At 49.1% G+C, this 121,896-nt stretch overlaps 3 protein-coding genes across 11 annotated transcripts; all 3 read left to right on the top strand.

The window, feature by feature from the left end:
- The first annotated feature begins 468 nt into the window (after window positions 1–468).
- Window positions 469–20,371, top strand: PRRG3 (proline rich and Gla domain 3). 8 transcript variants are annotated; one of them, XR_014712930.1, is made up of 5 exons: window positions 484–591; window positions 5,072–5,239; window positions 6,187–6,228; window positions 7,162–7,365; window positions 9,390–9,997. XR_014712930.1 is itself a non-coding variant. In XM_084638619.1 (5 exons), exons 3-5 carry the CDS (start codon window positions 6,222–6,224, stop codon window positions 15,385–15,387), a joined length of 705 nt encoding a protein of 234 aa, XP_084494745.1. In that variant the 5' UTR covers window positions 484–591; window positions 5,072–5,239; window positions 6,187–6,221; the 3' UTR covers window positions 15,388–20,371. The 8 variants fall into 8 exon arrangements, 3 of the variants coding, with proteins under 3 accessions (XP_084494747.1, XP_084494745.1, XP_084494746.1); XM_084638619.1 differs by lacking the exons at window positions 7,162–7,365; window positions 9,390–9,997 and adding exons at window positions 14,112–14,272; window positions 14,851–20,371; XM_084638620.1 differs by lacking the exons at window positions 7,162–7,365; window positions 9,390–9,997 and adding exons at window positions 14,112–14,272; window positions 14,851–20,371 and having other exon boundaries at window positions 5,049–5,239.
- Window positions 20,372–23,082: 2,711 nt separating this feature from the next.
- LOC311525818 (mitochondrial fission factor-like) lies at window positions 23,083–52,016 on the top strand. Of its 2 annotated transcripts, XM_084638211.1 has the most exons (7): window positions 23,083–23,149; window positions 37,622–37,849; window positions 39,608–39,771; window positions 43,702–43,787; window positions 46,223–46,378; window positions 48,759–48,837; window positions 49,383–52,016. In XM_084638211.1, the coding sequence occupies exons 2-7, from the start codon at window positions 37,648–37,650 to the stop codon at window positions 49,512–49,514; spliced, it is 819 nt and encodes a 272-aa protein (XP_084494337.1). In that variant the 5' UTR covers window positions 23,083–23,149; window positions 37,622–37,647; the 3' UTR covers window positions 49,515–52,016. The 2 variants fall into 2 exon arrangements, with proteins under 2 accessions (XP_084494337.1, XP_084494338.1); XM_084638212.1 differs by lacking the exon at window positions 46,223–46,378.
- Window positions 52,017–54,090: 2,074 nt separating this feature from the next.
- On the top strand, window positions 54,091–79,778 carry CNGA2 (cyclic nucleotide gated channel subunit alpha 2). The gene is made up of 7 exons (XM_084639614.1): window positions 54,091–54,207; window positions 69,159–69,302; window positions 71,204–71,311; window positions 71,978–72,151; window positions 75,395–75,502; window positions 76,560–76,666; window positions 77,744–79,778. Exons 2-7 carry the CDS (start codon window positions 69,190–69,192, stop codon window positions 79,165–79,167), a joined length of 2,034 nt encoding a protein of 677 aa, XP_084495740.1. The 5' UTR covers window positions 54,091–54,207; window positions 69,159–69,189; the 3' UTR covers window positions 79,168–79,778.
- Window positions 79,779–121,896: the final 42,118 nt, after the last annotated feature.

Genomic DNA, 121,896 nt, shown 5'->3' with positions numbered 1-121,896 from the left:
AGAATTGTGGCTGAACATGCATGGTGGAGCCAGGTCCCGCTGCAGCCACACACAACGAAGCCCTGGCTTGGTGCGATGGGCCCAGACATTGCGGTGAGGGGCGCATCAGAGCCGCAGCGAGCGGAGACACCTCCCACAGCTTCGTGCCCACTCCCTGCAGCGGCCTGGCATGACCCAGCCATTAGGACTACAACTCCCAGAGCACCCTGCGGCGCAATGGCCTTCAAACCCAGAAATGGGACGGCCCTTCCTTCAAAGGCTGCCCTCTCAGTGGACACAGCAGGCGGCAAGGCCCGCCGTTATCACGCTGATTGGTCACAGCGGGAGAGGCGGTCCTCCCCTCCCTTTTTGTGATTGGGCAGATTAGATGGAATTCTCACGCCTTAGCGACTGAATGATTGGCCGTAAACGTCTGCCAGCTCCGCCCCCGCTCTGTGATTGGACAGAGAGGGCGGCTCAGCCCCGCCCCGCCCCGCCCCTTGTCCGCGGGTGGACACTGGTAGCTGCAGGCTTGGGCTGCGCCGGGCGGGCGGGGAGCCGTCGGCTCTGTGTGTGCGCGCGCGGGGAGCCTGGAGCTGCGGCGGGCATGAGGTACTGGGGGGAGGGGAGGTACAAGGAGGGGGTCGTGGTGAGGGGTATGGGGTGGGGAGTAGGGGCAGGGGTGAGGGGTATGGGGTGGATGGGGAGGGGAGAAGGGGCAGGGGTATGGGGTGGATGGGCGAAGGGGTGATGGGGAGGGGAGAAGGGGTGGGTGTTTAGGGTGCATAGGGTTGGGATAGAGGGGAGGGCCATGGAGTGGGGGAATAGGGCAAGGGGCAGGGGATGAGAGGAGAGGGAGTTGGGGAGGGTAGTGGATGGGGAAATAGGGGGAGATGGAGAAGAAGAGTCAGGAGGCTAGAGGAAAGGGAGAGGAGAGGGCAGTGGGAGGGGGCCCATAGGAATGGGGGGGTGGATAGAGGAGCAGGGACGGGGAGGGGGCCCATAGGAATGGGGGGGTGGATAGAGGAGCAGGGACGGGGAGGGGGCCCATAGGAATGGGGGGGTGGATAGAGGAGCAGGGACGGGGAGGGGGCCCATAGGAATGGGGGGGTGGATAGAGGAGCAGGGACGGGGAGGGGGCCCATAGGAATGGGGGGGTGGATAGAGGAGCAGGGACGGGGAGGGGGCCCATAGGAATGGGGGGGTGGATAGAGGAGCAGGGACGGAGAGGGGGCCCATAGGAATGGGGGGGTGGATAGAGGAGCAGGGACGGGGAGGGGGCCCATAGGAATGGGGGGGTGGATAGAGGAGCAGGGACGGGGAGGGGGCCCATAGGAATGGGGGGGTGGATAGAGGAGCAGGGATGGGGAGGGGGCCCATAGGGATGGGGGGTGGATAGAGGAGCAGCGATGGGGAGGGGGCCCATAGGGATGGGGGGCGTGGATAGAGGAGTGGGTATGTGGAAGGGGCTGGAGGAAGAATGAGATGGATGTCCGGTGGGGGCACTGTGGGGAGTGGAGGAGAAGGGGGGAAGAAATGGGGCAGGGTAGTGTGAAGTAGTATGACTTTTTAGGAGCTGGAGACAACCCAGGGCTGTGGGAATTGGGGGTGCAGTAGAGACTGGGTGGGAGGCTGAGGGGTGTGCTAGAAGAGGGACGGTACTGGGATTGAGGGGGAGGGCGGGCTTGGGGCACTGGAGTAGAGAGGAAGGGGGTTGAGTCCACCTTTGGGAATCAGGAGGGAGGCAGGAATGTCAGGGAAGTGATGGGGAAGGAAAGAGGGGTTGGGATGGGCGGGGGCGCGGGGAAGCACCGATGGCAATGGAGGGAAGAGTGAAACGAATCGGTACTTGAATGCTAAACTCCAAGGAGCTAGGAAAGTATCTGGTAGGGTGTGTGGGTGCTGTGGACTGTGGGGGAAGGTGTGTTCACTGGGGCTACTGTGGGATTTGGGGCAGGTCCAGGGGGCTGAAGCTGGAGCGTGCCTGGCTGGTACGTATCAGCTTACACAGTTGTTTGCGAGCATACCACTCCAAACCTGGTGAGTTTTAGGATTGGTTTGTGGGGACGAATTCTGGTCCCATTAAGGGTTTGTGGATTGGTTTGTGGGATGGCATCCTGGCAACCATGGGGCTTTGTGGTCTCTGGGAATTGGAGCCTGTGGAGCCTTCCCCGATGTGTTGATCTTGGCTTTGAAAACAAAAATAGTTCTTAGAACTTGCAAAGCAGCTGACATCCTTGGCGGTATGACGCCCAACAATCCGGCAGCCTCTCGACGTGCCACCACACGTCAGTGATGTTACGGAATCCCACAACCCGTTCCTGCGCTGGCAAGAAGATCGGGGGTTCTGGCTTATCTCTCTCTCTGCGTACATCCTTCCCTCAGACCACACACCCACGCAGAGTCTGCCTGTATTGCTAGAGGTGGAGGACACCATATTCTACCAGCACAGTTTCCTTCTTCAGCATCATCGTTGGGTGGGGGGAGCCCGGGGGTTGCCAGGTCTGGAAGACACGAATGTGTGACTGCATCAGCATCCCCATTGCTGTATCCCTCACGCCTCCTCACCATTGCCATGGCAACCTCCTATTGATGGTGTATTTATAGAGGAGGAAAACACTGTTCAGAGGGGAACTGATCGGGTGGGCGTTGAGGCTGGGTTCTGGGTTTGGATTCCTTAGCTTTTTGTCATCCTTAGGCAGAAAAAATTAACTCTTCAGTGTCCTTTGAGGTGGAGTATTTTGTGTTCCAGACCCTGTGTTTTGTATGGGTACCTATAATGCTGGTGTGTTCAGAAATGTGAAATACATGCCCAGAATATAAATGCATTTCTATATAATCTATGTCACTTGCTGCTATGATACGTGCACGTCAATCATGTGTATGGTATACGCATGAATATTGAAGTTCATATCTACCAGGTTGTTTTTCCACTGGATTAAATAGCCCTACTCCTTCGTGCTAGGAATATACTCATGTTCCTCACATGACCTGCGTCCCATCAGCTGGCCCTTTGCATGCTTAATTCAAGAATTACCAGCCCGGCCTCAAGCTTATAATTAAGTTTAAAATATCAACTTTCTTAAAATGATCCCCCATCCCCCGCCACACACACACATACCCCTACCCCCTGAAATGTGTCCCCTCGCAAGAGGGGCGTACATCACCGCTCATCAGAGACACCATGTGGCCTAATGAGCCAGGATTCCTGATTTCTAATCCCAGCTCTTGCCACTGACTTGTGTGAGGATAAATTAATGATTGTAGACCACCTTGTCCCTTTTAAGTATTGTTGATGAAGATGAGGGTTTGTGTGTAACCCTCTCCTGTTGACACGTAAATCTTTATTTCTTAATGAAACTGAACATAAGCAAAAATTAGCCAGAGCAAAGCAACCTCTGATTATAGCCGATGCAACTGACCACGTTATAGTTACAAGTTCTCAACCTGTGTCACACCAATGTTTTAGGGACTGAAGTTTCCTCTATTGGGCTAACCAGAGCTTACAAAAAATTTCCGGTGTTGAAAGCATCTATATTGGTCCAGTCTGTCTTCCTAGCCCCTGGTGGAATGTGAGATAGCAGACTGTAAAATCAGGTTATCTTGCTTTTTTCCTTCATCCCCACTTTAATTCCAGCATGTATTTTGCAGTCAATATTTCACAGACTGCTAGAGAATGCTTTAGGCCATTGAAATGTGCATTCCATGTGGTTACAGACTTATTTTCTGTGTCTAACCATTCTTGATACAACAGCTTCTAAAATCATGTAAGACACAGTTGTGGTGTTGGTGGATAGAAATGTTAGTAATAACCAAAAAGAGGTTGTGTGCAAGGTTCACTACTCTCTGCTCTGTTGGGGTAAGAAAAAACTGCTCTGTTACTGGAAGCCTTAGGTTTCTGGGTTTTGAAGAGATGTGACTTTTATTTATTTCGTGAGTAAAGTAACTGGGCTTAGAAACTGTTGCTGAGCTATGTAAGGACTGATCTAGATCTGAGTATTGTAAATCCTGGACCTCAGACTAGTGTAGCTTTTATTTCTTGTTGTTTCTCCCCCCAACCCCCAATAATAAAAGTAAAGTCCAGTGAGAATCTTTTTACCTCTCTGGTTTGCAGTGTCACTAGAGCCCCTGGATGGAATTGGGTTCTGCTGTGCAGATCTGAGATGGGGGGAGAAAAACTGGGGAATTCCTGTAACGATGCATCATGGGCTTGAGCTGGCTAGCAGAGCACAATGGGGAAGTGGTAGAATAGAGTCTGAAGGATCCTCTTGTCACTGGTGAATAGGAAATTGCTCCTGTGTGTGGAGGGACACCTGACACTTCTGCATAATGTGATTTCATTGTTTACAGCAAGTTAACCTTCCAAATGTAGTATTGCCTTCCTGAGTTTGCACACCGCTGTAGCCTCACTGCGGGGCTGTTAGTTTTGCTGTGCAGCATTAATGGAACTCTTCTCATTTGTGCTGCTGCTATTCAGAAGGTTGAGCAGCAGTGAAACAGTCAGCAGTTGTCATTCTGCAGCTACACGGGAAAGCTGTGAACAGCAGACGCATCCACTGGAACCATTAATGGTGGAGAAGGGCTCAAACATAAATACACTGGAGGCTGTTGAGGGGAATGGGTACAGTAGCAGTAGCCGGGTGGTGGGGGAAGGATAGAGTAGCAGGCTGCTCGATTCCCCTAAGCAGTGCATTCCAGCACACTCTCTTTCTAGCAGCTGGGGATACTATTACTATATTACTGTTACTCAACTTGTGTTGAAGTGGTGCCTTGGGCCCTGGTCCATTACTGGACCATTACTGTGTGCCAGGTGCTGTACAAATCCAAACAGCTTATGTTCTGTGGGTGTTTCTTCCTTCATGTGGCTGGTGTATTCACCCTAAAGTTAGCAGGTGCCAGGTGAAGTTTTCAAGCCTGTAGTACAGTATCTATGTGCTGTGGAGATTGGCTTTGATCTGGCACCTCTGGGTGAAGAAATCTTGTTTGTTTCTCACCCTCTGGCTTGGCTCTGGGCTCCTGGCCATCTAGCTCATCTTTCATTTTATGGACACTGTTCTTTATGCACCCAGATGTCCAAACTCTCTTCTTCAAGGGCCTGATCCTGTGAGGTGGTTGAGCATCCTCAATTCCTACTGCCTTAGGGAGCTGAGAACACCCCAAGCAGTCTACATGAGGGAGGCTATGCCAGTAGAGCCACCTAGAGGAGATGCAGCATAAAGAGATCTTTTGCCGGTGTGGTTGAACCTCCAGCCCAAACGAGGTAAGCTATACTGGTAAAAGGACTCATGCTGGCAGCATCTACATGGAGGTTTTTGGCAGCCTAGCTGTGTTTTCACACCCCTGCCCAACATAACTATTCCAGGAAAACTTTGTGGTGTAGACCTGGCCTCCACAGGTTGCAGGATCAGGCTATAAGTTCTCAGACCAGTAAGGCTCCTAAGTGCACACTGAGGGTTTAGACTGGCTGGCAGAGCCTTCCTGGCCACGTAAGAGGCTCTGGCCTTGGAACGAGGGGTAGTTAATGTTAGGGCAGCAGAAGTTGGACGTAGCCTGGCAGTGAAGTACAAAGTCTCCTGCTGTGGGGAGAGGTTGTAAAGCACTTTGCAAGCCTGCATGTTCTAGGCCTCTCGCCCGCCAGCCTGAGGCTAGATGATATAAAGCAGTCAGTTAATATGTGGGGATTGAGTGTGCTACATCTCTCCTGCATGATGTGATGGAGCAGAAGCCATGGGGGCGTTTTTACCCTCTCCTACTGAAGTGGGGCACATTGCTCACTGAGAGACAAAGATGCTCTGAGCTGACTGATGGGAATCCCTGTAGGCCTTGTGGCCTGCCTCTTGGGCACTCGGGAGTTATGCAGAGCCACTGATATGCTCTGTCTTGAAGCCAGGGGATTTGGGGGCAGCCAAATGGACATGTGGGGTGGGAGGTCTGAAAGTGGGTTGGATGAGCTGGCGACGGCCAGCTGCCATTCTGCGACATGTGGTGTGTACCAAAGGAGCCTGGGGGCAGTATTGGGTGGGTCATGGTTTCCTGTAGAGATGATGGGTATATAGAGCTCAGCTGGGTCCTGCAGCAGGCTGCCTAGGCTCCAGAAAAAGCCATCTTTCCCCATGGATCAGTCCCTGCTACTGGTGTGACCAAGGGCTTGGAACCACGGCCTGTGGCTTTGAGCCCTCCATGACTCTCCCATTTTCTTCCCAACAGGTAGGTGAAAGCCCTGAGTATCTGAGCAAGACAGCATGGCAAGTAAGTATTTCCCAATGAGGGCCTCAAGGGCAGGGAGGGGCAAGCGTGGTGTCTTCACCTCTTCTGGAGCAAGGGGTGTTGGGGGACGGGTCTCTTGCATGTGGTGGGGGAAAGGGCTGGTAGCCTCCTCTTTGAGAAGAGGGTAGGGAATAGTCTGTGTTGCCTTGGGTCTTAGAGTGGGGCAGTGTCATGGCCCCTTCTAGGATCAGAGGCTTGAGGCACGGCTCTGTCTCTTCCTGCACATCTCTTCGTTGTGTGTTCCTGGGCTGCAGAGTCAGAGCCTGGTGTACAGGAGAACAGCTGGGTGAATTGCTGGTCCCTCTCGCATGCCTGTAGCACACCAGGCACCCCCACTCAACTGCGTTTTCAGTTATGCCACCATTTGGCTCAGCCTTGCTCTCACCACCTTATCAAGCCAGAGTGGGCACAGATTGCTGACCTAATAGCCCCAGTCATGCAGAGTGCTGCTCTGCCCTTCCCACAGTGCACTGGTCACTGCTTAGGCAGCCTGCCTGGTCTGCTTTCCATGCTGGGGCCATTTGGCTGGGGGCCTGTTACCTGTGCTGCCCAGGTGGTGGCGCTCATTTGTGCACTGTGTTCACAACAACCCACTTCTTCAGCAGTAATTTGACTTTGTTCTGCTCCAGTCGCCAGTATGGCTCCTGGGAGTATGGTATGGGCAGATCTGAGAGTGCTGTGGGCATTGACTAGCTGGGAAGGGGAGGTTACCCAGGCCCTACAGTTGCTGTGTAAGCAAACAGCCAAGTAACCCACTGTAATGGCCGCTGCTTGGACTAGCGAGCTGTGCTGTGACAATATCAAGGGCCTGATTGCTCAGCACGATAAAGCTGGGACAGTAATAGCAGGGTGGAAAAAGCATGTTTGATCTTTAAAGAGCTACACTGAATCCTCCCTGCTCGCTCTTGTGTGCAGCCTGATGTGCTGCTGCGTGGCACAGAGGCTGCATTCAGTGCTCCGCTGGGAGCTGAGGATAGCCCTGGTTCTGAAGCCAGACTGGGAGAGGCCAGGGATCTTGGGATCTGCTTGGGGCATGCCAGGATCCAGACCTGACAGTGGAGACAGCGGTCGAGCTGAGCCAGCAGGAAGAGCTGGGGGACGAGGGCTACTCTGTGCCAGGTACGCAGCTCTTTGTTATATATATTGTGCCAGTGGCTGAGGGCAGGTGCAGGGGAAAGAGTGGCTTGTTATGGATGCTGCCATTAGTGCTTTTTAAAAGGCACTTGTCGCCTCAGACAAGGGTGGAAGGGCCCACCTCTCCCCCTACCCTGCCATCCCTGGCTCCACAGTTACCAAGCCCTTCCCCAATAATTCCCCAGTAACACTGCCCAATGCCTTTTTGGCCATATGAGCCACGTTCACTGTTAGGGTGGCTGTACCCAGCAGCCGCTGAGCAATGCCATCTGCTTGGACTCGAAGCTGGTGAAGTAAGGGGGGAAAACAAAATAACACAAACTGCAGCTTAAGCCTACAAATAAGAACTTGGTGGCAGGAAGCTACCTCTTGTCTGCTGTGGCCAAACGTTTGTGGCACTGCATCTGTTGGTCCCTGGGCTATGGCACCCAATTAGCATGCTGCTCTTATCTGGCCTCAGTCATGTGCCATTCTGTCTGATTAATGCATGAAAGACAGTCATTGGCATATTTTGTTATCAAAGTGATGTAGAGCTAACACAGGCCATGGGAGCTGCCAGGATAATTACTGTTTATCCTACCTGCTGTCAGGCACTGAATGCATTGAAAGAAATCTACCGTGGATACCAATTAACTGTAATCCTTATTCCTTTGTGTCTGTAAATCTTTCGTCACGCTTGTGCTCCAGCGTAGAGAGGGAGATCTTCAGGGGCACACCCTGCTGTTGACAGTCACTGGGGCTCACTGGTCTTAGTGCCTTTGAAAATCTCTACACCCCCCCCCCCCCACACACACACCTCCCATCCAGTTTGGAGGCAATGCTTATTCCCCTTTACCCTGTAGAATAGGGGAGGGCAAATTGCGGCCTGTGGGCTGGATCCGGTCCATCAGGGCTTTCAATCCTGCCCGCGGGATTGCCAGCCCTGTGGCGCAGCAGGGCTAAGGCAGGCTCCCTGCCTGCCCTGGCCCTGCGCCGCTCCCGGAAGCAGCTGGCATCACATCCCTATGGTCCCTGGGGAGGGGAGGGGAGAGGCAGAGGGCTCCGTGCAGTACCCTTGCCTGCAGGCACCACCCCCCTGCAGCTCCCGTGGCCAATGGGAGCTTTGGGCAGGGGGTGGTACCCGCAGGCGAGAGCAGCACATGGCGGAGCTGCCTGCCCCACCCCCAGGAGCCACTGCCAGACATACTGGCCACTTCCAGGAATGGTGCAGGGCCAGGGCTGGCAGGGAGCCTGCCTTAGCCGCACTGCTGCGACCCTAGAGCCACTTGAGGTAAGCAGCGCCGGGTCGGAGCCCACAACCCAAACTCCTCCTGCATCCCACACCCCAACCCTCTCTCAAACTCTGCACCCCCTCCTGCACTCCAAACCTCTGCTCTGAGCCCCCTTCTGCACCCCTCACCCCTCCTGCACCCCAACCCCTTGTCCTGAGCCCCTTCCTGCACACTGCATCCCATCCCACACCCTCTCCTGCACCCCAACCACCTGCCTCAGTCCTATATTCATGGCCCTGCATACAATTTCGCCACCCAGATGTGGCCCTTGGGCCAAAATGTTTGCCCACCCCTGCTGTAGAAGCTGACGCAACCCCTGCCTTCTCTGAGCCTGTCCCCCAGTGTCCACTTGAGTGACTCCAGGGCTAACCTACCAGCCTCCTGCCTCGCTCTGATATCCCTTGCTCACTCTTGCTGGGACCATCGGCACAGACATGTCTCTGAGGCTCCTGTTTGCCTGATAAGTAGTCTTTGATTGTGTGGTTATACTGACTGTCAGTAGCTCCCCATCCCTTCCTTGTCCTTCGTTCCAACGATTTAGCATCTCCACCCTTCTTGTAACAATTGTGAATTCTAAGGGGTCCTTGCGGGCTCCAGTCCAAGGAGAGCCTTTCTGGAGGCACTGGCATTCAAAATTGAGCTAGAACAATGACTTCCATTGTGTTCCTTAATGATCCAAGGAATGATCAAGCTTTTGATTTCCTTATTGAAGCTCTTATTTGTTTCTTTTCATTATAGAAGCCAGTATAGCACCGTGGATGTCCCAGAGCAGGGAATGGGCCAGGTGGCAAGGTTGCACAGTGTTGGAAAGGCTGGCAAACCTGAGGTCCAGGAAAAGCAGGAACAGGCTTGTCACTTCAGGAAACACAGAGGGAGACTCAAAGGAGATCGGAGTGAGTGTTCCAGTGTGAGGAGGAGGAAGTGAGGTGCACTTCTGAAAGACTGGATGGGTCAAGGCAGAAGGCCGAGGAGCTAGTGCCATGCTATTTCCAGAAAGATAGGAAATGACTTGAGGATAGACAGCTCCATTGTGAAATCTCCACCCAGTGCATGAAGGCTGAAGAGCAGATGACAGCCAAAGCTGACCCAGCAACCGATCCCTGCATCATCTGCTCAATACATCCCTGCTAAGCTGTTCAGTGCTCCTCTCAGGACAGCTCCCTCACAGCCATTCCCCATGAAACTCCTTCACAAAGACTGAAGAAATAGGAGAGCTGGGGCCCCAGCGAGATGCACTTGACTGTAAAATAGCCTCTCCATTCCCATTGTTTTTGTAAATATGTTGCTCTGGTCTGGTATTGCAGTTGGCCTGCATCTTTGTATAATAAAGTAGATTCTGGAGAAGTCATTGTAATTCACATCCTTCATATTGTTCTTTATTATCCATGTCGAGCTGTCTGCGGTGACTCAGGAGCGTGACTACCAACCTCAGGGCAGACTGCTAAGAACCAGGGCACAAACCCCAAATTGCCTGCTAGTTCTATACTTAGATTTCGCCAACCAATTATTAAGTGTAAACTCCGGCTCAGTAACAGCCTTCATATGGAGTCATATTATATACTGATATGCCATATATCAGTCGCACCTTAGATCTCACACTGAAGACAACACTTGTAACCAATCCTATAATAAACTATTTAAAGATTTAGTAAATAGAAAAGGAAATGAGTTATTTACAAGATTCAAGCAGGTAAACATAAATATACAAATGAGTTACAATCTTAAGTTTCAAGAGGTAGAAGCTTTTATAAAAAGCAAGCTCTATATGTCCTTTAGGGCTAACGTGGACTAAGCTCTGGGGATCTTTTGCTTATGCATAGAAAATCTTGCCCCCCAGAGTCCAAGCATCATAGAGATCCAGTTCTTTATTGTTAAGTGTTTTTATTTCTCTCTCTCCATGCAGGGGACTGGACTAGATGACCTCTCAAGGTCCCTTCCAGTCCTATGATTCTTTGTGCTCTGAGTTGTGAACTCAGCTGATGGGAGGAATCCACTTGCATGACTCATCTTCGTGGTGGGAGGAAGAGCAGAGCAACAAATGTCTTTTGTTCTCTTTAATGTTCTACAATAGTCCATCTGATGTTGATGGGCCTTCCTCTTGGCCAGGACGTAACACCTTCTGTTGGTGACTAGCACTTTACACTAGTTAATGTCTCTGTTGTCTGGTGATTTACAGCGTCACAGAAGCTTACAATACAAATGCTTAAATATTACTTGCAGCGTCTGTATCCCGTATTTTGAGGTGAGATTAATGCATGCAGCAATTCACAAGCAATCTGTAAAGGTTAAACATGTTATTAAATTCTCATACCTATTTTAATAACACTAACACACAGGTGAGCCAGACTGCTTCCAGCTGTATATTTTTCCGTGATCAGTTGAGACATGAGGACTTTGGCATGAGCTGCCACCTGATTTGCCAGTGTCACAGTCCATACAACAGCAGTTCTCTCTTTCATAAACTCCCTCACCAGAGCAAATATTAATAAACCCCAGGGAAAAAAAGTAAATGCAGTAACTCATCAAGTGTATCCCATCATGACCAAAAGATGGTGGCATGTCATAGCAGTAATTGCTAATAACACATCAATGCCTCTGGAGCAGTATACTCCATAAAACCACTCACCATACCAGTTGAGAGTAGGAAAAATGAAGGTCTCATGAAAACATAAGGAGAAACCTGCCACCAATATAGCAACAAATGACTCCTAGTTAAAGACAAGGTAACATTTTTAGTTAACTGCTCGCATGATCCTTCTTCCAAGTCCTGCCATTAGTTAGAAAGTGTGTGCACAGAGCACTTACTGTCTGGGCAAATTGCAGGCTGTGCTAATGAACAACTGCTTCATGTGTAACAGTTTGGCTGTGTGAAAGTTGTTTCAAATCCCGCTGCCCTCTCACTCCATTGTGCACAGGAGACCTTGCCTTTGCTTTCACATGGATTTTGCAAAATGCATGTGATTGCAGAGATAATTACTGCAGTAGTCAGTGAAGTGTCATGACTGGTAACCCACCTGGCCTTGTCTCCCAAATGTGCACTGTCCTGGATACAGGTCTCTGGGTTTGTGCCACCTGGGAATGGTTTCATGAACTGAGGCACTGGTTGGCCTGCTGGGTGACCCTGAATTGCTGTGGGGATAGAGACCCCATCACTGCCTGGGACGTTCCGTGAGAGTATGGGTCCCCTCTGTTCTCCTGGAAGAGTCCAGAGTGTTTGACCATTCTCCTGCGTGCTCTGAGCACCCTGGGTATGTTTGCATGATCTTTGTGTGATCCCTGATTATTTAAATCCATCAATTCTCTTTGCCACCTTGGCTGCTCTGAGCACATGCCACTGGATGGAATGCCATGCCATTGCGAGAATCTGAAACCAGCACCTGCTGGAGACTTCCTAGCCCCAAACTGGGACCCAAGGGAGAAATAACTGTCCTGGGTGGATAGCTTCCACAGGGCAATTGCCACTCTTCGGCAGGGTGATTGGCTGTCTCCTCCTTGTGGGCTGGTGCTTCTGCATTGGGGCTAGTCCACACCCACTGCACTGAAAAGTGTCCTTTCTTAGTATGAAGTTATGCAGCTGCTTGCTGCTCCTCACAGGTCCTGAACCACTTGGTGTCCCCAATTTGTGGCATGGTGTGGACCCAAAGTGGGATTTCATCTGTGGAGTGTCATCCTTGTGTACTGCACAGATCCAGCCATAGGTGGGGTAGGGGCATGAGCGTTGCAGCCGAAGCTGCGTGAACTGCTGGTATTGGTCTCTGGCTCTTCACAGATGCTGTCAGGGCTCTCTGTACTTCGTAGCAGCTGTCGGATGCACCTCAGGATGGCCTCTCCAAAGCTCCAGCTGGAACCATTCCTGAGCTGAGGGTTTGTCCTGGCCTGTTTGAGAAAGGGAGATGGAAATAATTCCAACTCCTGGGGAACTATGGGAGTTTGGCCTCATCTCCGACAATCCCTCGGGGATCACAGAAGGCCCTTTAGAATCTCTCACCCTGCAATGGTGTACTGGGAACGTGGGATTGGTAATGCAGCATAAGGGGCGGGGAGAGTGGGGGAGAGCACAGCTAGCATAGGTGCATTGGCCCATTGGTACTTAGATTGGCATGATCCCCTGCTGCAGCTATCGTGGTTCAGCGCTGGTGCAGATGCCGCCTAATCTGCTGACCTATAATGTAGCTGCAGCATAGGCTGTGAGGATGACGTAGAGAAGGGCTGCAAAAGCCCCAATCTCCTTCCCTCAGACGGTGGTGCCTCTTAACCGAGAGTCCCTGCTCATCATTGGTTCTGGCAGCAGATAGACGCATGGCACGTTGGTTCTCCTGAGCCATGGTGGTGCTGCCGGCCACGCAGCCTGCCAGGGGAGGGCTCAGACCCTCTGCCTCGGGAGCTCCTGTTCCTCCATCCATGCCTCTTCCCTGGGCCCTGGGGCTGCCGCCTCCTGTTGTGGCCATAAAGGGGGCAGTGCCATAGCGCTACCAGTTGTGCTCCGGTCCCCTATTGCAGTGGGCACTTTGCCTCTAATTCAGCCGGTGGTTCCCAGCCAATTGAACTGAGTGCACGTGGTGTTGTAAGGAACCAGGGCAGGTGTACAGGATGGCTGGACCAGCCCAGATTGGGTGTTGCATAGGCTTCCGATGCCGTTAGACAGGAGACTGCAGGTGGGTGATATTGCAACAGGAGACCCTCAGTCACATGCAGGGAGCAGCAAACCAAAGGGCAGACAGGGTTTTAACATGAACAATATACCCCAGGTGTGACTAAAATCCCTTTGGAGCTTGGCCAATGCTTTTAGTGGATGTGGCCCAGGGTCCCTCCGTGATCACCACTGCATTGTGTGGGTTGATTGCAGGCTGGGTTCTGATCTCCTCCCCCTGCATCCCAACAGCACTGGATTTCACTTGGGCAGAGGGGCGGGACGGACAATAGCACCGAGGGCCTGAAGTTACAACCAGCCCGGTATAGCACTCGCACGTTTTCCCCTCAGTCTAGTCCTGCCCGCACTTGGAAGCACTCAGGGCTGTTGAGAGAGAGGGATGGGCTGTGATGTGGCACTGCCGAGGTCATTGTGTTCTGCTGGTGTGGGGGTGGGGACTATTAAAACTCTACTTGTGACTCTCTCTTGCCATTGTCCTCCCTCAGCCCAGCGCAGGGTTCCCGTCTGGCTCCATCACGCTAGCACTGGCCAGCTTGGTCGTAGGCAGCGGGAGAGCCTGTAAGGGCTGCTCAACGCTGTTCTGCCCCCTCTCTGGTAGGATGTTGTGCCCTCTGAGCTCGCGGGACTGGGTGGGTGGACTCTAGCACTGGGCTGTGTAGCATAGCCAGTGGGCACCTGTGCTGCTGGGTACCCAAAGCTGCCACCTGTGTAGTAGCCTGGTCCCTGTGGCAGCGAGAGGCCGCTCGTTGGATCGTGCTGGGGCTGGGTGCGTGGGAGTCCTTAGCGCCTCTCTGCGTTGTGTGTTTCAGTGTTCCTGGGGGCCAAGAATGCCCACTCGGTTCTCAAACGCTTCCCCCGGGCCAACAGCTTCCTGGAGGAGTTCCGCCAGGGCACCATCGAGCGAGAGTGCATCGAGGAGATCTGCAGCTATGAGGAGGTCAAGGAGGTGTTTGAGAACAAGGAGAAAACGGTACATGGGGGGTGAGGCTGTGGGGAGCAGAGCCCGAGGAGATGGAATAACTCGAGCCCTGAGGGGGGCGTGAAGGAGATGGAGGGGAGAGAGAGCGGATTGCCCTGCCCGTGAGGTGGTTTGTTCCCTGGGTGTCAGCAGGAAACCTGAGCTCAGCTCACCTGTCCCACGCAGCGCCATCTCCCTGCCAGGTGTCCTTGCACTGCAAGCCAGGGTGTGGGCAAGGCATGGCTGGTACTGCTACCGTGCGCTTGTGGCCCGCTCCCTGCCCCCCAGTCTAACCAGGGCAGGAGGTGGTGCTAACACAGGGGCCCTCAGCCTCTCATGGGGCCGCTTGCTGCTGTCAGGGCGAGAGCCCAGAAACCTGTGCACTGGTTCCCATGATGTCTCCGGTACTGGCTCCCGGGTTTGTGTTCCGTTGGAGGGGAACCAGTAGGCGGTGGCGGAACAGTTCTACCTCAGCTACAGGGTAGAAGTTGGGCGTGTAAGCGAGCAGCCCCTTCCTTCGGCCACCAAGCTGAGGGGCACTGCTTTGACATGAACGCCTGTGACTGGTGCTGGTTTGTTCCCCTCTGCAGATGGAGTTCTGGAAAGGCTACACCAACTCTGTCTACTCCGTCAAGGACCCCGGGCAGGGCACAGAGCGCTCAGATGCCATGTATGTGGTGGTGCCTCTCCTGGGAGTGGCTCTGCTCATAGTCATTGCCCTGTTCATCATCTGGAGGTGTCAGCTGCAGAAGGCCACGCGCCACCGTCCCTCGTACGCCCAGAACCGCTACCTGGCCAGCCGAGCGGGCCGCAGCATTCCCAGGGTCATGGTGTACCGAGAGACATCTCACAGCCAGGGGGACGGCCAGTCCCAGCGCGAGCCAGGCAGCAGGGTGCCTGCTGATGGCAGAGCAGGAGGCAGCTCCCAGCTGGATGGCACTCTTTACCCGCCGGAGCATTCCGTCTCAGTCCTCTCCAGACTGTCTAGCGCCACCCCGCCCCCTTCCTACGAGGAGGTGACCGGGCACCCGGAGAGCAGCAGTGGCGAGGAAACCAGCGTCTCCTACAATGACCCACCACCCAAATACGAAGAGATAGTGGGAGTGGCCCCTGCCTTGGGCAAATAGTGGCGCTAGCTCCCTGCGCCTGGACCCTCCTCTTGGTGTAATTCTCTCTCTCACTTTTACTAGACGATGCCATCACGGAAAAGCCTTACCTTCTTCGCTCACCAAAAATAACCGTCCTTAACGGGGGGTGGGGGGTGGCACCAGAGTCCAGGCTGGGGTGCAGTGGAGAGCAGCCACCGATGCAAGAAGCCACAAGCCCTGGAGATCCCCCCTCTCCTGCAGCCACAATCCAGCTTGCACAGGCTCTGCATGGAGAGAGACCAGCCCCCTAGAGGCACCCTGGCAGGTTGTGTTAGGTTCCTTGGTGCCCATGATCACTGGGGTGAAAGGATCTCGCAGCAGTGGAGTTCCTCTCCCTGTATCCCAGCAAAGCCCCATTTCTTTTTGTAGTGGGAAGAGCAGAGCAGCATGAACAAAACCTTCCCGAGGGGCAAGAGGTGCTTCCTGCCCACCCCAAACAGGCGGCTCTGCCCATGCGACGTGGCACTCACAGAAGCGGGGAGGGGTGCTCCGTGGAGCGCCAGGCTGCGAGAACGGAGAATGGCCCCGCCAGCCCTTTCCCATAAGTGCCATAACAGCAGGAGATGAGTGGCAGATTGTCGCTGGCCCTGTGGGGGTTCTTGTCGGTGTGTTCAATCCAAAAAATAGGTGTAGTGTCGTCCTGTGTTTGAAACAGCCACACTGCTGCCTCGGTGCCCACCTCAGCCTCACTGCATATGCACACACTGTCCCTGGCATCCATGGCGCTGAGACGCCCGTAGTCATGGGACCAGCGAACAGAGAGACAGGATCTTTTCAATGTTTCTTGCAGCATCCATCAGTGGAGCCGATGATGGTTTGTGCCTCAGCAATCGTGTTGTTCCTACGTCTGGATGAGGTTCTGTTTTTCCCTGCATCTGGACTGTGGGATCTTTGTCTGGGAGAGGGTAGGGGATGGTCCTGGCTATTTCACTGCTCACTTGTTTAGCACTGATATTTTATTTTACCTTTGGAAGATTTATTTTTCCTTGGTTTCTTGCCAGGGGTGTGTGTGAATGTCAATCACTTGAGATCCCTGTACAGCTTTGCACAAGGGGTGAAACAAATCCACTCTCTAGCTCTGTTACCAGGATCAGTGAAACAGATGCAGTTTATATCGTCCTCCTCCCTCTTCTCTGCTCATTCTGCCCACCTGCATTGTTGTGATCTTCTGCGGGATGCAGCTGCAACCAGGGAGATGTTTTGTGATCCTGTATCTTATTTCCAAAGGGGAATATCCCAGGGGCTAGCGCCTGTGTAGAGAATGTCTCTAGAGGTGGGGACTGGGGTTTGTGTCTCAATGATCACTGCTTTTCGTAACATCTGTTCTAGCGAGCGGTGCTTCTGTAACAATTGGGGATGAGGGTGTTGAGCTGGGATTGTCCTCTTGTGCCTCCTGTCTTTGTGTGTGGCTGAGGCAGGTGGGCAGTGGTCTGTCCTTTTGCCCTGCATGACGCCAAATCAAAGATTGATTCTGGCAGATTTTTAAGGTTCTTCCCTTTCTTTAAGTGTGGGGATGCCTCTTCCTCCTTGACTCTTCCCCGTTCCCCTCCCAGACCTCTGCCAGGGCCTCTTCCACAAATTGGACACAGTTAAAGAGGATGTCTTTCCATCCCATTCCCCATCCCACCATGCTCCAGCTTCCTATACCAGTGCAGTCTGTGAACAATCTGCAGAAAGGAATGCTTTGAACTACATGCTCACCAGGCTGGAGGCAGATGCAGTGCAGCACCCCTGCCATCCTGCACCCCAGACGTGCTTCCCCATGTCCATTGCAGCTTTGCTTCTGCGGGACCATCAGCTCTGCAAGGTGAGGATGTGAGACTGGTCTCCAAGGCCCACAGTGTGATCTGTGCTGAGGCTACTGTACAGAATCTGCTAAGGCAGAGGGGAATCCCTGGGGCTTTGTGAGATCAGGGCGAATTGACTTGGGACCGTAGGGCCTGGTGCACCTGCCAGGGTAAGGCAAGCATGACTTGCTTCAGCGTCTTGTGTTGCCCCTTGCTGCCTTCTGGAGCTCACACAGTTGGCAGGGCAGGGCAGAGCTAGAGGAGGCAGGAGGCACAGACGAGGGAGAGCAGAGGAACAAGGGAAAGGGGAGGGGGAATTGTGGGTGAACATGGTCTTGTGAAGTAAAGTGGGGGAAAGAGGAACTCAGTGCTGTCCAGCCCATAACTCAGAGGAAGCCCCTAGACACTCAGGCGCTCTGAATAGCCAACTGAACCGTGCTGCCGTCAGCTCAGGTGCTTTGTGATGTTTCTGTTCAGCAGGAAGTGCTGTGCGGGGAGTTGCCGGGGCTGGTGGACTCTTTCCCCTCCCCAACCCCTGGCAATGTCTCCAGAGGCTGGGGCTGGCCATATGGGGAGGAGGCATTTTCTGCATGGTGCATGTTTGTTACAAGACACTACCAAGCATCACAAATGTGACTCTCTGTTGAAGATCCCATGTTCACAGCATTGTGCTTTATATGCAGCCAGGAGGTCAAATCTCCACTCTTTCCTATGACTTTTGGTCACTTGTAACCGTAAAGAGATCTATGAAACATCACAAACATACAGAGGCTGCATGTTGTGGGGCAGATTATGGTTAAGGCATAGGACTGGGAGCTAGAAGGTCTGGATTCTGGCCCTGTCCCTGAGGCAGTGTGTGACCTTGGGACAGTCACTTACCCTGTCTGTGATTCAGTTTCTTCCTCCGGACAGACAGTAGCTTGTGGGGGTGTTGTGAAGCTAAATTTACTGCATGTAAAGTGCTTTGAGATCCTTGGATCAAGGTACAAACAATCCAGTGCAAGATAAATGGACGGAGCTTAGGAAAGTTCCCTATAAGATTCTGCAGGTTCTTTTGAGCTTCCTCAGTCTGCAGAGGCCTCTTGGGTTTAAGAGTGCTTTGGTGCGTGGACATGGATTGGATTACCTGTGGGGTTTCCATAGGGGCTGTGTTGAACTTCAGGCTATAGGGCTACCAATTTAAAACCAGAACGTGCTGTCAGACTCTCTAGAGTTGCAATGCACACTCAGTGGCCCAGCTTCCATCAGCAATAGTGGACCTCATGCTCCCATGCTGCTCCCTTGTATCTGTTCTTGGGCCCATTTCAGAATGCATGGAATGTGCAGAAATTGAAGGCGTGGGCTGATCTGGCTAAGGCCTGGATTTCACAGAATATCGTCAGCTTTTTTTTTTTTTTTAAAGAAACAAGGCGTCAGACACACTGATCATGTTTGGTTTTCTAAATATCTTTTTTGAAAAATCTGTGTTTTAGTCCCTGACTTTTTATTGCGGTCAAAACATTGAGAACCAAACATCATGAGTAGTTACAGAGAGCAACTTAATTAAACAGTGGACCAAATTCCTTGCTCTTACGAGGGCACAACTCCATTGTCATACACCAGCTGTGAATTTGGCTCTCTGACTGACATCACCTTTGTTATTGTTTCCCAGTGGGCTTTTGCCTCACTCCAAATTCTTTCCTTCTCTTCCCCTCTCTTCAGAAAACAGAAGCACAATGAGCACAGTAAAATCAAAGAGAAACCCCAGCAAAAGGTTTAATGAAACCAACAAAAACCGTGTGCCTCAAACTTCCCTAAACTCTTTAAACCTCTTCTGCAGTCCTGTGAACCTAAAAGCTGCAACATTGTGCAAAGGCAGAGGAGCCTGACAGTGATCAGAAAAAGAAAAGGAGTACTTGTGGCACCTTAGAGACTAACCAATTTATTTGAGCATGAGCTTTCGTGAGCTACAGCTTACTTAATCGAATGCATCACGAAAGCTTGTGCTCAAATAAATTGGTTAGTCTCTAAGGTGCCACAAGTCCTCCTCTTCTTTTTGCGAATACAGACTAACACGGCTGCTACTCTGAAACCAGTGATCAGAAAGTGACCCATGGCAGCGTGGCCATGAAATGCATCCAGTACACAAATGGCATAAAGTGAACTCTGTTTTGCTTTTAGTGTTGCTAATAGCACTGGAAGGCTAATTCTGTCTTGCAGGGTCTGATATTTATCTTGGAGATGTCCCCTTTTCAAAGCTGCTTTGGAAAAGTAGCTGATTACTGCTTACTGGATCTGAACAATGGTTCAGCTCTGTTACTTTCTTGAGGAGAAATGGATTATTGGTGATGTTTATGTAGTGCCCATGAGTTGCACAGTGCACTTATGCCCTGACTGTTACAAGGACGACAGCTTACACTTAGGATAAGCACGAAAGGAATTACTGAGGGAATGAAACTGCCCGTACTCTTGTTGCATGCCATCTTGGAAAGCAATCCAGTTGCTTCTCTGAGCTGCACCTCCCACTGTCTCTTTTACAACCCTGCTGGTGAGTTCCTCATTGCAAGGCGCTTGGCTTAGCCAGGGGGGCTCCTGCTCTCTCCCTTGTGCCCCCCCTTCTTGTTGGCAGCCCCCTGATGTGGTGGTCTCACTGTGCTAGTATTGAAGCGTCCAGCACTGCCATCCCTGTAATGTTACCAAGCACAAACCTCCCCCCACAAGCACCTGAAAGGACATTTCAGCTGGATGGAAACTCCCGTCACTACATACACCTCTCAACTGTCCCAGGTTTGCCTCTGGCCCAAGCACCTCCTGTGTTCTCACTCCTTCATTCTGGAAAATGTCTGACAGTGGAATGGTGGACTCAGGAAACTGAAGGTTAGAGAAAATGTTATTTCTGTTCCAGGCGCCGCGCTTGCATTGTTTGCAGATGCCTGCACTACTGTTTGTTGTCTCTCTCTCTCCTTCTGGGGCTGTGGTCCACACGTGGGCCTTAGTGGGCTGAGAGGTATATATGGTCTGTAGCCGGATCAGGATCCACCAGAGCCTGAAAAGGAACAGAGGGAGATAGATGGGAATTTATTCCTCTCTCTCTCTCTCTCTCTCTGTAATATTCACAGTAATTAACCCTGCGGTTTGTATTCTGTAAAACTTGGTATATTTCTGTGCCAAAATGTTATTTATTAAAAAAAAAACCAAAACACTGTCAAAATTGTTTAGTGTGACTTTTCTTTTAAATGAACTAACTTGTTGGTTCCAAGTTACTCTGGGGGGGAGGTCAGCTCCTATTTAGGATGGAGGACTTTTCTGTGGGCCCAGTTCAGCCTTGCACCTTGTGTAGTCATTTACATCAGTGCAAAGTGAAGCACTATGAAATCACAAGGGTACCATTTTTCACACCTATTGTATGAGTGTAAATAGCTACACACGGTACAAGGTTTCTGGATGAACTGGGCCCTGTGTGCCTTTTATGGACTAGCTTTCTAACTTGGATGAAGGTGATCAGTAAACTCAGCTTGAAAGGAAGGACTAAAGAACGCTGCATGCAGGGCTAGAGCTGGCATTATGCTTATTGAGAGAGAAAGAATGGCATGAAATTCATCTTTGAAACTGTACTTGCAGCTCATAGAACGCTGTGCTGGAAACACAGGGCGTATTGTCTTCAGGTTACAGCCCAGCACTGGCTAGAGTCTGTTTTGGACTGTGACCTCTGTCACCCTGTAAAGTGGGAATAATGCTTACTTCACAGGCACATTGGGAAGATTAGCCCATGCTGTGATATTTATAGCGCAGCTCAAGAGCCTTGTCTGGAAGGCAATATGCACTGGTCTGGTTTCGGCCTACCAGTGTCCCTGCCAAGCAATCAGCTGTCTGGCTGACCATCCCCGACTGTCTCCCCAGTGCCAATGCACCAGGAATGAAAACCAGAGGGAAAGGTGGTGTTTGCTGATGGCGTATTCAGTGCAGGGAATGAAATGCAGTCCTCGCCCCACGGAGCTGACATTTATGGAGAGAATACTGCTAACAAGCAGGGCCCAGGGGGTTTCTTGGGTGATATTGATTGGCTGCAGTTATAGCCCTGACGTGAACTGCTGCCATGACCTTTCAAGCAGTGGCCCAGGCTAAGGTTGATTAAATGTCTGCAGTGGTGATGTGGGGTGAGATTTCCACAAGGACCTACAAAGCATTCAGGAGCATTAAGTCCCATTGACTTTTGGTGGGACTTATGCTCCCAAGTTGCTTAGGCATCTTTGAGAATCTCCCCCATAAACAGCAGGACGGAGGCAACTTGGGGTTTATCTTAAGCCCTTTTGTGACCGAACTCTATGGCCAGGAATTGAATCTCAAGCCCATGGCTCCAGGAAGGTGATTCAGAACTCCTTAAAACCGGCCATACTTTTGCATCATCTCATACCACTTAGCAGGCAGTAACCCTCGACAGGTTGATGTGGTGTTGATGGTGGCTCCTTCTTTTGCTAAGACTCTCTGAGGACACTTAGGCCTGGCACGTGGGTTTTTGTCTGGATTTAAACTTTTCCGTGCCATGCCTGCAGCCCACATAAGGACATGCCCCAGCTGGAGCGTCTCAAAGTAAAACTGACTAGAGATGCACCACTGAAACCGGGCAGTGTACATTGTCCAGAGTAAAAGATGCAAAAATAAACAACCGCAATAAATGGGGCAAAGGAAATTAGCGGGTAACGTTCTTCAGTTTCCACGCTGTAGCATGCCATTGAGCATAGGTGCTCAGAGAGCTCAATCACGTTTTCAAAAATACATATTTTAACCTGACCATGTCACGTTTTTAATAACAAAACCATAGTGTTACTGAGAAGGATTTCCATTGAATGGCAGATAGTTTGTGGAGTGGAGGATGGGGGGAGATTAACAGCCAGGCGCCCCGGTAATAGCGCAGTGATACAGTACAGAGCTGAGACACCAGCCCCATCAAAACCCCAGAAAGCATGTTTCTCTTACACCGCTGCCCCTCTACCAAGTGCATGGTCCCAATCTATCTGGGGACTGAGTTCTAGAGCAGAGAGCCCTCCACTGCCATTGTCCCACTTCCAGTCCCCCAGAGTGCAAATCTAGTGACTGTCAGCAGGAACACCCGGCTGTGAGGGTGGAGCAGCCTCATGGGCAGCCAGGGTGTTGTAGATGGAAAGCACCTTAAAATGTCACTCAGGGGATTGTAACTTCAGATGGGGAAAACACAGTTGGAGCAGAGGAATTTTTCACAATCCTGTGTTCACACTAATACGTAGATCGGAAGCTCTCTGTTCTGTTTGTACAGTATCCAGCACAATGGAGTCCTGATCCAGGACTAGAGCTTTTAAACACTATGGCAGTAAAACTAATAACTTCCTTACAAAGAATTGAAAGAAGTTTCCTGGGAATGGCAGAAGAGCATTGTCTTAGGGCCCTTATGGGAGGGAGAACAGTCTAGTGGTTAAAGCTTGAGGATTTTACTTCTATTCCTGGCTCTGCCTTGGTGAAATGATCTTAGACCAGTCATGTTACCAAGTCTGCCAGATGGTAGCTACTTACCTCTCCCTGACAGGTTGAAGTCATTAGTGTTTGTAAAATGCTTGGAGGTCCTCAGAAGCAAAGTCATGTAGAAAAGCAAAGCGTCACACAGCCACTAAGAGTTAGCTGTTTGCCATGTCAGGGATTAGTGCTGGATGAAACGCTCCAGCCAGGAGGCTTGAGGGAAAATGCCGAACATATTGTGTGCGTAACAAGGTAAGTGGATTTCTAACTCCCACAGACAAGAAGACAGGTGCTAATTAGCCACCTGCCATGTCTCATTAACCGGTCCTTCTGTCTCTTTAAAAGAGTGAAGGACAGCTGTATCATTCAGCCAATCCCACAGCTTTTCTGGAGCCTAAACTGCCAAAATGGGAGGGATCAGGACTTCTGGGGTTGACATCACCGTACAGCTGATTGCAAGGGACCGGAAGAAGAGTTGTTTACAGGTTAGTAAGTTTCATTAATAAACTGGAAATAACACAAGAATACCATGAAGCTAATCAGCTGAAAGGGGAACAAAGTTGGCTAGAGCAAAGGGGGATGGTGGGTTTGTGGCTTTAGAGAGGGTGCACAACATAGCAAAGTTTTAGTTTCCTTTCTGGAGCAATTCACTCTGGACTTGCCTGGGCTAACTACGTGAACGATTCCAGCTTCTCTCTCTTCCTAGCTGTGGCCTGACAAAGACATCAGGCTCCTGGCTTAGCTTTCTTGACTTTACTTTTATTTTTTTTTAGTTTGTTTGGTTTGTTTAATTAAAATTTAATTTGCAAAATGTCCATTTTTCACTCATGTTGACTTGGAAGTGAAAACGATATTTTCTTTTCCAAAATATTGTTTTTAAAGAGCTCTTGCTAAAATAAAAACAGATCACACTTTTTCCCTTTTAATCTGCATCACCCAAAGTTCTCCTTGAAAAAAGATTTTGGGAAGAACAAAAATAATTGCAGAATTTGTACAAAGGGGTTTACAGCTGTTGTCATGTACAAAGGGACAGTAAGAAATCGTAGAATGAGAAGTTTACATCTGCATGTACCATACCCTGCTGAAGCTTGACCTGATAGAAGGCTGTTCAGAGTTCCATAAAAATTATTGTTGTATTTTTAAAAAAAACTCAGAAAACCAAGGTTAAGAATATCAGGTATGTATGCCTGTGACTTGCAGGGAGAAGTGTGTTTACAGAGCTTCCCTATGTTCCAGGGACAGGATCAGGACTGGGGAGGAATGATTGTTTATCTTGGGGCAGGGGTGATTGGCTGCCTCGTAAGGCGAACTGGAAACAAATCTCTCTCCTGACGAGTTCTGCCTCTTGATTTCGGCATAAGCCTGGTGCAGTTTACCTTGGGCTGTTTCCCTCCCAGCTAGGGCTTCGTTGTTGTTTTCTGTAGGGAAAATTAAATGAGTTCTGTTTTTGGAAGTGGGGGTTTCCCCTCTGATTTGTATTAGGCTGGCATATGTAATCACACACACACTGAAGAGTATGTGATACATATACCAGCCTAACAGGGCAAAGCCAGCCCTCCTGTTCCTCATGGCTGGAGCTCAGCTCTTGCTGCTTGTGATATTACAAGGCCCCCTCTTGTGGATGTCAGTAGAGCTCATTCTCTACTCTGCCCCTGCTATCGCTGTATGTGTTGCTCGCCTCCTCGCACATGGAGCCCACCTGCTTTTCCTTCCTTGGCCCGATGCCATGCTGCAAGCCAGGCTGCTCCCAGAAGCCTTTGGCACTAAGGGCAGAGCTTGATTCATTAAGCAGGACAATGCACTTGTTTCCGATAACACCTCTGCTACTTGAGGTGTCCTGGAGTGCTTTCTGCAGGGACGGGTTACCTGTGGGAATGCAGTCACTGTGCAAGCAAACATAGCAGTCGCTGGATCAAATTCCAATCTGGTGTAGGCAGATGTCAGGAAAGTTACTTCTACCCCCGCTGGCTCAGAACGTGGCCTGTTAAGCAATCCATAATAGCTCCTACCCAACTGCCACAGCTCATGGAGGGTTTAATGAGACTGAGCACAAAACGCTGGTCATCCTTTACTCTCTGTGTGAAGCACATGACACCTTCCCAGTACAGGGAGCCCGAAGTGATCTCAATTTTTTTTAACATCTGATCCAAAGAATGGATCTGTTAGCAATGCACTGTCCCCTTGCCAGTGCCTAATAAGGTCAGTGTTTGGATCAAAGCTCTGTGTGTGTGTGTGGGATCTGAAATGCTCCTCAGCACTTCCTGTCCCCCAGCTCTGCCAATGCACCTCTAGCCTAAATCTGCAGTCAGTGCCTCCTGCCATCCCCCTACTAGGCACTCACAGCTCCATTCATGCATCTCAGCCCTCCCTGCCATTCCGGTCCCACCCACCCACTCGCTCTGCCTATCCATCTCAGTCCCAAACCTTCAGCACCTCTGGTTCATCCCTGGGCTCTCCATGCAGCTCTGCCAGTGCCCCTTCACCCTTGCTCTGCAGCACCCTACATTCCAGCAATGGGTGTTGCCTAGTGTTCCGGTCCTCTCTTTACAGTAAGATTGACAAAACTGAGGCCAACGAAGTCACTTCCATGTGTGACTTGAACAGGATTAGACCTTATGTCTTCAGAGGAGAAGGGCAGATATTCCACAGGGTCCTTAATGCACATTTAAACCCCCATCCAGCACTTGTGGGGTCACAGTACCTGGTGAAGCTTTTCATGGAATAAGGGCAGGTGGTTCCCTCCAGACAAGGGGCTCCTGAGTGCCCCCCTCAGGAAGGGTTGGCTGAGTCAGAAACTTTCTCTGACTTTTGATGCTTAAAATGCAGAGAATCAGCCCAAAAGCCACTCCTGTTCTGCTGATGTGATGGGCTCGTTCTGCGGCTGCAAATAAAGCCCTGAAGAAAGGTGATTGTGTGGTGTTTGGTTTTTTTGTTTGTTTTTTGTGTAGTTTTTATTTTATTTTTTTTTAAAGAAGGAAATCCATCTGCTTGAGCCCTTCATTCTCATGTATTTTGACAGCTGAATTTTTAGTCTTATTAGTCTGACTCTCCTTGGGGCCTACGTCCTCATTCCCCTCTGGTCCCTGAGCTCTTTAAAAGCTGTGATATTTCCATTGGTGATTAGAAAACGAATAGATCTTCCACTGTGCAGGAATTGAGCATGGCTTCTTTTAATGTCGAGTTTTCTAATGACCCACATTGCTTTATAACACAGCAAAAACCTGAAGGAAAAGACCATAGATTGCATACACTACAGTTGTGACCAGTGAGCTAGGGGTCTGGAGAAAGGGCCTCTCTGTGAGGGTTCATTGACTCTGGCATTTACTTTGTCTCTTGGTCTACCAGGGCCTAGATCAGGGGTGGGCAAACTTTTTGGCCTGAGGGCCACATTTGAGTGGGGAAATGGCATCCAGAGCCATGAATGTAGGACTGGGGCAGGGGGTTGGGGTGCGGGTGTGGTGTGCAGGAAGGGGCTCAGGGCAAGGATTTGGGGTACGGGGTGTACCAGGGACTCACGGCAGGGGGTTGGGGGGCAGGAGGGCTGTGGGGTGTGGCAGGGGGCTCAGGGCAGGGGGCTGGAGAGCGGAGGGGTTCACAGTTTGGGCTTCGGCATGGTGCTGCTTATCTTGAGCCACTCCAGGGTGGCAGTGGCATGCAGCGGGGCTAAGGCAGTCTCCCTGCCGGCTCTGGCTCACTCCTGGAAGTGGCTGGCACGATGTCCCTGCGGCCCCTAGGGGATGGAAGGGCAGAGGACTCCGTGTGCTGCCCTTGCCTGCGGGTACCTCCCCCGAAGCTCCCATTGGATGTGGTTTCCTGTTCCTGGCCAACAGGAGCTGCGGGGGACGGTGCCTGCAGGCAAGGGCAGCACGCTGAGCCTCTGTGCCCCCTCTCCCTCAGGGGCCACGGGGACGTGGTGCCAGCCGCTTCCGGGAGTGGTGCGGGGCCAGGGCAGGCAGGGAGCCTGCCTTGGCCCCGCAGCACCACGGGGTTGGTAATCCTGCGGGCCAGATCCAAAGCCCTGATGGACCAGATCCGGCCTGTGTGGGCTGTAGTTCGCCCACCCCTGGCCTAGATCTACTGATCTCCAAGGCTCGCTGCAAGATACTTCTATTTTTTCAGGATTTGGGGGGCTGGGATGGAAGAGAGGACAGAGCTAGTTTAAGGATGTGCTCTGCAGACCGTTCTGGGATAGCAGTGTGGGGTACATGCTGTTAAAGCTTGTAACAGGTTTTTTAGAAGTGCCTGTCACTGCTTTAGCATCTGCATTCAGGCCCTGATTCAATACCGCAGATAAAAAGCGGTTTAGTGGACTGGGACTCCTAAAATGTGGCTTCTATTCCTGTCTCTGCCACTAGTTTGCTGGATTATCCTGGGCATGTCACTTCCCCTCGCCATGCCTCAGTTCCCCCCTCCCCCATCTTGCGTAATATTGTAAGGTCTTTGATACAGTGACTCTCTCTTGGCCTTTGTTAGGCCAACAAGGATCGTTTATCTGTTCTGACCTCCGGCATAACAATCTGTGAATGGACTTAATCATATGCATAAAGTTCAGCAACTGCTTTTCTGGAGTGCCCTGATGCCACTATGTAAATCCATGGAATGCCCACACTATGTGCAGGTCTGGTCATCCCATATCAAAAAAGATATTAGAATTGGAAAAGGTACAGAGAAGGGCAACAAAAATGATTAGGCACATTAGGAACAGCTTCCACAGGGAGAGATTAAAAGGATTGGGTCTTCTCAGCTTGGAAAAGAGACGACTAAGGTGGGAGGGGGGAATATGACAGAGTCTATAAAATCATCAACGGGGTGAAGAAAATAAATAAGGAAGTGTTTACCCCGTAACACAAGAACCAGGGGTCACCCAATGACACTAATAGGCAGCAGGTTTAAAACAAACGTAAGGAAGTATTTCTTCACCCAACACACAGTCAACCTGTGGAACTTGTTGCCAGGGGTTGCTGTGAAGGCCAAAAGTATAACTGGGTTCAAAAAAGAATTGGCTCAGTTCATGGAGGATAGGGCCATCAATGACTGTTAGCCAAGATGGTCAGGGACATCATCCCAGGCTCTGGGTCTCCTTAGCCTCTGACTACCAGAAGCTGGGATTGGATGACTGGGGATGGATCACTCAATGGCCTGTTCTGTTCATTCCCTCTGGGACACCTGGCATTGGCCACTGTCGGAAGACAGGATACTGGGCTAGCTGGACCTTTGGTCTGACCCATATGGCCATTCTTATGTTCTCTTGTTCTTCTAATGGGGCTTCAAGGAACAACTCAGTTGAGGATGCCATTGAACTGACACTTGTCGGGAGAAGCCCCCACTTTGACACTGTGGAACAGACCTGGGGGAACGCAGCTCTCTTGAGCGTACACTTGAAAGCAGGATATTCTAGCAGTTGATGTCAGATAAGTTTCTATTTTTTTTATTTAAGTAAAGATTTGACTTGATTTAATGAAGAGAGAACTGACTGACTGAGGCAGGTGGCAAAGGGAGACTGCTGATCATGATGGAAATGGGTTGCTTCGCAGTCACCTGGTCCTTCCACCCCACCCTCTCCTTTCTTTCACCTGCTGTGCTTTCTCATAACCCTGGTTGTGAGCTCTGGGGCAGGGATTGCTTGTTATACTATTTGTACAGCACCTACTGCAAAGAAACCCTGATTCTTGATTTTTGGGGCGGGAGGGGGCCTCCAAGTGCAACTGTAGTGCAAATAATAAAAACTTGCCCTCTGATGGCTTTGAAAGTCTCCTGCGATAGATTCTTTGGGCCAGATCTCTGGGCCTGGTTGAGCTGTGCTCAGTGCAGAACCTTGAGTGACGGTCAGGGTGGGGAGTGGCTCTAAGGTCTCTGTTAGCTCTGTTGAGCCTCAGCCCTGGGGGCTGAATCAGCCACCAGTATGACTTAGAGCAGCATGAGGGCGGCTCTGCATGAAGCCATTTAGTCTCCTCTGCCAGCTGAGAATGGATGCAGCGCATTGTACTCTGGCTCCATGCTATCCCAGCCCACCCAGGGTGTCCCCTATGTTTGCAAAGGAATGGGGCACATAGACCTGGCTACGGGGTTTTACAGCACCCTGGGATTCCCCTGACATCAGGGCAATCCCCAATGACCCTGTGCTCTTTGGACCATCCAAGTGGCACAAAGGCCCTGGGCGTATGGGCCAGGATATGGCCCTTTTCCCCTATGCAGCAGGCTGTCGAGAGCAACTGCCTGGCTGATATATTTTTCCAGTTAGATTTAATGACCCTCTAGACACATTTTTAAAGTGATCAGCCCCTGAAGCCGGATGATAACTATTTGAAACTCCCATGCCTGGCTCAGCAGAGCCCCTTTACTCAGCCGTAGGGGACCATGCATCCCTCCTATCTGAGGCCAGCCTTGGGCCGAGCAAACTCTCAGGAACATCTTCAGAGCCAAGCCTCTGGACTCTCTGATTGTGCTACCTGCATGTTGGTTTTGGGGGCTGTCTGCCCAGCCTGTGAGGGCAAAGGGATCGGAGGGGACTGTCACAAGGAGAAGTTGGCATCTCTGCAGGGTGGTGCAGTGCCATCCATTGCCCGACACCTCTGTGGGTGTCAGGACAGGGTGGGGAGGAGCTTGTGTATCTCAGATCCCACACAGAGCCGAAGGCTTTGGTGCCGTGGTGGATTCAGAAGGCAAGCGAATGGGTGACTGGGCAGAAAATCAGGGCAATGCTACTAAAAATAGACTGGGGGCATACTGCCATCAACAAGGCTGGGCCCCAGTGTGTTCACTTGTGTTCCTGAAGCTTCCTCCTCTGACCTCATCTCCCTTTTGGTGCCTCCGCTCCCCTTGCCATCCTTCGGGTGGTTCTTTTCCTCTCTGAGGTTCTGAGCCCCTCGGCGCCCCTGCTGGGCTCCCTGGGGAACCGCAGCCATTGCTACGGAAATCCTGATCTAGCAGGGGACCGGCTAGTGGGGACAGGGTGTGTGGTGGGAGGTAGCCAGGATGACTGAGAAGAGGGATTGGTCTGAGATGTGGCTCTGATTGGATTCTGTCTCATCCCTCCCCCCACCACCCCGCGATGGAAATAGCCTAGCTGCTGGCCTGCTTCTCAGTCCTTCCCTCTCCCTGCTGCCGCCGAACCTATAAAGAGAACAAAAACTGGGGGAGGCTTTTGAGCCAAGCCGTGCTGCATGTTTTCTTCCCAGCTAAAATCCTCTTTGGCCATTAATGCCTTCTCTGACACCAGGCTCTGATGCAGTGCTTTACATCCAAAAAGCTTAACAAAGAGGGGGCAGTGTCATTATCCCCATATTACAGAGGGGAAACTGAGGCATAGAACGGGGAAGTGACTTGCTGAAGGCCACTCAGGCAGAGCTGGGAAATAGACCCCAGTTCTCCTGAGTCCCAACCCAGTGCTCTATCAGCTTAGCTATGCTGCCTCCCCTGTGGCTGTGTGAGCTGGGGAGCCCACATAATCTTTGTGCTTCCCCTCCACTCCCGCCCTGGAGAGAGCTGACTGCACCACAAACATGAATGAATTTGGTGTGATCTCCCTGGTGCAGATGGGGGAATGGAGGTGTGGGGAGACTGACATATCCAAGGTCGCTCAGCAAGTCAGCGGCAGAGCTGGGAGTGGAACTCGGGTGCTTTTCTCCCCAGCATTTATTCTCCCCCTCTTGCAGCCCCATGGAGAGCACCTCTCTCTGCTTGACTTCCTGCTGCACCCAGCCAGTGTGGCTTGTTCTGTGAGGTTTCTAGCTTCAAAAGAGCAGCTGCTGGGGGTGGGGTGGGGGGTGGGGGCCTGTGGCTAGAGCCCCAGTACCCATCTGATGATGATGATTTTCTCTAGGGAAAAAGAATTGAGCTGTTTAAAATAAATCCACAGCAAAACTCTCTTGGCTGGAGAAATATGTTTCTTGAATCCTTCCTGGGTTGGTCTTCATACACTCCTTTACCAGAACTGCTCCCCTCCTGCTTTTCATTCTTTTTTTTTTTTTTGTTACTTTTTGGGGCAGGGCCCATAGATTGATTGTTTTTTTTTTCCCTCTATTGTTTATTTAATAAGCATATTGGTCACAAAGTTCCTAGGGACAACCCACATTCATCACCCCATCGTGCAAGGCACTGTACAGACACGCTAGTAAAGCTCCCATGTACATTTACAATGTTCCAGCCACCCAAGCCAGACCCTGCATGCACCTCCTGGATCCCTGGGGTTTTCCCCACTTACCCCAGCACTTGCCCCTTCCCCATGTCTAGTCCAGATCCTCTTGTCACATTGGGCACTGCTCTTCAACCAGCGGCTGGCTGCAGAGTGGTGCAAAGTCCCTGTCACATTGTGCTCTGTGGCAGAGGCCTTTAGGCCAGCCTGCCATGGAGACTTTGTGAAAGGACAACTATCTTAACAGGATAACCATGTGGTGTAACAGCAGTTTGGACGTTGCTTGAGTTCTGTTGACTAGTAGCTTCTCCCCTGTGCTTTCTCGGCACACTGGGTGCCTACCGAGTGGGTGATTGACAGTGGTGGCCCTACTGCTTTTTAAAGCCCTGGTTGTATTCCCTGGCTACTTTTGGGATCATCTCCTTGACAGTGGTGGCCCTACTGCTTTTTAAAGCCCTGGTTGTATTCCCTGGCTACTTTTGGGATCATCTCCTTGACATTTGTCCTAACAAGCATCTCCACTGAGACTCAACCCACCTGTTAGGAAGTTCACCATTGCACACCTTCAATCTTCATAGAGGATTGTGCTTTTGTCTGGGTGCCTTGGAACACATGGAATTTACTCTCCTACCCACCAAAGCCTTCCCTCTAGCTCAGGCATTCTCAAATTTCATTGCACCACGACCCCCTTCTGACAACAAAAATTACTACACGGCCCCGGGAGCGGGGACCAAAGCCTAAGCCCTGCCGCCCTGGGCAGGGGGGCCAAAGCTGAAGCTTAAGGGCTTCAGCCCCAGGCAGGGGGCCTATAATCTGGGCTCAGGCTTTGGCCCTGGGCCCCAGGGAGTCTAACACCAGCCCTGGCAACACCATTAAAACAGAGTCATGATCCACTTTGGGGTCCTCACCCATAGTTTGAAAAATGCTGCCTAGCTCCTCTCGCTCGTAGCTTTTTAAACAGTAAAACTGCTACACCTATGGGGTATGTCTACACTACGAAATGAGGTCGAATTTATAGAAGTCGGTTTTGTAGAAAGCGTTTTTATACAGTCAATTGTGTGTGTCCCCACACAAACGCTCTAAGTGCATGTAATTGGCGGAGTGTGTCCACAGTACTGAGGCAACCATCAACTTCCGGAGCGTTGCACTGTGGTTAGCTATCCCACAGTTCCTACTGTCTCCGCTGCCCATTTGAATTCTGGGTAGAAATCCCAGTGCCTGATGGGGCTAAAACATTGTCACAGGTGGTTCTGGGTACATATCATCAGGCCCCCCCCCCTTCCCTCCCTCCCTCCGTGAAAGCAGGGGCAGACAATCGTTTTGCGCCTTTTTTCTTTAGTTACCTGTGCAGACGCCATACCACAGCAAACATGGAGCCCGCTCAGCTAACCGTCACTGTATGTCTCCTGGGTGCTGGCAGACACGGTACTGCATTTTGGCAGCAGACAGTGCAGTATGACTGGTAGCAGTCGTCAATGTAGTCCAAGGTGCTCTTTTAACCAACCTCGATGAGGTCAGGGGCGTATGGGCAAACATGGGAGTGATTCAGCCAGGTCATTTCCCTTTTAAGTTTCGTCTCATGGCGATTCAGTCCTACCGGCAGTGCACTGTCTTTTAATCTGCAGCCAGCAGAAGACGATGGCCAGCAGTCATACTGCACCGTCTTCTGCCAAGCACCCAGGAGATGACGATGGCTAGCAGTCGTACTGCACAGTCTGCTGCCAGCAAGATCTATAAAGATAGATGAAGTGGCTCAAAATAAGAAATAGACCAGGTTTGTTTTGTATTCTTTTTCTCCTCCCTCCCTCCATGAAATCAACGGCCTGCTAAACCCAGTTTTGAGTTCTATCCTTGAGGGGGCCATTCTGTTTCTCGCAAAGCCACCCCCTTTGTTGATTTTAATTTCCTGTAAGCCATGTTGTCAGTCGCCCCTCCCTCCATCAGGGCAACAGCAGACAATCGTTCCGCGCCTTTTTTCTGTGCAGACGCCATACCACGGCAAGCATGGAGCCCGCTCAGATCACTTTGGCAATTAGGAGCACATTAAACACCACCCGAATTATCCAGCAGTATATGCAGCACCAGAACCTGGAAAAGCGAAACCAGGCAAGTAGGCAACGTCAGCACTGTGATGAGAGTGATGAGGACATGGACACAGACTTCTCTCAAAGCAGGGGCCCTGGCAATGTGGGCATCATGGTGCTAATGGTTCATGTGGTGGATCGCCGATTCTGGGCTTGGGGAAACAAGCACAGACTGGTGGGACCGCATATTGTTGCAGGTCTGGGACAATTCCCAGTGGCTGCGAAACTTTCACATGTGTAAGGGCACTTTCATGGACCTTTGACTTGCTTTCCCCTGCCCTGAGGTGCAAGAATACCAAGATGAGAGCAGCCCTCACAGTTGAGAAGCGAGTGGCAATAGCCCTGTGGAAGCTTGCAACGCCAGACAGCTACCGGTCAGTCGGGAATCAATTTGGAGTAGGCAAATCTACTGTGGGGACTGCTGTAATGCAAGTAACCAATGCAATCAAAGATCTGCTGATATCAAGGGTAGTGACCCTGGGAAATGTGCAGGTCCTAGTGGATGGCTTTGTTGCAATGGGATTCCCTAACTGTGGTGGGGCCATAGACGGAACCCATATCCCTATCTTGGCACCGGAGCACCAAGCCGGTGAGTACACAAACCCTAAGGGGTACTTTTCAATAGTGCTGCAAGCACTGGTGGATCACAAGGGACGTTTCATTAACATCAACGTGGGATGGCCGGGAAAGGTACATGACGCTCACATCTTCAGGAACTCTGGTCTGCTTCAAAAGCTGCAGGAAGGGACTTTATTCCCAGACCAGAAAATAACCGTTGGGGATGTTGAAATGCCTATAGTTATCCTTGGGGACCCAGCCTACCCCTTAATGCCATGGCTCATGAAGCCATACACAGGCAGCCTGGACGGTAGTCAGGAGCTGCTCAACTACAGGCTGAGCAAGTGCAGAATGGTGGTAGAATGTGCATTTAAAAGCACGCTGGCGGAGTTTACTGATGCAGTTAGACCTCAGCGAAACCAATATTCCCACTGTTATTACTGCTTGCTGTGCGCTCCACAATATCTGTGAGAGTAAGGGGGAGACATTTATGGCGGGCTGGGAGGTTGAGGCAAATCGCCTGGCTGCTGGTTACGCGCAGGCAGACACCAGGGCGGTTAGAAGAGCACAGGAGGGCGCGGTGAGCATCAGAGAAGCTTTGAAAACCAGTTTCATGACCGGCCAGGCTACGGTGTGAAAGTTCTGTTTGTTTCTCCTTCATGGAAACCCCCCTCCCCTTGGTTCACTCTACTTCCCTGTAAGCTAACCACCCTCCCCTCCTCCCTTTGATCACCGCTTGCAGAGGCAATAAAGTCATTGTTGCTTCACATTCATCACACATATAGGGGGATAACTGCCAAGGTAGCCCAGGAGGGGTGGTGGAAGAGAGAAGCACCAGGAGGGGTGGTGGAGGTGGGAAGGACAAGGCCACACAGCACTTTAAAACTTATTGAATGCCAGCCTTCTGTTGCTTGGGCAATCCTCTGGGGCAGAGTGGCTGGGTGGCCAGGAGGCCCCCCCGCCCGTGTTCTTGGGCGTCTGGGTGAGGAGGCTATGGAACTTGGAGGAGGGCGGTTGGTTACACAGGTGCTGTAGCAGCAGTCTGTGCTCCTGCTGCCTTTCCTGCAGCTCAACCATATGCTGGAGCATATGAGTTTGATCCTCCAGCAGCCTCAGCATTGAATCCTGCCTCCTCTCATCACGCTGCCTTCAGCTTCAGCCCTCTCTTCAGCCTGCCACCACTCCTCCCGGTCGTTTTGTGTTTTCCTGCACTCTGACACTGTCTGCCTCCACACATTCGTCTGTGCTCTGTCAGTGTGGGACGACAGCATGAGCTCAGAACATTTCATTGCGAGTGCGTTTTTTTTCGCCTCCTAATCTTCGTTAGCCTCTGGGAAGGAGAAGATTCTGTGATCCTTGAAACACATGCAGCTGGTGGAAGGGGGGGAAAAAAGGGACAGTGGTATTTAAAAAGACACATTTTATAGAACAATGGGTACACTCTTTCACGGTAAACCTTGCTGTTAACATTACATACACAACACATGTGCTTTCGTTCCAAGGTCGCATTTTGCCTCCCTCCACCACGTGGCTAGCCCCTCACCCGTCCCCATGGCTAACAGCAGGGAACATTTCTGTTCAGCCACAGTCAAACAGCCCAGCAGGAATGGGCACCTCTGAGTGTCCCCTGAAGAAAAGCACCCTATTTCAACCAGGTGACCATGAATGATATCACTCTCCTGAGGATAACACAGCGAGATAAAGAACGGATGTTGTTTGAACGCCAGGAAACGTACACTGCAATGCTTTGTTCTACAATGATTCCCGAGTACGTGCTACTGGCTTGGAGTGGTAAAGTGTCCTACCATGGTGGATGGAATAAGGCTTCCCTCCCCAGAAACCTTTTGCAAAGTCTTTGGGAGTACATCCAGGAAAGCCGCGAATGCCAGGGCAAATTAATCCTTAAACATGCTTGCTTTTAAACCATGTATAGTATTTTAAAAGGTACATTCACCAGAGGTCCCTTCTCCACCTGGCGGGTCCGGGAGGCAGCCTTGGGTGGGTTTCGGGGGTACTGGCTCCAGGTCCAGGGTGAGAAACAGTTTCTGACTGTCAGGAAAACCGGTTTCTCTGCTTGCTTGCTGTGAGCTATCTACAACCTCCTCCTCCTCATCATCCTCTTCCTCGTCCCCAAAACCTGCTTCCGTGTTGCCTCCATCTCCATTGAAGGAGTCAAACAACACGGCTGGGGTAATGGTGGCTGAAGCCCCTAAAATGGCAAGCAGCTCATCATAGAAGCGGTATGTTTGGGGCTCTGACCCGGAGCGGCCGTTTGCCTCTCTGGTTTTTTGGTAGGCTTGCCTCAGCTCTTTAAGTTTCCCACGGCACTGCTTCCAGTCCCTGTTGTGGCCTCTGTCCTTCATCCCCTGGAGATTTTGACAAATGTTTTGGCATTTCAAAAATGAACGTAGTTCTGATAGCACGGATTCCTCTCCCCATACAGCGATCAGATCCCGTTCCTCCCGCTCAGTCCATGCTGGAGCTCTTTTGCGATTCTGGGACTCCATCATGGTCACTATTGCTGATGAGCTCTGCATGGTCACCTGCAGCTTGCCACGCTGGCCAAACAGGAAATTGAAATTCAAAAGTTCGCGGGCCTCTTCCTGTCTGCCTGGCCAGTGCATCTGAGTTGAGAGCGCTGTCCAGAGCGGTCACAATGGAGCACTCTGGGATAGCTCCCGGAGGCCAATACAGTCTAATTGTGTCCACAGTACCCCAAATTCAACCCCGGCAAGGCCGATTTCAGCGCTAATCCCCTTCGGGGGTGGAGTAAAGAAATTGATTTTTAAGAGCCCTTTAAGTCGGGGAAAAAAAGGGCTTCGTCATGTGGACGGGTGCAGGGTTAAATAGATTTTAACGCTGCTAAATTCAACCTCAACTCCTCGTGTAGACCAAGGCTATGTTTGCTGTGTACTGAAACATTAAGTTTTGAAAAGCCCCTCTTGATTTATGAGGAGAGGCTGAGGGAACTGGGGTTATTTAGTCTGCAGAGAAAAGTGAGGGGGGGATTTGATAGCAGCCTTCAACTACCTGAAGGGGGGTTCCAAAGAGGATGGCGCTCAGCTGTCCTCAGCAGTAGCAGATGACAGAACAAGGAGCAATGGTCTCAAGTTGCAGTGGGGGAGGTCAAGGTTGGATACTCAAGGGGAACTGCTTCACTAAGAGGGTGGTGAAGTACTGGGATGGATTACCTAGGGAGGTGGTATCTCCATCCTTGGAGGTTTTCAAGTCCTGGCTTGACAAAGCCCTGGCTGATATGATTCAGCTGGGGTTGGTGCTGCCTGGAGCAGGGGGTTGGACTAGATGACCTCCTGAGGTCCCTTCCAACCCTAATCTTCTATGATTCTCTGAGACTGTGACCATTTTCTTCTTAAAGGTACACTAGGGCTGCTCAGAAAACAAGCCTTTTTCTTGCAGAAAATTGCTCTGAAAATGGCAGCGGGGAATTAATTTTTGTTGAAATTTCCCAGAGGAAAATTTCAGCTTTTTCCCTGAAAGAAAATAAACGTTTCTCTGTTTTTTGACAAAGACTTGAAATTTTGTGTGGCCAGAACACTCTTTTCATATGAAAAAAATAAAATAAAATTCTGAGTTGAATTGAAAACCCAGTTTTCCCTCAAAAATACAAACAAAACCTTTTTGGTGGAAAAATTTTGCCTGGCTGTACCATGTATACTGTGCTCTTTCCTATGGACAATTTACTACTTTCTTGCTCATTGCCATCTACTTTCAGCAGTAAGGAATGCTCTTTGCATATGGAGAAATGTGAGTATGAACATGGTTTTCCCCTCCGACAGGAATTTTCCATTTTTAATCATTATCAGAATCTTTTTGTCTCCTCCCACCAGCTAATTCTTAGGGTGTGCCATTGTTTGGTTTTTAAAACAGTGTCTGGTTTTTTCTATTGATTACCTCTGCCATTGGCCTGCTGGGTGACCTTGGGCAACTCACTGCACTGCTCTGTGCCTCAGTTTCCCCAGTATCACCCCCCATTTCACAGATGGGCGCCCTTGTAAAATACTTTGAGGTCTGCCCATGAAAGGCCCTGTATGAGAGTTAGGGATTATTATTACGTTTGCATCTTAAATTGTGCCCACCATGGCAGGATGTGAGAGGGTTTGGTGTTGATAACTTTCTTTCAGTGCTGTGTTGGCTTTTTTTTTTATTGTGTGACCTCACAGGCTGCCAAAGTAAGGCTGGGAATAAAATGATGATGTGGCCGTTTCGGGGCCTGGAGGTGAACCGAGCCCCATGCGACGTGAGCTTCATGGAGGCCATCAATCAGCGCATGCAGGTGCCCAGCAGGCTGCAGGTGGTGCAAGAGTCCAACCCACTGGGAAAGGAGAGAGAAGCTGAGGAGCTTCGTCCTTCCTTCCGGATGCACATCCCTGATAGGCTGTCGCTGGCAGGTGATGGAATGGGCCGGCTCTGACTGGACATGGACTAGCACAGAGGATCAAATGCAATGGACTCTGTGTAGCATCCCCCATTGGCCGATCCCAACACACTTTGCACTGAGAGTGGGGACCGAGGGTTTGTTTGGGAGAATTGCATCGGCGGCTGCCGTGTGAGAGGCGAGAAGGGGGAAAAGCAGGGGCTGGAGTGGCGAAGAGGCAAAAGATCTCTGTCTTCCTGTAGCATGAGGGAGGTGTGGGGAGGAGTATTAGAATGATGTGGGAAGTGATGATCATCACACCCTAGTAAAGGTGCCAAAGCGCCCGATGGCAGGGAGGGAATGGGCTCCAGAGAGATGAGGGAGGAGAGGTTACACTTTCCAAGCGTGGAGAGAAGATGCAGAGTGAAGAGGCAGGAGAAGGTAGCTGTGCAGTATGGCGGTGTAGCTGGAGCAGCGTGAGTCTATGGAGAGCTTTGAAAGCCATGTGGGAAATTGTGGATTTAGGTCTGGAAGTGGGTATGAAGCCAGAGATGGTGATGGAGGCGGGAGTAATGCAGCTTTCTGGGGCAGCAGAGCAGTCCTGCTGCTGCATTCTGGGCCCTAGACAGCAAGGAGCCAAGAGAGACTAAATTAGCCAAGAGGAAGTGCCAGAGATATGAGTGAGGGTTAAAGCCAGGCCACGGTGAGGCTGGTTCTGGCAGTGCTTGTGGAGCTGGTGACAGGCAGGCTTCCAGATGTGGGAGCAACAGCGTTTAGGATCCAGAATTGCTCTGATTGTGCAGCCTCAGGGGCAGAGGGCTTGAGGTGGGTGTTGTTCAGCCAAGGTTAATGAGTGTGCGTGCGCTCATCAGAGAGGGATAGGGTGGAGGAGGGAAAGATCTAAGATCCTCTTGGTGCCACTCAAGCTGGCTAATATCTTGAAGTCCCTGCTTGGGGGAGGTGGAGCTACAATCTGCATTATCCAGATCTCCCCCCCCCCCCCCCTTGGTAGAGTCTCCTCCTTGGGATGCCAGGTAAACAAGGACTCAGGGCCCCTACTCTTTGAACACCAACGCCCAAACTGCAGTGTACTAGCCTCTTCTCTGTGCCTTGAGAGTAAGGCTGGCTTATCCTCAGCACAGCTGGTGGTGTGTGTCCAAGGAATGCTTTTTTTTTTTTTTTTTAGAGACTTGGAGGTAAAACTCTGATTACTTCTCTGGAGCCCGGCTTTTGGGGAGATTGAACATGCTGACTAGTAGCCAACTGCTGCCGTCAGTGCCAGATGGCTCTACTTGTTTTCATGGGCTTTGAGGCTAAATAGGGGCACGGTTAGACTCTGCCTGAAGCAGTGAATGTCTTAGAGGAGTTTTGTCATCATTCTCCATTCAGTTTCCGGTCCATGTGGGTGTAAGAATTCCGGCATGGGATTTCCATGTGCCTGTGGGTGAGTAGTTTGAAGCCTGCCCCACTTTCAGCTAAGGGCAAGAGTGCTCCAGTGATTGCTGGAGGGAGGGAGGTGGGGAGGAAATCCTGAAATGGATTTCTATGGGAAAACCTGGAACAGGCACCGGATAAAGACTGCAGACCATGACTGTCAAAGCTGCAGGGGTGTGGGTGGTTTTGGTTTTGGGTTTTTTTTGTGTGTTTTTCTGGAGGGGTATTGTATTGGTAGCCATAGAAACACAGGGATTTCGACATCACTTCCACCCCCAGCCCCCAGTCTGAACACGATGCTGTTATGTTCTGGGACATAGGCAAATGTTTCTAACTGCCCGCTCTTTCCTCTCTGTAGAGATGATGGATGATAGTCGAAGGCCTCTCCTGTTGGACCAGCTAAGGCAGCACCCCTCTATTGTGCATATGCCTCAGGACCCTTCCACCCAGCCTACAGGATTTGGGGAGCTCCTGTTTCTGGACACCACGACCCAGTCAGGCACCCAGAAACGCAAGCGATCGGTACTGTATCTGGAACAGACTTGGGCACGTGTAACAAGGCAGTCTCCCAGAGGAAAAATTCCTGGGATAGTGAAATTGTCCCCAGTGTCGTCTTCCTTCTGCATCCCATAGCCCACCTGATAGTGCCCCGTACCTGTGAGGAAGTCCTGATTTAAGTGACAAGACAGACAATGTGTAAAAGGAGAGCTCCCACCTCTGCAGAATAGCTCGATAGGATGACTCATGTCGCAGTCTACTCTTCTGAACTCTGGTTCTGTCCAGAACAAGAGATCTTTGGAGGGGTTCTCTCTGAATTAATTTTTGCCCCACCACTAATGTCCACTGCTGTTATCTCCTCTGGGCAGAATGTGTTCTGGTGCCACTTTGTTTCATGTGGTGTGTCCAGTGCTTAATTTGTAATGAAAGAGGTGCCAGGGCTCAAGCAATTTTTTTTTTTTTTTTTTTTTTACAGTCCTAATGGATGCAGCAAGCCCAGAGGTGCCAGAGCTACGAACTGCCAAATCTAGTGGTGCTGGGGCTCAGCCCTGGCACAAATGAAGCACTAGGTGTGTCCCAAATATAGGCCAGCTGGGTGGTGGGATCCCTTTTCAACCCTTCTACTGTGTCAAACAGGAAAAGAAGTTTAGTTTTATCAGTACTTGGGGTCAAAACAGTGTTCAATAATCCAGAGACAAATTTTTACTCTAACGCAAAACTAATCTAGAAGAAAGAATTCAGAGTAACAGCCGTGTTAGTCTGTATTCGCAAAAAGAAAAGGAGTACTTGTGGCACCTTAGAGACTAACCAATTTATTAGAGCATAAGCTTTCGTGAGCTACAGCTCACTTCCTCAGATGCATATCGTGGAAACTGCAGCAGGCTTTATATATACACAGAGAATATGAAACAATACCTATTCCCACCCCACTGTCCTGCTGGTAATAGCTTATCTAAAGTGATTTCCAGCACAAATCCAGGTTTTCTCACCCTCCACCCCCCCACACAAATTCACTCTCCTGCTGGTGATAGCCCATCCAAAGTGACAACTCTTTACACAATGTGCATGACAATCAAGCTGGGCTATTTCCTGCATAAATCCAGGTTCTCACATCCCCCCCACCCCCATACACACACAAACTCACTCTCCTGCTGGTAATAGCTCATCCAAACTGACCACTCTTCAAGTTAAAATCCAAGTTAAACCAGAACATCTGGGGGGGGGGGGTAGGAAAAAACAAGAGGAAACAGGCTACCTTGCATAATGACTTAGCCACTCCAAGTCTCTATTTAAGCCTAAATTAATAGTATCCAATTTGCAAATGAATTCCAATTCAGCAGTTTCTCGCTGGAGTCTGGATTTGAAGTTTTTTTGTTTTAAGATAGCGACCTTCATGTCTGTGATCGCGTGACCAGAGAGATTGAAGTGTTCTCCGACTGGTTTATGAATGTTATAATTCTTGACATCTGATTTGTGTCCATTTATTCTTTTACGTAGAGACTGTCCAGTTTGACCAATGTACATGGCAGAGGGGCATTGCTGGCACATGATGGCACCTTCAGCCCCCAACTAAAACCCCTCCAACGCATTATTAAGGATCTACAACCTATCCTAAAGGATGACCCAACACTCTCACAAATCTTGGGAGACAGGCCAGTCCTTGCCTACAGACAGCCCCGCAACCTGAAGCAAATACTCACCAACAACCACATACCACACAACAGAACCACTAACCCAGGAACTTATCCTTGCAACAAAGCCCGTTGCCAACTGTGCCCACATATCTATTCAGGGGACACCATCACAGGGCCTAATAACATCAGCCACACTATCAGAGGCTCGTTCACCTGCACATCCACCAATGTGATATATGCCATCATGTGCCAGCAATGCCGCTCTGCCATGTACATTGGTCAAACTGGACAGTCTCTACGTAAAAGAATAAATGGACACAAATCAGATGTCAAGAATTATAACATTCATAAACCAGTCGGAGAACACTTCAATCTCTCTGGTCACGCGATCACAGACATGAAGGTCGCTATCTTAAAACAAAAAAACTTCAAATCCAGACTCCAGCGAGAAACTGCTGAATTGGAATTCATTTGCAAATTGGATACTATTAATTTAGGCTTAAATAGAGACTTGGAGTGGCTAAGTCATTATGCAAGGTAGCCTGTTTCCTCTTGTTTTTTCCTACCCCCCCCCCCCCAGATGTTCTGGTTTAACTTGGATTTTAACTTGAAGAGTGGTCAGTTTGGATGAGCTATTACCAGCAGGAGAGTGAGTTTGTGTGTGTATGGGGGTGGGGGGGATGTGAGAACCTGGATTTATGCAGGAAATAGCCCAGCTTGATTGTCATGCACATTGTGTAAAGAGTTGTCACTTTGGATGGGCTATCACCAGCAGGAGAGTGAATTTGTGTGGGGGGGTGGAGGGTGAGAAAACCTGGATTTGTGCTGGAAATCACTTTAGATAAGCTATTACCAGCAGGACAGTGGGGTGGGAATAGGTATTGTTTCATATTCTCTGTGTATATATAAAGCCTGCTGCAGTTTCCACGATATGCATCTGAGGAAGTGAGCTGTAGCTCACGAAAGCTTATGCTCTAATAAATTGGTTAGTCTCTAAGGTGCCACAAGTACTCCTTTTCTTTTTTCTAGAAGAAAGAAGCTGTCTTTCGTTCTCCAACGATTACAGGTAGAAACTTGCATCTTTAGTCATCCAGACATTCCAACCAGGCCTTCTCTAAGGCACCTTCGCCCCCTGGAGCGTTACAGGAGTGCTAAGATATGTAGAGCTTAATTTCTTTCTCTTCAGAGCTCCCTCATTAATCTAAATGCCAGCTCCAACTTTTCTGGCTCCAGTCAGGTCCTGGCTGTGAACTGAAACCAAGGGAAATGCTTCCACAGCCAGCTGTGAAAGGAAGCTACCAAATTTCATGTAGCTCTACTGTGGGTGATAAGGGAATGCTGCTGCTGGGAAGGGATGACACTGCATGGGATGGTCACATATGCACTTCAGGCTCAAATTCAAGGTTGTTCCATAAAACCTGATGATAGTGGAAATATTTCCAAGAAAGGTTGGCTCACTGGGCCTTCTCCTGCTCCTATGGAATGGCAAAACTCATCTGTTTCCGCCCACCCCCCCTTGTATATTTTAAGTCTCCTCATATGCTATGGCAGGAGGCTAGCCTATGATCAAACCAAGGCATAAACAGGTCAGTCTAGCTTTGCTGTCTGAGCCAAATGAAATGCAAGAGAATAAACAAACTTCAAACAAGGTTGTATACAAATTCTTTCAGCTTCAATAAGGGGTTTCATTCGAATATGACGTTTGCATTTAGACACTGTCCTTTTTATGTATTCTCATGGAGCAAGGCTGATCATGGGCAAGGCTGGTGTGCAGATGCGTTCTGGCATATGCTGTTCCGGGATCTAAACACAATATGTCACATTAATGCCTTTATGGCCTGAATGCTTGTATAATTATGACATAATATATTATGTGTCGCACTGTATAAGAAGCGGGCTAAGATAACTACTGTGTAGGCCAGGAGGCTATTGCATAAATAGGTTATTGTGCTACCCCAGTGGCAGAGTATGAATTTGAAATTGTTGCCACGGTCCTTATTCAAGGCAAAACTCCCATTGATGCCAGTGGGTCTTTACTGGAGTGAAGACCATGGGATCAGGCCCACGTGGCTGTGAAAGCACATTCGTTTACTGTGCTAAAACCCACTTGGCACGGCAGTTTCACAGTAGATATGGTGGGGCTGCAATAGAGCTGTAGCAGTTCTAATGAATTACTGGGGTTGTTGCCCTCCGCTGCCTCCTACCCCTGGCTGACGATGGCAGAGCATAGGGGATGCTGTGGGATCATTGAAGGGTTGAATGAGGGGAATGACTCTCAGAGTCAGTACTAATACTCTGGTTTGTGTGTGCGTTCTAACAGACCCACCATGGCAGACTGCGGAAGGAGAGAACTCTAAGCGAGACCCCCCAGATTGCCTTGCGTTGCACGAACCAGAAGCCTGACCGGTGAGAACTGCCAGGGGTTAATTCCCAGGCTGAATGCTCAGCCTCTCTTATTGTGTTCAGAAGGCCCATTGGCCCAGCAGAACTCTCACGCTATGGAAGGCATGATCCCCCCCCCCCATCGATCTAAGGGTATTGACAGGCAGCGGCATGGAAAGAAGGGACCAAGCCCATATTGGCAAGTTCCAGTAAAATGCTCTTATTAAATGATGTCCCAGCATCAGATGATCCATCCTCTCGTGTGTGATCCTCCGTACGAGGAGCTCTCGGCTCACTGAGGGCTCAAGGCCTTGTCAGCCCTTGGCCTGACTATCCTGCTGAAAGGTGTGGCTGATGCCTGGTCAGCCTTGACCAGCTCAGGCTGGACAGGCCGTGTTTCTCAGAGCCATGTTGATCTCCCTCCTTGATCTTTAACAGCACGCTGGCCTTCTCTCGGACCGTCCATCTTTGAAGGCTGGAGCCCTTCACCAGCAATACGTTAAGATTCTGAACACCTTCCTGAGCTAGGCGTCATCTCTGTTTTACTGAGGCACAGAGAGGTTGCCCCAGTGTTACACTAGCACATCCGTAGCAGAGCCAAGGATAGAACTTGAGCCTGCTGACTCCTGGAAACACAATCCTCCTTTCCCTTTTACTAATGCTATGAAGACTGACTTTGCCAAGGGCTGGCAGGGCATGGTATGCAAGGATGGCTGTCCCTGATTACATCATTCACAGAAGCTAATAGTCAAATACCACAGTAGTGAGTGTAGTATAAGCAGATGGGTCATCTATTGACTCTGAGCTGGTGATCCTGGTTGAGCATAACTATCATAGAATGATAGAAGCAAAAATCTTAAAAGATAATCTAAGCCATAGCCTGCGCCAAGACTGGACCAAGTATACCTAGACCATCACCTGTTCTTACAAACCTCCAATGAGGAGGGGTTCCACAGCCTCCCTTGGTTACCTATTTCAGTACTCAACTATCCTTAGACTTAGAAAGTTTTTCCTAATATCTAATCTAAATCTCCTGTGCTGATTACTTCTTGTCCTATCTTCAGTGGACCAGGGAGAACAATTGATCACTGTCCTCTTTATAACAGCCCTTAACATATTTGAAGAGTGTTAGCAGGTTTCCCCTCAGCCTTCTAGTCTCAAAATTAAACATGCCCAGTTGGTCAGGTTTTCTAAACCTTTGATCATTTTTGTTGCTCTCCTCTGGACTCTCTCTCCAGTTTTCCCATATCTTTTTGAAAGCGTGATGCCTAAAACTGGACACAATACTCCAGCTGAGGCCTCAGGGCTGAGGAGCATGGGATAATGACTTTGCCGGTCTCATACGATACTTCTGCTAATACCCCCCCAGCCCTCCCCGAGCATGGTATTAAGCCTTTTTTGCAGCTTCGTCACGTTCTTGGCTCCTAGTCAGTCTGTGATTCACTATCCCCCCCTAGATCCTTTTCAGCAGTACTACTGCCTAGCAAGTTATAACCCATTTTGTAGTTGGGAAGGAAAAAATAAAATGCACAAGTGAAGCATTGCACTTGTCTCTATTGAATTTTATCTTGTCGAATTCAGACCAATTGTCCAATTTGTCCAGGGCATTTTGAATTCTAATCCTGTCCTCCAAAGAGCTTGCAATCCCTCACACATAGTGTTATAACATCTGCAGATAAGCACATTCTTCACTTCATTATCCAAGTAATTAATGAAATATTAAATCGTGCCAGACCCCCTGATGGACCCCACTCGATCCTCTCCCAGTTTGACAGCAAACCATTGATTACTACTCTGAGTATGATCTTTCAACCAGTTGAGCATCCTCTTTATAGTTGTTTCACCTAGACCCCATTTTGCTAGTTTACTTATGAGAATGTCATGTGGGACTGTCCCAAGCCTTTGTAAAATCCAGATCTATCACATCTACTGCTCTGCCACCTCCAGTTCACTAGGGCAGTAACCCCATCAAAGAAGGAAATTAGGTTGGTTTGGCATTTGTTCTTGACAGATCCATGTTGGTCATTGCTTATTACCCTATTGTGTTCTAGGTGCTTACAAACTGATTAATAATTTAGTTCAGTATCTTTCCAAGTATCGAAGTTAGGCTGATTGGTCTATAATTTCCTGGGTCCTCTTTGTTCCCCTCTTAAAACAAACAAACAAACCAGACAGGTACTATGTTTGCCCTTCTCCAGCCCTCTGGGACCTCACCTGTCTTCCATGAGTCCTTGATTGTTAGTTTTAGCTAATTTAAGTATCCATTCCATGATGCCTGGGTGTAAGTGAGATGGTACAATTGCTAACTACGTTCCACTGTAAGGCTTGGCGCAATCATAAGGATACTGAGAACAACCCAATCCTGGGTCCCCTGGTGCACCAGTGTAAATGGAGGGGGAGGGGAACTGCCGCCCAGCCCAGAAGGTAATAACCGGAGTGATTCTGTATATGCCCTGCAGGCCAGACACAAGCCCACTGCCCAGCCCCCCATTCCCTGCATTTCTTCAGAATGGCAGGATCTACTCCCTGCAGAACATCTTCCAGATGGTGTACTTCCTGGGTCACCTACTCTTCCACCGTGTTAAGAAGTCTGCCCGAGACCGAGCTCAGCCGAGGTGACTATCTGGCTTGCTTCAGGCCTGCATCTGCACAACTGTGTGTAGGTGCTGTCGCTTTTCACATTCCTCAAAGACACAACGTGGCATGAAGCAGAGATGCGCTTTTTAACCCTCGGGGGCAGCGCAGCAGGAGAGGAGCTGTTCAGAATATTCTCTTTGGGGGGACTTTCGTGCTCTTTGCTGCTTTATACCCCTAATTGCTAGCCTATGATGACTGGGTGAGGGGAAACTAGCTGTGCAGTCAGCCTGGACTATCTGAAACTCTTCTGGCCATCTGCCTCTGCTAACATCAATAATTCCCTTGACTGTCCCAAATTATCTGTCTCCTGTGACATTCTCGTGACTCAGGCTATTGCCTTAATGTTACACGAGTGCTCGGGTTCTGCATTAACACTACCTAGTTGGTTTTATTGAATGGGTTTGGAGCGGTAAACGGAGTCAAAATCCAGAGCTATTTGGCAACAGATTCCATGATCTTGAGCCTCTGACGTGAGTTTCTGATCCAGCAGCTCTCCTCTCTACAGAGTTTATAAGCTTTGTAGGCTCCCAACACCAGTGGCTATAACTCAGTCATCCTTCAATTACCTTTCAGGATCCTATTACGCTGAGCTATGCAGCCCCTGGAATTTACACATCTGTGTTCTCAGCACGCTAGGACCTCCGTAATCAAATGATTTTGAGGAAGGACAGGGGAAACGGAAGTTATATTGTGTAGACACAAAGTGACATTCACACATTTAAAGCTGCTTGACTAACGTTCTTCAAACCTGGCTTGTTTTTGGAGGTCTGTTTTCTCTACAAAACAAGCTTAGTTTGAAACTGAGTTTTGGCTATTTTTTTTTTTCTCCTAGCCAAATGTGCCATTTCTGATAGGTGAAAAGTTTATTTTCACACAGAGTAAAAAATGACGACTGATTGTGCTCCAACGTTCATAACCAGAAACAAGCCTTTGGTAAATCTACCACTAGATGACATTCTTGAAAGTTGCATCACTGGAAAAAGGGGGTTAGAATTAAAGATAATTTTCAGTCTAGACCATAATGGGCACTACCCAGGCCTGGCATGATTTTTTTTTTCAATTAAAAATTGTGGGTTGTTTCAGTTGTTAATATTTTATGTCTCTGGTGACAGAAACACTGCTGCATCACAATTATTTATTTTTACTTTTGTCATTGTATTAGAGTTATATGAAGATATAATATTGATCAGCATCCATTTCCTTAAACCTCATCTTACTGTCTTGGATTGTGGTGGTTTCCCCAGAGCAAACTTTGCAAAATAATTCAAATCCACAGAGATCTCCCATCTGTCTTATATGTACACATTTTGGGCCAGAGCCTCTCAGACAGTGTAAATTGGGAGCATTGAAGTCAGTGGAATGACATCTGAGGCTGGCCCGTATTTTACAATTACAACGAAATCTGTTTGGAGCACTGTGTTAGAAAAGTTGACTCTGAAAATGGCAGCTCCCTTTTACCCAGCCTGTCCTCTCGAGTCCTATCTGCTGACTTTCCTGAGACAAAGCTATTACTCCCAGCAGCCCTGCAGAATCAATGCGGCTATGGGAGAGCAAGGTGGAGCTTTTTCTGTCTCACACATGGGCAGGTCTGTCACTAGTGCTGATGGTGGGATCTTTGCTACTGGTGATGTAAGAAGCAGACAGACAAAAAAAACCCCACCATTCATGTTCTGTTCGGTGTTTTTTTTTTTTTTTTTTTTTAAGGCCTCATGTAGAATTTCTCCTAAGGTCCTTTGCCTAGTGAAGTGACCCTGCTGGAGATCATGCACAGTAACTAGACAACCCTTCTTTTAACAGATCCATGGCTCATGCACTGGGACAGACACTCACCACTCGATTTTTAATGGAAAAAAATAGCAGCTTTATACATTATGGGGCAGATCTTCTGCTGGTGTAAATCAGCATGGCTCCATAGATTTCAATGGAGCTATGCCAGCTGAGGCCTTGGCCCTAATTTGTGTTTTAATGACTCTGTGTGTGGCAAACTGCCAAATGGTAAATATCACGTTCTCTATGCTCCATATGTTGGGATTCTAACAATATAGACACAGCTGTATAACACTACCCATTGCAGCATGCGCTGTATATTTTGCAATGATGGTAACTGAGGGCTGCATGTTGTTAGGGTTTAAGTGGCTGTGGTGTGGTTAAAAAGACATGCTACATCTCCACAATAACATCTGGTGGGTTTTTTTTTTGTTCATCCCTCCCCCCCCAGATTTTCCCCATCCAACAGGTGTGCTTTTTGTGTGGGTAACCCTTCCCTCACCTCCTCCTGGCTGTATACATGAGCTGATGTGATTGCATCTCTTGATCTCTGTTTGCACATTTGCATCTCTTTGTTTTCCTTCTTCCTAGCTCCCAGGACGCAGGGCCAGCCTCAGAAAGCTCCCTGGAGGAGATTGGCGTGACTGACATCATAGCAATGAGGAAACAGGTGAGAAAGAGAGGAGATGTTTTGCAACTGGACTCTGTGAAAGCTGCTTAAGGGATAATCAGAGCAGGTACCGCCAGTACCAGTAGTGGGCTCCTCCACAGCTAGCATTCTTACATTGATCCAAGCCTCCCCTCTTATTGGGGTGCCCGCAAGGGCAGTGTATCTGTGGGCTCCTCTTGCAACCAGTGCTCCTATACTCAGAGCTGGCTGTAGGGATTTTACTGTCCTAAGGCAACTGGGAAAGTGCTTGACCCTGGCAGACTCCAGTCACTGACACTAAATGACGCTCTGCTGGACCCTAACATTTTGCTTCCTTAAGCAACTGCCTGCTGTGTCTGTGTGGTCCAGATGACGATCCTCTTCACACCAGGACAGTCTCTCCTGCTGGGAGAGGTAGATCTGGAGTAGCTGTGAGCTCCCACCCTCGCACTGGGTGCTGTTGTGCCAACCCTACAGAGACACCTGCTGGTAGAAGCTAGGGGCAGCGGCATATACACCCTCATTTGCTGCATAACTTGTAACTGACCTGGCTGCTTTTTCTGCAGTTGAACAAGATCTCTGGGAGGCTGTGGACTCTGGAGGAGCAATGTACTGGCTGGCGTCAGAAGGAGCTTCTGGTCTACTCTGTGCTAGTCTCTGCATGTCTCATCAACACCTGGCTTTGGCTAAGGAGATAAAGAGCCCTACCCATCCCAGGAGAGAGACAGCCTCTGTGTGTGTATGTGTGAATCCTTACTAGAGCACTTATGAACAGTAAACTCAGTGTGCTTCTTAAAGTGACTGGCCCACTTCTCCTAGTGTAGATTCCCTGTGGATTTGAGCCCTTTGGCCGCTGTTGGAGTGAAGATGAACAGACTGGGATGTACCTGCAATGCTGGAGGAAATGTGTGTGTGTGGGGGGGTGAAGGTGAGGAGTAAGAAATGCAGGGCTGGGTTCTCTTGCCCATGCAGCCAGGGAAGCATTTGGAAGGGTTGGAGAAGGCTTGCTTATAAACAATGAATTTTGGTCTGTGTCCTGCAGCTATGCTGCTTTGGGCTGTGGCTTTACCAGATTGCTACTGCTCTATAAATATAACTATGGTGTGGTAAGCTGGCTTCTGTTAGTACCTGGATGGGAAGCCTCCAGGGGTATCCCAGACACTCCGAGAAGTAGTGTTGGTCGTTCAGTAGGTGGTCCTCTATTTCCTCTGCATCTGCACTGAACCAGCACCCCAGCCCTCTATCAGGGGATGCTAGGCTGCTATTGATGCCATCTTTTGGAGGAGAGACAAAACTGACGTTCTGGGCACCTGTGGCCATCAGAAATTCCACTGCATTTTGGATATGGTCAGCCCTGGTCTCTTGACCAAATTCCAGCCGGATAACTAAACATTGACTCCTTAAGATTCCCCTGTAGTTTTATTTAGGCCCTTCTACATCTCCTGCCCTAAATTCGTGTTGAGTGGCTGTGCACTTTTAAATGGTTACTATATCTCATCACAGGGAAGGCTGCATTTTTTTTTTTTATGTGGCGGGTGAAGCAATCCATATTTATTTAGCTTGTAAGGCACATTGGTATCCTTGAGACTGCCAGGGGATCTGTAAGATCGCTATCAGTGTTCAGGTATTGTCTAGGAGCCTGGACGATGACTTTGGTATTTGGATGTAAAGGGGGGATAAATGGGATCTCCTGCTCAGAGCATATCCGCTGGATAATAGAATGGTTTATCAACTCTTGTAGCACTCCTGGAATGCACGGGGCTACAGGTTTGGGCTGGGGTAGAAAAGGATTGTTCTGTGCTACAGTAACTGGTGTGGAGCTGTTGTCAGTATGACCTACTGAGCAACTGAAGTGGCCCTAAGATGCTGACAAGGACCATTCTTGGCTCATTATTGGCTAAAAAACTGCCATGTGATGAATCTGGAAACTGTTGCCATCCACCTTCTTGGATCTCCACAATCTTCTGTTTTGGAAAGATGGTAACCATTCAGCTCACGTACACAAATCACTTGCTTAGCTCACTTGCAGCCCACTATGGTTTTTGCAGAGGCATCTAACTTCACCCCTCATTTTGAATGCTGATTGTGTGCAGTAATATTTATATAGCACCAACACACTAAGCACCTTACAGACCTGTCGGAAAGTGGGCCCAGAGGGCTTGCAATCTAAATACACAAGGTGCAAATCCAAGAAATGGGATGGATGGTACGTAGCAGGAAACAATGCAACTGAATGGTGCATTTTAGTGTGTGTGCTTGTATAGTATAATTTCACAGCCATTCATGGCTGTAATGGGGACACTTCCAGTTAGTTCTGATGTATGCATCATTACATACACCCAGAGTTTGGGCCAGATTTTTAGCCCTGTTGTAAGCAGGCTTCTCTTATTCCATCTATAAATAAACACAGATGCAATTTAGGTAATTTTAGATGTCATTTAAACTGCCACATAGACTTGCATTGTACCAACTAACCAGGCCTATAAATCAGATACTTGGGCACCTAAATAATCGACCCATAAATAATTGTGGGTGCAAACTGTGCTTCGGGACTGAGCTGAGGAGAACATCAAGATTTATTACAGCGGAAGCTGAAATCTGCTGATTGTTCAGCTGTCTCATCATGAAATGATGGGGAGTGCCTGGGGTGGGATGGCTAACTGCCTACAGGTGCTTCCTTCATCTCAAGGTTAAGGAACAGGCATGAGGGAGTATGGCAGGGATCTTGTAGTGCTTCTGCCTGGGTTATTCTGGGGTGATTGGATTTTAGTCTGCAGGGCTGTCACGCCAGCTTCTCTCATTCCTTTTTGGGAAGGGCCCTACCCATTCCAACGGGATCAGATGGGCCTGCTCTTCTCACTGTATCACTCCAGTCCCATGTAATGTCAAAAAAGAATCTGCTACGATTTTGCCAGCTCTTGTGGTGGCCTCTGCTCCTGAGAAGAGATGTTTGCGGTAGGAAGCTGTGCTTTCCAATCCAGGCTAGAGACTGATCCTGTGGGGCATCCAGTGCCCTCACCCTCCTTGAAATCATTTGGAGCAGGAGTCGCTCAGCAACTTGCAGGATCAGGCCTGTTGTGTCTGCTCAGAGGGCAATTGGTGAGTAGCCACCAGAGGTGAAATATGGGTTTATTTTGTATAAGGCAAATGTCCTGCTGATCATATGTGTGTGTGATATTTCCAGATTTATACAATCAATAAAATGCATTTTTAAACAAAAGCATTGGCATGTGCTAGCAGCCTCTTGGCTAATGGTGCTATAACCCCCCACAACTCCGAACCCTACGACTGCAAGATTCCCAGGTGACTAGTGCTTCCCTGCTCCCACCCAGTAGCTTGCTACTAAGTATTGGAGCAGAGAGGCCATGAAACCTGAAGCTACCTCAGGGACGCGCCAGGGCCCTGACTGGAGGAACACAGGGACCACTGATTGGCCAGGGCTTCCTATTTAAACCTGAAGAGAGGTACAGGGAAGTGTCCGCATAACTAGCGTGACCAGACATCCTGCTATTAGAGGCTTTGTCTTTTATATATGCAACTATTGCCCCCCCCCCCCCGGAAAAAAGTGTCCTGATTTTTCACACTTGCTATCTGGTCACTCTCTGCACAATTAGGCTCTCTCTGGCTGCTATGTTGGACCCTGCCTGTGTGACTCCCTGGGTCCTGCCCTGTTTCTGACCCTTGCCCCTGGTCTCTAGCTCTGACTCTTGGTTTGACTCCTGCTCTAGCCACTGGACCTGGCCACCTGCATCCTGACCCTGAGAGGTGGCCTCTGAACCCACTCACCCAGTGGTGCAAGGAGAAATCATTTCTTGCTGGTACTGCACTCATGGGAGGGACATAGGGGTGGGGGCATGTGACATCCCCACATGACCCTCCATGTGAATCCTCCCCACGCTGTCCCCTCTGACACTCCCCTTTGTATATACAAACATCAACATGCTTAATTACTCACTTCCCCCCAAATATGTAGTATTCAGTCTGTTTATTTGGGAGTTGGGTGAGGATGTGTATGACTTATTAAAAGACAAATTTTAAGTAGAACTGTATCCTAAACTGCTTTAGGGTATTGTACCCAAACATTGCATTTCAATGAGGGATTCAACTTCCTTTATAGGAACAGGCTCCTGAAACTCTTACCAGCCACAAAAGTGGTCCATAGTCATGCAAATAGTCCCATTCTCTTCAATGGGATTAATTAAGGGTTTACAGCAGAGGTGGGCAAACTATGGTCTGCGGGACCATTCTACCCGGCCCTTGAGCTTCCAGCCAGGGAGGCTAGCCCCTGGCCCCTCCCCTGCTGTCTTCCCTCCCCCACAGCCTCGGCTCGCCGTGCTGCCAGAGCTCTGGGAGGCAGGGCTACGAGCTCCTGCCGGGCAGCGTGGTGGCGTGGCTGGCTCTGGTTGGGAGGCATGGTGGCCAGTCCTGCTGCTCTGAGTGGCATGGTAAGGGAGTGGGGGGTGGGGGTGGGGAGAGGGGTTGGATAAGGGGCAGGGGGCAGAGGTTCTCGGGGTGGTGGTCGGGGATGGGGAACAAAGGGGTTTGGATAGGTGGGGGAGTCCCGAGGGGCCTGTCAAGAGGTGGGGGTGTGGATAGGGGTCGGGGCAATCAGGGAGCAGGGGGGTTTGGATACAGGGTGAGGTCCCAGGGGGGTGGTTAGGGGTGGGGGGAGTCATGGGAGGGGGTGCTCAGGGGACAAGGAGCAGGTGGGGGTTGGATGGGTAGGGAGTTATGAGCAGTCAGGGGGTGCGAAGTGGGAGGGGGCAGAGGCCAGGATTTTTGGGGAGGCACAGCCTTCCCTACCCAGCCCTCCATACAGTTTCGGAACCCCTATGTGGCCCTCAGGCTAAAAAGTTTTCCTACCCTGGTTTACAGGATTAGGTTCCAAATTTGTAAATGGTTCTGGATGAAACTGACAATGCCTGAGCCATCAGATCAGCCGGAGCTTCATTCGAATAAAGGTGGGCAGATGTGTGATAAGTCTTAGCTCCATTGCTAAGGTGAGGAACATATTTTTCAGCAAAGTTCTTGGCAGCTTCCTGAGGCAAATGGTTTAAGGCCATCCATGTCTGGCATTATAATCTTCACTTTTAGTTCTATCACCCACAAAGCTGGAAAATGAGGCATTTGTTTTCTTTGTTTTGCTGCTCCAGTTCAAGTTAACAAAATGCATGTTAGACTAGTTTGGCTCAAAGAAGAATTCTATGCACACTGGGGACAACACCTGATTCCTGTCAGGCTGCGGAACAGGGCTGACATCAGAATCCAAACATCCTCTGGTCAGTGCAAGCAGAGGCATTCCAGGTGAGGAGCAGCCCCCTTCTCCTTGGGGCATCCTTTCCATCAGAGACAGGAAACCAGACTGGATAAGCGACTGTTGGGTCTGTTAAGGTAAGTCCTGTTCTGCTGCTCTTGCTGACCTTTTTCTATAATGATTTGCCAGGGAACCATGGGCATCTGGTAAGCTTCCACTGGCCAGGATAAGCTCCTGAGTCCTTGAATGGAGGCAGCTTTTCTGAGGCAAAAAGAGACTGTCCCTGGTTTTTGGGAAGTTGGCAGCACAATTCCCACAGTGGCCTCAGGTGAGTCACTTAACCCCTGTGCCTCAGTTTCCCAGTCTGTAATGATGCTTCCCTGGGGAGGCTGGTAAGGGGAAATTTGAAGTGGGTTGTGTGACAGAGGTGCTCAGGGCAGTTGCTTGGCCACGACTCACAGGAATGGAAACAAACAGGCCCCTGGAGTTCCCATGGAGCTCTGCTAGGTGTCTGTGGGCTTGGTCTGGGGTCTGCATCTCCTTGTCTCTCTCCTTCACCGTGCTGGCATAAAGGGGAGGAGCATCAGATTTCTCCTTTGTGGTCCCAAGGGCATCTTCGCTGTTAATATGCGAGACTCCTGCGCCACAGGGTACTAAAAACCAGGCCAATCTAAGAGCAAGGGGTGGCAAAAATGGGGGCTTAACTGCTAGCATGTTTCTGTTGCAGCGCTGTGCTCCTTCACTCATGAAATGAGTTGGGTGGAGGGGCAGGTCTCAGCTGCTCAAGCTCTTCTCCGGTGCCAGGTAAAGAGCCTTTGGCATGAGACCAGAATTTAGATGTTAAGCATGGTTAGCTGGTGCTCGCCCCATTCAAACCCCTGAGCCCAGCTCTGCTTTGTGGGCTACTGGGATTGGTACTGAGGCAATTGTTGATGGAACTGCCAGCCGGGGCCAGCTTGAGGCAGGCGTGATGGTCAAAGGCATAAATTTAGCACTCTTGCCATCTAGCACTTGAGACATGCAGAAACCATTAATGAGGCCCCCAAAATCATAAGATTTGAGAATAATTATAGTACACTTTGGATTCTTTTCATTTGCCTTTTGGGTTTTCAGCCTTTAGGATTCACATTTTCAACGTTTGCTCTGCAACCATAAGGGCTAGAAACTTTTTTGTTTTCAGTGTAGGCTGAGACTTTTCATGTAATCACACAACACCAGAGCCTAGGACTTTTAGAGAAACACCAAATATTATGAGACTTCTGTAGGAGGTGGTAACCAACTGATCTAGCCAAGTAATTAGCCACTACACCTTACAGCTGTTTTAACATAGTTGGGGATCGGATACAATACCCCTTTTGTATAAACCTCAGGGCTGTAGATGCTCTGAGTTGCAAATGGAGTATTCCCTCCCGCCCCCACTGTCTCTCATTACAATGGCCTTTGAAAAGCTTGAATACCCCCTGAAAAGATGGCCTCATGAAAAATGTCTCCCACGTAATTCTGCCCTCCTGATGATCTCCACACCGACCCTGTTCGCTTCCCTGGTAATCTTGTGTTTCAGATTTTACGTCCTGCTCTCTGACTGCTGGGTAGGTGCTGGTCCAAAGTGGTGATGGAGGCATATGCTATTAAAATATTGGTCTTTTCCTGCTGTTTTCAGGCCGAGTGACAGCCGTGGCATGGCATGGACACAATGGAAATAAAAATATTAGTGTTATGGCTGATTGCGGTATCCCATGCCATATAGATTAAAGCCAGGAGGAGGCGCTGTGCGGACTTGGGTTCTAGTCCTGACTCTCCCAGTTTATTCTGTAGCCCTCATCATCCCAGCCTCTGAATGCCAGTGGCTCAGTGTGACAAGGTGAGGGAGGTCATATTTCATTGGACCAACTTCTGTTGGGGAGAGAGACAAGCTTTTGAGCTTACACAGAGCTCTTCTTCAGGTCTCGGAACTAGTGGGTGAGTCACTTAACATCCTTGTGAGGCACAGAGCAGCTGGGCGCGTTAATTCATGAAGGTTTGTGAAGTGCTTGGAGATCCTCAGACCAGAATTGCTAGGGAGGTGTGACGAATGGCTATTCTGTCCCACCACACTATTTCTTGAATGATTTGTGAAATGCCTGCCTCCCATAATGGGAGGGCAAGGGAAAGGAAGAAATGGATACCTCTGTATTCTTTCCAGGCAGGTGGAGACTCAGCCAGACCCAAATGGAGGGCGAGTGGGAATTTGTTGGGAAGCAGAGCAGTCCCAGCCCAGTGGTATCAGAAGGAGGGGGGGAAGAGCTTTTATCACTCCTCCCCTTTCATTCCCCAGACACAAAGCCATCTGTGATTAACGCCTGTGAAGTACACCTGGTGCTTTGGGGCCATGTAGGGGATGCGCACGCTATAGCAGTGGGGAGAGAGAGACCAGCTCGGAGACTCTTTCACTACTGTTGAGGGCACCGGCTGCCCCATCCCCTTTCATCTGAAAGTTTACTTCATTTCTTGGCTATAAGCTACAGCCTTGCCCCATGGTCTACTAGCCGAGCTCCTGAGCCCAGACGAAAGGCAGCACCTTGGAACAGGGACAGAGCTGTTTCTTTTCAAATCAGTATTGGAGTTAAAATCCTAAATTAGTTCAGTCCTAGAAGCTGCTTAAAATTATTGGGGTGATGAGTCCCCAGTCAACTCCTGGTTGCCCCTGGAGATAACAGAAGTTTGTGTGTGGTTTGCTGAATCCACCTTCTGCACTGAGACAGGAACTTGGAGGCGAGCAACTGGTTCAGATGGCACTGCACCGGAGAGGCTGAGCCAACTGGAGCAAATTGCTCGTGATAGCAAAAGCTGCTCTGAGGCTGAGTTTTGTCACTAGATGCTGCGCCGGACGTCTGATTAGTAAGTAAAAGGGCTTGTTCAGCTCTGGCCTGGGAGTGTCCCATATGTGATTGTTTCCCCATCTCACAGTGTGCATGTGTATATTTCATACAGACATGCATGTGTCTAGTGGCTACAGGACTGACCTGTGTGTGTTCCTGGGGTTGGGAAGGAATTTCCCCCCGGGTCAGATCAGCAGAGACCCTGGGGGGGGGGTTTAGTCTTCCTTTGCAGCATGAGACATGGGTCGTTTGCTGGTTTAAACTAGTGTAAATGGTGGATTCTCTGTAACTTGAATCCTGTAACCCAGCATGAATTCTCTGGAACTTGAATTCTCTCTAACCCAGCATGAATTCTTCTTTAAATCCCAGTTTGAGGACTTCAGTAACTCAGCCAGAGGTTAGGGGTCCATTACAGGAGTGGGTGAGGTTCTGTGGCCTGCAATGTGCAGGAGGTCAGACTAGATCATGATGATCCCTTCTGACCTTAAAGTCTATGAATCTACTCATCATGCATAGCTAGATGCGTACATATACCAGATGTATTGTACTCTGTATGACTATGATGGGGGTGTGTGGTGTGTGCGTATATCATTGCCCCTCTGTTGTATGTTGGTATATCTGTGTTCTTTGTAGACAAAGAACTTCAGTTTATAATACATTGCATGCATGCATTCATGCGCTCATCTCCTCTGCTTGCTGCATAAGTGTCATTATTTGTGTTTCCTGTATATAATCTATATGCGTATTATTTAGTGATCGTGCATATGCGAATGAGAAATTTGTGTGTATAATTGTGTCCATGCAGCCTGCCTTTAATGTAGGAACATGTGGTGTTAAGGGAATACATCCCTGTTAGTGCATGTGTACCTGGTGGCTCTTGTCTGTGGATCTTTGTGTATTTCAGTGTGCATGCCAGTGTCTCCACAGAGTGTCTTTTTAAGCTGCTGCATTGTTTGTGATGTATCCACTCTGTACTTGTCTGTTGTTAGCATCTCTGCCTGCTATATACATTACCTGCAATGGAGTGGGGTACCCAGGAGTTTGCCCACTGTGGGTACAGTTTAAAGCTAGGCTGAGCATCCCTGGGACCTGGGCAGGAAGAAACTACAGACTTCCTTTTAGGTGCCCTGAGTTTTTGGTTTCTGCCCTGTGACTGCATTAGGGATCTGTGGTCTGTTGAGCAGCTGTGAGAATTTCAGTTGCTCAGCCCCTCTGGTAAGAACAGCTTTGACATCCCCTCCCTAAGCAGGGTTTGATCTGCCATCCTGAGTTGAAGTGGTCTGGTCACCAGGGTAGTGACAGGTGACCCATCCAGCTGCCAAGAGCCCTGAAGATTCTGAGGGCTGGAACTGCCCGTTCCTCCTACCGATGCGGTCAAGGGCCCATCTCTGCTGAGACACGTTCTGGACTTAACCTCTGTCCCCTTCATGGATTCTGAGTTCAACCCCTCAGGTCTCAGGACTTTGGGCCTTCTTCTCCTGGCCTGGAATCCCATGAATCTCCCACACTCAGACCGGGCCCCGGGCTACAGCACTCTGCCTATTGACTCTGCTTATCCAGCAGGTCCGACTGGGCTCAGCCCCTGCATTTCTGCCCTGCAGGGGTCTCTGATCTCTGGTGACTTGACTAACCAGAGGGTCTGCAAACCAGACCAAAGTATTGTTTAATCTGAACAGTAGGAATAAAACATTTAGAGAAAAGGATTTTAAAACAATGTAGTCTACATACATGCATCTCTATCTTACCTAGAGCCCTACCATCCTGTGAGAGAGTCACTGCTATTCTGTGAGAGTTCCTTTGTCTTTTCAGTTCCCAGGCATTTAGGCCCTGCGGTCCAAAATCAGTTTGGTGGGCTCCTTGGCAGGTTGAGCCAGTCTCTTCATGGCCAACGACTCTGCCATTGTCCTGTAACAACCACAAGTGTGTGCTGAGAGGTGTTTTGTCTTGAGCCTTTGTTCTGTCGTCCTGCTTGTTTCCCAACAACACTGGTGTTTGAACCCGATATAGCCCTCCAGTAAACATCCCAATAACCAGGTTAACATATACTGTTCATTAATTATTACCGAGCCACCTCACTTCTGCCACAAAGGGTTTGACTGGGTTCTTTATAAAATATCTTGTCCTGTGGGAGTTTCACTCCCTGCAGCTATCCCCTACATAACTGGTCTGGGGGGAGCAGTGGCTGATGCAGCAATTCTCTCATCTCATCAGTGGGTGAGCTCCCTCCCTGCTCTGACTCGAACCCCCCATGACTAGGACTTCTACAGCCATATTCCTAAAGCTGGGGTGAGCCTCAGTGTCTGCAAATCTGGGACTGAGAGCACAAGCTTTGACGAGGCCCAGAACAGTAAGGCGCTGTACGTTCTGCCCTCAGATCTGATTCCTAATCTGCAGCACAGCCCCCCACACACACACACTCTGCTGAAGCAACAAGAGTGATGTAGTGGTGGGAGTCTGCTATAGACCACTGGACCAGGGGGATGAGGTGGATGAGGCTTTCTTCCGGCAACTCGCAGAAGCTACTAGATCACACGCCCTGGTTCTCATGGGTGACTTTAACCTTCCTGATATCTGCTGGGAGAGCACTACAGCGGTGCATAGACAATCCAGGAAGTTTTTGGAAAATGTAGGGGACAATTTCCTGGTGCAAGTGCTAGAGGAGCCAACTAGAGGGGGAGCTTTTCTTGACCTGCTGCTCACAAACCGGGAAGAATTAGTAGGGGAAGCAAAAGTGGATGGGAATCTGTGAGGCAGTGACCATGAGTTGGTTGAGTTCAGGATCCTGACACAGGGAAGAAAGGAGAGCAGCAGAATACGGACCCTGCTTCAGGAAAGCAGACTTCGACTCCCTCAGGGAACTGATGGGTAGGATCCCCTGGGGGACTAACATGAAGGGGAAAGGAGTCCAGGAGAGCTGGCTGTATTTCAAGGAATCCCTATTGAGGTTACAGGGACAAACCATCCCGATGTGTCGAAAGAATAGTAAATATGGCAGGCGACCAGCTTGGCTTAATGGTGAAATCCTTGCGGATCTTTAACATAAAAAAGAAGCTTACAAGATGTGGAAGATTGGACAAATGACCAGGGAAGAGTATAAAAATATTGCTCGGGCATGTAGGAGTGAAATCAGGAGCGCCAAATAGCACCTGGAGCTGCAGCTAGCAAGAGATGTTAAGAGTAACAAGAAGGGTTTCTTCAGGTATGTTGGCAACAAGAAGAAAGCCAAGGAAAGTGTGGGCCCCTTACTGAATGAGGGAGGCAACCTAGTGACAGAGGATGTGGAAAAAGCTAATGTACTCAATGCTTTTTTTGCCTCTGTCTTCACAAACAAGGTCAGCTCCCAGACTGCTGCGCTGGGCATCACAGCATGGGGAGTAGGTGGCCAGCCCTCTGTGGAGAAAGAGGTGGTTAGGGACTATTTAGTAAAGCTGGACGTGCACAAGTCCATGGGGCCGGACGCGTTGCACCCGAGAGTGCTAAAGGAATTGGCGGCTGTGATTGCAGAGCCATTGGCCATTATCTTTGAAAACTCGTGGCAAACGGGGGAAGTCCCAGATGACTGGAAAAAGGCTAATGTAGTGCCAATCTTTAAAAAAGGGAAGAAGGAGGATCCTGGGAACTACAGGCCAGTCAGCCTCACTTCAGTCCCCGGAAAAATCATGGAGCAGGTCCTCAAGGAATCAATCCTGAAGCACTTACATGAGAGAAAAGTGATCAGGAACAGTCAGCATGGATTCACCAAGGGAAGGTCATGCCTGACTAATCTAATCACCTTTTATGATGAGATTACTGGTTCTGTGGATGAAGGGAAAGCAGTGGATGTATTGTTTCTTGACTTTAGCAAAACTTTTGACATGGTCTCCCACAGTTTTCTTGTCAGCAAGTTAAAGAAGTATGGGCTGGATGAATGCACTATAAGGTGGGTAGAAAGTTGGCTAGATTGTCGGGCTCAACGGGTAGTGATCAGTGGCTCCATGTCTAGTTGGCAGCCGGTATCAAGTGGAGTGCCCCAAGGGTTGGTCCTGGGGCCGGTTTTGTTCAATATCTTCATAAATGATCTGGAGGATGGTGTGGATTGCACTCTCAGCAAATTTGCGGATGATACTAAACTAGGAGGAGTGGTAGATATGCTGGAGGGCAGGGATAGGATACAGAGGGACCTACACAAATTGGAGGATTGGGCCAAAAGAAATCTGATGAGGTTCAACAAGGATAAGTGCAGGGTCCTGCACTTAGGATGGAAGAACCCAATGCACCGCTACAGACAAGGGACCGAATGGCTCGGCAGCAGTTTGGCAGAAAAGGATCTAGGTTTATAGTGAACGAGAAGCTGGATATGAGTCAACAGTGTGCCCTTGTTGCTAAGAAAGCCAATGGCATTTTGGGATGTATATGTAGGGGCACTTCCAGCAGATCGAGGGACGTGATCGTTCCCCTCTATTCGACATTGGTGAGGCCTCATCTGGAGTACTGTGTCCAGTTTTGGGCCCTGCACTACAAGAAGGATGTGGATAAATTGGAGAGAGTCCGGCGAAGGGCAACAAAAATGATTAGGGGTCTGGAACACGACTTATGAGGAGAGGCTGAGGGAACTGGGATTGTTTAGTCTGCAGAAGAGAAGAATGAGGGGGGATTTGATAGCTGTTTTCAACTACCTGAGAGGTGGTTCCAAAGAGGATGGTTCTAGACTATTCTCAATGGTAGAAGAGGACAGAACAAGGAATAATGGTCTCAAGTTGCAGTGGGGGCGGTTTAGGTTGGATATTAGGAAACACTTTTTCACTAGGAGGGTGGTGAAACACTGGAATGCATTACCTAGGAAGGTGGTAGAATCTCCTTCCTTAGAAGTTTTTAAGGTCAGGCTTGACAAAGCCCCGGCTGGGATGATTTAATTGGGGATTGGTCCTGCTTTGAGCAGGGGGTTGGACTAGATGACCTCCTGAGGTCCCTTCCAACCCTGATATTCTATGATTCTAAGCCCCTCAGTCCTGATCTGCCACAGTCCCAGCCCTGCACCCCTTCACACCTCTTACTGCAGCTTGGTCCCCTGACCTGCACCATCCCCCATTACTCTGGTGACGGGAGACTTAGCAACTAACCTTATTCATATCAGACTCTGACAGTCCTGTGATGTCGGCTTCATAACATTGGTGCTCTTTGTGGCCAGCTGGGTGTAATTTACTTGGCTGGAGTGTAGGTGGCTTCAGAAGTAAGGAAGGCCAGGGAAACACTAGACCTGTTCCTCCCTCCTTTCTTCCCCAAACCTAATTGTTCAGGCAGCGTTATACACCCAGCATGAATTCTTCTTCCCTGAACTGTGCATGAGTCCTTCCTCATTGCTCCCATTCCTGCCTTTAGCAGACTGTCCTATATACCAGCTTTATTCTGTGCCAAGAAATTCCCATGAAATCCCTTTAAACTCCCACCTGCCTGGTCTGACTTAGCATTACAGCTCCTCTCTGCTCTGTCCCCTACGGACTGTGTGAAGTCTTACAAAGCCACCCACTCTCTCCCCCACTTCCCACCCTAATCTCCTTTGCTCCAGCTCTTGCAGGTGTGGTTTCACTAACCTCTCTGATCCGGTCAGACCTTGGGATCTCCGTGGGTCTCTGTTGTAGAAAGTCTCCGCTATGGTGCATGCAGTATTCCAGATATGCCCTCAATGAACGGTTGTTGGTCATCGAGGATGGTGAGCCCTGAGGGGAAATAATTGCCCTAGATGCTAGATAATACGTAGTCATGCCATGACTGCAGGGATCTGGCCTGGATGACTTTTTGAGGTCCCTTCCAGTCCTATGATTCTATGATTAATGACTTAATGTCATGACAGGCAATAGGTTGATCTTTCTGCTGGATGAGATGTTTGTTGCTCTCCAGTGTCTTCTGGAGGAGATGTGCCAGGCCTGTGTGTGTGTGTGTATATATGTGTGTGTGTATACACGTATATCTAGAGGCTCTCTGTGTTGCTGGAACGGCTCCTTTATCTCGCCCGGGGCCTGTGTTTGGAGATGAAGGTGGTGTGAGTTTCCAGTGATGTGTGTTTGCAGTTGCCTGAGGCCTCAGTGTTTGGCTGTTCACAGCTCTGGGGCGTTAGAGGTGCCACTGCTGCAACTAGGCGAGACAGCTGGGCAAGGAGAGGAATCCGCTGTGGCCAAATGTTGTTCTACCCATGCGCTCATGTACTGCTGGCTGGGTGCCCATGGATCTCTGCTGGTCTGCTTTGATTTTACTCTCCCCTTGCTATTTCCTCAACCCGTTCATCGTTGCTCCCTCTGCATCCTCCCATTCTTCTCTCCGGGGGACTTCCACTGTAGGCCCCGTGCCTGGCACCCTCTTCCTGAGTCAGTCGTCTGAGCCTCGGCCCTTGCTGAAATGCTGCTCTTGCCAAAGGCCTTTGTGATGCTAACAGGGGTGTCTTCACCCCACAGTATCTTCAGTCATGTCTGCTGTGGCTCCATTTAGGCACAAGTTGAAGCCTGCTGGGCAAGTGGCACAATTTGGGCAGTGGCAGCACTTGTCCCCGAGGAGCAAGGAGGCAGCCAAATGCAACTTGCCATCTCCCCTGTTCGACCAGCCCTAGTGACCCCTGTACTTCGTGCTGCGATGGCTCTGTACAGCAGCAATGAGTGCTGTCAAGTGATTAAAAAAATGAATTGCGCGATTAATCGTACTGTTAAACAATAGAATACCATTTATTTTAAATATTTTTGGATGTTTACTACATTTTCAAATATATTAATTTCAGTTACAACACAGAATACAAAGTGCACAGTGAGCACTTTATATTATTATTTTGATTAAAATATTTGCACTGTAAAAAACAAAAAAAAATCTATTTTTCAATTCACCTCATACAAGTACTGTTGTGCAATCTCTTTATCATGAAAGTTGAACTTACAGATGTAGAATTACATACAAAAAACCCTGTTTTATTTTTGAATGCAATGTAAAACTTTAGAGCCTACAAGTCCACTCAGTCCTACTTCTTGGTCAGCCAATCACTCAGACAAACAATGTTGGTTACAATTTGCAGGAGATAATGCTGCCTGCTTCTTGTTTACAATGTCACCTGAAAGTGATAACAGGTGTTCGCATGGCACTGTTGTAGCTGGCATCACAAGATATTTATGTGCCAGATGCGCTAAAGATTCCTGTGTACTTCATGCTTCAACCACCATTCCAGAGGACATGCTTCCATGCTGATGATGGTTTCTGCTTGATAATGATCCAAAGCAGTGTGGACTGATGCATGTTCATCTTCATCATCTGAGTCAGATGCCAACAGCTGAAGGCTGATTTTCTTTTTTGGTGGTTCGGGTTCTGTAGTTTCCGCATCAGAGTGTTGCTCTTTTAAAACTTCTAAAAGCTTGCTTCACACCCCGTTCCTCTTAGATTTTTGGGTGGCACTTCAGATTCTTAAACCTTGGGTTGAGTGCTGTAGCTATTTTTAGAAATCTCACATCGGTACCTTCTTTGCATTTTGTCAAAGCTATTGTGAAAGTGGTCTTAAAACGAACATGTGCTGGGTCATATTCTGAGACTGCTATAACATGAAATATATGGTAGAATGTGGATAAAACAGAACAGGTGACATACAGTACAGTCACAAATTTAATTGACACATTCTTTTTTTAATGAGCATCATCTGCATGGAAGCATGTCCTCTGGAATGGTAGCTGAAGCACGTAAGGGCATATGAATGTTTAGCATATCTGGCATGTAAATACTTTGCAACACCGGCTACAGAAGTGCCATGCAAACACCTGTTCTCACTTTTAGGTGACATTGTAAATAAGAAGCAGGCAGAAGTATCTCCCATCAATGTAAACAAACTTGTTTGTCTTAGTGATTGGCTGAACAAGAAGTAGTACTGAGTGGACTTGTAGGCTCTCAAGTTTTACACTGTTTTGTTTTTGAGTGCAGTTATGTAACCAAAAAAAAATCTGCATTTGTAAATTACACTTTCACGATAGAGATTGCACTTCAGTACTTGTATGAGATGAATTGAAAAATACTATTTCTTTTGTTTATCATTTTTATAATGCACATATTTGTAATCAAAATAATAATATAAAGTGAGCACTGTGCACTTTGTATTCTGTGCTGTAATTGAAATTAATATTGAAAATGTAGAAAAACATCCAAAATATTTAATAAATTTCAAGTGGTATTCTATTGTTATAAGTACGATTAATTGTGCTTAATTTTTTTAATCACAATTAATTTTTTTGAGTGAATCGTGTGAGTTAACTGAGATTAATGGACAGCCCTAATTGCAACAGATACCCGCGTGCCCAGTTGAGCTGCAGAATGGTCTGTGGATTCTGTAGCACATAGCAGGTGACTGAGTCCAGGACCCTGTTTTGAGAAGTACAGGGATGAATTCACAATCCTCCAGAAATAAACCCCTCCCCATTTTGTGCTCACAGGAGAGAGGAGCTCTCCATTATGACGAGATTCTTCTCCTTCTTTGAGGGCTGGGGGGACTCCCTGCTACGCCCTTGTGGGGAGGGGTCCTGACTCAGTCAGGATGCCTTTTGTGGAGTGGGGTGAGGAGTTTCCTCCTTCTCAGGACTGACTCACTCTGCTGACTTACTGCTCCAGGCCTGCTGCCTTGGAAGGGAAGAGCCTGAGCACCAAAGCTGGGTCTCTATTGGCAGAAGAGAGCATGGATCCTAGAGCTCCTGAGTCAGTGTGAAATGGGCACAGTAACATTGACTGGGAAATAATGCTGGGAGACACTGGCACTGGGAGCAGGAGGTTAGCACTTGCAAACCAGTTTGCACCCCACTCCCCCTCAACGTTACTTTCTCTGTTCCGTGGCCTCTGCAATGAGAGTTTTTTGTGTTCTCGGTTCCATTCCTAAGGGACAAGTGTTCACACCGAAGCAACCAGAATTGGCACTAGCTGGCCCCTTCAGAGGCAGTCTCAGCAGAGAGTGGGGCCTGGAAACCAACCTCCCTTCTTCTCCTCTGCTGAGGTGACTGCCCCAGTCAGGACTCAGGTGTGTTGGGGAGGGGCGTGATGCACGAAGACTTCAACCGTGTGCTGCAGGACCTGGAAAAGATGAAACGGCAGAGCCAGCTCAGACGCTACTTCTAGGCATCTGCTTAAATTGGAGCAGCTGCCCCATTCTGAGCTGGGCTAGTTCAACTGAGCTGTATCTCCCGAGTCTGGGGGACGATGTCATAACTTGCTGGGTACCGAAGGAGATCAAAGCTGCCTGGCATGGTCACAACCCTTAGCTCCTGCATCTCCTGCCTCCATGCTACCTGAGATAGGGCAGGGTCCACCTGGGGCTGTTCCTCAGTTCATTTGAGAACATGCAGAGTTTTTATTCTGGGGGATCTGAGATTCTGTGCCAGTCGGAGGTTTATTTAAGGACCGGTAAACAACACAGTGAGTTCTGTCCAGCTACACAATCCTTGAGCCATCATTGATTCAAAGGGTATTATAATGTAAGGGAGGGGGGGCTTGGACCCACTTGAATATGAGTTCTCTGGAATGGTTCATTCACCCTGTGCATCTTAAGACCCGTTTTTGCTTCTGTATCATGGGCAGATAGTTCCTCTCTGCACAGTTTGTCAGGTGTAAGGACAAACGTCCCCACCCCCTGAGTCTGCCTAGATATTTAAACAATTCAAAGGGGCTGAATTGACCATCTTTGAGATACTGCACTAGAGCTTTGAGTGAACAAGGGGACAACGCTTAGCCCTGGGTGCATTATAAAAGTGAATTGGAGATTATTCTGGGGGAGTATAAAATCTTCCCTCCTCCCCCTAGAAATAAAAGAAGCTGTTACTGTCTAATACAGAGCTGGTCTATGGGGTACTTGATTGGGAGAGCTGGGCTGAATCTCTTCCTGGTTTCCAGCTGCTAAATTGTATTAAAAGAATCCTGGTGGCCTGGTTGCCACAGGGAAGTTCTGGAGTCGTGATTGGTGGGGTGGGGGTGGGTGGGTGCGTGGGGGGGGGGAGAGGCAGTCTCTCTACTAAGATGTAGTGCACATCATGATAAACCTGGAGACCTCCTGCTCTAACAACTCCGCAGCATTGTTCATGTATCAATTATGGTTTCCCCACTGCTATCTGGAGCAGGGCAGTGACGGCTGCCCATCAGAGGCTCAGAAAGGCCCATTTTAATGACTAGCCTTAATTTCAAACGCAGCGGAGATGGGGCTCGTGGCTTGCTGGGCAAACTTCCGGGCTGTTGTGCTGCCCTGCGGGTCAGGTCTCTTTTTGTAAGCAAATAGGTACCAGGCGCTGCCAGCCCTGGCTGCACGACAGGCCTTCAGCAGCACCTCGGTGACAGAGTAGCTTTGACTTTCTTCACTGCCTGGAGTCTTCTGCTTCCATAACTATTGAGTATTCACAAGGGGGTGGGGGGTTGAAGGAGCTGCTCCTCCCTGCACGCTCCCTCTGGGGGGCCTCATTACCTTGCTGAGGTTGCAGCCCCTGGAGCAGCTGGCACCTGTTGTTAGAGCAGTGCTTGATGTTGATGCCGTCACCCTGGTAACGGTGCAAAGATTAGAGCTAGTGCGAGAGCATCTTTCCACTTGCACAGCACAATGGAGGGCCATGAGGGAGGGAGACTGGGGAAGGCAGGGAGGCATGGAAGAAGCAGAGTGGAGCAAGAGGGGATGAGGGAAGGGAGGAAGAGAGAGAGGCAGAGCTTAAGGAAGAGAAAAATAGGGAGAAATAGGGAAAGATCAGTACAGAGGAGAGAGAGAGGAGACAATTTTTCCTCTGCCTCTGTACGCATACACACTTACACCCTTGTCAGGAGAGGCATGTGCTTTTAAAAGATAGTCAGAAGACTGCTCCCAGCCATGTCCCATGAGACAGGCTAGTAAGTGTGGTTTTTGCTGGACTACGGATGAGAAGACTGTCAAGCACAAAGATTGAATAATTTGACAGCCCCTCGGGGAGTCTAGAACCCACGCTCCTGTTTCCAGCCCTGTGGATTAACCCTAAACCTGCATGTGGATAATACATGGCGAGATTTAGTCACAAAACTATGGTTTGTGATAGCCGCCTTTATGATGAAATTAGGGTTGCAAATGGCACAAAACTGAACACCCCTGCTCTGCGCCTTCTCTGAGGCCCTGCCCCTGCTCACTCCATCCCCGCTCCCTCCATGGCTCACTCTTCCCCCCCACCCTCACTCACTTTCACTGGGCTGGGGCAGGGAGTTGAGGGGGGAGGGCTCCAGCTGGGGGTGCGGGCTCTGGGGTTGGGCTGGGAATGAGTGGTTTGGGGTGCAGGAGAGGGCTCCAGGCTGGGGCAGGGGTTGGGATGCAGGGGGTATGCGCTCTGGGCTGGGGGTGTGGGCTCTGGGTGGGGCCAGAAATGAGGGATTCAGGTTGTGGGAGAGGGCTCCCGGCCAGGGGTTAGGGTGCAGGGAGTGGGTAAGGGCTCCGGCTGGGGATGCGGGCTATGAGGTGGGGCCAGGGATGAGGGGTTTGGGGTGCAGGAGGGGGCTCAGGGCTGGGGCAAGAGGTTGGAATGTTGAGGTGTGTGGGATGCAGGATGCATGTAGGGAGTTTGGATGCATGAGGGGACTCTGGGCTGGGGCAGAGGGTTTGGAGTTTGGGGGCACTTACCACGGCTCCCAGGAAGCGACTGACAGGTCCCTGCAGCCCCTAGGTGTGTGGGTGGTCAGGGAGGCTCCGCACGCAGCCCTTGTGCCTGCAGGTGCCACCCCTGCAGCTCCCACTGGTCATGGTTCCTGGCCAATGGGAGCTGCAGAGCTGGCAGTGGGGCGGGGGCAGCACACGGAGCCTCCCTGGCCGGCCATGCGCTTAGGGGCCACAAGGACCCAGCAGCTGCTTCCAGGAGCCGCGCGGAGCTAGGGCAGGCAGGGAACCTGTCTTAGCCCTGGGCCCCACTGCACCGCCAACCGGACTTCTAATGGCCTGCCAGTGTCCCTTTTTGACAGGGCATTCCAGTCGAAAACCGGACACCTGGCAACCCTAGATGAAATGCATGGTGGGTAATTTTCATCTTCCTCCAGTAGAGGCCACTGCTGGAGGCAGAATGGGGAACACCCTTTTAGTATGATCTGGGTCAGCAAATCCTTTGTTCTTGGATGCATCCTCTTCCAACAGCAGAAGCCTTCACAAGTGCTGTGTACAGGGGGTGGGGGACAGCCCTGCATGGGGTGTGACACCTGTGTGCCATACATTTTTCAGATCTTAGTTATTTTCTGCTCTTTCCTGCTTCCTGGGGCAGGGTTCATGCCGGCAGCTTTCTCACATGGAGGATGAAGGGACAGAGTAATGGTCTGAAGAATTCGCCTGCCAGCTGCCCCCCACAGTTGTCCATCACAACTAGTACTGAAGATGATCCGGAGCGGCCCGAGCTCACTCCCAGCAGGTCAGGCTGCTCTTCAGTTTGGAACAGGAACGGTTTGCTAGAGAAGGGAGCCTATTAGTAGGGGTGAAAGGACAGGTGGGCCTCAGAGTCCTTCAGGGGAGGGGGTACTTGGCCTCTCAGGCAAGGCATAATAGAGGGATCTAGACAGCACAACCCAGCTCCAGGGAACTTAAACTGAAAGCAACCAGAGTGGTATAGGAAACCTCTAGTCGATATGGGGAAAGTGTGTGTGTGAAGGCGTCTCCTGGACATCCAGTTTTGAAGGGGGAGCAGAGCTATTCTGCTGGCTCAGCCTGGCAGGCAGACCAGATGGTGTCTTCTTAATGCTGCTCCAGAAGATAAAGGCCGAGTTGCTTTCTCTCAGGCCAGAGAGAGGTGGGTCCTGCAGGAAGAATCCAGGTAGGAGCCTGAGGGATGCTTAGATTTGGAGTTGCAGCCCTGGCTGAGGCATTGGGCAGATTCCAGGAAGGCTGTGTGTGGGTCTGGCAATGCCCACAGAATGTGCCCTTTGTTAGAAAAGGGTGCAGACACCACCTACTTAAAATGTATTGGAGCTCTGGGGAATCTCAACCTCTCCTACTGTAGTCAATAACACTGAAGGTGCTATCTATCTTAGATGCTTATATGCCACCATTGAAATAGTAAAAAATTAGACAGTTTCAATACCTCTGCGCACTGATGCCCAAGGACAGTTAGGTGAGAGAAGAAAGTAAGGCCCAGTTACAGAGTGGGAATACCTGTTACTTTGCTCCACAGGGAATGTTCAGCTCCAAACTACTACTGAGAAAGCCCAAGCTTTAGATGCACAAGGCTGATAGTTTTATATGGACGTGAGCCCCAGGCACTGACTAAGAAGGAAGAAAGATGCTAACTACCTTTTGAAAATGAAGTGTTGAGATGAATTTTGGGGCTAGTAAGGGAGACTGATATATGCAGAAGATCTAATAGGGACCTGCGGGAGGTCTATGGACCAAGAATAGTAAATGTAGTGAAGAAGCCCCAATGACTTCAGTGGGCAGGGCACGTGGCTAGGATGCTGGAAGGCAGGCCGGCTGAGGGTGTCCTGGAAGGCTGTCTTTGAGGTGTGCAGCCTGGTGGCTGACCTAGTGGAAGATGGAGAGAGGTGGGGGCAAACTTGTGAGAGCAGCCAAGGACTTCTGTGCTCTGTAGAGCCAGGGAGGAAGAGTAACAATAATACGCTAGTATCTGAGCACTTCATAATCATTAATGTATTTACCCTCGCAGACGTCTGTGAGGCAGGGCAGTGCGGTTATCCCTATTGTACAGATGGGAACTGAGGCACAGAAGGCTAAGTGACTTACCCAAGATCACACATGCTGTCTCTGGAGGAGCAAGGACTTGAACTCCTGTCTCCTGAATCACACGCTAGCATGCTAATCATTGGACCATCTTCCCTCTCAGAATCAGGGCTTTAGCAGTGAACACATACCGCAGGGGATGGTGAAATCAGTGCATATCCAAAGGGAAATCCAGACCTCACTGTGCAAGTAGCCTGGTCACTTTACTCCAGCTCCTCCTGGACACGCACCCTATTCTCCACAGAAAGCCAAGTGGGCTCACACGCTTGGAGGGGTACACCAAGGAGATGATATTACCATGAACAACCTCTCCAGGCTGAGTGGAGGAAACCAAGGATTGAAATAAGGAGGATCCCTCCTTGCTTTGTTCTAGCACAGGTGGGTGAGGGGGAAGTCCAGGTCTGAATGAACATGGGGACCCTAGGCAGTCACACAGGTCAAGGAGAAGAGGACTGGGAAGCGGGAGGGCAAAATCTTGATGTCAGGTCTCTTCTCTTCTTCCCTCAGGGTCTAGTTCACCTAATGTAACTGGTGGTGGACACTGAGCAAGCAGTCACCCCGATCTCTTTTTCTCTTCTGCAGAGCCCTGTCTGCAGGTGATGACTCATCAGAGCTTCAGGGGGTGGCTGCCTTGGACAATGCGGATCAGCCAGACCACTCTACCATCCAAGGGAGAGGAGCTCTGTCGAGGTACTTGTGCTTGTAGGATGTAGCCAGGCGTGGGATGAAGGGATGAGCACTGAGTACTGTTCAACCATCACTGCCTTTGCTGGGGATGTGTGGGGCTCCAAATGACCAGCGTGTTCGGGCCCAGCTGCTCTGTGCTTACAAAGTGAAGTATTAACCTGTCACCTCTGGCAAATCCTTTTCCAGCCACACTGGGCAAAGTGGGCTCTTTTACAACTGTGGCCTTTTCATTCACCCCCTGAAGAGGTGACATTTTCCTGGCTTAGGGCCTACTCCTGTGCTGAGCTGAGCTCCCTCCTGTCTCGCTACATTCAGTGGGAGCCTGGGACATTCGGCACCACACCGGATCCCTTTTGTTTTACAGGGGCTGAAGATCTTGAGTTCAGACTCGCTGGTTTCTGCACAGGTTCACCTGGCATGCAATAAGCGTGTCCAGCTGTGTGGAGGGCTAGAATGCCGAGACAGTGAGCACAGGGGGCTGGAGGGTGCTCCTGCTGTATTCCAGGGTTTAGAATGGGCATTTGGCTTAGGTGTGCACAGTCTACCAGCACCCATGCAGCTGCATTTGGGACCACACAGCGGTGCCTCTGAACAATGTCCCAGCAGGGAATGTGTGATTTTCTGTCACTGCACAGACTCCTGACTCTGGCTTCTTCTCTCCCTGGCCAGGATAGTCCGGCTGGTCGTGGTGCTTAGAGACTGGGCTAACAAAAGCTTGCGGGAGGAGGAGCAAAGGCCAGACTCATTTCTCGAGCGGTTCCATGGGCCGGAGCTCCAGACAGTGACTGAAGGAGATGGCAACGTCCAAGGGGACCAGGAAAAGGATGGCAGTAAACGCAAAAAGTAGAGTTTCTTCTCTAAAACATCTTGGCAGAAAGGGAAATGTTTCTTGTCTGTAGTAGACCTCCTCCCCCCACCCTCTGGGCTCCTCTGTCCCACGGTGAAGGGGACTAAGTGATTTGATTGTGTGCCCTGATATAAGCAGGATGGTCACATGAACTAGAGGTGACTGGGGTCACCATGCTGTGCTATGTCAGAGGACCAGACCCAGCTCAGTTAACTCTGTTTCTGAACAGTTTGGTATCAGTGTGTTTACTGTCTGGAAGCTGGTGCTGGGTCCTGGCAGGGGCAGTGTACACAAATTGTCCCTGATCCATTGCCCAGACATGGGCACCTGCATCTGTAGTTGGTGCGTACCCTTTACTCGCTGTCTAGGCTCACATGCCATCCCTGATTCTGTTCTAGGCCCTTACACTAATCACTTATATCTGCCACGGTGCTCATAGCTGGCACATCCATAGTGCCTTTGATCACAGGGTCTCAAAACACTTTATAAAGGTCTGTATGTCGTAGGGTCCCCATTTTATAGAAGGGCGAAGCTAAGGCTTATAGCACTGGTTTGCTGTCTTTTCTATATGGTGGCCCCCTTTTCTATACCAGGATCCCCCTCCGATCTAGCCATGACCCCTCATCCATGTCGCAGTATGGAAAGGCAGTGTGGCTGTTTGTGATTCCTTGGTTGAGAGCCCCTGGTTTTGAGTGTTTAAGCTCAAATCGGAAGTCTGAAGCAGAGTTAGAAATGGACTCTAGTCTCCCAGCTCCCCAACCCATATTGCAGCTATTAGGCCAAGCTACCTCTCACCAGCAGTAGCTCCTTCCAGGAGGAAGTCCCGGGGGATTTTGACAAAGTGAGTGAGTCACCCGGCTGATGCTGTATTTGCAAGCCTCCTTTCATCATCTGCAGGAAAGGAAGGGGAGTGTGTTCCTTGCCCAAGCCTTCTGCCAAAACATACATTGTGAGGGTGCCACAGGTACTCCTGGTTTTTTTTGCAGATACAGACTAATGCTGCTGCTACTCTGAAAAAAGTTCTCTAAAAAGCTCTTTCAAATCCAGTCCTTTCATCTGCTCTACACACACTCACATAGTGAAAAACAGTAACCTGGCTTTCCTTCCTCTCTCTAATTAAAGGGCAAAGCTCATTGACTAGTCTGGACCCCTCCATTATAAATGGTAATTAGAACACTGAGAAATGATTGTTTTCTGCAGGAGAAAAATATCAGAGGCTTGTATCTGAGACTTTAATAGCCACAGAAGAAAATGTTCTGCCCCTGCGAGGTTAAGAGTATCTTGTTAATTATCAGAGGCAAATAGGCTCAGAACTCGAATACAGAGAGATGGAATTGGAGTATATTCTGAGGGGTACAATGAGGGTCTTTAGCAGGAATAAGCTCTGAACACAGGGCTGCAACCTTGCTGAGGTTTGGCTTGCAGGCAAAATCTGTCTGCATCTGCTCATTGTGGTGCAACGAAATGTCACCGTAATGTTATGCGACTGGATGGCAAAGATGGTGGTGGTTAAATGTTTGTCAGCTTGAGGTTATGTGGGGCCATTGCTCCATTTGAGGGTGTGTAAATTCGGGATGGTCTCACAAATTTCAGGATGGGTTCCCTGGCCCCCTGGTGCACACAGGTATGACTAAGGGTGGGGGGTTTCCACTGCCATCGTTCTCTAGGGAAAAATATCTCACTGAGCAGAGATGGAGGACGGAGACCAAGCCAATACCTGTCGTGACACGGTCATTAATGCGATGTTGGGACGCAGCATTTTGGCACCCTAATGCAATTCTTTCCCCTTGGGGCTGACTGATCCGTGATGACCATCAGGGGTTCCTAGAGCAAAATGGTGTCCTCCATACATCGTGACCCTGCAGGCGCCATATGCGATGTGCGGAGCAAAATTGTGTCCTCCACACTGAGGGGCGCTGGAACAATTTTGTATAATGGGGGTGCTGAGAGCCATTGAACCAACTGTAAATCCTGTGTATGATGGAAACCACTTGGCAGCAATCCTAGTTCCAGCACCTATATCCACACCAGGGATCAGCACAACCCCATCTGCTGATGGCACAGCCTCATTTGGGATCATGACCCAAGTTTGGGAGCTGGTGGCCTAGATGCTGCCTCTGAGATCAGCTATGTGATGTGCAGACACAGTAGAAGGCAGTCCGTTTCTCTGAAAACATGTGACCCATTTTTAGAGTCATGTTGAGCAATCACTGTTGTTGTGGCCCTACCAAAACCGTGTGAGAACCTGCTCTCCAGGCTTTGCCAAATGCGTCGTTCCCAAAGCCCGGTGCGTTCCTGCTGATGACGCCTGTGCTGTGCAAAACCAGGGGCATAAACGAAAGGCCAGAAGATGCTGGTTTTGAAGATGGCAGAAGCAGTACTGGAGGGTGAGGGAACTGGCAATTGCCAAATGGAAAAGGGTGAAATTTGTTGGCAAATGAGTCATTTTCTATCTCGGGGAGGGATTTTTGTAAACTCAAAGGCTGTGGGGAGTTTTGTCGTCTTGGCACAGAGTGAAAGAGAGACAAGCCTATCCGTTCAGAAGCAGAGTTTTTGTCCCCTCTCTCCTCCAGTGAAATCTAGCAATTGCAGCACACGCATCTGGTGCATCTGGTCAGTCCCTAGATAAGCAGGATCAGACGCTTGGGAACAGTTCAAAGGCTGGACCCAGTGACTCAGTGAGCAGACTGCAGGCAGCATAGAACAGAGCTGAAATGGCAATTCTATAGTACTAGCTGCCACAGCAATCCCTTTCCTTCCTTAGTTTGCGCCTTGTATGCCCCTAAACTGCATCGACATGCATTTCACTCTGCCCGAATCAATACTAGAGTTATAAACTATCTCTGAGCTGTATCTATTATACTGACACATACTGTCCCAGGATTCTATATGAGAGAGCATGTTGTCTAGTGATGGCAACAGCAGCTTGGAAATCCAAGACCTTGGGTCTATTCCTGATTCTGCCACTGATGAGCTGGGTGACCTTGGGCAAGTCACTTAGCTGCTCTGTGCCTCAGTTTCCCCATCTGTAAATTGAATGAGCTCATTTTTTACCTACTGCAAAGGGGAGTTGGGTGGGGGATGGTTAACTGATAAACCTTGGCAGGTGCTTAGTGCTCTTTAGATGGAAGGGGCTCAGTGCTCTATATGATAATTAAACCAAGCTGTAATTGATGCTGCTTGTACCGTTAACCACATGCAGTCTCTGATGCTCTAGTTGCCTTGGTTTCTATTTTCAGGAAGAAATGGGAGCTGTTTGTGGTGGATCCTGCTGGAGACTGGTATTACCGCTGGCTGCTTGTCATTGCAGTGCCCGTCCTTTATAACTGGTGCTTGCTTGTGGCAAGGTGAGTAGGGAGCATTCCAGGGTGACTCTGTTCTGTAACTCTTCCACCACCTTAGATGCCATCTCTAAGACCAGCATCGGCCAGCTGAAAACTGGTTTATGTCTTGCATTGTTTGTTTCTGAGGCTGCTTGTCACAGGGTAGCTGGCCCCTTCAAAGGGAGGGAGGGCTCGGCCCACCTGTGATATAGCTGATTTGCCTCCCTAGGCAGAGAGGATGAATTAGATCATGTGAGAGGTGGTTATGTGTCTAAATTGGAGGTGTGGGGGGTGGGAAGCAGTGGCCAGTAGACAGCTGGGGTGCGGTGACTGAAGAGTGAAGTTGAAGGAAGAGTGTCTCCTGCAGTGATCCCTCTGGGAGGGAGTTGCAGCTGGGTAGAAAGCCCTGGTTAGAAGTTTTGCTTTCCTTTTGGGGAGAGGGCAAAGAAAGAAAGAAGCCCAAGCCTTGCAACTTGTCCAGCGTCTCTGAGAGCAGTGAGAGACGGTACCTCAGAGAGGTGGGGCTGTCCCTGGCATAAGGCCAAGGTAATAAACTTTTGGGGTTTATTTTTGAACTTTATGCTAATAAGTCAGACCCCAAAAAGGCTGCTGTTGGACTTGTGAATATCTTGGGAATATCTGAGGAGTCCAAGGAGGGAAACTGAGGCAGACCCACCCTGGCCATGAGGGGGCACACGGGACGTGCCTGACCTTGTTGCATCAATGGCAAAAAATCCCCATTTTTCTGTTGTCATGGCTCTGGAAAGGCAGAGCCATTTCCATCTAGGTTAGCTGCATGTGCTGGGCTAGTCACAACCGAGCGTGGGGTGGCAGAGCGGCATTATGCTGTTGTGTGTGGGAGGCAGTTTCAGTAGCATCCCTGCTTAGCTTAGTGGAGGGCAGACGTGATGGACTTAATTTCCGAGGAGTGAGGGGATGGCTGGAACTTGTCAGCTATCAGCCCTGGTGCCCACTGGGACACCACAGCCTGTAGGAACCCAGTATCGACCTTTGTTCAGTATAGGTGATGGGGTTGAGTTGGTTTTGGTATCTTGATAACTACCATGTGCTTCTCCTGCAGGGCCTGTTTCAGTGACCTCCAGAGGGACTACTGGATCCATTGGCTGGTGCTAGACTATGTCTCGGACTGTATCTACATCGCCGATATTGTCATTCGACTGCGCACAGGTGAGCGAAGAGGCTGCCTAGCCTGGGAAGGGTTTGTTTTAATGTTATCACCTGAGATCTGATATAAGCTTTGAGGGGCTGGCCTGATCTGGGGCTGCTTTCAGAAGAGTGGCTTAATCCAGTGGTTCTCAACCAGGGATACATGTACCCTTGGGGGTACTCAGAGGTCTTCCAGGAGGTACATCAACTCATCTAGATATTTGCCTAGTTTTACAACAGGCTACCTACAAAGCACTAGTGAAGTCAGTGCAAACTAAAATTTCATATAGACAATTACTTGTTTATACTGCTCTATGCACTGAAATGTAAGTACAATATTTTATATTCCAATTGATGTATTTTATAATTCTATGGTAAAAATAAGACCGTAAGCAATTGTTCAGTACTAGTGTGCTGTGAGACTCTTGTATTTTGATGTCTGATTTTTGTAAGCAAGTAGTTTTTAAGTGAGATGAAGTTGGGGATACACAAGACAAATCAGACTCCTGAAAGGGGTACAGTAGTCTGGAAAGGTTGAGAGCCACTGGCTTAATCCATACCTTGGTGTTAGCAGGCAGGAAACGGCCTCTGGAGAAAGTCTGTTTTACAGAGCTTTTAATGAGATTCTAAGTTTCAAAATGAAAAATTTTATCATCCACAGCTTTTAACTTCACCTATGAATTACCCACATGACCATTAGTATTTGGGCACAGCTTTAGGTCTATGTCTCTGGTTTGGTATCTGTTAAGTTAAAGAGTAATCTAAATGGAAAAACAGTAGAATTTAATGTTCCCAGAACGTAGCTGGCTGCTTTACAATTTCTGTCTGTCACTGAAGAGCTCTGATCTAATTCACTACATGCAGTGAATGTGTGTCCTCCTATCTCTGTGTCATCAGAGTAAATCCCTAAGTAATACCTTTATGTGGCTTTTTCCAGATGAAGTGCTTGAGGGCTGGCAAAGGCTTGTAGACTGAGCAGATCAGGCGGAATTAGAAATATTTTAATTACTATATGTGTATGTTGGTTGAATGCAACCCCAAAGCCAGGAGAACGAACATATCTGAGCCAAGATAATTCTTCCCCTTGTTCTCTGGTAGGTTTTTTGGAACAGGGTCTGCTGGTCAGGGACCCGAAGAAGCTACGGGATAACTACATCACCACCTTACAATTCAAACTGGACGTCCTCTCCATCCTGCCAACAGACCTGGCCTACCTTGCAGTGGGATTACATCAGCCTGAACTACGCTTCAACCGGCTGCTGCACTTCTCCCGCATGTTTGAGTTCTTTGACCGGACTGAGACCAGAACCAGCTACCCAAATATCTTCAGGATCAGCAACCTGGTTCTCTACATCCTGATCATCATCCATTGGAACGCCTGTATTTACTATGCCATCTCCAAGGCCATTGGGTTTGGGACGGACACCTGGGTGTACCCCAATATCACCGACCCTGAGTATGGCTATCTTGCCAGAGAATATGTCTACTGCCTCTACTGGTCCACTCTGACCCTGACCACCATTGGGGAGACCCCGCCCCCTGAGCGCGATGAGGAGTACCTCTTCGTCATTGTCGACTTCCTCATCGGTGTCCTCATCTTTGCCACCATTGTGGGGAATGTGGGCTCCATGATCTCCAACATGAATGCTACCAGGGCAGAGTTCCAGGCCAAGATAGATGCCATCAAGCACTACATGCAGTTCCGCAAGGTCAGCAGGCACATGGAGACCAAAGTTATCAAGTGGTTCGACTACCTGTGGACCAACAAGAAGGCTGTGGATGAGTGTGAGGTCCTCAAGAACCTCCCTGACAAGCTGAGGGCGGAGATTGCCATCAATGTCCACCTGGAGACTTTGAAGAAGGTGAGGATCTTCCAGGACTGCGAGGCTGGTCTGCTGGTGGAGCTAGTGCTGAAACTTCGACCACAGGTTTTCAGTCCAGGAGATTACATTTGCCGAAAGGGGGACATCGGCAAGGAGATGTACATCATCAAGGAAGGAAAGCTGGCTGTGGTGGCAGACGATGGTGTGACCCAGTACGCTTTACTCACCGCGGGAAGCTGCTTTGGCGAGATCAGCATTCTCAACATCAAAGGGAGCAAAATGGGCAACCGGCGCACGGCCAACATCCGAAGCCTTGGCTACGCCGATCTCTTCTGCCTGTCGAAGGACGACTTGATGGAAGCAGTGACCGAGTACCCTGATGCCAAGCGGGTCCTGGAGGAGCGTGGCCGGGAGATCCTGATCAAGGAAGGACTTCTGGATGAGTCTGCGGCCGCAGAGAGCACGGAAGGGAAGAACACAGAGCAGAAGCTGGAGAGGCTGGAGTCCCACCTGGACACGCTGCACACCCGTTTTTCCCGGCTCTTGACTGAGTACAATGCTGCCCAGCTGAAGCTCAAACAGCGCATCACTGTCTTGGAGTCCAGGGTAAAGCAGTACAACCAGGACGAATTCTTCTCGGACAGTTCAGACAGCACCCTGGAGGAAGAAGAAGAAGCTAAATCCAAAGGGCAGGAGTGAGGGCCACAGATGTCAGCTCTGGCTGTGTCCTGCATGGTGCTGAGATGGTATTTCCAGGAACGCATTGCTCCCAACGCCTTGTACGAGACTTATCTCGAACCCCTAGATGTGCTGCTGCCGGCCTTGGATGGCTGGGAACTGAGTAGAGAGGAGACAGGTGACTCCAGTAGCTCTCACTCAGGTGTATCTCTCTCCTTGCTGCCTTTATCCAAGACCTCAGAGATCAGTAAAAGCATGAGACTGACCTCTGCTGCCGCTAACATTTCCTTCAAGCTCCTGCAGGGAGCCTGCTGTCCTCTTTCTGGCCTTAGAGATCAGGACTCCAGTAACTCAGCGCCTTGTATATGGGAGTCAGTGGGGACTCCTGGGCCCCGGCATGGCCTAGGTGGGGGTGCATAAGCATTGATGTAGTCAGAGATCTTCACTTCTTCTCCCTTTTTTAATGGGACTGGTGAGGAGGATGCCCTTTTGTTATCTGATGGGAATGCTGGTCCTTCTAAACCGCACGAGAGAAACTGAACCATAAACCAGATGCTCCATTAATGTAATTTTGGTATCTGCTTTTGTAACACACTCACTATGTTATGTAAATACTTCTTTTCCAGTGTCTGAGTCCATATGTTCAAGAGACTAAAACCTGATGGGAAGAAATCCAGCCCAAGCCCTATCTGTCTGCAAATGGAATGTCTTCTGGTTCCGCGTAGCCCTGTAGGTCAGACTCACTATAGCCCTGAACAGGAGCTGTTGGCAGAAGATGGTGGGGATAGGAAAAACCTATTCCCTACCTTACCAGGCTGTGTTTTCCTGTATGAACATCTTACTCAATAGGCAGAAACACTCTTGTTGTGTGTATTTAGTACTTGGTTCATGAGGTTGAAGAGCAATTTTCTTGGAGGCGTTTTCCTAGGTCATGCTGTCCTGGAGAATGGCGTTTTGCTAGGCATTCTGTTCCCAAACCACTGGGTACAGCGGCCGCTTTAATTTTACTTGAGCTACAGACGCCTAGGGTGACATTAGCAGTGTGCTTGGGGCTGACGGCACCTGTTCCTTTATGTGCAAAAATGTCTCTCTCTGCTCTCTAATCATGACTGGATGTGCCAGGGCCACTTGTTCTAAAGACACAAAGCTGTGGCAAGACTCAACTACCTGCCTTTTGTTTACAGTAGGTAACTCATAGGGTGTTAGCAGAGCCATGTATTTTTCTACATGATATTCCCCTTTGCCAAGCAGCAATAGGTGTCAGGGCTTTGCAGATCCATTTGGAGGAGGAATGGGTGACCCAGGGTCAGGGGATGAAATGTTGGCCCCCTTGAGGTCTACGGCAAAACACCTGTTGACTTCACTGGGGCTCAGATTTCACCCCTCGTGTATTCTTGGTGTAACTGTTTATTTACTAGCTGTTTCCTTGGTCACAACTGCAGCCAGGCAACTCCCTCTTGCAGCAACCTCACCTCTGCTCTGCCCACGAGAATCAGCTGTGTAGGGCCCCTGCTTCTCTTGGAATCTTGCTGCTGAAAACGCCATTCCCTGTTCTGCCTCAGCACCTGAGCTTCAGCTGGGAAATCCCCCAACCCAAGCTCCTCATCTGGGACCACACGGCCTTCAACGGTGAGCCTGGGCATCAACCCTGCTTAGCGCAAGCTGTTTTGTGATACAAAGGAACCTCTGCCCACCAGCGAGTGCTTTAGCCTACACCCTCCCTGTAATGACCTGTGGGTGGGATAAGTTTCATTCCGACTGCTTATATACCAATGGCTCTTACCGTGCAGGCTGGGCCATCTGCACCCTGCATGTTTACAAACTAAGCATTCCAGGAGTTGGAGCCCCCAAAGGATCCTATAATGTCACTGTACTTGCACAATCAAGGTACACAGGCTGTGTGGACTGCCATCCCACTGCTCTGAACTAGCTAATGCCTGAGTGCTGCAGTCACAGTAAGCCTATAATGTCCCTGCTTGTAGACGCTGGGCATCCTGGAAATTGTAGGCAGGTAGGATGGTTAGTGTGTGTGTCTCTGCAGCTTGACAGTTTTCCCAAGCCACAGCAAAGGATACTTACCTATCCCCCTGTGTTACCGGTCTCCGAGAAAACCCCCTAGGGAAACACAATCTGTTAACACTGCCCATTCGCTCTCTCTGCGGCACAGAAATGACATGCTTCTTTAACAGGACTTGCATGTTTTTGCTTCCTGTTGAATCTCAGTGGGCCAAATTCATCCCTCCATTGAAGTTACTGGAACTGTATGCCAGGGTTGGATGTGGCCTATAACACAATGAGGTTAATAGGATTTGAAAAATATACCAGGCCCCTGGAGGTGGCAGAGCCATCTGTCCAGCTGATGCAGCCCCGATGACCCCAACTTCAGCTCCTTAACATAAGAAGATGCAGTTCATCTCACTTGTTTGTTGTTTTTATCATTGCCATCCTAGTTAAAGTCACTCTCCCTTCCCATCGTGGACGTTTAGCATGGGGGGCTGCACAGACCCATTAGAGTAGAAGTGGTGAGCAGAGATGTTGTAGAGATGTGTATATGCCTCCTAGTGACCCCATTGCATGCTTGCAGATCAGAGACCTTCTTTTTCAGGGCAAATGGAGAGGTCTCTGACCCCAAATGTTTAATATCTTGTCAATTTCCATCAAATTAATATAAACTCAGGATTAGTCCGGCCCCTCCCTGGAGCTGAAATTCCCTATGAAAAGCTGTATTTGCTGGTAGGAAAGGTCACATTTCACCCTGGATCTACTCTGTGGACAATTTTCAAACACTTGTGACACGACCAGTTTTCACGTGGGAGGTGAAAATGGGTCACTTTTTACACCTCTGCACAGCCATGCGCACCACATCATTCCCTTGTGGTGGAGTGGGAACTATGTCTGTCTCCCTAGAAGCCAGGCCTAGACTGAGCCAAAAGGCCTTCCGAATCCTGTCCCAGTTAGCTTGGACAGGAGCTTTGTCTTCACCCTATTAAAATCAGACTCCCTTATTCCCAGTCCCTGCACCTTCACACCCTGGGAACTTAGTACGTCTATTACTCTAGCACCTACAGGCTCCTAATGAAACTGGGGCCCCATGGCGCTAGCTGCTCTACAAACACAGAGTGAGCGTCTCTGCGTGACATCTAACCTAACCAGACAAGACAGCCGGCGTGGGGAGGAGAAAGGAATCCTCATGCCTGTTTGCTGGATGGAGAAGTGAGGCTCTGAGAGAGAAAGTAGTTCACGCAGGGTGTCTGGGGCAGTCAGAAGCTGAATCCAAACCTTCGGCGCTCCAGCCCTGTGCCTTAACCCCTAGGCCTGCCTTCCTCTGTCTTGAAGCTAACTGCCTCAACTTCCTTTTGGTCCTTTGTTGTACAGCAGCTTTGCTAGGGTCCTCCTGATGTGCTCAGATGTTATGGTGATGGAGACACTGTAAGAGCCTACAAAGGGAGAATGCAGATTGGTCTCCTGTCATCCCTCTCAGGCTCACCCCAGCTGAGGTCTCACCCTGGGAAACTATTCTCGAGACAGCCTGGTATTTCCACTAACTCTGGTCCTGCCAGGCTGAAGGAAAGAACTGTGTAAATGAAGCCTTTGCTGTCTTTTATTGCTGCTGCAGTCGGGCAAGGAGATGGAACAGAACTAGGCGGGAGCACAGAATGGGTTGGACCTCTCCTTGTAACCCCCAATCTTTGCGCTCCTGTCTTAAGGGCAAACCACAATGAGCCCATAAGCCCCCAAAATAAAATTCCTTGTGGCCTTCCCAGCCGAGTGCACCTCTGTGTTGTGTCACTGCAAATGCAGGCAAATCTGTAAGTCCACACCCCTCCCCTAGAAACAGTGATTCCCTGGCCAGTTCGGATGCTGTCACCCTGTGGATGTATGGAAGGAGCCACAAGAGGGTGCTGTGAACCACAGAACTGCACATAGACCTGGCTCCGTGACAGAGCAATGCTGAAATGGGAACAGAATGGAATAACGAGAGAGAAGTATCAGAGTAGGCCGTGTTAGTCTGTATTCGCAAAAAGAAAAGGAGTACTTGTGGCACCTTAGAGACTAACCAATTTATTTGAGCATAAGCTTTCGTGAGCTACAGCTCACTTCATCGGATGCATTCAGTGGAAAATACAGTGGGGAGATTTATATACACAGAGAACATGAAACAATGGGTGTTACCATACACACTGTAACGAGAGTGATCGCTTAAGATAAGCTTTTACCAGCAGGAGAGCAGGGGAAGGAGGGTGGGGGGAAGAAAACCTTTTGTAGTGATAATCAAGGTGGGCCATTTCCAGCAGTTGCCAAGAATGTCTGAGGAACAGTGGGGTGTGTGTGGGGGGGGGTGGGAAATAAACATGGGGAAATAGTTTTACTTCGTGTAATGACCCATCCACTTCCAGTCTCTATTCAAGCCTAAGTTAATTGTATCCAGTTTGCCAATTAATTCCAATTCAGCAGTCTCTTGTTGGAGTCTGTTTTTGAAGTCTTTTTGCTGTAATATTGTGACTTTTAGGTCTGTAATCAAGTGACCATTTATTCTTTTATGTAGAGACTGTCCAGTTTGACCACAAATCAGACGTCAAGAATTATAACATTCATAAACCAGTCGGAGAACACTTCAATCTCTCTGGTCACTCGATTACAGACCTAAAAGTCGCAATATTACACAAAAAGACTTCAAAAACAGACTCCAACGAGAGACTGCTGAATTGGAATTAATTGGCAAACTGGATACAATTAACTTAGGCTTGAATAGAGACTGGGAGTGGATGGGTCATTACACGAAGTAAAACTATTTCCCCATGTTTATTCCCCCCCTCCCCACACACACACCCCACTGTTCCTCAGACGTTCTTGGCAACTGCTGGAAATGGCCCACCTTGATTATCACTACAAAAGGTTTTCTTCCCCCCACCCTCCTTCCCCTGCTCTCCTGCTGCTAAAAGCTTATCTTAAGCGATCACTCTCGTTATAGTGTGTATGGTAACACCCATTGTTTCATGTTCTCTGTGTATATAAATCTCCCCACTGTATTTTCCACTGAATGCATCCGATGAAGTGAGCTGTAGCTCACAAAAGCTTATGCTCAAATAAATTTGTTAGTCTCTAAGGTGCCATAAGTACTCCTCTTCTTTTTGAGAGAGAAGTAGAATGTGGGTCATCGGTTCACCTCTGAGCTCTGGATCCCTTCACCCCACCCAGATATCACCCTCAGAAAATTATCTGATGCCTTCTCCACGAGACAAGGAAACTGTTCCAGCTGAGGGGCTAGAGATATGCTGAGCCAGTCCCATGTTCTCACTGGAGATCTGAGTGTCCAAGCGGGTGCAGATGGCAGAAATGAAGGGATGCAGCTGCAAGGAGGATCTCAGGAGCATTTGCACAAAGACAGTTCAGTGCTAGGGCAGAGGTTTCCTGGAGACTGGGGCAGGGAAGAGAGAGATGGCAGAGATGCTGAGGGGCCAATGATGGGGAGCGGAGAGATTTGATTTCACGGGGACTAGCCCACAGCTAACTGACATTTCAGCACCGGGACAGTGGCTGCAGGAAGCTTAGAGAGGGCTGGATTCTGATGCCTTCGGTTATAGACATTTCAGCACCGGGACAGTGGCTGCAGGAAGCTTAGAGAGGGCTGGATTCTGATGCCTTCGGTTATAGACATTTCAGCACCGGGACAGTGGCTGCAGGAAGCTTAGAGAGGGCTGGATTCTGATGCCTTCGGTTATAGACATTTCAGCACTGGGACAGTGGCTGCAGGGAGCAGCTGCAGCTATAGTTACTCCAGGGAAGCTAGCCTGGCAGCCCTGACAGGCCAGTGCTGACAGCAGCTAACAGTGTATTTTGGCTTTTAGAAAAAAACATCTTTAATCCAACATATGAATCCACTTGGGAAGTTTGAAGCCTTTAGACAAATTACCCCAGAGGATGATGTTAAGAATCCGGAACGCATCCCTCCAGGAAATCACAGGGTGATGAACTGCTCGATGAGAATGTGAATGAAACGAACACCAGCTTTAGGATTCTCCAGGGAGCAGGATGGAGGTGGGTTTGCATGGAAAGGAACAATGGTGCCAATATACCGTCAGGCACCTCCTTTCCTTGCAAAACAGGCACATGGAATCCGGGGAAGGGGATTTAGCAGCTCGGTTTGAAACGTACCTTGTCCCCCATTCGGTTTGTTGGTGTTGCTAATAGGGACTAGGAATAGATGAGCTGTGAGCTTTCAGCAGTCGGGGTGCTCGACACTGCTCTCTACAGTGCCTCCTGCTGGGAGAGGCTGGGACTGGAATAGCTCAGAGCTCCCCACAGTGCCTCCTGCTGGGAGAGGCTGGGACTGGAATAGCTCAGAGCTCCCCACAGTGCCTCCTGCTGGGAGAGGCTGGGACTGGAATAGCTCAGAGCTCCCCACAGTGCCTCCTGCTGGGAGAGGCTGGGACTGGAATAGCTCAGAGCTCCCCACAGTGCCTCCTGCTGGGAGAGGCTGGGACTGGAATAGCTCAGAGCTCCCCACAGTGCCTCCTGCTGGGAGAGGCTGGGACTGGAATAGCTCAGAGCTCCCCACAGTGCCTCCTGCTGGGAGAGGCTGGGAATATTGCTGAGAGTTCTCCATAGCCAAGGCTCCTAAACCACCCCTTACAGTGGCTCCTGCTGGGGAAGACTAGAACTAGAGCAGCTGTGAACTACCCCTATCTACTCTATGGCATTCACCAAAGCACCTCCAGCCAGCAGTGATTAAGGTAATTGTTAAGGTTTCAGCACCCGCCTGTGCAAGATACAGCCCCTCTGTGCAAGATCACGCCTTAGTCTGTAATATCCGTGTGTTGTTTGCACTCTTCCTTCTGCACCTCTTCAGGGGGAGGTTATTTTTGATGAAATTCCTTTTCATTAGCACACGGAGCACAGCGTCATTTAACAAGCCCCATTTCAGCCCCTAAGGCACGAAGACATTACACAACTAATCCCTTAGTGCGGGCACGTACTAGAACAGGGTTATTCTTCCTGAGAGAGTTCAGAAGAGGATGACAGGAAATATTTTGTCAGTTTGCCTTCAAGAAAAGAGATGGGCAGGGAAGGTGGTTTTCCTTTGGGGGGGGTAGGGGGTTGGCAGGGTTACGTGTAAATGAACAGCTTCGTATTATCTAGGGATGGGTGAGGCAGTGCAGGTAGAATAACTCACTGCTAATGATACTTTGTGTAGCTCTGTTGCCTTCCCACAGACCGTCTCAACATTAGTTAATTTAGCCTCACAACCCCCCCACCAAGGAGTAGCCCCATCCTGCTCCTATGGAGAGCCATGGGAGTCTTGCTGTTGATGTCAGTGGAAGCTGGATCAGGGCCTGCATGACCATTATTACTATTGTACAGGTGGGGAATCTGAGCCACAGAGAGGTTAAGTGACTTGCCTAAAGTCATTCAGAGAGCCACTGTAATGGGGTGTCCACCCCACACAAGGCAAGCAGGTTAAATTAGGTTAATTACCCTGATAGGCTGCACCTGGGGGAGAGCCAGGGCTAGAAAGGCTGATTGAAGATAAAGCCCAGCTGAGAAGGAACAGGCAAGGCTGGTACAGAGCTAGGCAGTTGGGAGCAGAAAGGGGCTATAGGGGAAGTAGTCTGCAGTCACTCGATGGGAGGGGGAGTTTGAGCTGGTAAACACAGTGGGTGGGGAGCCAGAAGATGTAGGAAGGAGTCCAGGGAAAGAGGAACAGGGTCTGGGAGCAAGCAGACCACAGTTGCTAGACACAGAGTCCCTGGGCTGGAACCTGGAGTAGGGGGCAGGCCTGGGTTTCCCTGCCAGTCACTGAGGAAGTGGCACAGACAGGGCAACAGAGAAGACTACTGCCTGGGACAGTTGTCCGATAGGGCTTTGCTAATGTGGAAGGAAAGGACAACAGACTGAAGGGCAAGCCATGAAGAGAGAGCACCCTGAGTCATAAAGAAAGAGAGGAAGGTGGTGTGAGTGAGTGGCAGAAGAGGGCATTGGACCTGGAAGGAGCTAATCCCCACAGCAGCCAGGAGGAGGCGCCCTAGTAGTGAGAGGAGCCCAGTGACAGAGCTGGGAACGGAACCTGGTTCCTGTGCTTTAACTCCAAGACTGATGGGGTTGAGGAGGCTGTTTTGATTTTCTGACTCCCAAGCCAGGTGTGGCTTAGAACGGGTTTCCAGTTCACCTAGGTCTTTCCTAGGTTTGTGGACAGGAAAGTTGGGCTTCAGAGGTAGGGTGCAGATAAAAGATTCTGGGTTTGTCCCAGCTCCAGAATGGGCAAGGTGGAAGGTCTCAATTTAGCAAACCCAAGCTCCAAACTGAGCTGATTTGGATGTAGTTTCTCATTAATTTGAACCACTGGTGTATGGGACTGGGGGAGGTTCAGGTTTTGGTCCATCTCTAGCATGAAACCAGACCTTTCACTGGAGGTGGCTTGCGCCCCCCAGCCCTGTTATGTATCTCTCTGCACTGTCTTGGGTCAGCGGATGAAATCTGGCAAGGTTGTGGTGTTGCTGGCTTGCTGGGAAGTAGGGAATGCTGGCTATCTCTGCTCTGGCATGAGTGCCAGCCTGATCTTGCAGATGCAACAGATTCAGGCAGTTCAGAAGAGCTGCTGACCTCTGCAGTGTACATCCCCCACCTCATGTCATTGCTAACATCCTCGTCTCCTGCCCTACTCAGATAGGTTAGGAGGAGAGATGGACCTGAGTCAATGGGCAGGTTCTAGTCTCGATCTATCTTCCTGGCTGGCCCTTACTTGCACAATGTGACCAACTAAATTTGAATCCCTTGAGCTGTGGGAAAGTTCAGAGTGAGATCTGAACTTTGCAGCATGGGCCTATCTAAGCGCTGAAGGCTGCATCTGTAGCAGTATCTGTCCCCCTGCCCATCCCTTTCCCTTGCGGCTGGCTGCCACTTGCACTATGTCCTCTGGTAGTGAAGTTTCTGGTCCAATCAGTTACCTTGTGGCTTTGCAGGATCTCTCTCGGCTGCTTGCGAGGGCACCAGATTGCTAGGCAATTGCATCCAGGGGAGGCGTTGGAGGCTTGGCCAAAGAGGAGCTGGGCTTTATTAGCTGTAAACTTGAACTGTTGTTTTCTTTTCCTCCTAAGGGAGCAGAGTTGGGTTTTCTTTTAAAAAAAAAAAAAAAAAAAAAAAAGGCTCTGACTTTATGCTGCTGTCTCTGCTGGTGCTGGATGCGGCTGTGCTTCCGAAGAGGGGCCCCTGCACATGTGCTGAGGTACTGTGTGGGAGCCCTTCTCCACTCCCTCGTAGGTTATGAAGGAACCTAGATGGAGCCAGGAAAGGCCTAGTCCTGCTTCCATTGGAGGCAATGGCAAAATGCTTGTTGGTGTCAGTCTGAGCAGGCCTGGGCCCTAAGGAAGCCCTGGCAGCCCCCCCTTGAACTTGCAGTGTATATAAGAGCTCAACCCTGGCACAGCAAGCCCAACTCCCTGCCCCTTCCCTCCCAGCCATGAGCTTAAAGCTGAAGCCAAGTGCTGCTCTCTTAATTCCCGCCAGCAGCTCATTTCCTAGCCTCCCCCATGAAGCCCTGGAGAAGAGCATCTGCAGAGACGCCCCTGCCATTGCTGTGCGTGCCAGGTGCAGTCAGCTGGTCTGAGAACTGCTCGACGTGTGAAGCAACGGGCCACAGCCTCACTGGAGCGTGTACTGATTGGTGGGTGCGTGGCCAAGATCAGGGCTGAGCGCAGGGCAGCATTCGTGCGTGTGCGTGTCTATGCCTCTGTGTACGTCAGTGTGACCATGTGTATGGCACAGTGTCTTTGTGCCGGTGTTCCAGCATCAGAGTGCGTGCGTCATTATTGTAGCGTGCATACATTTAGTGTCAGCAGGTTTATGCAAATAGGCTTGTCTGTCAGGGAGTGTCACCCACACAGACGAGTAGGAATGTGCATGCAAGTCTGTGAGTGTGTTGCTATGCCTGTCTTCACGGGTGTCCTTTCCAGCATGCATATACAACATAAAGAGGACATATGTGCCAACTGTCCCACATTTGCTAATTCTGCATCTTGTGGCCCAAACCAGTGGCTGAGGGTCCTCATGACATGCTTGCAAGTGGGAATTTGAACTCTCTAGACTTTCTTTACATGAAGCTTGCGGGGCAGATGCTCTGCCATGGGAAATGCCATTCAGACCCACAGCCTCTAGCGGGTGAGATGAGATGTTATGTCGATGGGGTAAAATTCCCTGCAATATAAATCAGCAACTTACCAATGAGAAATTTCCTGCAAAGGGCTGACACATTACTGCAACGTTTCCAGGCGCATTGGTACGAGCCTGGATTTGCAAGCCCCCTCAAAGCTTTCCTGAAGCAAACGCTTGCTGTACAGGAATGGGCAGTTTCCTACAGTGCCGGTGGTCACCCTTCTTCTGTGAGGTTCCTCTTTGCCCAGGGGAAGTTGGCATCCTGTTGATTGACTCTCAGATTTGGGCAGGAGGAGGGGCACAGAAGAATAGATTCTGGGCTGTGCAGGCAGAGACACAGCCTGGGGAAGGGGTGGCAAAGATTGAGATCTAAACACTGTTTAAAGCTGAGTGCTGTACAGTGGAGGGCAGTATCATTATCTCCACTTCATATGTGGGGAAACTGAGCCACAGGGAGGGGCAGTTACTTGCTCAAGGCCACCCAGCAGGCAGCCAGGAACTGAAGCCGGGTATCTGGAATCCCAGTCCAGTGCCCTACCCACTGGGCAACACTGCCTCTCTTACTGCTGGCATGCTGGGGCAGAATCCCTCCCAGAATGTTGCAGCTCTAGGCCTGACCCTCAGAGGTGCTGAGAACCTGTGACTTCAGAGAGCTGCAAGCACTCTTTGTCCCATCATGATGTCTTGCTCTTGGGTCCGGCCATGGCACTGTGATGGGATGGTGCAGCCTCACCTGGTCCCATGGTGACCTGCTCTCAGGGCACTACTCAATCTTTACTCCCAGGGTGTGGGAGACTCCACCTGCTCCGTGGGACAATAACATTTGAAAATAGCCCTGTTCAATTACACTAGGAAGGAGCAAATTGGGCTCACAGGACAATTCTTCCAGAGTTCCAGCTAGGGATCGATCTCTCTCTCTCTCTCTCTCGGAGTCTCTTCTTTTACATTCAAAATGTCAGGGGCACTTTCTAATCACTTAAATAAACTTAAGTCACAGGTTGGTTCCTTGCCCAGATCAAAGCATGAGTTGTCATGACAACGGTGATGGGCGACAAGAGCATGGCACCTGACACGAGCCAGAGCAGCCCTCTGTTAGAACATGGGGGGGAGACATCTCACTTCCCGAGAGCGAGAGAGAGGGGGGGAAAAAAGAGTTGTTTGATTACAGAGGCCAGAAATACAGCCTGTGATTGCCCCCAACCCTCCAAATATCCTTATGGATGGAGAATCCTAGGCACGTGAGGCTGGAAGCATACCTAGACCACCCTAACAGCTGTCCCCTTAACTCATTCTTCCAGAGAGCGGGCATAGCAGCAGCCGAGTTCAAGGCTGGAATTCCGAATCCCAAGTGCGAATTCTCCTTTACTTCTGGCAGAGGAGGGGAGGAGGGTGTCTCTCTCTCTCCACTGCCCCCTGCAACCCATACGGGAGTGGCAATGCTGGCCTAGTAAGAGGGGCAACCTGCCCTTTCGTAGCTGAAGGAAAGGGGTATGAATGGGGGTATGGCTAACCCCTTCTGAACACTGGCTTTGAAAAGGCACGCAATCTAGCTAATCCCAACCCACCAGGACCTGCCCATCTGCTGTGGGCCTGCTCCATGCTTGAGGGGGAGCTGAGCGGTCACGGTGAAGGGCATGCCAAGGAGCAGAAGTTGGTCAGTCACAGCAGGGCTGGATGTGTTGGGAGCTAAGAGAAGAAAAGGAAAGTCCCTCTGGGCTCGATTGAACCTTGGACTGTATGAGCTGCTGCCAGGGTCATGGTGGATGAAATTCTGCCTGGAACGGATGAGTAGGGGGAACAGGGTGCCTGTAATTTCCCCTTGGTTAGGAGACCCTCATTGTGCTGCATTTCCTGGGAGGACTCAGAATTCAAGGCCTAGAACTTGGCCAGGTTCCTCCGGGTTTGAGCATGATAGTGACCGTGGATGACATTTCCTCAGAAGGTCTGTCACTGTAGGAGCAGAGGTGTGGGTCAAGGATATTTCCAGGTCCAGCGTGAGATGCATATGTTTATTTTACAGGCCTCTCTCCCTCTCACGTTCCGCTCTGGGGCCCCACTCTATCTTCCTTCCCCTCCTCATCCTCCCTGTCCCGACAGCTGTCCCTATCTCATGCCTTTCCCTAATGCTGTATTTCAGTCTAAACCAGATGCCAGATTGTCTCCTGGATATTGGAGAGAGTGAAGGGGGTGGGGGGAAATACAGTGGAAGATTTAGGTTTATCCTTCCTGGAGCCAGATAAGGTTTGCAAGGAGAACTGAATTTGCCTGACTGCTTCACTCCAAGGATTATTTGTAGCTTTAGCAGGACCCTTGATCTCAGTAATATTGTGATCTCGGTGGCTGAGGGGTGGGAGATTGCAAGATGGGGATGGGGTGGCACTCACAGACAGAGATGCCTGAGTAATCTAGGGATCTGCAGTGGTTGGTTGCATGAGCAGAAGTGAGTGGGGTCGGTGCTGTCACTGGCCTTTCTGTTATCATTCTCAAAAGCTGGTTGAGCTCTGTAAAGTCCAAGAGCACTTTGCTCAGAAAGATCAGCTGATGCTCTGGGAGGCTGTCTGGCTATGCTTGGGATTGGATATGGGGAGGGGCAATCCAGGTTGTGTAAAATCAGCCCGAAACGCATGGGAAGATTGAAACAAAGTTCAGATCACATAAAAGACAGAGCATGGGAGAGCCTTTGCACCCCAAGAAGATAGCATTCCTGACTGTGCCTCTGCCTACAAGATTACCAGCACAGGACTGGAGGTTCGAGTTTGGAGATGGCTCACAGAGGGGTCTAGACAGTGGGTTGCTTGTCCAAACCTGTGGTTACGCTGTATCACCTATGAGTCCCTGCTTAGGATGACCAGACAGTCGGTATGAAAAATCGGGACAAGGGAGTGGGGGGTAATAGACACCTATATAAGACACAGTATTGTCTTGTCCCAAGTATTGGGACTGTTCCTATAAAATTGGGACATCTGGTCACCCTAGACTCTGCTTGATTCTAGTGCTCTGGGAGAGCCTGCTCATAGCCTATTTACACCAACATGATGAATTCTGCCTGCTGCTGCACAGTGCATGTGATCAAAGGAAGATTACAGCAGATTTCAATGGAGCTGGGAGTAAAAGGGACTGACCTGAGTTTCTAGTTTCAGTTGTTGGCTCCTTTCACAGCTCATGGGATAGCAGTTTGTAGGTTGTACAGGGCGAGAGGCGCAGGGTAATGCGGTACAAGGGCACAGTGGCTCCCTGCCTCATAGGCAGGTGTTTGAGTCTATTCATAGCGCTGTCAGCGGCACAGAGCTGTCAAGCTGCTCTTCACTTTGTTTATCTCTTAATTAAGACAGAATGTTTTTGTTACCGTCCAGAAATGAGGAGTCAGCAGCTTCTCCCCATCCAAGCAGAGCACAGGTGCTGAGATCAGACATAGGCAGTTTCATTTCACCCTCTGTAGAAAATAGCCTGTACAGCTGATGAGCTGTTGCTGAGTAATTGACTGGTGCATGCCAGGCTGTGCAGGAGTCAGATAGATGATGACTTACCTCTGTGCGTTGCTCAGTTCTTCACAGATTCAAAGGCCAGAAGGGGCCATTGTGATCCTCTAGTCTAGTCTGCCCTCCTGCACAGGCCAGGGAATTTTGCCTGGCAAATCCTAGCAACTTGTGGTTGAAATAGGGTGTCTTGTTTAGAAAGACAGCCGGTTTTGATTTCTTATTTATTTCTCTTCTTTCAGGACTTTTGACATCCCGGGTGACTGTTCAGTGTATAAAAACAGGCGAGGTTCCATGGTATGCCAGGATATTTACAGAGTAAATGTCATAGAATTGCAGAGTTTATTTTTTTCAATAAGGCAAGTGCCATACAGTGGTTCGTTATTTATCATGTGACTGCCCTATACTGGCTGGATGTTTACAATATGAATACTCCCCCCCCCCCCCCCCACTGGCAACAAATCACGGAGGACCAGGGCACTTCTGCGTCTGGCACCATGACTCAAATCACAGCCATGGTATTTACAAAGAAGTCTGCTCTTTCCTTACTCACGAAGCACGGAGGCTGGGTAGCTCTAAAAATCAAAGTTTGCTGAGGATCTAACTCCCGGCCAGCTGCACTGCTTTTCATTGCTGTGGGTCAATATTTTTAATTAGCCGTTGCTTCTCATTTCTTCTCTGATGGGTTGAATAAGCAAATTTAAATGGAACATTTTGTTGTTAAATGTTACTGTGGGTCAGTTAAATGCAAACATTGTTATGTAACCTGGCTGAGGGCCACCTTTCTGCTGCTCAGTACAGTGCAAAGCTGCTGGAGGTTCTGTCGGCCATGCCATGGATGTTGTACTGCATTTACTGTACCTCCCAACCTCCACCAAGAGCGGTGTTAAAATACAGAGATGCGTGGGGTGCTGCCCTTTCTAATCTGGACGTGCACCATCTTCCAAACATTCAGCATGGCCTTAGGGTGAGGAGCACTTCTCCAAGTGTGCTCCATCACCATCTAGTCATACTCTACCTCTGGACCCCCAAGCGTGCTGTAACAGATGACCCTGCTCGTGGCGATGGTGTCCTAGACTGGACATCTTTCCCCAACATCCCAAAGGTATCTGGAGGCTTGGGTTCATGCTTTGTGAAGATGAATTTAACTTTCTTTGAGTTTCCATCTTGGTGATGAGGGAGGTGGATAGGGGATGGATGGAACAGGAGAAGGTGTGGAGCAGCTCCTAACAACTGGAGGAGACTGTTTTTGTGTGGTGTGAGAGGAATGAGGTTCTGGTTCTGGTGGAACAAGGGTGAGAGGACGTGAGGGCTGGAAAGGCAGCCAGGAGGCAGGAGTAGGTTCGATGGAGTGGTGAGGGGAGTGTTGGGGGGGGAGGAGGAGTAAGAATTTGGGATGGTGGTGGAGTGGGGCTAGCATGGGAAGAGGGGAAGGTGCTGGCAGGAAGGATAGGCCATGTGGAGTGGAGGGAGAGCTGTGCAGAGGAACTGGAATATGGGGTTGCAGTGGAGATGTGCTATTGGAGGGGGCCCAGAAAGAGAGAGGTCAGGCTAGAGGAGGAGCACAGCTGGTGGAGTGAGCTGGGGAGCACAAGACAAGGCATCCCCAGTAGGCATGAGGAACTGGTGCCCCACTCCAGTGGTACATTTGGATGAGGTGGCTAATCTCACCCAAATTTTCATTGGACTGTTTGTCGGAATACGAAAAGCACCATGGCATTCAGCATAAAGGGCAGGTGCCGCTTGCGGGGGCCGGGCCAGAAGATACGTAGCGCTACCTGTGAGAAATCCGGTGCATTGTCAGACCTGTATGGAGACCCCGGAACTGCAGGGGGTTAGCATGTCAGAATTGAGCCATGACCTGTCTACATCCTGTTGAGGGCTCCATGCTGCACATGAATTCTGTTCTTGTGTGTGGATCCCAGGGCCAGAATAGACGGGGAGCCTTCAGGTCAGGATTTAAGAATGTTGGCCAAACTGTGAGTGGGTCCGCTAGAACTGCTTCCTTCTGGTCTCGCCCTCAGCCTGTCAGAGAGGAAAGGGAGACTGAAACAGAGACGCTGCGAACTGGTGAACCAGTTTGCCCCCTTTGTTTGAGAGATGCCCTGGTCCTGCAGCAGGAGAAAGGAAAATTAGTGTGCCCAGGAGGCACAACTCTTATCCCTGCATCAGAGGCTGTGGATTGAATATCCCCTGCCTCAGCGTCTGCACTACGTGCCGGCACATGTTCCAGCTCCCTGGCCCCCAGCAGCTTGCTGTCGGTTACTGGAGTGAAGGATGGCTTTATACCTCTTGGAGTTGATACAAACAATTAAGAACACCATTGACTGCCTGGGGTTAGCAAAACCTTCCCCCAGCGGCAGGTTATTGCAGAATCATCCTTCAGGAGGTTTGAAACCTTCATCTAATGCTGACTACAGTAGGAGACGGGCAACTTGGCTAGACAGAGCACAGGCGTGATCTGCTACGGCAGCTCCTAGCTTCCTAACCTCTTCTTGCCCGGAGGACTCGGCCGTGATATCAATGACAGACCAGGATTAAAACAGTGTCAGCTCTGTCGTTCGACTCCACGCGTCAGCTTTCTCTTGGCTCCAGAGCAGTTCCAGCCCAGCGTGGTTACTGACCAACCAGTGGGGTTTCAGGACTTGGGGCAGGTTCCGAACCAGAGGCTGGAAAGCAGATGTGTGGCTGTGCAGAATGGATGGGGTAGTTCAGCACCCTCCAAACCGTGTGTTAGGGAGGGATATGAGCTGTTGATTCTATTCTTGGACAGCCCTGAATCTCCTGCAAGTGAGTATCTGCCTTATCCCCGCTAGTGCAAAGGGTAGGTAACCACAGGGTGGGATTGGCAGGTCTACAGCTGTTCAAACACCCATATGAGCCACCCACCAGGCACAGTTAGGATGGATTGAACCCAGCACTCTTCAGTAAATAGCTTGGTGCTCTACTTCGTGTGCCAACCGAGCATGTCCCCTAGCCAGTAGCTGTAGCAGACTTTAACTTCTTATGCGGACCAGCTACTAGAGGAGACCATAGACCCACACTGTGGTAGCATGGGTAATCTCTGAAATTCCAGGGTCATTATGCCAGGGCAGGCTGCTCCTGGGAAGACCGAGGCAATCTTGGTGGAATGAAGAAGCATGTGGGGTGCTAATCTTGGTCTGACTGTGATCTTATCCATATGAATTCCTTGGTCTCCTTCCCGCTCTCACTGGAGAGCTCACCCACAATGACTACTGAATCTGGCCAGCTTTTAACACACGGTGTAGTAGCAAACTACCAATCATAGTGCCAATGTGCTGAATAGCCAGCGAAGCAGTATAGGGCCACACCGATGACCACAGTCATCAGCAACATGACCCCGTATCTCCCCTTTCCCTGCAGTGCCCAAGATCCCCATGGGTCAGACAAAGGGCATGGACAGAAGAGTAGAATGTAAGTGGTGGAAAAACTTGCCTTGAATCCGTCTGTCAACAGTACAAAGACTTCTTACGGGAATATGCACTTCTAATCAAGGGAGGCAAAGAAAACCTACTTCTCTTCTGATGGCCTGCAGGAGTGTTGTGCACAGTGAACTGGCTAATCAATCAGCACTGTGTGATCTAAACACAGGACCCAATCATCAGCTGTGAAGAGCTCTCTCCCACTTTGCAGATAAGGTCAGTGGAATGTGTGGTGAACTCTCTGAGACAGAACACTCGACACTGGGCCAGAGAGCACTAAGCGTTCCACTACCCTGATGGAGTTCTGCCCTCTCTTGCACAATAAGACTTCTAGAAGCCTCGAGAGAGACTTGTTACCCCTTGCAAAATAGATATGTGCCCCTCCTGATTGGTGAAAGCCGAAGCAGAATGACTGCGCCCACTCCTAATGGAGTTTAATGCCTCCTTCAAAGACGGGATGCTTCAAACCCCATTGAAAAGTGCAAATGGTCCAATGGCATCCTCAAAAAGCCAGCAGTGCTGAAGACCTCCCCTACTATTGATTGGTTTCCAACCCCCCCGTCACTAGGTCAAATCATGAAGGAAGTACTGAGAACCACACTCTGCCAGCAAGAGTTCTGCCAGTATTCTGGGTGCTTTGCACCTGGGCTTCAGACCATGGCACAGCAGGGAGACAGCCGGAGTCTTACTAATGATGACTTCCACATGGTGCCAGATAAAGGCTGTATGTCAAATGCTTGGAGTATTCAACTTCTGCTTGGGCCTGATCCAAAGCCCGCAGAATTTGACAGGAGTCTTTTCATTGACCTCGGTAGGCTTTGGCTCAGACTCTAAATGCAGATACAGGCTAAGGGGTTGGGGGAGAAGGGGGAGGTAAAAATGTGGAATAACTATATAAAAACCTGCACCCAAATTAGAAATGTTTCCATTATAAAAAAGGGGAGCTCTTTGTTACCAAAACTGAGCACTCTCGGTGCGTTTTTTCACTGTCTAACTTCAATTCTCATTCTGCTCACGCTGGCCGTGGCTGCTAGTGGGTCTATAGCTAAAAGAGCATGTTAGCAAAACAAAAATTCAGTTTAGGAGTCAATGTGAAGTATCTAATCCATAGATCTTTCCAAAGGAGCCTCCTTCCCACTGGGTCAGTACTACACCAGTGCTCCAGCATGGTGTGTAGGGGCTGCCGCACTGCTGGAAGTTATGACTTTTGAAAGAGATGGCAATCCAACCACTTGTGTTTCCAGAAGATCCCATGCACACCTTGCCAGAATGTGGATGGTTCGCTTCAGTGTCCTGGCCAAATTCTGACTTTGGTAACATTCTGCCCACATAAACCTCTTCCTGTAGTTTCATTGGGTACAGTATCCTTGACTTCCTGTCCTAACCTGTTGCACAGCCCTGCTATGCCTTGTTAAACAATGAAGGCTTTTTACCCCACAGGTCAGTCATCTGTTTCAGTGATAGGTGATGTAATTTCTCTTACCTGGCTTGGAGGGGTTTTGCAAAATTTAATTGGTTCATATATGAAAAGCCCTTTGGGAGCCTTGGATGAAAAGAGCTACTAGAAAAGTGCAAATGATTATTTTTTTCATCGTGTCTTCTGATAGCAGAAGTTTACTCCACTGAGAGAGAATCCACCATCATGCTCTGATGTGCAGCAGACTTTGTCCTTGGATGCATTAATCCCAGTCCAAAATGTGGTGGGAACTATGGCATAAGAGGCCTGCACAGGATCAATTTTACCATGGGAGGCAGGGAACTGCGTGGCTGGAGGTTCTACTCCTGCACCATAACTACTACTGCCAAAGATGCCTCTGACTAGGGCTGGTCAGAAATTTTCCGTCTGAATTTTATTTTGGAAGAAAATGGGCGTTTTTGACTAAATGTTTTTTCACATAAAGTGCCTGCTTTCTGTGGGAAACTTTGAATGTACCGTGGAAAAACATGAACTTTTTGGGTGTTGGCCAAAACCTGAAAAATGTTGATTTGGAAATGCCACCTTGGTGCCCCGTACTGTGATAGTTTGGGTGCCTCATGCCGCTGTTCTCCTTCACAGGCTGGACTCCCGAGATGGATAACATCTCCCATGCTGCACTGCAGTGGCTGACCAAGCAGAGAGGCCATAGTGCATCATGGGAAATAGTCTGGCCAGGAAGCCTGGCCCATAGAGGAGAATGGGGGCATGAAGCACCAGAACTACAATTCACATGATTCTGAAATGCAGATTGGGGGGTAGGAGAGCTCAGTGCCACTTTCACACCACTGTGCACTAATGCACTTTCACTCATGTCCTGACTTAGCATGATTTGTAGTTCCCATGCTGGACCTGGGAGTGATACACCCATACTTTTAATGAGTATGCAACTTTCTCTCACCAGGTCTTGATGAGCTGGCACTTACTGGCAGCTTTCGCCCCTTCCAAATGCAAGCTCCCTCAGCATGTCCCCAGGATGTTCCCCATCTTCGTGCGGCTATTTCTTCTCCCTCCCTGAGGGGTGGGAAAGGAGGTGGAGAAAGTCACCAATGAGGGATCATCTGAGAAATGCCCATCATTATTATTTATATCACAGGAGCCCCATTGAGCTAGGTGCTGTACAGATGCATTGTATGAGACTGTCTTTGCCCTCTTAGTCTAAGCAGATATGACCGGCAAAGAATGGGAAGAGCCACAGGGGCATAGAGCTGGGGAAGCAACTTGCCCAAGGGCACCCCGCAGGTCAGTGTCAGAGCTGGGGACAGAACACACCTGGTTCCCAGCCCAGTGTCTTGTCCGCTAGACCATGCTGCACATGGCTCCCATAATGTTTCCAAGTTGCTCTTCATGGTTTCGGATGCTATGGTTTACGTTTGCCCCCTTCCGCAGAGCAAAGGTGTCACTCTCCCCAACCCTTTACTTTCTTCTGCTTTGTAGTGAGACTCTCCCATGGAGAATTCTCTTCCCCGTCAGCCCAGCTCCTTCTGTGACCTCTATGATCCATGTTCATTTCAAGACGCTCTCTTGGCCTCTCCTCTATGCTCTGGCTCATCCATGCTTTCACACGCCACAGCAAAGCTGCCAGAAAGCTCAACGTGACTCAGAGTTTCTCCAGCCATGCGGTTACCTTTGTTGCTTTGGCCCAAAGGCTGCTTGTAGCCAGCAGGAGCTCAATTCTGAAATGAGCTGGGTACCAGCCCCTTGTGCTGGATTAAATAGGAGCTGGCCCTTATTGTTACACGTGGACCAGAGGATTGATGGAAAATAAAGTTTTAAAAGGATCCAAAAAAGAGAGCGAGGAAAGAGGGCTGGACCTACAAGAGGGGGAGAGATGCCGTTAGTGATAACGGTGTGTAACGAATCCAGGGTTGCATATGCACAATCACTGGCTAATTTGCACATGCCCAAAACCTGTCATATTATTATGTTCCAGTAGCCTCAGCTGAGATCAGGGCTGATCGTACCCATAGTGAGAGGCAGTCTAACTAGAGAAGACTGGCAAGGGTGGGAAGGGAAAACAAGGCCTCGAGAGGGGAAGCAACTTGCCCAGGTCATCCAGCAGCTCAGTAGCAGAAGCCGAACCACACTGTATCAGCACCCTTGTGCCAAGAGCACGGGCTGTTACTATCTGATAAGATCTTTAGGCCAAAGAGACCCAGGCTTCCTCCGTTAAGCAGAGCACCATGCACAGTGACACTGTAAGTGATAATCTCCTACATGAGACCCCGATAACCTTCACCCTGCTCATCACCATCCTTCTCACCCCTTTATCCTCTTCTTCCCCGTAAGCCCAGTATCACCCCACATCCTTCCTGTTCTCCTCCTCAGTGCTAGCCTTCCCTTTATCCCCATTCTCTCCCTCCTCCTCGCTGGCATTTTATCCTCCTTATTCTTTCCCTCTTAGGGCCTGATCCTGTGGGGTACTGAGTGTCCTCAGCTCCCACTGAGGAATTAAAGACATCCAGCTCTGTGACTGGCCAGCATTAGCACTGCTGGTATATGCCTCCCCACAGCCACTTGCCTCTGCAGTGCTATGATCTCATCCCCACTGTAACCCTGTTCCCTGCCAAATCACTACGGTCATTCTTTCCCTCTCCTTTCCCCTGCCTCCCTTTGAACTCTCACCATCAGCCCCCTCTGGCTGTGCCTGCGGTGACAAATGGCCTGCACTGCTAAGTGTGCGTGCACTTCATAAATGGAGACCAGCATCTGGGAGCCAGGCTGTAGAACGCCTTGGAGTGTCAGTTTTGGCATCTCGTCTGTTTGAGGGAAAAGGGAGGGGAAGTTGTTCAAGGTGGCAGGGACGCTTGGCCGACCCACTTACAAGCCTATAATTCTCCCTCTCCCGTACCTGCCCAAACTGAGAGTGGTTACTTGTCCTTTGCAAGATCACAGATCAACACCCCCTACTCCCTCCAGGAGCTTTGTATGGCAGCCAGACACCGCCTTTGAGCTGAACTGAATACATCCATCACCCCGCTCTGCGCACTGTGACAAATACTGCAGAGATAACGAGAAGGTAGTGGGTGGAATGAGGCTCAGGTCGGTGAGGGGCTGCTGAGGAACCCAGAGGCTTCTGCAATCTTCTCTGGTCCATTTTGAAAATGCAGGGGTACTGTTCTGTCTGGAACCGATCTGTGACGTGCTGGGAATGTTCTCGAAGCAACGTGCAGCTCATTCAGCATTGCTAGCCCCCAAGCCCTCTGGGCCAAGGTCAGCCACTGTAAGTCTGTTACACTGTTATTGTCATCCGTTGCCCCTGCTTTGTGTAGCCACCTCCATAGGGAGCTGAAATCTGTACTCTGCCCTGCAAGTTCTGTGCACATTCCTACACTTCCCAGGCCTCCGTTCCTGCTTTTATCTCTTCATCCCATTTTCTAAATGGGTGCTGGGTACGCCAAAGCTCTGGTGAAAGAAGTGGTTTTCCCCTAGCCCAGGCCGGGGAACTCGCTATGCCAACTCTCCCAGAGTGCTCTGCAATGTCTGTCGGGGCAGAGCTTCCCATCTAGAGAGAGGGTTTGAAGATTTCCTCTCATTTCCCGCTGCTTAACCACCTCTTCCAGGTTGCAGCCACTAGTCTCTCAGGAGAAGGGTTAGTGGGTTCTCTCCAGACGCCTTCACCTATTGATCAGCAGGAGTGATGGATACACTCTCCACCTGTCCCTAGCTAGACCTGAGGGTGGCTGCTTGGGCAGCATGTCCATCGCTGCCACACCCATAGAAGGACAGCCTGTGGTGCACTGGGATCAGCTCTCCCAAAGTGTAAGACTGCAGGGCTCTTGGAAGTTGGGTCAGCTACAAGGAAAATGTCAGACTTTGTGATTTCTCATTATGGACAGCTATGGTACTGTCTTCTTGGAAGCAAATTGCTACAGGACCACTTCTACGCTACTGAATGACCCATGCAAGGGTTACCAGAGTATGGTGGCTTTGAAGGGACACCACCATGAGGACAAACAAAAATGTCCTGAGTATCTGGGAGGCAAATCATGGTTTGACATTTCCTTTGGCTTGTCAGTATCCTTAAGTGACGTGTGTCTGTGGACTGCTCTCATTAAAACGACCCTTTGTGAAAGACAAACTAAAGAAAAATAGCATATGAAAAAAACAATTATGGAAATATTTTGAGGGCAAAGCAGTGGCAAAGGTCACCTGAGTCTTGTCCTTGTCGCAGTTGATTTCTGTCCGATGTATAGCAAATGGTTTTTGAAAACCATTTCACCTGCAGGGAGCTGTTTATCAAAATTAGTTGTTCTCCCCCCTTGGTTTCTTTTTCTGTCCTAAAATTTGAGATGTTTTTGATGTTCTTATGTGTGGAAGGAAAGACTTGAGCAGAGTTAGAATTCTCCACACAGTTCTGATCCTGAACTTCAAGACTCACCAACAACCCCCTGTTTAGCTCATTCCTAGGACCCCGTATGGCATTGACATTTCTGCCAGTCCAGCTTTAGACATCGCCCTTGTACTTGTGCCATGATGCAATCCAGATACAGAATCCTCCATGTGCTTTTTGCTTGGGTTGCTAGAGATTCCCCACTATCCATTTCAGGTCTCACATGTCTCTTGAAGCATTGATGGGGCTACTCCCCTGTTTGTTTGATACTGAGGTGTGAGGTGAGGTGAGACAGCATGGCCACAGTCCCTGACACACATTATTGTACCTGAGGGGTGCGTATTGCACTTTAGCTACATGTCCTGTGTATGTCCTACTAGAATAATTTCAGCTCCAGTTCCACTTGGGCTCAGAGAAGAGGGCAAATCTTCAAATTCAACAGGCCATCAGCCTACAGAGCTTCTGGGCCTAATCGTCAGGAGATATCATTATTGTCTTGACAATCAGACTGTGTAATGACAAATGCTCCAGGTGAGGCATCTACATTCAAGCCTGTTCTGGCCAGAGTCTTCTGGAGTCACCCAACCCGAAGCAGCTGGGAGAGTCACTGCTGCTACACCTGGAGCCGCTCAAGTTGTTACCTCTCCACAGAGTCCCCAAAGGCCTTTTTGGAATTGCTGAAGCTTAGGCCTGCTCTGGTGAGTGCTTTCTAGTGCTGGTGGAGCTTGTCATACTGAGGCTGGGTGTTAAACAGGGACATGGCCGGCCAAAGCTCGGTTAGTCCTAAACTGGAGAGGAGGAAAAATCGAAACCCAAGAACAACCTCCCTGTTCTTGTCATGGCCCTTACCTCCTCTAATCCCTCTATTGACATCTTGCAGCACAATTGCATAGGACCTTGTAGGTGCAGGTGAGGTGCTGAAATTGGATAGGGTAAACTGAAGGGTATGTCTACACTGCGATATGGGTAGAAATATCCATGCTAGCATTGCCCATGCTACCATGGCTAAAAATAGCCATGTAAACAAGGTGACAGGGGCTGCAGTGCAGGCTAGCAATGCAAGTCCAGATGGAGGATCCCTTGCATGCTCGGACGGTCCATGCTGTAGTCCTTGCATGCTGTAGCTGGTGTGGCCAAGTCCACACTACTATTTTTAGTCATGTGTCACGGAGTCCCTGGGTGATGCTCTGGAACTGCTCCCCGGAAGCCAGTCAGGACTCTGGGGAGGTCTCCTTTTTGTGAGCAGCCTGTCTGCAGAACACAAAACTCACACAGCTTCCACCTTCCTGGGTCTGACCTCAGAGCATTCAGCATCCTCTGCCCCTCTGTGCGCTTCCCACAGCGAGTCTGCTCAGGCGGGGCTCCTGGGGAAGCCAGAGGGTCCTGCACCCCAACTCCGCAGTCAGACATGACTCTCAGCCAGCCAGTAAAACAGAGGTTTATTAGACGACAGGAACATGGTCTAAAACAGAGCTTGTAAGTGCAGAGAACCGGACTCTCAGCTGGGTCCATTTTGGGGCCAGTGAGCCAGACAACCACGTCTGCCCTTCATTCCATGTCTCCAGCCAGCCCCATACTGAAACTCCCTCCAGCCCCTCCTCCCCTGGGCTTTGTCCCTTTCCGGGTCCAGGAGGTCACCTGATCCCTTTGTTCTCCAACCCTTTAGCTCTCACCTTGCAGGGGGGAAGGGCCCAGGCCATCAGTTGCCAGGAAACAGGGTGTCGGCCATTCTCTGTGTCCAGACCCCTGCACACACCTGCTCTCTAGCTCTGCAACGATCATACACCCTTACCCCACCACCTAGATACTTAAGAACTGCATAGGGGAAACTGAGGCACCCCCACACTATTCAGAGGAACCATTAAGAACAGTCCCACTTCATCACACCATGCTAGCTCGGGTATGGCTACCCATGCTGTTATCACACCTTGGATTACAGTGTAGACATACTCTTCATGGCCAATGGAAAATTCTGTTTAGAATCCTTCTGCTAGTTTTCAGTCAGGTAAGATCTTCTCCCTCCCTGTGCTCTTCCCAGTTCTCTCATGCTATAGCTGGTCAGGAATGGTAATTTATGTTCCTGAAGAAATTCTGACATGTTGGGAAAGAATATTTTGTTCCAAATCAGAAGAAAACCCTGACCTTTTAAAGTTTGCTGTGAAACAAACATTTTGGGGGGAGGGAACGTTTCAGGTCAACTGAAACAATTCATATTGAGAAAATTGAACCATTTCGTTTAGACTTTCAATTTTGTCCTTTTGAAATGAAAAACGGAACTGTTCCATTCTGACATCAATGAAATGTGACAATTTGATTTTTTTCTAAATGAAATTTTGTTGAAATTGACACATTCTTTCTGGAAGTTTTGATTTAAACAACACTGCATTTTCCAAGAGAAAAATTCTTTATCACACCTTACTGTTCCCTTTGTTCTCTTCTCTTGTTTTCAGCTTTGTGCCTTTTAACATGCTGCACCTTATGTACTATTAATATTATGGTCACACTCACCACAACCAAGATCGCTGCCCCGTTGTATTAGGCTTTGTAAGGGGCAATCTTTGTCCTAAAGAAAGTACGAGAGAGACAGTCTGGACAAATGAAAATATTGTTATCCTTATTTTTCGGGTGAATTTTTTTACGGGCAAAAAAAAAAAAAGGCAGGTTTGGTGACTCTGTACATTTCACAATTTTGTGTCTTTTTTTTTTTTTCTGAATTGTTCATATCAAAAAACAAAACACAAAATTCTGGAAGTCTAAACATTTTGTTCCAACAGTTTTGGAAATAAAAACATTTTGATATTCTGGGTTGAAATGACCTTTTCTTTAAAAATTTCCTTCAATTTTATAAAAATAAATGTTAAACACTCAAAATTGAAACGATACATTTCATTTGACCTGAAATGAATTTTTGTTTTTCTTCCTGATTCGCTGAAAACTTCAAAAATGTTAGTTTTTGATTGGACCTGAAACAACTTTCCCTCCAATTTTTTGGAATTGCCTGTGAATCGTAAAAGCTGTTATTTGCACAGCCCTCCTGGTTTTACAGTTGAGGTTCTGAGGCGCAAAGAGTAAGCGACTTGCCCTTGGTCACACACACAGCCTGCGGGCAAGCTGGGAACAATATTCAGATCTCCCACGTCCCAGCCACATTCTCTAACCACAAGACCATCCCTACCTCTTAACACCTAGAGCAGTCTCCGTGTCCTCATCTCTCTCCTCCCTCAAATCTCCTCCCTACATCCCCTCAAAAATCCCTCCTCTCTTCTTACTTATCTATCTGCCTGCCTGTTTGTCTCCTTAGCTATGTCCTTGTATGGCACCCACCATCACCATGGCACCTGATCACTTAGTAACCCCCAAACCCTCTCTCTCATATTTCTTGTTGGGGAGCCAGCAGTGAATGAGTCTCATCATTGTTTTTAAGTGCTGTGTAAATTTAGGGATATTCTACGGATGTTTGACAAAGACAGTAATTAATACTGAACTCCCAGCCCACTTCTCCTCTGTCCTCCTCCTCTTGATTCTCTCTGTACTATAAATGGGCCTTTGGCTCTCTCATGCTGCCTCCCCCTCCACACAACCCTGGTCTTCAAGCATCCCAGAGAGGCTATGGTATGTTCTGAACCTGGCTAGGAACAGTAGTGTTTAAACCAAATTGTACAGGTGATGGTTGTAGCATTATTTCACTGACCACTATGAACAGGAATAATTATTGCTGTGACCCATTTTATAAAACCATGCTACCAGTTCACCAAGGCCCTGGTTTTGCATTGAGGTTGATGGGAGTTTTGCAACTGACTTCAATAGGAGCAGGAGTGAGGGGTTAGTCAGAGAGATGGTCTGGCTAGCCCAGTTCTCAGAGAGATACTCCTGTCATGGAAACAACGTTGGTCCTGTGCTGGTATAATGCAGCTGCACTTCAGGGTACAAGTACCAACCAGGGCTCTGACCAGATCATGAACTGGGGAGGGGGAAGAGGAGAGAAGGAGGAGAAGCTGCTGGGGCAATTTCATCCAGGAGGAAAAGCCTCCAAGGAAGTGATAATCTCCATCTCAGTAACACTTCAGGTGCTGATGAGTTTCCATGCTGGCTGGCAGTGGGCGGCAGGGAGGGGTGGAGGATGGAGTGCACTAAGGAAACCAGCTCCTCTTCTGTGGCTTGGCACTGCTCTGCATCTCCCCCTGCCGGAGATGGAGAAGCGAGGTGGGTGTGGGAGTCTGGATCCAGCGAGTCCCTAATGCCCCGTTATGTGTAGGTCAGGTCTGGAATCCAACCTCAGGGGGGCAGGGAAAGGGGCTGCACTGAGCAGGCAGGAGGGGATGGTTAATAACCTTGACCTGCACGCTGCTTAGCTTCTGTTTCTTCTTTCACAACAGTCATGGAAACTGGCTTCCTTGGCTTCTTCTGGAGGGGTGTCCCAGTGCTGCTCCCAGCCCTGGAGGGATGGCAAATCCAACTCCATGTTTATTCCTGCTGCCATCTTGATGAGCTAGTAGACACAGCATAGGTACAGCATAAGCCACCCCCAACACTGCCTGGCTAGTGTACCCCAGCCTGGCCCTGGACGGAGCATCTCTCGAGGTGAGAGAGATGGTCAGTCCCCCTAGCCCATTCAGACCTGGGCATCTCCACCGAGGCTGCCAGTTAGAATGGCAACTAGCATTAAGCATAGCTGGTTTTTATGATGTGAATACCTACCCCCTGGAGAGTGGACCAAAACCCACCTGCTCCTTCACAGGCACCGTCCATCAGCTGTCAGAGACACGGGCTGGTTTAGCACTATTGATTTGGTCGTCAGAGAATCCAATCTCACTACCTATCCCCTGAGCCAGCAAATAAACCACCTTCACATGCCCCTCATCCCTGAAGAACCCAAAGGACTCCCTGAAAAGGATTGTGATACCTTTTACAGTCGTACTGTTGTCTGGCTGTGAGGAATGTAAATGATTTCCAGCTCAAGTGCTGAATTATGAAACCGAGAAAATATTATTTTATTTAAGGCATGAATCTCTGCTTGACAGGCTGGGTTTTGAAGTATCATGTGCATCAATATCTCCGCTAATGATGACTGGAGAGGGGGGAATCTGTGTGTCTCCAACCAACCAACCAAAAAGTAAGTTAACTTTTTGTTTTCTGCACCTCTAGTGGTTGTAAAGAGCCCTGTGTATAATAGATGTGTGTGTGCAGGGTATATGACTCTCTGGAATACATGGGCCGTATGTGTTTGTGACACACAGCTCTCAATTTTCAGTAAGAAAGCAAGCCGATTGTTCAGCCTGGTTTGCTGGAGAGATGCACCATGGTCATCAGTAAACCCATTTACTCACACGGATATTCAAGAATAAGCACTGTGTATTTACAGGGGGAAAGGGATGGCTCAGTGGTTTGAGCATTGGCCTGCTAAACCCAGGGTTGTGAGTTCAATCCTTGAGAGGGCCATTGAGAGGGCCATTTAGGGATTGGGGCAAAAATTGGGGATTGGTCCTGCTTTGAGCAGGGGATTGGACTAGAATACCTCCTGAGGTCCCTTCCAACCCTGATATTCTATGATTTATAGTGCTATATAAAATACTTAGACACTGCAGCAATGGGCACAGTAGGAAAACCTACAATAGAACCAAATGTAAATATATTTAAATGATGATGATCAGGCTGCAGCATTGTGATCAGTCGTCAGGTTTCAAACACCCCCTTGTTTGTGGTGCTTTGATACAGTATGCTCTTTTGGGGCCACTTATTGTTTTCTGCCTTCATAGGCAGAAACCCCAGACAACACACTCTTTATTCAGCACTGACTCCCTGATTAAACACATGCTTCACTTTAAGCATGGGTGTAAATCCCATGGACTTCAATGGAACTCTGTCATGTGCATAAAGCTTCAGTGCTCTGCTGCATTAGGGCCCATGTGATTTTCTTTCACACGTTCTTTGTTCTGGAGAGTGTAAGGAGTCTGTGAAAGTCTCATCTTAGAGGTGTGTTTCCAGCCCTGCCAAGACCCGTGCCTTGGAGGGAGACTCGCTTGTTTGGGATTAATCTTTTCAGGCAGTTTGAAAAATCGCTTCCTGTTTGTAATGAGGGATTTTTCAACATGTTGCAATGGGACATTGACAGGCTCTCCCATTTCGGAAATCTGCCTTGTTCGCATCATGGCTGCCCTGTAGATTCTCATGGAAACATGATAACGAGCTTGGCTAAGAAATGTTTTGGTTTTCTTTTTTCAGCTCACCTTCCAGGGATGAAAGATAAGAAATTTAGCCTTATAGCTGCAACCCCATCTGTCACCATTTATTTATCCTTCCTTCCATCTTTCCTCGCCTCTTCCTCTCTCCCTCTCTCACAAGGATTGGTTTGTTCCTGCTTGCTTCCTCCTTTTCCTCTCTTAAGCTCAGTTATGGCTTGGTCTGAGGACGATACCCGCCTCAGCTGTTTGGTGCCGCTTAGGACTTTCCGGGAGGGAGGGGGAGAAGTGGGGATGTGGTGCACTCGTGGTGCACTCGGGGGAGGAGGTGGTAAAGAGGCGGGGCAGGGCTGGGGACTTGGGGGAAGGGGGTGGAATTGGGGCAGGGTGGGCAGGGGTGGGGCCAGGGGTGAGGGGAAGTCGGCGCCTATGCTAGGGACACTATCCTGTCTAATAGCCATTGATGGACCTATCTTTCATGAACTTATCTAGGTCTTTTTTGAACCCTGTTATAGTTTAGGCCTTCACAACATCCCTGGCAAAGAGAATTCTCTAGCTCCTACACTCAAACACCTCATCCTGGGCTGGAGTCAGAAGTTTTCTATTCATCCCCTGAACAGGCCCAGCAATGGCAGTGGCAGGCCCATGCCCCAGTCATGTGCCTCTTCGGTGGCTGAGATGGTAGCTGTGTCTGCCTGCTCATTCGGTTTCTCACCTCTGCTCATGCACTGCAGGCTACCAAACAGTTAACAGCTTTAAGTCCTGAGCTGGGCACAGAGAGAGGAGGCAGACAAAAGATACACATTGTAAAACAGGACAGGCTTGGGCAGTAAATTGAATGACAGGCAGAAATAAACACAAAAGAATTAGAGGGATAGGTAGAAACTAGAGATCAATAAAAAGATACTAAAGATAGCAAGAGAGACACTGTGATGAACACTGTTGACAGAGGAATAGATGTTGCAGCTGGAGAGATACGCAGATCATAGGCTCATCAAATGAGAGGAATTAGGCTTAGAGAAAGGTCACTTTAAGTGCATTCCCCTGCTGGAGCAGGATTATCCCACACAATGTATGTCTAGTGCTTTTTTTCACCAGATTTGAAATGTCCCGAGTGGTATGGCTTTCACCACTTCACTGATCTCCCTGCTAGAAAGTATTTCCTGAAGTTGGGCCTGCATTCTCTATTTCTGAATGACAGCCTGTTCCACTGTTGTAGCACCCCAAATAATCCCTTTCATCCCTTGGGGTTTTTACTGATGGTTATTGTGATTTCACCTCACCACTTTTCATTGATTGTGCTTTACTTAGTCAGAGTGAGAGAGAGCTACAACTTATCCTTGACAGGTTCTCCAGGCAACTAAACTGTCTGGCCTCACCATCAACTTTGAAAAAAAAGAAGTCCTCTTTGAGCAAGCTCCCCTAACCCCTCCCAAACATCACCACTGATGGTACAAAACTAAAGAGCATCAATCCTGTTACACGCCTTGGCAATTCCCTGGATTAAGAAATATCAGACAGACTTGGACGTAGGGGACTGAATCAGCACATCATCAAATTTGTTCACAAAACTGATATGCAATGCAGCAGTGATATCACCCTTTTGGGATGGGTGTGAAACATGGACAGTTTATCGCAGACTCATTGAGCGACCAGAAACATTTCAGATGTGCTGTTGTCACTCTAGTCTGAAGGTCTGCGGGCAAGACAAAATGTCAAACATTAGCACTGAATGAGAAAAAACACACCGTATTGACAGGTTTCAGAGTAACAGCCGTGTTAGTCTGTATTCGCAAACAGAAAAGGAGGACTTGTGGCACCTTAGAGACTAACCAATTTATCTGAGCATGAGCTTTCGTGAGCTACAGCTCACTTCATCCGAAGTATGTAGCTCGCAAAAGCTTATGCTCAAATAAATTGGTTAGTCTCTAAGGTGCCACAAGTCCTCCTTTTCTCTTTACACCGTATTGAGGCAACGATGAACACAGCTCAGCTTAGGTGGCCAGGTCATGGTATCAGACTGGGTGGTGATAGACTCCCCAGAAATGTCCTCTATGCTGAGCTGAAACTTGGTCAATGTAAATGCTTCAAAGACATTCTTAAGCAGAATCTCAGCTCATGGAGCATAAATACTGGTAACTTTGAAGACGCAGCCAAGGACAGACCTGAATGGAGAACAACTCTAAATCAAGGCTGTAATTGCTTTGAGAAAGACAGATATGAAAAACGGATTGAAAATAGGGGAAAGTGTCATGCCAAGTGTTCAGTGGGAGCCTACACCTGCCTGTGTGACATCTGGGCATGACCTTGCACCTCACAGATCGGGCTAGACAGCCACAAGAGAACACATACAATGCCAATAATGTTATCAGACACAACGGACAGCCATGCATTGTGATTTCACCCTGTGACGGGTTCCCACTAGGGTGCCACCTGGAACCAGGGTACCACTGAGCCCCCGGACCCACCAGCCTGGGCTCCCTCTCACACTGTACTGCTGTGACAAGCTGCAAAGCCCTCCAGCCTGCACTTTCACCAGCATACATACAGGTAGGGGCACACCCAGCTGCTGTTATCTGCAGGCTCTTTGACCAGCCCCATGCATAGGAAGGCTACAGCTAAGGCAACTCCCAGCTCCTCAGGCATGCACCCCCTCTGGAATATTAACCCAAAATTTTACCATCTTTCAGTACACAGGGAAATGTTCATCTTAAGCTCATAAAATTTGCCCCCTCCCTCAATGTGGGAGGAATATGCAACAGCCTTTTGCCCCTGAGCTATGATTCCCACACACTTCACTCCAACTGACTGGTTTAGATAAAGCAAAAACAAGTTTATTAACTACAAAAGAGAGATTTTTAAGGGATTACAAGTGATAGCAAACAGATCAAAGCAGATTACCTAGCAAATAAACAAAAAATGCAAACTAAGCTTAATATACTAAATAGATTGGATATGAATAGCAGATTCTCACCCTAAGAGATGATACAAGCAGGCTGCAGATTCTTAAGGGGCAAGATGCACTTGCTTTACAGCTTGGAATCCCCAGGTGTTTCATTCACAGGCTAAAAATCACTTTAACCTGGCTCCATCACTTCCCCCAGTTCAGTCATTGTTCCTCAGGTGTTTCCAGGAGTCTTTTTGTGGGGGGAGCTGTCATAAATATAAAGGGAAAGGTAACAACCTTCCTGTATACAGTACTATAAAATCCCTCCTGGCCAGAGGCACAAAATCCTTTTACCTGTAAAGGGTTAAGAAGCTCAGGTAACCTGGCTGGCACCTGACCAAAAGGACCAATAAGGGGACAAGATACTTTCAAATCTGGGGTGGCGGGAGGTTTTGGTCTGTCTGTTCTGTGTGCTTGCTGGACAGATCAAGGAAGCAAGCAATCCAACTCCATTAGAGTTAGTAAGTACTAGCAAGGGAATGCGTTAGCTTATTTTTGTTTTGGCTTGTGATTTTCTCTGTGCTGAGAGGAAGGTGTATTCCTGGTTTTCTTTTTGTAACTTTAAAGTTTGGCCTGGAAGGAAATCCTCTGTGTTTTTTAATCTGATTGCTCTGTAAGATTATCTTCCATTCTAATTGTACAAAAAAGCACCTCTGTAACTTTTTTCTTTATAATAAAATTCTGTTTCTTTTAGAATCTGATTGGGGTTTTTTTTTTTAGTGTCCTCAAAAACCCCAAGGTTGGTCTGTGCTCATCTTGTTTATTCTCAAGCCTCCCCAGGAAAGGGGGTGTGGAGGCTTGGGGGCATATTAGTGGGGAGTAGAAACTCCGAGTGGTCCTTTTCCTGAGTTTGTCTAAATCACTTGGTGGTGGCAGCGTTACTTAATCCAGGGTAGAAGGAAGAATTTGTCCTTGGGGAGTTTTTAACCTAAGCTGGTAGAAATAAGCTTGGGGGGGGTCTCATGAGGGTTCCCACGTCTGTACCCTAGAGTTCAAAGTGGGGAGGGAACCCTGACAGGAGCGAAGAACCACAGATGATGTCACTCCCTGCCTTATATAGCTTTTGCATAGGGCGGGAATCTTTGTTCCCAAAGCTTGATTCCCAGAGCAGTCTGTGGAAAAATACCGACATCCCAAGATGGAGTCTAGGGACATGTGGTCTCAACACATGTTCTTGTAAAGTCATAACAGCCATTACTTGGAGGCTGTCTGTAGTGTACTCAGGAAGGCTCCCCAGGTGGGATATAAACTTCTCCTAAGGCCTATTGTTTTTTCCTAATGGCCCATTGCACTGAATAGGCCCTTCCCCATCAACTGTCTAGACTGAAAACATCTTGTCTAGTGGGCGTTACCCAGGTGTAACTACATTTGAAATACAGATACATAGTCAATATTCATAACTTCAGATACAAAAATGATACATGCATACAAATAGGATAATCATATTCAGCAAATCATAACTTTTCCAGTGACACCTGACATGACTTATCTTGCATAAAATGCATCGTCATTATGTCATAATCATATCATAATATCACTGTGAAGAATATGGGGAGCAGTGTCACCCCCACCCCTTTACATTGCTTAGTCAAGCTCCAAGTTACATACCCAGGTAACCTTTCCTCCCATAAGTCAGTCCCCATCCAGCCCCATAATCATTTCTGTTGCTTCCTGAACTCCCTCCGATTTCTCTTCAGAATGCAAAGCCCATAACCAAAAGCAGTTGTACCAGCATTCAGTACAACACACAACCCACTCTGTGCTATGATGCCCCCACATAGGCAGCCCCAAATCCCATTCACCTTCACTATGGCCATATCACACTGGAGACTCGGGCCCACTGTCGCTTCAAGGGCTTTCTCAGTCTTGCTGCTGTCCAGCTTCTTTGAATAACTAGTGGACCACTCAGGCAGACCCTTATTTCCACACAGAGTTCCATTTAGGTCAATGGGGCTCCTCCTGGGGGCAAGGAGTCACGCGCACAGATCTAGTTACAGCTCAGGGCCTTGTTCTGTAGCTTGCCCTTCCTTTGCGACTGTTATCTATAACCATAAGAAGCAATAATTAGGAAAGGAAGGAAGCAGTCTCTAGTGACTGACCTCCAAGCCCACTACTGGTAAAGTACCACAGAGTTATCAGGGAGGAACCCTAGGCCCATATACAGGTAAAATGGGTTATTTGGTGCCACATTCATTTCTTCTATTTTCTCTTTAAAAATAACACAGTTAAGTCACCAAGTTCCTTTGTTACATTAGGTTTTGGGGTTTGCAGGCAACTAACTCTGCTTCATCTATTTGTTTCCAATCCGGTGACAAAGTAATTCTCCAGTTCTCCATGATATTTCAAAACTAATGACCAGTGAGCTTGTTAAGCTGTTCCCTTAGCTCCCCAGAATGCATATCACCCCGGCCTGCTGATGGATGGTCCCAATTTCCAGGTATTCCCTGACCTGCTTTTTATCAATACTTTATTTGTACTGGGTCTTCATTACTTCTGCATTGTCCAACCACTTGACTAATGATCATGGGAACACAATTTCCCTCTTATTCCTATGTTTTAAATCAATTTCTCCCTGTTGCTGAGATAGACCGGAGGCAGCATCTGCTCCAGATAGTTTCTTAACTTTTTGGATCATAAAACTGGCCTGTCTGTATCTTGGGAACCTTCTGGGTACCCGTTTGGCTGTGTTTGTTACATGACAGCTGTCGGGGGGGGGGGGCTTTAAAAATACTGCAAATGTTGTAAATAGAGATTCAAGCTCAGCAGCGTTTCTGTTTGCCACTGAAACTGTATTAAAAATAATGCTGTTGGCCTCTGCCCAGCATTGTTGCCCTCTCTCCCTTGCTTGCCCCGCACAAGGTCCTGTGTTTGTGCCTGTCTTGGTACAAGGCTGAGGTCAGGAATGACATTTAAAGGCTTTGCTGCTCTCACAATGCGGGATGTAAAGGTCACTCCCAGAGCTGGATTTCCTTTGGCTTTATATGACAATATCACAAAGTGAGATCAGTAACCCTGCTCCAGGATGGGGCTGCTTCTCAGTCTCTCCTGATAGCTCATGAAAGCTGCAGCACCATCATCTGGGTGTGAGAGTGATGGACACGGAGAAGCTGCTTCATCAGACCCCACTTCCAATACCCGAAATCCCAGTGACCTTTCCATCTAACTGGTTTCTGACCCACTTCTAACTTCTGCTCAGCTGCAGGGAAGGGGCTGACCAGTAGTGATCCATGTGATTGATGGGAGTGTGGGTTGCCTTTGACAGTTCCATTTCCATCTCCCCTTTCCCTGCTCCCTTTTCCTCCCGCTGCCTGAGGAAGAGAGAGGCTGGTGAACAGTCATTAACTTTATGTTGCTCTCTGAACAATGACATGCTCTAGGCCAGAGCTTTGGTGTTGCCCATCAAAACCCCTTGTGCAATGCTAACTATGCACCTGAGCTGTTGCATTGAGGGAATGCATCCAGAGCCATGTCAGAGGGAGAAACCAAGGCAGCTGTGGAGCGGGGTGCTTTAGTTGTGTTTTCTGGCCTCGCCTTCTAGCTCCAACGCAGATAATTCAGAGGGGAGGGGAACTTGTCCACTATGATCACAGTTGCCTAGATTCTATGGGAATGTTGACAGTCTTGCTGTAGATTTAAGGCTGCTCCTGCAGCCAGTCAATAGGAGCTTTACCGTTGAGTTGGATGGGAGCAGTGTTGGGTCCTTAGTACTGTTATAGCAATAGTAGGAAGCAACAGTGCTCAGACAATTTATCGCACCTAGAGCCTTTCATGCAGAGTGATCTCAAAGCCCTTCCTAGTCTATATAACTGAGAGAGCGTGCAGGATGGGGTGATTTAGATGCACGAGTCTAGTGGGCCTGGATTCCTTGCAGATAGCAAAATCCCAAGAGGAATTATGCAGTGCCAATATAGGATTTTGCTGTGCCTTTAAAACATAGCCTCATGCTGGAGGTGAGAGCTCTGGGAGGCATTGTGCCTTGCACTGTGCTGTTAACAGGTGTGCTTGGTGAATAGAATTGGGTTAGAAAGCAAAGTGCATGTAACTGGGATGTAATGTCTCCTTTTCCTGGGTGGAGCAGGCCTCAGCTTCCCCAGTGGCTAATCCGCCACTGCATAGAATGCACAAGAGGAAAAGAGGGAGGTCTGCTGGTTCATCACCTCTCCTATGGTCTTCTCTCTTCCTCCCTTTGGAACTGTCCACCAGATCCTATTGAAGTGCAGCATGCTGGGGCTGACAGAGAACGCCCGCTGTCCAAGAGTGTGTCTAGCTCTGGGGGTGCTTCGACGGAGATCTGATTCTATTAATGTTGGCTTGGATAATAGGTGCCCTAATCCCACTGGACTTGAATGGAATCTGGCTGCCTAGCTCCTTTGGAAATACCAGATTTTAATTATGATACATAATTATCTAAATGATGCATTAATTGCGTTGATTCTCTCCCACCCCCGATTATTTACTACTACTGTAGCTTACCACAATGTCCCAGGCATTACCACAGCTTCCAAATACTCCTTTGATTTGAAAAGCAAAGAGGGGCATGTGTGTGTGTAAAATCACAAGGCTTTGTGGGGCTGGCCCTCTGCCAAACGTGGCTGTCTTGAAATCTATCTGCTTGGCATCATTTGAGAGAAGGCAGGGTGTGAGTACAAGGTCATAAGTGGGAGGTTGACCCCTGACACCTTAGTGTACTCGGATCCTTGCAGCTCTGACTGTGGACACTGACTAGGATGTGCATACTACACTAGGATACTGGGGATGTGAATCCAGGCACTAAGTGAACTGGTGTGAGAAAGCCATGGCATATCGAGGCTTGATGTGTGAATGCATTGGTGTGCACCCGGAGATTTGACGAGGGAGGAGACAGTGAATCGTAGAATCATAGAATATCAGGGTTGGAAGGGACCTTAGGAGGTCATCTAGTCCAACCCCCTGCTCAAAGCAGGACCAATTCCCAATTTTTGCCCCAGATGCCTAAATGGCCCCCTCAAGGATTGAACTCTCAACCCTGGGTTTAGCAGGCCAATGCTCAAACCACTGAGCTATCCCTCCCCCACCAGAATGGATAGAAAAAGGGAGCAGAGAGAGAGAGGGGGGGGTTTAGCAGAAGTGGCACTACTCTAATAATTTATGAATATTGTGTTATGTCTGATTATTATTAGGGGGTTTACTGTATGACCGTAAGGGTTAATTCACAAAATGGCTGACTGCGTGCAGGTAGGAAAGAGAACAGTGGCTTCAGACAGCCATCCATCTATCAGCACTTATGGGGCAATAGCTCCTTGCATTCTCCCTTTGCTTTGAAGTTCTACCTCTGACAGCGTGCTGCCCTCACCGAAAGGCCCAGAAAATGGAGACAAAGGACTACTGGCTGGATAAAAGTGACTCTCTTTTTTCTCTCTGAGCTCAGGAAGGGCTGGAGAGTACTGGGAGGCCAGGCTGTGTAGAGTCTCTGGCAAGGGATGCCAAGCTGCTAGGTAAGACAATGTAGATATAGGCTCCTTGTTGTTCTAAAATCCTTTTTCTCTTGTGCTTTGCCTTGTTCCTTCTGTTCAGATTAAACAGTACTTTGGTTTAAGCAGGCTGACTGGTCACTCTGTTCACCATAGCTCACCAATTCTTGAAGGGAAGAACTACAGGTACTGAGCCCCAGTCAGACCAACTGGGTAAGCACACTTGATACATGGGGGCTGTAGTCTGAGGGTCATGGGATTCCACCCCACGAGAGGTGAAGGCATGAAGCCTGACACTGGAGGAGATGCACGCAGAGAGGGGGCAGAGAGGCAGCCAGCCCTGTAACCATGACAGGGGGCAAAGAAGGAACGAGACTGTCTCCCCTTTCCTCAGCACATGGCTGAAATTCCAGGTCCCATCAGGATGAGAACAGCGATGCAAGAACAGTCTGGCACTTTGCTGCCCAGCTGCAACCAGAAACCCGTAGAGAACCAAGTGCAGAATCCCAGGCAGCATGGGTTCTGAACTCTGAGCAGTATCTGTTTCTTCCTCCCCCTGGCTGAACACCCAGCTGTGCCTCTCTGCAAACCTTCCTGTCTTCTCACCTTATGAAAGGAGTAGGAGAGGTGAGAAGCAGGAAGCACGAGGTGGCTCTGTGAATGGCCCACAATGGCTTGTCTGTCCTCGTCTGCCCTTGGATTGCATGTTCAGAATATTGATTACAGCGATAAGGGTTCAAACTCCCAACAGAACCAGGCCACAGGGAGTCAGTTCACAGATCGGGGACTATGCTAATCCAGGGCACCTTTAATGGAGGGAACTCAGTAGCTTGGTGTGGGCTGGCAGGGACTGTCCTGATGCAGGAGATGGAAGAGACTGCTGCCTCCCCTTGGCACCTTGGATTTACTGTTGTGGGAGTGTTCCTGGAGGAGGTTGCCAGGGCTTTGGACACAGCTGTTTGAGCACGGCCTGCCAGTTTGTTTAACGAGTTCAGTGCTTTTGGCCATTTATCAGCGTTGATACATATTTAATATGGAAATGGAAGCACAGGGGTGTTTGCCGATGGGCGAGAGGGGGAGATTTGTAGCAGACATGAGTAGTGCTGCATTAATTATGACAGAACAAATAATTCACACAGCTAATAATGAAGCCTTTATGAGGGCTAGGAAGCTCCTGACTTGCTCTCGGCTGTGGGAATGCGCTAGTGAGATAAACTGGTGTGGTGAGCCATGTGCTTGGAGAGTGAAGCTCCTGGCTGGAGATAGTCTGGGCTGGAGGAGGGAGCAGCATTAAAAAATGACACCCCTTCACTGAAGTGTGTGTGTGTGTGTGTATTGTGGCAGAGGAGTGTGTGAGGTTGGGTAGGAGAGGGCAATGCCTGTGTTGTGGGTGTGATGTGTGTGCAATGTAGGAGATGCTGTGTGTATATGGTGTGAGGAAGCGGGATGTGTGTGTGTACATGCATGGCTGGGAGTCTGATATGTGCCATCCACACGACTGTGCTGTAGAAGGTTAGAGGGTTGTGTGAATGTGGCTGGCAGGTGATTACAGTACAGTGTCTGTCTAAATATCCATTGTGTTTGCATATGTGGTGTCTTAGTGTCTCGGTGTCTTTTCTGTGCAGAACATGCTTCCCCTTCATTGATTTGTTCCTCTCTTTCTCCAGCCAAGCAGATGCTGGCTGTCGCTGCACTCCTGGCTGTTAGGCAGAGCAATGGTGGAAGAAAGCCTTTATTTCACTTTGCCAACCTGTCCAAGTTTATAGGAAACTCCTAAATAGGCTGCAGAACTGGGCTGGAGGCCCAAAAAGTGGGATTGTTAATGACCTCCTCCCCGGTCCCAGGGCGTTGCCTCACCTGGCTTTATGGTGCGGTCAGAGTCCATGCTTTGGAATCTCAGACACAAAGAGGTTTGGTGTAACCCAAGCAACAGATTTTTCTTGTAGGTTCTGTTGTTTTTCTGGTTGCAATCCTAGGGGAAAGAACTGAGAGAGTCCTGAGCCTAGGTGTATTGTCAGCTCCGCTGCGGGGCTGCCAGGGCATCTGAATTGACTTTAGGAAACATCACACGTCATAAAGTTCTGTCTATCTGTCTCCCATTCTTGTGCTGAAAACCCACATTTCTTTGACTTCTTTTAAATCCCCCCCATCCTCTTTATCCCCACACCCCCACTCTCCCCCACAGTGAGGAAGATTACGTCTGTCTGTCTATTTAATTGTGTCATTCTACCTGTCTTTTTTAGTGTTGCAGTACTCAAACCAGAACCAGCGCAGAAGCCCTGGTGGGTTGTAAAAGGTATTCACTACATCGGGAATCCACTCAGGAGCTATGCAATGAGACAGCCTCTTCAGACTCCTCTGCAGGAAAACGAGGGAGGGACTTATGACAGCTAACCCTTTTCCTTGGCACCCGAGTCTGCCAAAAGGGAGGCAGATATTTCCCTCCCACAATAAGATGCGGGCAAAGCTTGTAACCCCCTGCTAAGCCCCTGTGTGTGTGTAGCTGCCCTTCTATCCGCCCTGTATCTTTGTCTCCAAAGGATGCATGTACTGCTTAGGCTTTAAACATTAATATGGCTATGTTCAGTTTTAGCCTTCAGTTTAGGTGCTTTAAAATGATCCAAGCAATCAATACCGCCCTTTGAAAGGGAAGCTGCAGATCAGCGAGTCTTCAGGGTGTATTAACTACCCCCACCCCCGATCTCTGGTTCTTCTAGTCTTTCTGTTTTCTATCTTCTGTTGTCCCTTCTCTCGTACACAGCAGGCCAAGGAGGTGTCAGAGTAAGGGTTGGAAGCTTGCTCTGTTACTGCCCTATAAATAAACAGACTTCCCAACATCCTTCTATGGGGCTGACTAGGTGACACCGTTCACCAGCACTAAGTCCACCTCATTTTTTAAAAGCTGAAATTTAAGCTCTATGTAAATTATTTGCAAATATGAAAATTAGCTCATTAGGTCTTTTGCATAATATGTTACACATGGAGCTGTGCACATCTCAGAATGCAGGAGCATCTGGAAAGTGTGCAGGAAATACAAAACAGGGTGTGGGTGCAGAATTGATAAACCAGGGCAGCATGCTCTACCCAGTAATGTGTGGGACACAAGCACTGGGAGAGCACCAATTAAATATGCCGGCGGCAGCTTTCCAGCATGCTGTCAAGTGCAAGCTTGGAGCTGGGAGTGACCAGCCTCCTCTAGCAAGTAGCTTTAGGTTGGTGGCTTCCACACATACATCTGCTCTCTTTTAAATAATTGGTATCATCAGACAGAAATTTTAGAAACATCAATGCCCAGAGTATTGAAATAAGTCAGAATCCACTATGGCAAAATGTGTGGGTGGAACACAGATGCTTAGGTACAGAGGTGAAGGGTATTACAGAGAAAGATTGAGGATTACACCATAAACGGCACTCTTATCAGGTGTGACTAGCTTGGAACCTGGATTCTTATAGGAAGCACATTATATCCCAGGCCTGAGCCTACATGTAGAGTTATTTATGGCCAATCGAGGGTATTGATATCAGGAATTTGTAATCTCTCTGGTCACTTGATTACAGACCTAAAAGTTGCAATATTACAACAAAAAAACTTCAAAAACAGACTCCAATGAGAGACTGCTGAATTGGAATTAATTTGCAAACTGGACACCATTAAATTAGGCTTGAATAAAGACTGGGAGTGGATGGGTCATTACACAAAGTAAAACTATTTCCCCATGTTTATTTCCCCCCCCTACTGTTCCTCACACATTCTTGTCAGCTGCTGGAAATGGTCCATCTTGATTATCGCTACAAAAGGTTTTTTTTTTTTCTCTCCTGCTGGTAATAGCTCACCTTAAGTGATCACTCTCGTTACAGTGTGTATAGTAACACCCATTGTTTCATGTTCTCTGTGTACATAAATCTCCCCACTGTATTTTCCACTGAATGCATCTGATGAAGTGAGCTGTAGCTCATGAAAGCTTATGCTCTAATAAATTTGTTAGTCTCTAAGGTGCCACAAGTCCTCCTTTTCTTTTTGAGGATACAGACTAACACGGCTGCTACTCTGAAACAGGAAATAGATGGTTACACTGGGAAATGAAGCAAAACCAGGAAATACTTATATAAAGAGAGCTATTTCCACAGATAAATACAGCCCATCCAAAGAGTTTTTGTGTGTACAAAGGAGATTTGCACATGAAGCCAGGAGGATGTGGTTAGCAGAGATTCTGTTTACACTGGAGAATAAGGTGTTTCTAGAAGTGGTTATACCTAGAAGGCATATATATTGAAACAGAAGTACAGCACACCATAAGGGTGCATTTACCTAGAGAGCAGACATCTATGCAGGGAAATATAGCATTCCAAGAAGCTATTTTACCACAAGGCAATTGTTTGCCCAGGTAAGTGTGGTGCAAGCCAGAAAACAGAAATGTGCAGCATCCCTAAAAGGGAGCATGTATTCACATAGAGAAATACAGCATTAGGAAACACAGCATGTTAATTGTACTGTCTGGTAAGTCCGAAAGCGAAAAGTGCATTTAAAGTCTGTCATCCGGAGTCTGCCCTCGGTGATCCTCATGCTGAAGTCATTGGGGTTGCATGGATGCAACTGAGAGCAGAATTTGACCTAATGTTCTGTATTCAGAATTAAAACCAATCCCTCTGGGGTACTGACAGTTTTATTTTTCACTGAGCCCAAAAACTAAAAGCCATAATATATACACTAGTGAATAAATTTTTCTTAGATACATTTTCTTCGCTCTCCTCCTTCCCTGCTCTGGGAGGAATCTGTGAAGAAAGCCCCTAAAGGATCTCATCCTCTTCCCATTCTAATCATGTGAATTCATTTTCTAACTACCAAATTCCTCTCACTCACCCCTTAGAGAAACTTTCCATGCTAGCATCTTGGATGAATGACAATGCTCCTTCCTCGCCCGTTGGAGGGCATGAATGTGTTGCATCTTCTCACTTGGTTATGGCAAGGGGCAAGCATGGATGCTCTGGTTTTATCTGCAGTGCATTAAAAATAATAACTGTTCCCCCCAGCACCCACCCATCAATATAGAAATATTTTGTTTGGACATCAGTCAGATAACTTTCTAAAGGCATGGGACTGGGGGTGGATGGGAAGCAGCAGGTGGGGTAGCTGAGACTATTTGGCTTAGGATATAGTTCTTAAATATTTCATTATTATGTTTAAAACAAGAGCTGTTGCTGGGGAATTAGGTGTGTGGTTGGGGGAGAGTCCACGCTGGAGGATGATGGAGGTAGGCACATGTGATTCTGCACTGAAAACTCACTGTCAAGGGAAACT

This window comes from Lepidochelys olivacea, assembly GCF_965140295.1.
Source record: "Lepidochelys olivacea isolate rLepOli2 genome assembly, chromosome: 9".
Lineage (NCBI taxonomy): Eukaryota > Metazoa > Chordata > Testudines > Cheloniidae > Lepidochelys > Lepidochelys olivacea.
The sequence above is the reverse complement of the archived record's forward strand: the minus strand, read 5'-3'. Positions and strand labels throughout refer to the sequence as shown.

Excerpts from the sequence above, each read along its gene's own strand:
- PRRG3 (XM_084638621.1), top strand. Across the intron at positions 14,273-14,850 it reads TTGAGAACAAGGAGAAAACG|ATGGAGTTCTGGAAAGGCTA; the intron begins GTACATGGGGGG and ends TCCCCTCTGCAG.
- LOC311525818 (XM_084638211.1), top strand. The coding sequence starts at position 37,648 with ATGATGATGTGGCCGTTTCGGGGCCTGGAGGTGAACCGAGCCCCATGC. Across the intron at positions 39,772-43,701 it reads CCCAGAAACGCAAGCGATCG|ACCCACCATGGCAGACTGCG; the intron begins GTACTGTATCTG and ends GCGTTCTAACAG. Across the intron at positions 46,379-48,758 it reads CGAGACCGAGCTCAGCCGAG|CTCCCAGGACGCAGGGCCAG; the intron begins GTGACTATCTGG and ends CCTTCTTCCTAG.
- CNGA2 (XM_084639614.1), top strand. The coding sequence starts at position 69,190 with ATGAAGGGACAGAGTAATGGTCTGAAGAATTCGCCTGCCAGCTGCCCC. Across the intron at positions 72,152-75,394 it reads GATGGCAGTAAACGCAAAAA|GAAGAAATGGGAGCTGTTTG; the intron begins GTAGAGTTTCTT and ends TTCTATTTTCAG. Across the intron at positions 75,503-76,559 it reads TGGTGCTTGCTTGTGGCAAG|GGCCTGTTTCAGTGACCTCC; the intron begins GTGAGTAGGGAG and ends CTTCTCCTGCAG.